Consider the following 138,115-nt stretch of genomic DNA (forward strand, 5'->3'; position numbering starts at 1 on the left):
CAGAGCCAATTTGCTTAGAGTAAGTCTATGAAGTTCATGGCGGCTGGGCCCAGATAATGATTCCTCCTCTACTGCAGGGAGGCACCTGATGGGGGAGGTCATATGCAGACTCAGGCCCCATAAATCCTTGCTGTATGATGAGCACTCTGCGTATGACTTATGGAGCACAGAGGCGGCCAGTTAAGACAGCCACTCGTAAACATGTGGCACGGGCGCCCTGATGGCGCTGTCAATTTTCATATTTCATCAGTTATTGGGACAGGAGTGTTGAATTATATCCCTAGCAAACTCGTTAAGAAGGGCTCTTGAGGGCTGCGCCTGTTGGCTCTGTACTGTTGTCAAGCAGCCTAGAGAGGAAGCGAGTAAGGAAACAAATTATTGTCAATATGTTTTAATTAAGTAGAACTTTGTTAAAGTAAAAGTGTGAATTATGCTTTGAAGTGCCAGTTCTTGTTAAATGCGAACCCAGTGATTTAGATTTTAGATTTTTTTTTTAATATAGTTTAATCCTAATGGGATTTTTCAATTGCGGTTGCTCTTTAAAGCATGTCAATAACATATAGATCCATTTTTTACACAACTGCAGGAGTTATTGAATTGGAAGTGTGCAGTGTCTCTGTCTCTGTAAATATTGGATAGGGTTATTATTATAATGAACACATTTGCTGAAGAATTGGAAATATGCACTTCAGTACTGCAAACAGAAATGGTGCTGATGTTGTAGTGTATATAGGTAGGCACTGTGTTTGGGTGTGTAAACAGGATTTTGAAGGGAAATGGCTTCACATTATCTCAGATTCCATCTGGAACTTCAGGGTATGTGAAACCACAGAAACTACAGTCACTACAAAAATCTCAAGTGAGAAGATAATTTACTAAATTTTCTAGTCACACTGCGACTGTTAAATTATTGTGTGAAATGAATTTGATTTCCAATAGCTGAGGTGACTACTTGTTGGTTTTTTTGTAGTGTATGGTTGAATACTTCTAGTCTTTTATATGCATGCTTGTAGCTTGTGGAGAGGAAATCAAAAAATGCATCATTCTTCGGGAAGTTATCTCAGTGATGATTACTCTAATATACAAGTGAATATGTCCAACTCCCTGATGCACAGGCTTGACAGAATCTCTGAAGATGCACTGTGGAATCTGGCACCAAGATGTTAGCAGGAGATTATTTACATTCTCTTAGTTGCGAGGTGGAGCTATTTGCAGATCAGACTTATTTCAGTACATGTTGTAACTCCTTGGACCACTTTAACCAGGGGAACCACTCATGACTTCCTTATTTGGAAGATGCTACAACTGAATCACCCAGCCATAACTGTTTGGCAGGATAGTTAAGTTCATCTGAGTTGCCATAATTTTTGTAGCTCATCTGAGTGTGGCAATTTAGCCTTGGGGAATATCTGCTAATTTGTGACAAAGATCAACATCCAGGAAGTGACTATGTGAAATACCTTTAGACCACATTCAGACCACATATTGTGCGTTTATATGGACAATATGTGGTCTGATAGTCACTCTCTGAGTAAGAAGAAATAAGTACCACCCTGCTTGAACTAGAATACAGTTTTGGGGTGTACTGGTAAGAACTATTTAATTCTAAATATATTAATCTTAAAAGCTACAAATCCAATAAAGTACAGGTGTGAGTACTATGCTGTTTATACTGGAGTGTGTGTATCCATGCAATCTTTTTGTTTTTTTACCTCTCCTTACTTCACTTCTTACTTCATTTTGTAAATGTGAAAATTAATTTTGTATCAATAGGTCCATGTGAATAATAGAGCATTATGCTGCTGGCTGGCCAGCCATAACTGATGATAAACACTGAGTCATTCCCTTCCCCCCAGGTGAGTAAAGCTCCATGTCACTTACTGGAAAACACTCTCCAAAAGCACAATGGAGAGCTCACACAAACTCACTCACTCTCTCTCTCTCTTTCTCTCTCTCTCATACACACACACACACACACATATGTAAATCATGCTGGACCTTACTAATGACTCACAGGGTAGTTTTCTTGTGTAGATCCCCATACCTCATCATTTCTACCCCCTGAAGCCCAAAAGAACCAGGTGCTCTTTAAACACAGTGAAAAGAGTTAAAATGACAAATGAACATTCATGGCCAAGTTTGTCATCACAGTGAATGCTGAGAAGGCTTTTGTATACACAGGCATAAAAGATGATATCACTATTTTCAAAAAATATCAGACTTTTAATCATGATGGAAAAATGTATTCATTTTGAAACCATGTATGCATTGAAGATACTTTCTTCATTTTCTTTTTACCCAGTGCTAGGGCTGATAAACTTTAGATAACAAATTCCATTGCATATAAAGTTCATAGGGCTACATCTTTCCATTTGCTAAAAAGTTTAGCTATAGTAATGTTTTACAGTCATACGGTTACAGTTCATAATGAGTATTAGATTGAATGCAGGCTCATAGAGACAAAAGTGGGGTATCAAAATGCCTCTTGGCGATCTTCTTACAAAGGCACACATTGTGCTTCCGAGGGAAGAACATACAGTAAGACCATTTCCTCTTATTGACGCTCTTGGCAAGTCTAATATTTACCAAAATGTTATAGCTTGACAACCCACAATTAAACTTGTCATAACAGAGCCCATCCAAAAGGGAGACAGGAAGGAGGAGATGCTAGGAATGATGTCAGCTTGGCAGAAAGGATTGGGGCACGGAGACGTGTAAACAGCTGTTCTCAGCCCGTCTGTGGTTCAGACAAATATCATCCATGCCATGCTTTTGTTGTGTTATCAACATCACAATTTAATCGAGTTTGTAAGTACACGAGAAATTTGACCTGGTAAATTAGTGCCTCGCTTGTTAAAAGGTGATTACACAACACAGGTTTTGATTTACACACTAAAACAAGCCCTCACTTATACAACGCATACTTGTCACCGTAGATTAACCCAAAAGTATTGCAGCATTAGTAATGTTATCTGTTACCTCTGACACAAAACAACTCTGCTGTTTCCTTAAGCAACAAGTTTTGTTTTTTTGTTTTTGTTTTGTCTTTTTAAAGGTTGAAAATAATTTAAGCCCATTATAGCTTCTGTTTCAAAAAGGCGTCTGAGTGATCGGATCAAAAACTCTATCTCTTATGAAACAGCATTTGTCTTCAGCTATCAATCTGTCCATTTCACTACTTTGAAGTTGATCCACTTTTGAAACAAAGCAGAGCTCAGTGAAACAGAACGTGGGGGAGAGAGGCTAGAAAACAAATCTCCTTGCAATACATCTCTGAATTATTACCGGGATGTATGTAACCCAAGCCAAAGATGTGGAGTGCTTTTGGAGTCTGTGTAAATGGATCTAGTCAGAGGTGAAGAGAAAACAAGTCTGACCCTGTGCACTGTGTGCTGGGGAGGTCAGCCTGTCTGTTTGGTTTTCTGAGTCTGGACCATGTGCTCTTTTTTTTTGAAAAAGGGACAGCCCATGCTGACGTTGTAAATTACAAGGCAGGCTTGGTTCGTAGAGCCTGTCAGTTTGTGTGTGAGCGCGTGTTTGCCCCTCACTCTGTGAGTTCATGCTTAAATGTGTCTATGTGAGTTTGCAGTTGTGTGTTGGGTCTCTCTGATAAGCCTGGTTACCCACTGTCTTCAGCTAATACCAGACTGCTGGCTCACCAGAGTTTCTCTGACCTCCATACTGTCCTCCCAGCCTTAGGCAAACAGAACAGAGTCCAAATCCAGCACTGTCTGATTCACAAATATGATTCAACACGGAGATGACGGGGCCCCTTAAATGCCATTTACCGGGCCCTGGCATGGCGATAATTGAAAATGTCAATAAAAGTGCTTAGGAGAAATTCCAGCAGGATTATCGCCCCAGTAACATGGACAGACAGAGGGCTTGTCTCTGGAGAGCACAAAAGAACTTGTCTCCATATCATAAAACCTGCACTGTTCCCCTGCTTTCTTAATGAAACTGCTGCTATGCCAATCCCGGGAAGGGAGTTAGAGTAACATCTTGTTTTTTTGGTGGGATGTGTGTGTGTGTGTGTGTGTGTGTGTGTGTGTGTGTGTGTGTGTGTGTGTGTGTGTGTGTGTGTGTGTGTGTGTGTGTGTGGCTGTTAGAGGTGGGAGGAGAGGCATGGGTAGCGTGGAAGGAGGGTTGGTGTTGTTGGGGCAGTTTCCCTCCTCTCTCTTTTTCGAAAGCCAGTGTTGTCGGTGCATCATATAAAAGAAGATATACAAGCAATTCACATGCAAATGTTGAGGGTGATTTAGAAAAGAGGGGGAGAAAGGGGAAATGTGCTATTGAAAGCCAGTAGAGGGGTGGGGGAAGGGGGGGGGGGGGACGCATTAAGCGTTGGAGAGGGAGGTGTGAGATGGTGGTGCTGTGAAACAGAGAGACATTTGTGTAATCTGGCTTTATGTATCACCACTTCTGAATAATAACATGAAAAAAGAGACTTACCTCATCTGCCTGGTAGAGCCAAGGCATAAATAAAAGGGCAGAACAATGGAATTACTATTACCCCAGCCTCTGTGCCGAAGCTACATCACCAGTATTCTTTGGAGCCACTGGCAAGAAGATTAATGTTTTGTTAAATATCAGTGTGGGAGCATGTGAAGAGGGGAGTGGGGAGGAGGAAGAGGGTCGCTTACTGGGTCTTCTAAACTTAGTCAGCCCTGGATCTCTTTGTAATTATGGTGTGTTGCCACGGATGAGTCCCACACTCTCCCTTCCTAAGTGTTGGTCGGGCGTTGTTATGGTATCAGATGCATGTATTTGTCAAGAGGATTATGGGTAATGTTCCGTGGCGTCTGATTGGACATGTGTGGCTTGCTGCGCTCTGTTTTCATGATGCATTCCTTGGCTCAAAGCCCTGATGGCAAAAGGTTCTGTTTTGCCGTCTAAATGCACTTAGACTGGCTCGTCTCTGTCAGGGCGCTCACTTGTCGCTTTTTGTGATCTGGTTTTAAAATTACCGAATAAGACACTATCCAAAACTTAATGCTTTGGGATTAGGAGTAAAATTTAAAATATGCTCTTAATATGATTTTTTAGAATTCGGTGATATAGTACTGGGTTGGTACAGAATGTCTGAGCAGAAATACTCAACAACAGAAAGCATAAAGAATTTAGGATGGTTTAATGTAAGTGAAATCTTAATAAAGTTGTAAAATATTCATAACATAAAACCATAAAAGGTTACACTTGGGGCTGTGATTAGCCAAAAATAATGGCATAAAATTATAGCTAGCTTTCAACAGGCAGATTCACGTCAGTGAAGCTGAGGCTGGATGTGCACATCATTAAAAAAAGTCCCACCACACATGTATGTATTCCCTTTGCATTTTTCGCCCTATGAAACCACTGATTGTTCAACCCATGATAAATAATTGGCTGAGAACAGACTGACACTACCCCGAGACTACAGCCCTGATTATGCCATATCAGCATTTTGTATTTTGTTATGGTTTAGAAGAAAGTGAAGGGCGGAGTGATGGTGGAGAGTTTTAGACAGAAACAGACATGCTGTTGTTGTCACAGTTGTTTGTGAATTCCTATTAACCTTGTAACTGAATCCTGAAATATGAACTTGGGGCTTTTAAATAAAACAGACCCTTCCCTCCTGTAAAAACAAAACATATAAAGCCTCCTCTTTTTGGTATTTTCTTCCCCACTGATAATATATGTGTTTCTTTATTATGATATATCAAGACGCTATCATAATGTTTGCATTTCTAATCTCTTAAATCTTTTATTTGGACAGCGTTAACAGGATCACACAGACCAGTTTTGTCATCCTATGCTTTACTGTTGCATCCTGTTTTCACATTCTACTTTCTAGTACTACTAAAGAGCTCTAGTTTTGACCACAAAGCAGCACTGCAGCGGTTTGGGGTTTACTTCCTTATGTAATAGCACCTCAGCAATATTTGAACAGGCACATTTCCAGCCTTTTGCACACTTCTTTAACCTCAGGGCTACTGTGGTCTCCCATGCGTTAAATATCATGAGAACACAGAATTTACACAGGCCACAAAAACCAAGAGTCAACAGGAGAGATTGTTTACATAACTGAAAGTCCCAGGTAACACTGACATATCCCAGGTGTGGGTTCGGGTGCATCATAATCAGGATGTGGTCTTTAACACAGAAATATTTAGTTTTACTTTGTTTGTTGTCATCAGCATAAGCCACGAAATCCTGTTTGCTTGTCTGATTTGTCAAGTAATGACTTGCTCCTCTCATTAAACATAAACAATATACAAGTGAAAAGACCCCCATACAAAAACACATAGACATACTATAGCGACAGTTCTTTTCAGAGAAAGGGGCCTCTGCAATTTCAATTTTAATGGGATTTGCATGTGTGTGCGTGCTCGTGTGCGAATGTGTGTGACTTGACCAGACATCCTACCCGTGCGTTAGTAACAGGACTAAAGGAGGGGGGGGGGCACCCTCAATATTACAAACCCTCATAAATCGTAGGCCCCTGTAGCATTTATGTCGGTGGCTTGTGATCTAGGGTGATAGGCATGTCCGGACATAACTGCCCTCCCTCCCATGCCTCGCCTTTTTCCTCTGTAGCGTGTATGAAAGAAACAAAAGGTCAGAGGTGAACCTGGTCGCATGACAACAGGCTGACAGGCTCAGTTGCTAAGGGGATAGGTGACAAGGTGGCACAGACATGGGGCGACAAGGTGATGGCATGAGGTGACAGAAAAGTTACCAGGTGAGGACAGAGGTGAGTGACGGCATCTGACCAACTCCACTGCATCATGTTTTGTCCCTCTTCTTCTTTGTCTGTCTTTCTTACTGTCATCCGTTCTCTATCTGTCCACCTCTCATGTCTTAGTCGCACCCCCAGTCACACTCCATCACACCTTTGAACTCTTTTTACTTCACCTTGACAGGAAGTGTGTGTGTGGCTTTTTTGTTTGACTTAGTGTGCATGTGTGAATGTGTGTGTACATGTGCGTGAGACTATGTGCAAACATGGAAGTACTTGTGTACTCACACATGTCAGGTGTTCAGCCCTATGTATTTGTGGCAGCTTTTGCTCCAGTTAGACCTTTGTTATCTCACTTTTTACTTTTCCACTTCTTTTTAGTTTTAATCCTATTTGAGTGTTTCACAGCAGTCGGCATCCTTCCTGTTTGCGCTCATAGCTCTGAGTCACAGCCATGACGCGCACAGCCGAAGGGGAGGCATACATACTCCTGCTGGCAGTTGAGGACAACCAGGGGGAGGAAATGAAAGGTACTCCCCTCATTTCATACACCAGCAATCTCACACACTGACTCAGCAACCAACCATGACAAATGTGCGTCTCTGTTTGTGTGCCTATGCCTTGGAACTGCTTACATTTGTATATCTATGCGTCGGGCTACATATTACACCTTCTAAGAATAACTTTGCATTGTTGCATAAATTGTTTGAGATCAGTGGTCATATTTGCACAGTCTGGAACGGAGCAGTCTGTTCTCAAAGTATCAGGGAGATATAATTCAGCAGGGCACTGGAAAGGATTTGACCTGTCTGGCCCTTCACACACCCAACATCTTGTTCTGTGCCGCTCCTCCTTGACAGAGGTGAGAGGAGACACAATAGCAACACTCATTGACCGGGTTAATAAGTATTCTGTCTTGGTCCCAGTCAGATGCTCTTTACCTTCTAATACACTGCCTGTGTTTCTTTAAAGCAGCACAGTGACCTCATGTCTGCTTCACACAGCTTTTGTAAACTAATGAATGACAGGGGCCAGGGATTCTGCTGCCTGGTTGAACAGGGCCGAGGTCTGTGTGTGTGGGAGTGTGTGTCTGTCTATGAATTTGCACATATATAACTTATTCCCCCCTCAACACTCCCATCTCATCTAACGTGTTCTGTGTGTTTACCAAGAGTAGTTTGTATGAGTGGATAACTGCAGGAAAACACTTATGTGTGCGTGAGTGTAGCAGACAGGTAGATGTGTATTGGGTCTGGCTTTTTCTCTGCGTCATATGGGGCACGTCACTCTGCACTTTCTGTTGGATTGTTGGATGAGGTTGTTTTGCCAAAAGAAGAGACTTCTATATTGGGTGTATTGTCACCACAAATGTTCTCTAAATTTTTTTAGAGAACATTTGTGGTTCTCTATACCAGTGGAAATATTGCTATTTCCACTGGTATTTGATAACCAGTGGAAATAGCAATACTTTTTCTTTGAGAGATTAAAAAAATGTGTTTAATTTGAATGTTTGGATTATTTTAAAGCAAAATATAGTAAAATATTGTCAATAAACCATATATTTGGTTATTTATTCCCCAACTTCTGTATCCCTTGGTGCCTTATTACTTGGTGGATTTTTTTGGCCTTTTGTTGATGGAGGATCATAAATAGTGATCAGTAATTTTATTTTCTCTGTAAGATATGCTATACTGGAGCTTTTAAGACAATGTATTTATCACATAGTATTAAATTGAATTTCTTTTTCAGAAAAGGAAAACATTGCATTTTTCTGGTTATATGCCAGCAGCAAATAAGTAAACCATACAAGTCAATAAGTAATTTTCTCCACTATTTATCCATTCAGGATCAAGTTGGGGGCCATCACTGAGCTAACACAGAAAGATAGACAGTCATTCACGCTCATCTGGCAAAGGTCATCTGCAAAAAAACAGACTTTTCTGCCAGATAAGTTAAGACTACCCCATTCAACCAACCATTTAATCATGGGAGGAAACCAGAGTACATGGCGAGAACCTTTGCAGGCACAGCTAGAACATGCAAAATCCCCCACAGAAAAGCCCTAGTTCACCAGTAAGCTCAAATCCAGGACCTTCTTGCTCTGAGACAATAGTGCTAATCAATGCACCACCCTGCAAATACCAAGTTATAAATAAGTGTCTTAGCTGCTAGCCAGCCAGATGTTTACCATTATTTTAGTGATCATCTTGCGTTGTATTGCATTGCATGTAAATAATAAATGCATATTGGATAATAAAGATAATAACAGTCATGTTTTCTTGCTTTTGTGATTTCCATTGTAGGATTAAGATCTAAATTCCCTTACAATAAAAGATAAATGTAAAAAGAAAATAAAGGGTTTACATCTATTCCGATTTTCACGTTCATAAAAGTTTGCAGTATACCACATTTTGTAACATTTCCTGGAAACTGGCATGTTTAGAGAACATAAACTATAATTTACTACATGTAATTATTTTGGTGCCACTACCTACTATAGTACCTGTTGTTAACAAAAGCTATAGCCTGCAGCTACTTCTATCTTCACAGCTGTTAAAAGGTGTTCCTTCTCGTCCTGGCAACATCCGACCTGGCAACCATCAGGTGTCCTGGCTCGCCTGCTAGTTTGCTCTCCAGAGCCAGAGGAGAGTACTAATGGATGAGGGACATCAGTGTCAAGGGAAGGAGAGAGAGAGCAGCCGATGCCATGTCCTGCTGCCACGTGTTGTTTGTTTACAGGAAGGTGCCACTTGGCTGTATGCGAGTGTTGCTAAGGGCCAAGGCCTGGATGGAGAGATAGGGATTCCTTACTCCCTAATGACTATTGAGTGTGTCTCACAAGATGACAGCCTGATGAGAGTACCTGGCTGGCATTCGACACAGCCTAGTGCCACTTCCTTACAATGTAGGAAGCTGACAGGAATGCCTTATGAATGTGTATGCATGTTCAGCTCTTAGCAAATAGCCATGAATCAGGAAGTCTTGTGATCTGCTCTCTAATTGTCATGTTTAGGTCTCTTTTAAAGAACAGATGGAAAATTCCAAACCTTAGAGGTCATGCACTGGAGCCACCAGGCCTTTTTTTTGCTCATGCAAGACTAAAAAAAGGAACAGATTATGTTTACATAATTTTGTAATTTTTTTATGTGAACCACAAAGCAGAAAAGCAAAATTTGGCTCCAAGCTACACAGAGTATTATGTCATGTTTGGACAAATAGCAATCATTATACAGGGCCATAAATTCAATAAAAATATAGTTTTTACTTCACAGAGAGGCATATGCACCTAAACTTAGAAATCTAATGCATTTTTTCCAACAAGGTAATGTAACTCACAGTGCTGTCTTTTTGTGTCTTATTGTCCTATATATTTTATGGACCCCAGGAAGAGCAGCTGCTGTGTTGCTATAGATAATAACAAACTTAAAAGATAATCTAAGTCATACAAATGTGTTAGTTTAAAGTTTATGAATCTAACTTTTTTACAGTAGCAGCTGCAAATAATGTTTTTCATTTTACACAGCAGGCTACATTCTTATTTGGTTCAGGCTTATACCAGTAATCATACTCCTCAAAGCCCCTCCACACTGCCATAGTTGGGGTAAGACACCTCGCAATTACTTATCTGCATTTTGTTGAGACGTTTATAATTCCCACAACCTAATACAGGAGCATCAGCTCAAATTACAGGCTTTAAGTTACATGGTGAGAACTTATTTATTGTGGCACCTTCTCTTTCTTTGCCAGTGTCAGTCGACTACAAAACCTAATTAGTGCTTTCAGCTTGACACCCATTAGCTGAAACCCAATCCTTGGCCTGCTGGTGAAAAATAATTATGACATTCCTCTTATAAATCATTGGTTATGTCCTAAGCCCTTTCAATGGAAATATGATTTCCCACTACAAATTGTCCAACCTGTTTTATGTTCTCCAACACATAATTAAACCCGTGGTGTGTGAGAGGAAGTAATTTTGTTCAAAGGCTTTTGGCAACAGCAGTGCTATGTCTTTTCTGCTTGTTTAGAGAACAGCTACTGGCAAACCTGGACATGTGAGCTGTGTAATAGATTAGGAACAACAGAAACAACATGTGCGAATAACCTGTATTTGTCAGTCAGTCAAGAGACATGGGAAATGAAATACATCACGAGGTGGCAGGGGTGATCTGTGGGTCATCAGGTAAACCACTGGTAAACCACTTTCTGACTTAAAGAAAATGTGTCCACACATTAGAGCTGTGAGGCCCAACCAAGTTTTCTTTATTCTCATTGGGAGGCTGGCTTCAAACCGCCTCACTGTGTAAAAACTGTAGAATTAAAAATACCCAAGGGTGAACTTGCATGCGTTTGATGTGTCACGAAACCCTAAAAAGTTGTTATAGTTCAAATGCAGTTGATCACACAGAAGTCCTGTGAGTCAAAACAAACAGCGCTTTATTCACGTAGCGACTTGTACCTATTAAGCATATCCTGCTTTGTTGTCTATTTTAGTCTACCTATGTAAATTTAGAAAATGATTATCATTTTGTATTCAATAAGACTTGAAACAAGTGACTGAAATCACAGACTGAGCACTGGAGTAATTTTCCCATAAAACTGTAGCAGAGACGTTTTGTACAAGCTTTTAGTACAAATAACTCCCCCAAAAATATATTATTTGCCAGGTAATTGCATTTAAAAAGGCATCATTACCACAAACATAGTTAAGAAGGCCAGTTGAGTGATTTGAAGTAGTAGAACCAAAGCCTAGAAGACAAGTGCTGGCTGCATCAACCTTTTATAGGAATCCCTGTCAATTAAAGCAGCCACACCCCTAGCTTTTAGCCTTGATAAAGTTTAAATGGGTGACTAAATCACTGTTCTGAAGTTGTTATAAAGGGGTATACCAAAAAAAAAAAAAGTTTTTTTGTACCAGACTGTAAAGATGCTTTTTAACTCTGTCAAGTTGAGCATTTTAACACAAGGATCCATAATGATTGACTCCCTTTTGAAACCAACCTCAAGTGGCCACTTGAGAAACTGGTTTTTGGCTTCATTATTAAGCCTCTGAGGTTGTTGCTTGATTAGTGTGGCCAAAAAACTCCTACCTTTTCAAAGCACTATAAGTGGATGCACAATGGCCCTATAGCCTCTGCAAGTTTGACACACAAAGTCAAGGTCTGTGGTGAATTTACAGATGGGAACATATGCAAGTGGTCAAAATGGGACTTCCAGGGCACCATTTCCATCCCTCCACCCATGCATCCATCTAGCCATCCATTCATCCACATGGTTAAAGACAATAGCAAAAAATTGCCAATTGTGGAGATTTAATCCTGCTTATAACCCAGGCTGTTGTGGTGGACAGGCTAATCTTCTTCATACTTGTAATCCTCCTGGAACAGGAACATTAACTTAAAGTGTCTGTTTATCTATGCCCTTCCAGGCAGGGAAAAGTAGGATCACTATCCTCTGTGTGCGTGTGTGTGCGTGTGTCTGTGCGTGTGTGTATCCTCTATATATGTGTGGAAAGGAAGTAACAGCCTGTACCAACGTCAGTCAGTCAAATAACAGGTCTGTATGTGTGTCTTCTAAAGGTCATAGGGCAAATCTTGTGTTAATCTGCTAATCCAATTGGCTAGCCGTATCCACATGATCTGCCAGGTTGCACGACAGCCATCCTCTGTTCAGACACACACATATCTTGGCAAACACATACCCACACATGCCTGCTGTTTACACCCTCCTCGCGACAGTCTTTGACTCCATGACACCAGCCTGTTTGATTCCACTTAGGCTGGAAGCAGATTAGTGAAGGTGACTTCTCCTGACGGAGAATTCTTCTGCATAATTAGCTGACTTTATAAACCAATCAAAAGCACATTCTGAAGAACACTGTTCTTCAGGTATTAACTCCATGTAGTTTGATAAGCAGGGGCCAACCTGTGCTTTCACACTTGCTATCATGCATGTAACTGTACATGTGATTCTTTTTCTATTTGAAGCTATCTCATTAACAAAAGAGGTTCTGTAAAGGCAAACTCTGCCTGATCCTGTTTATACTTCAAAGTATTATTTGTAGACAGGACTTCAACATTTTATTTGATTATCAGCATGTTGGTAGATGATAGAAGGTCATGTGCTTTTTTTCCCAGGAAGACGAAACTATAAACGGCCACGTCAAAGCATCATAATGAGCTTTTGTTCAGGTATTTATATACTCATGTATTTACCTTGCTTAAGAACATGTGAATATCTCACTTACCTGGACTTAATCATTATAAGACCAACTTTTAATCTTAAGCTCACCCTGTCTGTGCTAACTGTGATACTGTATATGAAAGGCAAATACTGACATGTGGTTCCCATGCATTCAGAGGATAGCAACCACATAAGGGCTGGTGGGCTGCATGGCGAATGTGTGTCTTGCTCTGAAGCACCAAAGCCAAGGCTTAGGAAGGGACTGGATCCGATTTCCCAGGCTGAAGCAGGACCTCAGGGCACTGTGTGGAAACTAAGCTAATTGCAGGATATTGGTCCTTGGATGATTAGAGGAGGACATGGAATGCCTGGTCTGTGATGCAAGCAGACCAAGGTGAGACTAATGACGGATGCATTTTTTTATGTGTTCCGATAAGTCTGTATCCTGCAGTGTTGTGACAAGAAGGGCAGGGTAGCAAGCCACAGTTTAAGGGGAAAAAACTTATAGTGCCATAATTCTCTCTAAAACATACAAAGTTTTAAACTGATTGTGCTAGTATCAATATCCAAACCACAATATGTTATTTAAATAGACAAAAGATGTGTCCAAACATGACAGTCCATAACACATAATGGACAAAGAGTTAGAAAACTCAAACCTCTTTGAAGAAAATGGAGTGCCAGCTCCTCCCCTGGACTAGTTTACTTCAGAGTGTTAAGCCTACTATATTTAAGGTTTTAAAAAGGACATTTCTAAAAAGTCGAAACCACCAAATTAAAGTATAACTTTTTCTGCAGCAAGAAGAAAATTGTAATCTTTAGCAGGAACCTTACTCATAAAAAGGACCTCCAAAAACAGCATTTTTGCATGTAAATCCTTTTAATCACTGTTTTAATCTATAAGTCTCATGTTTAAATGTTCATCTAATGGATTACATTACATTTTCATTTCACTGCGTAACTACATTACATGTTACTACTTACTTCCCAACACTTCATGTTACACATTGTGCAAACCAGTCCTGACACTAAACAGCACAACCCCATGTGTATACCGAAGTCTGTACTCTGTCACAGAACAGTAGCAGCTATGACATGTAATTCAGTTAATAATACAGAAAACTACATATGTGCTAACACTTGTCTTTTATTATAGATGCCTCAAGCCACATGCAACAAGTGGTAATTATTTTCCTTTTGTATGATACAGCTGGTCCAGCTCCTCAGCTATGCTTCACGCAGTTGTTTGTGTCCAGAAATGTTGGCCATATTGGGCAGGAGGCATTTTGGAACCAATGAAGTATTGCGTTCCCTCTGTGCAGACACCAACCCTTTGATTCTGTGTCTGCGTTTAGTCGCCCCCTTTGTTTACAGTGTTTGTTTGATGTTACTTTAGCAGAAAGAGACAGACACCATTGAGTAGTGGGAGTGCTGTTCTGCTGCGTGCCATTCACGCCTGCTGTAGAGTGCGCGGAGTCAAACACAACAAGGGTAGGCCATTGTTTACCACTGGAACTAATCACCCTGATGGCACCTCCATAAATCCCCCTCCCTGTTGACAGTGATTGGAGTGTACCTATGTGTGACCATGGACAATACAACTGCGCCAAAGGCAAATAGAATGGGGGTGCACTGAGGCAATATTTAGCTTGGCCAGATGGCCAGTTGCATGCAGCAGACTTCTTGGCCCTACACATCTGCTCCTTGTGATGTGCCAACAGTGTCTCAGTTTTACTTTTTAAGGCTTTCCTGTGCACCCCGTTTTGTCCCACTACGTTGTGATGATGATTCCTTACTTTACTCGTTCTGTTGGAGGATTCCTTCCTCACTCACGCAGTCTTGTTTTTTCTTTCACACAGGCAGGCTTTTGGTACTTTGAGAGACACATTGGTCTGGGGCCCAGTCAAAAATCCTCTCCTCTAATTTCTTTAGTTCCTTGTCCTGGAGCGTGATCGGATTCAGACTTGTGGTGTGGTCCTGTTGCATCATCAGTCCACACACAGAAGCTTGCTTATGCAGCTGTTTAATATAAATTCTCTTCAACTATCTTTGTCCAGATGGTTTATTTTTACAAACAATACACAGGGCTGCATTCCTACCGAGCTCCATCCCCACCCCTTTACTGTCTGTCTAACTAGACAGCTTCACTTCAGAAGAGCAGAAAGACAGCAATATCATGCTGAGTGTGGACAGATGGTCCAGTGACACCGCTGTCATACAAACAGGCTTCAATAAAAAAGATATATTGACGTGTATTGGTATGGATACATAAGCCATTCATTTTCAAAGGAGACTTACATTTGGACCCACATATTTGTTCATGCATGAGGAGACAGATGTGCATTGAGGCAGAAGAATAAAAAAAAATACGTCTACAGATTTTTTATTCCATTGTGTATATTTTTATTAGACACACACTCATTTGTCATAGATCACAAGGTTTCTAGATGATTTCCAGATGTGTTAATGTCACTTGCCAGTGGTTGCATTTTACCCTCACAGCACTACAGCCAGGCACACTTAGCGTTAAAGATACATAGCTTTACAGAAGTTAGTTTGGCTATAGTGTGTCACATGTCAAAGCATCTGACATTAAATAATTAAACATTTAAATATGTATCAAGAGCAACCTTACAAATATAGCAATATAGCAAATGATTCACTCCAGTATGCAACATTAACAATCAGTTTTTCTATATATTAAAACTGAAATATGAATTATTCTACATTTTTGTTTTTACTTTTGAAATTTGATATATTTTGACAATTTGATTCTTAATCACACCAAACAAGAATCAAAACATTTATCACACTTTTTTTACAGCTTACTATTAGTGCCTTAGTGACATGGAAGTGTAAAAGACTCAAGTAATTACATGTTAGAGGCCATACCAAAATCAAAGCTGTGAACCTACAATACTACAACGATAAAATATATACTTTTACAATATATCCAACAGTGGCTGAAATTGAGTAATAATGCTGCTGTTTGACATTTAATTTAAACATGCTCTTAAATTCTCAAGAGTAAATGTGAAGGTGAAAGTATTTGCTCTTTAACTCTATTTCAAAATTTGGAAGTTTGATAATTACAAGCACCACTGGCTACTGTAACCAAACAAACTGATTACATACAACTGCACATTTACATTTCGATGCACCAGCCTATTTCATTATTTAAAAGCAGCAAATGTAAGAGACATTATAGCTGAAATAAACACCTTTTTACATATTTTAGTTTTTTCCATAAAATGTGAGTTTTACCCAGTCCCCCACTTTCACCTCTCCCCAGGCCTTACTGCCACATCCACTGCACATCCTCTGCTCCCTTCCGGGCCCCAAGCTCTGGAGCCTCACAAAGGAGCCCTAACAAGAGAGAAGAAAGAGCCAGTGCCACTTGGACGGGATTACATCCTAGTAAGATTCTTCAGTCCTCTTGGCTGGCCGCCCCTTAACCCTCCCCTTCCCTGATTAGAAAGTGAGCAGGGAAAGGCTGGCTGGATAGAAAAGAGGTCCACACATGTCCAATGAAGTGTTGCACTGTTGTTTGCAGTAGACTTGCCGAGAGTTGTGTCAGTCTGGTCTTATCAGAAATCCTCTCATTGAAGCAATTGTTGTACATGACTTACTTTGCAGTGCATCTGCAGTGTTACACAGAATTAGTTAATAAAAGTAATAAAAGGCCACATTAATACATTTTTAGGCAATATTGTGTGTGTTTGTTATATTGTTTCCAGTCTCATGTGAACTTCAGCATTAGTTCATGCTCTGGCATGCTCAAAATCAAGGACAAGGATGCAACTACTCTCATGTTGTACCTTATCCTGCCTGGATCTGTTTTTAATACCTGGCTACACACTTCCTGTGCTCAGATCTAGCATGTCCTCATGCTGACCTGTCTATCTTGTTTTATGCTTCCTTTACGGTCTGCTTTATTCTACATGACTTTTTCATGATTTGAAGAAAGCTCATTTGCATTTGGAGTTTTCAAGTGACTAACAATTCATTCAGACATTCTGCAAGACATCAGAGTGCTCGAATAGAGGAGTGTTTTTTGCAGTGATTTTCTTTTTTTCACCCCAAATGCTTTTTGCACCACCTGAGCCCCATGCCTTCTCCAAGAGTGGCGGAAGGGGTCAGGTGGCAGGTGGACAAAAACCAGTAGCTTCAGAGTAAATGATGCATGCCCCAGGATCAGTAAATAAGAGGCAATGTGGCATTAAAACAGGGCTGCCCGCATAGCTGCCATTCTTGCTGCTGGGGATGTCAAGGGGTCATCTGGATGGACCTGCCACAAGCATAGCACAGTGTAGGTCATGTTTGATTACTACAGATTTTAATTGCTAATAAGTGATGGCATTTTCTTTTTAGTAAAATTAACTAAATGAGCCACCTTTATTATTTTTTTCCATGAAGACAAAGAATTACAGAAAAGTGTGCACATGTGGAAAAACCCTGGATACAAGACAAATGGAGGGAAGGCAATAGCATAAACAAGGTTATAGTCGTTTGTATGTGATGGCATCAATCTTGTAAAAGATGTCTGACATTTAGCTGCAATGAAACATCAGTTGACAAAATAAAACTGATGAGTTAAACACCACATCCAGTTTCAGCAATTTCTTGCTGCCATTAGCGATTCCTTTTTTATTTGCTATTTCAGCCAGAGCAAGAGATGAGCTGTTATTGTTTATGGGAAGGTGGTAATGTTTGGAGAACCTGTTTCAGTGCAGCAACGTCTCTCAGTGAGAGAGGGAGAAAGACGAAGAGGGGTGGGGGTGTTCTGGCTTCCCCTCAGGAACTCTATCGTACACTGGAGCCAGGGAGGCAGCTGCTTGCTTGCGTAGCCAGGGCTCCCTTTAGCCAGGTCCCTGCAGCACTTCTCAGCTCTCCTCTGGAGCTGAGCAGGGGACTGACGAGGCCTGGAACTCCTCTGTCTTCTACATCGCAGCCAGTACAGCAGCCGCCAAGCCAGTCAGCCAGGCAGGCAAGCCCCCTCCCCAGCCTTAGCACCAAGCCAGGCCCCTTTGTGGTGCTCCACTGCCCAGTAATTGATGCCTTGCAGTGGGGATATATTTAATCACCATAACAAGGAGTTGGTAGGAATAAAATGATCTTGTAAAGGCGCAGCAAAGCCCTCTCTGAACAAGCTGGATCAGATTTTGTGGAAATGTAATGGTAAGATTCGAGTATATGAGTGTACATGCACTTTTGTTCTCTTGCACTTTCATATGACTATTTGGAATCTAAGACACTCACCTACATCTTCCTCGTCTCCCCTGTGTACTTCTCTCCCACGACTCCAACCCAAAGACACGACTGCAGGCCAACAAATTTCATTACAACAGCCCTAAACTGCACAGTTTTAGAGCCTTCTAATTATTCCTCTCTCAGATGTGGTCATGTTGAGAAAGGCCGTAAATCAACAGAAGTACGAGCGCCAGGCCTGGAGCTGTGAGAAAACTGAAAACAAATGATGTGCCCCTTCCCCTGCTTTTTCCTTCTCCAACCATCCCTCTTTCCAACACCTTACCTCACTGTCTGCCTGCTTTGACTTCCAGGGACGCAGAAAGATGAAACAGAAGGACTGACTGAATTGAGTCTGCACATTTAACATTCTACCTTTATCAGCCTCAGCCTAGACATGGACACTTTTTAATCACCTCTTGCTACTATGCAATTCTGTTGAAGAACTTTGGTATGGAGTCTTTTGCTAAAATGTCGTATGGTAGTGAGATGGTCAACAGATAGCTGACTAGTACCTGGGACCAGGTCTGTTTGAGTGCTCTGCCGTCAGTGACTGCCTGTAATCAGCTTCTTTAAAGGTTCCAGCCAGTAATTGCTCAGTATAGCCCCAAGATAGAAATCAAAGAGATGCTGAACTCATGTTCTGCCTCTCTCTGTTTCTTTCTTGTCTTCTCCCCCTATCCTTCTTTCTTTTTCTCTTCCATTGTGACTCTTATGTATTCTATTTGGAGTCACTGTGAAGAAAAGCATCTTAGCATCTGTTTTTTAGCGTTTTAGGGAAGAAAATCAATTCAAATTGAACTAATGGTAAAATTGATATTGCTTTGAAGAATGTTTCTCCATCCCTCCCTCTACCTCCCCCCTCTCTCTCTTGTCTCTGTCCTGGTTGCATTTTTCCCGATTCTCTGTTCTCTTATCTTTCAACAATTACAAGAGCACTCTAATGGCCCTTTTAAGTTGCCTGCCAGCTGTATTTGCAAAAAAATAATGTCTTCTTCTTCATCTATAGGCAAGTGTAGTTGTGTTGAGGTCCATTCTCATGTAAGGATCGCTGATGCCTTTCCTCTGAAGTCATGATGAGGGCATTAGAGCTGTTTGTCTGGGCACGAGATGTGAGCGAATTCATGAACAGATCTCATGATGTTATGTCAAATCTGTCAACCATCATAAAGGTAACAGGCAGTGTTTGATGTGGTATGAATTCCTGATAATCAAAGCTGTTAATTCTGCCTTCAACGGGAAGCCAAAACCATTACTTGATTAGTCAGTAAGATGATTGTTGGAAAATAATTTATCACATGCAAATAAACATTATCTGCTTATGGCTTTGTAGATAGGAGTGTTGGTCATCATCTAAAGATGAAAACAATGTTTGTTTAGTTTTCAGAGGGTTTGGCTACTGGCTAGATTATTTCAAGACATCATTTTGGTTTCTTGTAATTTATGAATTTATTATTTTTGGAAATGTATAGATTTGATAGTTAATTAAGCATGGAAATAACAATAACTAAATGTACGTGCATATTTTTATATTTCTAAACGTGTATTTTTGCCATTGGACGGTACTGTAGATTTAGACTGTAACAGTGCCTTGCTTTGATGAAAGTCTCACTGTTTTCTGCTGCTACTTTGTCTGAGTTCTCACAAAATGTACCACTTAGCACTAAAGTTTGATTTGTTTGATTCTAATTTTATATGCGTTTTATATGTATGCGTTACATGTGCTTGTTGCCAAACAGCATGGTGTCACTGGGTGAAGTCATCTGCTAAGTCTCATGAGAGAAGACACCTGCAGTTCAGCAGATGTCCCATCAATTATCACCGCCTGCACTTCTCCAACCTCACCCAGCACCCACTCCTGGTTTCTGGAAAGTGGCCCCAGCCTAATCAGACTAGCTTGTCCCTTTGATACAGTGCTCCAGTCTTCCTATCCTTTGGAATTGATTTAGGGTATTTGTGTTTTTGCTTTGATACCAAACCCTTCTGATCAACTTCTTCACATCATATTCTGTTCTGAAACCTAGCATAAACCCTGTAGACTGGCATGATGTTACTTAGCACGATGTTTGCCAAACTTTAATGCCAGCTTAGCCTGTGTTGCACTGTATTCAAGTGGGGAAAAAATGAAGCGGTGTGTCCTTTCCTCTTAAGGCTTAGAAGTTAACCTGCTTAAGAATCTGTCTTACGTGGGATATCAGGTGAGGATCATCCAGCATGATTGATCAGATTGCATCATGACAACGCACTCAAGCTTAAAGATGCCAATACATAGACGATGCAAGCTAAAGGAAAGAGGCATAAACATGGCAGAGGAAAGCCACAGAGGAGAGACAAAGAGGAGTGTTGAAATAGAAGCAGAGGAAGGGGGAAGATACTGGAGAGAGGAATGAAAGAGTCAAGGAGAGGAGGGTATCAGTCTTGCAGCTACGCTAAGACCAATGAAGATAGAGAAAGAGAGCAAGTGAGGGTTTGTGCAGGAGGGAGAGAGCGACACAAGCCAAGCGTTTGAAGTGGATCACTATAGGCCAAACATCTGAAGAGGACAAGACTGCAAACATGTCACACTGCAGCCTGCTTGCATTTAACAACAGATGTTTGTTCTCCCCTTTTCTGGTAATAGTCCCACACCCAGGTTGGTCTGACCTAGTGAATGAATAATATATACATCTTTTTCTTTTAAACCCATAAAAAAAGGTGGGTTGCTGGCATGGATGGTCATTTTTAGAAGTCCTGAATTTTCCCGACTGCTAGTTCTCTTCTATCAACTAGAAAGGCTGTAGTGCTTTGTCTAAGGACCTTTCAACACAACTTGTCATAGGAAAGGAGAGACATATTAGTGATTCCAGAGCGTGAAATATCAAAGTGTCAATGTTCAACTTTCTCCTTAAAAAGAAAAGAACGGGGATTTTAAAAACAAACTGCAAATTTCCTACTTTTGCTCCACTTTTCCTAAATATATTGTGGTCTATTTTTAGAATGCTCAGCTAAGTTTCCTCTTTAAATATGTAATTATTCTGCAGCATTAGCAGTCCAAACAGTGTCACAAGGTAGTGGCATCACTGGTCGTGTGCTGGTAATTTATGGTCCTGGAGGTTAAACGTTTTAAAAAGGTTTAATAATTTCTGTTAAATATCCCGACAGGTGCAAAAACCTATGTATCGGATGATGATCAAACCTAGCAATTGCAAGTCTAAGCATGACAAGATACTAGCTCTGAACAGCTTTATACCTCTGCACTCATTTATAGGGGTTGGCAGTGGTGTGAGAGCAGAGCCAGAGGACCTTCATGAATTATAGATATGAGGTTGAATGATTGGGGCAGAGGCCATGTGAGCAATGGACAAATAGGACAGAAAGAAGTTGGCTGATGGGTTGTTGTCCCTGTTGCCCTGCTGTATGCCAGTGCTCATACAGATTAATGATAGGATGCTGAATAAAATGCTAGGCCATCGTGATATGCAGTCATTGATGGAAGCTCATGACCATTTGAATGTGTTTTTAAAGGACTTTTGACAAACCAGTAGATTACAGAGAGCCTTAAAGACTGTACAGCAGGAATACACAAACTTGTATTACTTATTTTAAAAGGTTGCTTTTTTTGTTTATTTGAACTCTCTTAGAAGTTGCTGAGATTGTTTTACATCTATTATAAAAGTGTGAAACTTTTTTTTCCCACTAGAAAACCAAACAAATATTTAAGGGCAAATTGACACGTGAGGCTGTATAGAGGGGTTGTAAGGAGAACTCTGCAGCCTGTTTCAAATGATGATTTGGCCATGCCTAAAGTTTTTGCTATCACTCTGATAGGTTTCTTTTGTCTGTTTTTTTCTAGCCCAGTAATGCCTTTCGTAGGCATGCCTAGCCTAATAATCTCTTTGGACTAAATATAGAGCATCGCAGTGAAAAAAAAAATACCAAATGCAAGACTTCATCTGGCCATTAAGTTACTTGTCAACCATTTACCTTTGAGCCTCTGAAAATGGAGGGGTATGTATAAAAAAGAGTTTAATTCCTGAAAAGTCAAATCAGTGCAAGTGTTAAATTAAATCTGAAAAGTTATAGTACAATTTAAAACCACAACAGTGTTGTGCGTTGGCAAAATTACAAAAATTGTGCCAAAAAAATTGATTTAGTTTATTGTAACGCTTGTGACAGTCAATGGGAATCTATATTCTTCTTTGTGCTGTTCCTTTTGCCAGTTTTTGTGCCAATGCACATTCGTAATACACAGAATTAAAGATTGCCATTCTGTTTTTAATGAACCACTTGTTGGAAGAGCATTGATTGTACAGACATTAAGCCCATGCTCAGATAAGATAACACAGAACATTCTCTAATCTAGCTCTGTCCTACTTCACACTTGACCAGATGGAGATTTTTTTTTTTTATCACTTAAAGAAGCGAGAAATAAATCTCTTTAAAAATTAATACATTATTTACACCCACCAAAGGCTTACTGCCCAGTGTAAATCAAGTCCACAGCAGGCTCTTCTGAGTCCCTCTTAATGACTTCTAAAACATATGTTTTTTTTATCTTTCTCCTGTTTTCTTCCCTTTTTTTTTTTTTTACTTTTTTGCCTTTTATTGAACCATACACACACTCAGACACACAGTGAATTACACAGTGTCATTTCCACAGTAATAACAGAAGAACAGATCCTGCACTCTACTGATAAAATCTGAAAAGGACACATAGTGACCCCCTTCCACTCATCCTCCACCCACATCAAAAGCCACCCCACACTCTTGTCTCTGTCTTTCCTTCTTTACTCCGTCTTACTCCTTTCTGAGAGGAGCAGAGGGGTGGGTGGTGCAGGTAGTTAAGACTGACCTTATGTAAAGCAGGCCAGCCGCTTTCTTTGTCTACAGTCTTCAGATAGCGTCAGTCAACAAGACCATTGTTATGGCAGGGCAGGTAACTGTTTTTACATGTACCTTAAGAAGCATCTTGTGGGTGGCACTTTGAGATTACCACTTGAGATTTATTAAAATGGTCAGAGATAAAAAGAACAATGGGGCTTAAGCGGGCTGGGTAAGTGGGACTTACACACAACAGGAAGAAGGGCAATACGGCTGCACACCTACAAACAGGAGGATAAATGCCCCTGCTATTTTACCATCAATTAGCAAACAAGCTCAGAGGTTGGACTGTCTGCAAGACAAAGAAGAAGAAAAACAATACTTGTTTGATTTGGGACAGTAAGGAACAGGCGAGCTAAGAGATAAGTTCCAGGCTATTGTCCAGGTGGCAGCAGGAAGGAGAAGAGATCGCTTGCTTTCGAATGAATTCAATCAACTGAATGAATGAACGCTGCGGCATAATTATCCTGTCCCTTGTGTAATGCAATACAAAGAAGAAGAAATAAGGTTGGAATGAAGATATCTAAAGGGAAATTGTGAACTATGTTTATTTATTTTAGTTTTTTTACACACTGAGTAATTGCAGCTACGGTAATATGAATTATTCCAGTGACAGGTGTCTGTCAGTCAGTGCTGAGGTGCTTAATAAAAATTTGCGAGTTAAAGCAGGGATACTACAGATGTTCAGGCAGACGTGCACATGCAAGCGTATGTTTTTTGTGTTAAGAGGATACATTTAATTCAACTAGAGAATAATTGTTGAAAATACTAGGCTGCAATCCTAATCTGAGTTCCAATCAAAGCATGAGCCTTAGTCAGATTAAATCTATCCCCTACATTTCCATCTGCTTCAAGACATCTCCAAAGAAATACACATTTTCTTTGGACAAGAAAACAACAGAATTAGATTTTGGCCCAAGGCAGTTTTAACATCACTGTTTACCAAATCAGCATGGATTAAAGAGAAGGCCCTTGTCCTGGCACAGGAGCAAGTCTGCACAAAAGGACAGAGCAGCACGGCATTCCTAAAGTTCTTTGGCCCACACTTTTACACACACACACACATATGCATCGTGCATGCACTCTACTATTACCAAGCCTTTGACTTTATATGCAATCAGCTTGTATATTGCTTGGTTGCATTTTTAAATCCGCAGCAGCAAATTTGGGCATCATATGGATAGAGGGATTAATCAACAGGATGTTAAAATGGATGACATCATCATACAAACTCAGGTTTAGCTGGAAAAGTTTTGTCAGACAGTAGAAGCAGCTACTATCACTTTCGACTTTTCACCTTTTTTACCCTCTTTATGACTTTATGAGTCATTCAACGCAGAATAGGATGAGCATGTAGTGATTTGCTGCATTCAGTCTTGTCTTGGAAAAAAGTTTCAGTTAAAAAAAAACTTGAGACAGAGTTAAATTTTGCCTTGAAATTAACTTAGTCATCCGGAACTGGACTAGTACATTTAGTAATTCGTACAAAGTTGTTTTTTGTTTTTTTAAGAAAAAAAAGGAAAAAGTTGAGTTTAATGAACTTTGACTTAAGACAAAAGAAGAGGGAACAGACACTCCAGAACAAGTGTTAGTTTATTAACTGCGTTAACTTTTAAAGAACAAAGAATTTGCAAAGAGTTGTGGCACAAAATTGAGGGTTAGGTACATTCATTTGAATAGCATATCGGGGGGGGTTCTCAATCAAAATATTGAAAATATTTATGCCATTTTAAGTTGTCATTTCCTGAAACAGTTTATACACGTTGCAAAACATTATCGATAACTAAAATCCTGTAACTCCCCCAAAACCTTCAATGTGAATGACGAAATGCCGTTTTCATGGCAATGAATGACTCATGACTCATACTGTGTTAACTAGGGTTGTTGTTTGGGTATTTGGACAGAATGACAGTGGACTGTAGAGGTCTGTTCACCACAAGATTTTAGCACTTACATTTTTATGTGATGGGGAAAGATGAATGTTCCAGTGGTCACGCAATGCATTAAAATATAGTTAAATATAGTTAAAGCAACAATAAAAACAAATAAGTACTAACAATGTGTGCTGTTGAAATAAAACGTCGGCCTACTATGTGCAACAGTATACTAGAGAGAAAAAACATTGTGAATCACTGAACATCTTCTCTCTCCTGCTCATTTGGCAGATTCTCACAAGCCTCATACCCTCTTCCTGTGTTACACTGCAAAGGACTGGATCCTTTGCAGTGTAACACAGGGAGAGCAATCTTTAGCCTTCTGCATCTTCTGTGCTTTTGTCTTCTCCTTGTTACACCACTACGCATCCTTACTTCTCACCTTCTCCTACAAATATTTTCATAGCTACCCACAGAATTTTGACAGTGTGATGAACAGTTTTGCACATGATATTGCAAACAATGACATATATTTATTTTAGTCTCAAAGGCATTAACAGTATTTGTCCACCTTTTTTCTGTCATTTACCTGAATTTCCCAGAACATTTGCAATGACTAACGCTCTTCCTGATGTGCACAAGTACACTGTTTTGAAGGATTTCACATATGGTTTTGAAAAGCTAAACTGGCATTTAAGATTGATTAAACTACAAGTACAGGCATATACTTGTTTAAAGGCAAAGTATGAACCCTATCATCATTTCTCAGTTATGTAATTACTGCCGCCCTTCTTAGTGGTTGTGGAGGTTTTACACAGATGCAGACAGATATGAATACGGTCATTCTTAAGTCATACTGTGATTCATAGTCGCACTATGTCAAATATAAAACCATGCTTTTTTAAGTACCTTTAATCCAAATAGTGTCTTCTCAGCCGAAAGTCTCTGGTTTCACGTCTGACAGTTCACTTTTTGAGAGTGACAGGAGATGACAGCAGGCTGCTATTACCTCGTTCTCATAGACATGGCCTCGGCTGCAGACATGTCAGCCTGTGGCATTTTGGGTGGAATTGATGATACAGTTACACATGTTCACATATGTCTCGGGGAATTAAGATGCATCTCACACTCTTACTGTCTTTCTGGGGTCGATGTCATACTTGGCCTCTTCGAATGGCCCTGCCTGTCCACAGCTTTCTGCATTTCACACTTTGGATTATTGCTCACTTTGTGTTTCACGCTGGTACATCCTAATATATCAACCAGTGGCTCCACTGCCACCCCCCCTTAAATAACTCAGTTTCACTGTAGCTTGTTTTAGTCCATCTTTTTTAATGACCATGGCCAATTGGATATGTTCTGTTGGCAACTGTCTAGCTCCTCTCAAACACTGGACTATTGTGAAGAAGCATAAAAAAGAAAGTTAAGAAGGCCCTTTGGATATTTAACTGGTATGTGACAGTAAATTTGTTTCATGTGACTAACTGTCTACTGATTATATACTGGTTGTATAATTCTATACACATATGTTATGTGTGATTATCAATGCCTGTATATCTGTTTTTCTACATTTATATATATATTTGTATATAAGGCTAATCGCATTGGCATTTTTTTTTTTACAAATTAAATCTCAGACTGCTGGGTTCACAGCTCCCTGGAATCATTTGTTCATCTCCATAAAACAGAACCAAAAAAATGATAACACCCTAAATCTTTCCTTTACTAAGAAGAAGCAGCAAAAGTTGCCAAGCGGAGCGGAAAAACAACATTCATTGCCTATATGATGCATATCAGAACTACTTATTGGATGGTTGAAAGAAAATACCCCTAATAGACCTTCTTTTATTGGCAGAACAGAAAGATCAGAATTAAAAATCATTCTTGATTTAATATGTAAGGCACTGTAATTGATTCAGACTGTCAAATCTAAAAAACTTGTGAAAAATTGAGAAATAACTGTATAATTACACTATAATTAAAATGTGCAAATTTAATTGCTCATTTTACACACTGCATCCTGTCATCTGTGTTCATTGATTAAACCACATCAGTTGAGAATGACCAATATTCAGTTGCACGTTTAATTCAAGGATAGTACTGGTATTGGTTTAACTTGAGTACATGCGCTCACATGCTGGCATGAAGGAAGAGGTAGCGAGGTCATAAAATAGGGAGGAAGTATCATAATCTCTCATTACATCATTCATGGAGGTTATTGCAAAGGCATAAACCACAGCTTCAGGAAATGACTTAACAACTGTCATAAAAGTCAGTTAAATACTGCTCTCCCCACTGCAACTCCTCTACATTTCTGATCAATATATGTTGAAATGACAACGATGTTGTTTTAGTCTTGCAGCAATTTCACTAAGAAATGTATTGAAAGTGTTTTGGTTTTAGATGAAAACTTTATAGGGTAGACTAATTTACAAGACAGCCACAGTTATCATCGTTTAACTTCTTCAACTGATATTTAAAATAACTGCTTTCAAGAATGACCCGTCCATGATTCATTTTGCACTTTCATTAGAGTGCATTCAAACCAGCTGCGGAAGAGTCCTGTTTCAAAATAAAAGACCTGAAAATCTGTGCATACTGAGTTAACATGTATTATGTGTAATCAAGACTATTAAAACCTGCTATGATTAAGTCATTTATCCACATCTCAAGGAACTTCTAAAATAACTTTCCACAGACTTGTAGGTCTTAACCTTGCCTGTATTCTTCTCTCTTTCTGCCTTGACCCACTCATTGCTCTCCTGAGGTCATGTTTTTGGTGATGTGTCTTACTCTGGGAGTAACCTAAAGCTATTTTATCAACTGAAACAGACTTGGTGGACCTCCCTCTCAGTTGTGTCCCAATTATCCCTCTAAGTCTTGCGGCAGGTATCCAAAATGTCAAGCGTCTTCCATGTTATTTCTCTCGCCACTCCACTCCAGAAGTAGATTCAGTAATTAGTACCTGTGGGATGTGTCAGTGTGATCAGAGGGCGAGGGCTAAGCATGGCTCTGCACCGAAATGGTCTTTCATAACGGCTTGATGGTTGCATTGTTCAGACAGGGATTTTTGTTCGATAGAGCTCCTGAATCTTGACGTTACAGCAGTGTCAGCGGTGTGCAGGTATGGAGTCCTGGGCAGCTAGTTTATTGAGATGGAGCTTAGTGTTCTCACAGCCTTGAAGTGTTGCATTCCCACAATTAGGAAAAAAAGTATGAGTTTCTTAAAGTTTTAAACTACAGTCTAATTCTCCTGCTAGGATAGAAACTGAAAGGTGAACAATCAGACCTGGACAATAATCAGACACTTTTTGTTAATAAAACGGTTTATTTTTGTGGTTAAAAATGACATTTTTTTCTATCATCAGTCATGTCATCGTATCCATTGGTGGGAGAGGCCACCATAAGCGTTGGTTGCGCCACCATGTTGGTTTCAAAAAAAGTATATGTATTTAAGTAATCCCATACATTGCAATACTACCGGTAAATGCCACCACTATTTTCACTGGCCTGTAGCACCTGTTTGCTGGATAGTCAAACTAGATTTGAAGTTTCTTCCCAGCATGCATTTACATCATTTGACAGTTTTGGGTGTAACAGAAGTTTCATACATGGTCTCCTTTCTACTAAACTGCATGTGTCTAAATGCCAACTTTTTTCTATAATACAATGTGGACAGGCATTTGAGGAATTAGTTTGAGCACTGCACAAATAAGTCATATTTAAAGATAGGCAAGTATACCTCTAATTCTTTTGTCCAGAAGGATGCTCATTACCAAATATGTTTATTTAGATGGGAGCAATAGCATGCACTAAATAATTTTATTATAATTATATTTATTCTCGCCAACTTCATTTCTAATTTACAAAAGATTAATATATTAATATATAAACAATTATGTCTTAGGTAGAGATTCCCAGTGTGCACCATCAGAAAAACAAATGTGACAATGATCAATAATGATGTTGAGGGACATTTTGAAAGTACAAACCAGTACAATTCTATTGATGTCTTTAATTACATTGTTTCCACTATCCTTGTTTTCACCCTATGAACTTATGAACCCCATATGAAGTACTTCTTCTATTACACCTAGCTTTTTAACTTGCCTTCTCTCTACAGGGAATAAAAACACCTGTAAACTTTTTTCCATTTTAGTATGGTCAGACAAGTGTGATGTGGCACAAAACACAACATTACATTATGAGCAGAGTTCACCTAATTTCAAAACCTCACAATCATTATTTGAGTAGTTTACATTATTTCAAGTGCATAAAGACACAATAAATAGCAGCAGCCTGTTATCTAAACTCAAAAACAATAACTATTTGAATGAACATAAAAGAAATCATGAAAAGGTTTTCCACGTGATTAAATTGCTTTATTTTACCATTATGCAATTCTGTTATTCCAACTTATTGTACTTGAATTGGACCAACTTAATTAAGTTTGAATTAAGTTGATCCAACCCATGCAAATTACATTAGTCCAACAAAAGTACTTAATGCAAATAGAAAGCCATTTACTAACATGGAAATCCTTTCCATGATTATTTTAAGTTCATTTAAAGAGTTATTTTTTGCAGTGTTCAACAAAGTCAGAGTCTGGTTAACATAAAACTTGTCATGTGCGTCTTATTTTCCTCCAATTTAATGGATTTAAGACATAGCTGTCACTCCATCCATCCCCTTGGTCGCAGGAGCCTATCCCAGCTGTCACAGGGCAAGAGGTGGGACACACCCTGTCCAAGTCACCATTATATCGCACGGAGACGGACAACCGTTCACTCTCACATCTATGGGCCATTTAGAATCATTAATTAACCTAACCCTACTGCATGTACCCAGGAAGACACAAACATGGAGAGAACGTGCAAACTCCACACAGAAAGGCTGTGGCCAGTTGAACTCAGGACCTTCTTGCTATGAGGCAATAGTGCTAACCGAGTGCCACCGAGATGTCACTTCGTAGTTAAATGCAGAATTTTTTTTTATGTTTTTGTCCCTAACAGGTTAAAAAAAAGTGCTGTGGTTATGCTTTTCTGCCACTTATAATCCCAGTGATTTTCCTGTGGTTTGAAATCTCGCGTGATCTTGTGATATCGCGAGTCCATGCAGCTAACCACTCTTGCTCGATTGCGTCATGTCATTGAAACAAGAATACATTGAACTAGTATTGAGTTGTTGAATTTCATGCAGATCGTACATGATTTAATTACATTCACCATAGAAACATAAAATTATTTTTATATTCAAGTTACAAGTTAGACTCTTGTAAATTTAACAGCCACCCAATTTTGCTTTTTTGAGTGTAGTTCCTAGGACTTTGGGTGGATCCAGAACATATTTTAAACATCACCTAAGCAGTGTCACATATACCCAGTAAAGGTATTTATGCATTTCCATTTTTTCATCTAACTTCCAAATGCATACTTTTATTCTCTTCAGTTTCAAGGTCTCGCAAATAAGAGAATAGGAAATGAAGCAACACTGGGAAGCTGTGGGAAATCGACTGATGAAGCCGCTCAGCTCAGTGTCTCAGTTTGATATAAGAGCTATTCTATGCAAAAGCACTCCCTGCTCGTTTTTTCCCCCTCTCCTCGTGCTTTGTCACTTAAAGAATGCTTGGCGCCTGTGGATTAATTAAAGTCTAAACATTAAATATTGATTGATGCATTATCAGTGGCTCACAGTCGTCTCCTCTCAGATTGATTTCCACTGTGATTTATTGTCATATTTGCAGAGTCATTTCACTTGATAACAAAGAGAAATTGCTTGCAACCTTGGTACCCCCACCATTAGCCCCCCACATTGACACGCTCCTGGTACTTAGCCCTCCTCCCATCATCCCCCACATTTCTCTTGTTTCTGTTGTCCTTTTTTAGTCTTTTTACTGATGTTTCCTCCTCTGTCTTTGATATCATCCTCAAGCCATGTGCCAAGAAGCCTGTTCTGCCATTTCTTTGGCAGCTATTTGCAATGACAGGAAAATGCAGGGACAATAGAAAATATATGCATAAGAACTAACAGTTCAAAATATTAAGTGAAGCAGAGTATGCATGAAGTGAGTACTTCTGTTTAAAAAAAAAATTAATTTTGATCACGAGAACTGATTTTTTTTCTCCACTGTAAGTGGGTAATCAGGAAAAATGTCCTAAAGTATTTAAATGTGTTATTGCCATCATTTTATATTTCATTTTTTAGGAAAGCAATAATCCTAATACAGCAGGGCAAATTTCTATTATTTCTCCTCCAGTTTTTGCTTCATTTTCATGTGCCAAACATAATTTACGATGTCTCACCTCAGCCGTCAACTGTGAACTCTATTAATTTGTAAGGGGGGAATCTGATTTATAGACTTATGAGGCCATGTATTCACATCATCATTTGTTAACCAGATATTTGCTGCCAGCTCCCTGGATGATGGCATCATCCTATTTCTCTGCAGCACACGCACACATTGTGGATACATACACAAACACACACATAAACTTAAACGTATACAAACAGCCATCATATATACCGTCTAATTAAGAACTCACTGTGTAATGTATGCTTTATTCTCTCAGCAGGTTTAAGGGCACGTTTTTGTGTTTGTAGGCATGCGTGTAGGGCTGGGAGGGTGAGGAGGGAGGTCTCTGCAGTTTTCACTTATTGACATAATGTCAAAATGTGTTTGTGTTGTTGTTTTTTTATTTAACTAAAATGTATATTTTTAGAACAAAGCCAAAAGCCCTTGGAACTTTAAAGTTCTAAGGGTTTCGGGCTTCGGCTGATACCAATTAGATTTTGTGACATTGAATTATGAGATATGGCCTAATTTGTTTTGGTTGCATCTGTTTGTGTGGATGCAGGAGTGCACAAATGTGTGCCAAAGATCTTGTGGGTTTTAATTCTCAAGCCAGTGCTGAGACGAGGGAAGCATGTCATCCAGGTCTCGCACGGTATTGTATTGCCTGTTAAATTGCATTATCAGTCATGAGGAGACTGTGTGGGAAACAGAGTTTTTCCAAATCAGGTGCTGAAAAAAAACAGAACCCATGTGATGTGAGCATGGTTCAAACCAGGCAAACACCACAGTCTCTCCTTGTCTTCTTTTGAACTACATCTGTTTAAAGAAACTGTTAATGTGTTGCAGAATAAATTACTCCATCAAAGTCATCTGACTGGCTTTCAAAATACAAAAAGTACATAAAAATACTTTGTTTTTAAGGCTCAAGAATAATATTTGTGCCTTTGAAAAGCTTTTGATTGACATTTAATCTGTAGGTATTTCACACTTGCCCACTAAACACACATCCTTTATTCAGAACATTCTGCTTAATCAAGATATCCCCTCTGTGTTTGACATCCATAATCAGTATGCAATGAGGCAAATTATTCAATTAACCCTAATTAACACAGTAATATTCCTCAAATTGCGTGAAGATTAGCCCCGTGCTTTGACTACTTCGAATCATGTTCGCACATGCTGTACAAGCTCGTCTTTTGTCTCGGAGCGGTTAATTAAGGCTAAATTTGCTAATTGTTCATTTGTATTATTCTTATTGGCCTGTCGTGATAAATCACTGTGCTGTAATTCATCTCGCCCCATGTACTTCATCTCTGTCTTATAGGAGCTTGCGCTGCAGCTGAAGATGAAATGTTCATTGTTAGCATCATCTGTCACACCGTAGGAGGAGAGTGATGACACAGCTGTGATTCTTCAAGCTTTACAGTACTAGGCCTCTCACCCATACAGCCGGCTTCAGCAATCATAGTGAATTTCTCTTTTCGGCACCAGTGAAGAAGTAACTTAACAAGCCACAACAGCACAAATCGACATTTAATAGTCTAGTCAAGTGCTTCTTGAGCTTGTGTACTTGTTCATCTACTTCAGCTCATCTCAGTGGAGTTTAAACTTGATGTTATTTAACACAAATAATTATACTATACCAGATGTTGTTGTGTTACATATGTTTTGAGCTGGCATTTGTGTTTTTGGATTAGTAGAAGCTGGGTGATTATTCATCGTTTCCACTGCTTGTCTGTTACTACTTTCAACCACTTTAACCATTTCCAATTCACTGTTCCCTCGCTAACTAGTTTTCACATGCTCACTTGTAACCTGTGGAGTTTCTGACTCAGGCTGGAAACCTATTTGACTGTTTAAATTCCATCTTAAAAATATTTTGACCCTCAAATCATAATCTCTCAATGGTCAACATTTACATCGAGCTCTCATCTGTAATCAGGCGTCATTTCAAGCTGATTAACAAAAACTGCTCGCTTCCATATTCTGACATCACCGTATGATGATATCCTGCCACCCCTCTGGATAAAATCCTCCAGTTGTTGCTGTTTGCAGGAATTTACTCTGAGGCCACTTTTAGATAAACATAACCCAGTGTCTTCTCTATTCTGTGGTGAAGCAGTTCAATAACCTCTCATCTCTCTACCCCGCAGTCTCTCCCTACTGCATGTATTGGCTTCAGCCTCGACCAATCGTCTTATTGATCCCAAATGAAACTCTGAACTCATCAATAAGGTCTTAATGCGAGTTTGTTGTTCAATCACCTGGCATTTAAATCACCCCGCTCAAGTCCCACAAGCTATCCGTTTTCTGTCATACGCTGCACGTCTCACCAATTTGCTTTGTCATTTTGGGAGGAGTATGCAATTATCATAAATATCTCCCAGTGCTCACTTTGTCAACCCCACTGTGCAGCGTGAGCACGCCTGTGAGACTTCAGGAGTATGCCCCTTTTTATCTTCTTTGTATCCCACGGTGAAAATAGGTGCCTCTCTCTTACCACCAGTACTTACGATGGCCTATTCTTACACCTTAAATGAGGTTTCAAGAATGTCACAAATGAAGTCAAAGTGCAACCCCATTGATTAGGCTGGTAATTAAGATGTAAATGTGGTTGTGGGCTGGTGAGCGATCACACCTGTGATAACAGCATAGTGCTGTTAACATCACCAGGGGTCTGACTGCCATGCAGTGCACTGCCTTATCAATGTTTGGGGTGATCTTCTGGTTAAATATAAGCTCCGCTCCTAATTCATGCTGTTTGCTAGTCTTGTGCTGCCAATGGCAGATACTAAACTACAAGGTAATGACAATTTTCTCCAGTGGGTGCAACTCTCCAGATATCAACTCTGTGAGAGGTGGTTCTTACGTTAGCCACCTGGTTAAACAAAGGACCCCTGGAAGACATTACAGTCCAAGGGAGAATAACCTTAACTGCCAAAAGCAATTAATGTAGAAGAATTTGTCATGGTGACACATTCACAACTCACACTGACAGAACAGGCTGACATATAAGGGCTTTCAGTGCAGTGTAAGGGGACAAAGCAAGGCATACTTAAGAATGGATTAGGTGTGAAATCTCAAATTAGGTCTATGAGAAATGTGTACATTAAGTTACTTATTATTCTGTCATCGTACGAAGTTCTGCAAACAGCTCTGCCTTTGCAACACACGCACAGACTCTGTGATGTGCTTATACACTGCATCGTTTCTCTGTGAAGAGCAGATGTGAGTGTAGTGTGAATTTAGGTAGACCAGGCATGTGCAGCCGCTGGCAGTCCTTTAGGGTTCGGGCACTCACACTTCAGTGTTAACAGTTTAGCTCCAGTGCCAGGTAGAGAATGAATGACACGGGGCAGGGTGGCACATCCTTGGAGATGTTTGTCAGGAGATGTCCCTCCCTTCTGCGTGTTTACACTCACAGGGGCCACACTTGGCTGTTAGCGGGGGAGAAAACTGGGAAAACAGCCGTCTTGTGAGAGCCAAGACTCTTACTGTGAATATTAAAGAGAGACAGAGAAGGAGAGTGAGGGAGAGAGAGCTATCTGGACAAAACAAAGCTGGGTTTGGAGAGCCCGGAGCACATAATAAGCACGACTCTTTCACTGCACACCCAGGGCACTGTGGAAAGTGGGGAGGCCACTGAATGGGAAAGGAAGTAATAAAAAAAGCAAACTTCTTTGAAAAGAGTCCTGTGTGTGTGTGTGTGTGTGTGTGTGTGTGTGTGTGTGTGTGTGTGTGTGTGTGTGTGTGTGTGTGTGTGTGTGTGTGTGTGTGTGTGTGTGTGTTTACATTTGTCCTTATCCATCTGAATGTGTGCAGCTGTATACCAGAGTGATGAGAATGCATACCCTATCTGTAGTAGGGTTTTTAGATATGAGATGCTCAGTTCAGTTCATTTTTATTTCAAACATTTCAAACATGTGCCTTCACAGTCATTACAAAATATCATTCCATTATTTGTTTGAAAAGGAGTAGGCAGAAGTATTTATTTATTTGTCCCTACCTCAAGTTGCTAGATCTCTGAGAAACAAAAAGACTGTAATTTTTATCTGTACCAAAACATCATTAAAGAATATGGAGTGAACCTCAGTGGGCCTCGTGAAAATGTAAGGCAAGCTGTGTTGTGTCCCCTTGCCAGACGCTTTGATGGGAGTTTGAAAAGCACCAACTCACCAAACAAGATGAGCCAGGAGGTAGGAGAAAAAGTAAAAGGGCAATGGAGTTTGATGAGAGAGTCTGATTGCCATTCTGTCTGACATGCAGTCTAAATGAGCTAAGAGAGCAGGAGAGGGACTATTTGATTCCAGCGTACGCACACACACAAACACAAATAAGGGCACTGAAGCGTTTTTCATTATTACATGGATTTTTTTTTTTTACTTTTTCATTTTCTTTTCATACCTTGTTCGACTCCATAGTAAATTAAATTTATTGACGTAATTCTTATGTTTTATATCTTCCTTTGCAAAATATGAAAAGAAAATAGTAAAAAGAAAAAAAGAAGCAAGAGGAGACATAAATAGGGGAGAAAAGAGTGAGTCGTGAAGAAAAAGGAAGTGGGGAAGTGGTGGCAGTCCTATAACTTGACTGAGTTTACCCCTCAAGGTAGTCTTCTCGCTTGTCATCAGGGAACTGACTTCTCTGATATCCCGTATCCGACTAGACTTCCACAAGTGGGGTAAATAAAGAATGACAAGCCCTCCCCCTTCACCTCCAGGCAGATTTCACTCCTCTTCCCCTTTCCAGTGCAGACGTGGTGTGCAACAACAGTGGAGCTATAACGAAATGCCATCTAATTTCAGTTCTACTCATTGACAATAAAATGCCATATATATGCAGCACTTGCAGAAATTTTGTCCTCTACATATTATGTGGGTAAATAAACACAGAGATAAAAACAGAGATACATACAGTATCTCTGTTTTGTTTTGTTTTTCAGTCTAAAGCACACAGGCATACACACAAACACCAGCTTAAATTTAGTTCCCTCTCGTGTGGTCACAGGAAGCTCAAGAGCACACATGCAAACACATAAGAAGACCTCACATAGAGCCTGCAACACTTTTCCTCCCGACAGATTCCTCATTTTGAACCACTGAAACCCCAGTGCAGTCTCATGTGTGTTTGTGCTTGTTTTAAAGAGCAATTAAGTACAGAAAGGCATCATATTTGGTGGTGATTTCTTTATTGGGAATATATAGAGAAATATAAAGAAAACAGGGCACAATCTGAAGCAGTCATTTAATGAATTGAATGTTGCTAGCGGTGAGCTTAAATGCCGCTTTGAAAGCACTGTGCACCAAAGTGAATTGCTCTATTCCAGTCAATCAATCAATCAATGCATAAACGAATGAGGATATTAATTTAAGAAAAAGCTGAACAAAAAGGATGAAAGGGGGACGAGACAAGATGCAAAGTACGTAGGAAGTTAAAAATTTCATTGACTGGAGAAAAACTGACAAGAAATGCATTTCTTTAGGTGGCCTTAAAATGAAAGACTTAAAATGGGACTATAAATGAATAATTTAGCTAATGCTTCATTAATAGATGCAGGCTGGTAATTTGAACACAAAGCAGCAATCTAAAGGAGTGAGATCTTTCTCAATACACCCCTGACCAGCACCACCAGTAGCTCTCCCAGGTGCCAGACAGTGAGTCTGAAGGCTCCGCCCGGCCTCCACTCCCATTTCTTTCCCTCTGTGGCTCCAGGCCGGTGAGGGACAGGCTGAAGATCAATAGCTTGTGTTTGCCTATAGCAGTCACATTCCTCAGCCAGGACACTGATGCTAACTATCAATAGCAATAAGAGGCTGTCTGAGACACAGTTAACTGCTGGCCGACCAACACAGCTGTCTGGCGGCAGTTGATAAACATCTTGTGCCCAGAGTCACTGCGAATAAACCGCTTGATATGTTTCAACTTTGTGGCTGTATTTACTGTAAGAATGTGTGTGTTTTGTTTTTTTTTTTTGTTTTACGTGGCGTGTCTGCTGGCTCGGTGGTTACCTGCACGTTGCTTTGTGTGTGGTTACATTACCCGCCCGGCTTGCTTTGTGGCTGTGACACAGACATTGCATGTGTATATTCTGTATATTCTGTGTTTACGAGCGTGTGAAGTAATGTAGGGATAAGTCGATGTGTAATTTTTAGTTTTGCTTCCAGGTTCTTAAGAATACATAAACACTCAGCTTTCGGTGGGTGATGTCTGTAATTTCTTCAAGATGTTTGGAGTGTTTGGTTCCTCTATAACCTCCAGCCTTAGTGATGTGTGTCAGTGTAATCCGGCTCCATTCTGTGAAACATCTAACCATCTAAGCATCCCTCTTCATCCAAATATCATTTGTCAATGTCATATGAAAGCACAATGTGTTTTTCAAGAATACGAAGGAGCTAAAATGGGAGTCTTGGTGGTCGTCCAGTACCACCGTGTTTGTCGTTAATGCAACTCAAGCGAACATGTTTAATCAGATACAATCAAGTGAATTTGTATGATAACAATTGAAGGATTGAACGATTGCATCACTGTGACTGAGTGTATCTATTTAGAAAAAAACTTGGGTGGACAGTAATGAGAAACAGCCATAAAGCTAATAAACTTAGTGAACTAAAGCTAAAGGTTCGTTTTGCTCAAGTGCTGTGTATATTACTTATCTATATCTATTTAAACGCCTATTTATAAATAAGAATCATCAGTTAATAATCAGTCATATCTGATGCGAAACAAACTATGATTTGAATTTGTCCAAATTGAAAAGTGTAATTAATTGTTTTTAATACAAGAATGCAGCAAGTTATACTATCATAAAGTTTTAATCTCTTCTAAATTGTGCTGTGTTTATATTTTATCTGAAACAAAAGTATTCTAGTGTTTGCAAACTATCCAAAAGGATGCAAATGTAGTTTTACGTTTGAGTGCATCCCGCCTGTAATGTTTGGTGTCCAGTTACACCATTCAGAAAGACACTGAAGCCTGGCCTCTCTCACTAATAACGAGGGGGGGGGGGGGGGGGGGGGGGGTTGAAGCTCTTTGTCAAGGATCCATTGGCACACATCTCCTAACACTAGTACACTTGTACCTGAGTAGCTACAGCTTAAACACAATCACTCACAGTGTTTGTGCCACAGATGGCTGTACCAGTGGCACATGCAAACTCACAATCACACACACACACAGAGCCTGGACATGCAGGATATGTGTGATGGACCAGTGACCTCTAGCACCTCTGCGACACCCTTGAATGTTTGCTTGTTTTCCCTCAAACAAGATGAGATTGAAAGGGGGTGTCTGTAACTGCAGCTGAGATAATGTAAAAACAAACACGGCCCATTGATATCGGGCGATGCTGCAGGAAGATGTCAGAGGGCACAATGGGGGAAAACAATCTGTGGGACAAGTGGTGGCAGGGCTGCTGGGGGACAATGGAAAGGGTTTGATCTCTTAATTAATGGAGGCTAGTCGGTGCTGCTGCAGGTATTGAATTTTAATGCAGGCGATTTTTCAATGGGATTCCTTTGGTGGCAAAACAGTGCTAAATGCTGCATTCTGATTGTCTGGAAGACAAAGAAATCTCACTTCATACTTCAAGTAAATGAACCAATAATTTCTGCTCTAGCTGGAGTGTTTTTTCTTTCCCCATAGCCCTATAATCTGATTAACTTTAGATATGTTTTTTTTTTTGTTATTGTTTTTCTGTTTATTTATTCGTTTTGGTTTTTTAGAAGACTTAATGTGGAATAACTCAAATACTGAGTAATACTGAGGTTGGGCACCCTAAACATAGCAGTACTGTTCTGTTAAGAGTCATACAGTGACAGAGTGTGTGACTTGGTAGAAGGAAAATATGGCCTTATTTCTTTATTTGAGCATGAGGCCAGCTTACAACAATCCCTTTAATCAAGCTCATAATCCTTTAGTAAAGACATCATGGTGCCATTAATAATGCCAGGCACTTGATATTTGTTCTGGGAATGAGGGGGACCATTGACTTCATCAGTTGTCATTAATGAAGAAAAGAAGGAATAATGTACTAGTTTATTTATCCTGCCACAAAATAAAACATTTTAGGGAATTTCAGCCTATGGTTGTTTGTGATTGTATTTGTTATTATTAAAAAGGCCCTTTCTTAATATTATCTCTATAACTTTTTGGTATTTTTTAATAGAGGCTCTTTACTCATAACATATGAATCAAACCTATTGTCCATGTAAGCAGCAGCCCTGTTAATCAGGGACTCCACTCCTCTTCATACATACTGGAATCACGAGACTCTGCTTTCTTGTAAAACCTTGAGTTTTGTCCGCTCTCTCTTTTTGCCATTTGTGCAACTGTTATCACAAATACTACGCGCGCGCGCACACACACACACGCGCGCGCGCACACACACGTGCAGCTGACCTAGATGAAGGCCTAATCCAGCTAGTTGTAATTCTTTAGGCATCGAGTCGAGCAGGACCGTGAATAGAAACCCACCACGTGTTGAATAAGCAGAAAAAAGGGGGCTTTCTAGTTAGAAATACAGAGTGTGAGGATCACTAACAACTGCGCTTTGGTAGATTCCTCGCTTTAACTATCGCATTATGCGCTCAGACGTGCAGTGTTTCTGAGCTACGTGATCAATCACGACGTGTCGGTGATAATAGTGAATGATGACACCCACGACAGACCGTCTCTGATATGGTGCGCGCAGCATTGATTGCGCATAACCGACAAATGCGCACTTTTTATGCGCCAAAGGCTTCTGTCACTTTTCTTTGAAAGCACTTTCCCCCCACAGTGACAAAAAGAAACTGTTTGATGCGCCTGTTGAATAAACGGTTATTACATTCACCGTTAACCAAAGGTTTTAATAGTTTTTTTTTTAAAAAAGGAAATATACATTAATAATTCTATCTTAATATCATTATCATTAGTATGATAAACATTTTTATGTTAAATATTTATTTTTTCCCGCTTTCTCACTCAACAGATAATAAATAATAATTCAGGCAGACACACGCCTCTGAAAAAAGAAAAGAAATAAAAAACGTTTAAGTCAGTTTAAAACTTTTTCAAGCACTGGCACTGAGTTATATCTGTTGGGTCCCCAAACTGTGTCCGCCTGTGTCATTCAGCCCATGACTGTTAACACTGTATCCTCAACCGTCCCGAGTGAATCCCATTTAAAATGTCTCCTGCTCGGCTGGGCTGCAAATCACCCTGTTTACAATCTCACACCAACACTCACATCAATTAACTGGCCATTGATTTTTCCGCCCGGGACATTACAATATTGCAGACCCCTTTTTCCTCTCCTAGCAATTTCAAGTTTCCTGCATATAATTGCACGGGCTTTTTAACTGCACGCGCACATACACATTTTCCCCTACTAATGATAATTTGCTCTTTGATTTTTTTTAGTCACAGCTTTAATTTCGATCTGGTCCCCAGGTTTGTGGACAGTTTACGCATCAATTGATACTCCCTCCCCCCAAAAAAGAAGAAGAAGAAGAAGAAGAAGAAGAAAAGAATGTTCCATTTGAAAATTATGTGTGCTGTTTAATTATTCGACCTAACGCATTGATAAAGCAGATCACTAAGGCCATCAGAGGTATTTGATTTTCCCTCTGCTCTTTCCTTTTTTCATGAATAAGTAAATAGTAAGGCTAGTCGAAACTAAAAGATATCTGACACAAGAGAGGACCAGATCCATCTAGCCTGCAGCTGCTCTTTAAATATTCAGTGAAAAATAATGGCATCCGAGGCATCACCTATAGTAACATTATTATCTTCATTTCTCAAAATCAGCCTGACTGAAAGCTTCGTTTATCTTTTTCAGGTAATAAATCTACTCGACTCAGCGCTCACAAGAAGCTCCTGTGGGATCTCTTGCCCTCTTAAGCATCCCAAGTGAATGCGCACTCCTGTTAATGCATTATTTATAATAATAATAATAATAATAATAATAATAATAATAATAATAATAATAATAATAATAATAATAATAATAATAATAATAATAATAATGTAACTTCTGTAATCCACAGGCTCGATTAAGACATCGTTTTATTTGCTTTGCCGTTATCAGCTGAAATATATTGGCCAATTGTCAATCTAATAAAAACATTTACCATTATGATAAAATAAAACATATCAACAGGCCAAACATTTAACTTTTGATAAGGACATTATGCAGTAATTCATGCCGATTTTACAACATAAACAACCCAGTGGATGGTGAATATATAAAGAAAAGTTTAGGGTTTTTTTTTTTTCCAAATGCATGATGTGAAATATAGATTAGTCCGCGTGACATGGATATGAGGCAAGCATTCGTTAAAAAAGTGTTTGGGGAAGAATTTAAAAGCTTAATTTATCCCCATTCAGATGAACAGACTTCTGTCTCTCCGCTCTTTACCACTGATCATCCCGGCGCGCACAAACCGTTTGGCTCTGCTGTGCTCAATCAGAGAGAAAGAGAGAGAGCGGGAGCGAGGGAGAGGGAGGTGGAGGTGAATGGTAACGTGACTGAATAGCCCGATGACCAATCAGATCCTCGATGGGCCGGGCTCCACATTTGTCCCACTGCCGCACGGGCCCTCAAAGTTTGTTTATTCGCGGAACGCAGTGTGTGATGAAAACGTGTTAGTAAGTAACCCCTCTTTCTGCTAATAATAATCAAATCAAAGTGATTGGGACGTCGGATCTCACTCTGGACTTTTGGGAACGCGTAACGGTGCCATTTACGCACGGAACATGCTGGCGAGACGTTGCGTTTTACCGCACCGGGAGCTTCGCTTCAAACTCTTCAGAAAGTAGGTGTCGGTGTGCACACAACAAGAGCTGTATTACAGCGATCTTTACGCAAGAGTGGAGAACGGACTACCGAGTTGTAGTGAAATTAAAGTTGGTTGGAGATCGTGAAGGTTTGAGTTGCGAGCGTCCCGTCAATCCACATCAACAGGGGGAAAGGAAAAAAGAAAGAAAATAAACTGTGATGATTGCAAAAGACTGAAAGATACTGTCGCGGGCATGGACTCGAGACGCTGACATTCCCCTGTAGTAGTCAAGATAAGCCTTGACTTGGCTAACAGAAGGGGTTAAACCGTATCTAAAGGGAGTTTGGAAAACCCAGCCTTTCTTCCTCATACGGATCAACTCATTGGGTGGGAGCTGAGAGAGAGACAAGAGTCCCCAGCAAATCAGGAGCTAATTGATTAAAGAGACTTCATTTGAATAGGAGGGGGGCTGGCAAGGTGCCAATCGCCTTTCAAAGAAGCCCCCGTATGATTAATCGCAGAGCATTATTGATAATCATAACGGGGCACATGCGCGGTGGATGTTCTCGATTTACGTAATTTTTTAGAAGGTTTTGTAGTCATTTTTTTATTCTTTGCCTGCTGATGTGCCAGCCAGCATGTCGCGGAGGAAGCAAGCGAAGCCTCAACACTTCCAATCCGACCCTCATCTGCCTTTATCGGAGCACAATGGTGAGTCCAAGTAACCCAACGCTCCTTTTATGCAATCACCGTGAATTTTTCTTTCTTTTAAGCGATGTTTTTATTGTGTCCGCGGTCAACTCTCACTGTTAAGGAAGACTTTGAATTGGAGTTTATGCTGTTAGTTTTTTGTTGATTTCTTTACAAATTCAAGTGACTTCTTGATGAAAGTATGGTCGACTTTTAACAAAAGTTGATGCACCGATTTTCCACGAATTTCCCATTATTCAAGTACCAAGAACAATTTGGGGTAACTTGACATTTCTGCGCTGATTATTTTATTATCAGAGGTTAAAACTCAGTTCTAGGCGGTTAATAAGTGAAATATGAGAACACAGATATGGTGCGTTTTCTTTGGGTTTGAGCTCGGTGTGACTTAAAAGTTTCAAAAGTTTTTAATCTTAACTTTAGCGCGTTTTAAATAAATAAATAATCGCTCCGCTCGCACTCAGGCTTCCCTGCGTTCAGCGGTCGGCGTCTTGCCTCGACATCGACCACCCTGTCGCCCCTGTCGGGACTCCCAACTTTTCTTTGGTCCCGGACCGACAAATACCGTATTCCGTGTGCTTCAACAAACTCGTACAGATATCTCCTTCTTTTATGAAAATATATCAACAGTCTACGCCATGGCTTGTTACTCTTTTTTTTTTAAGTAAGATGAAAGGAGGACAGAGTGCGCCGGAGAACGTTAATGAACAAACATCTTTCCCAGTTCCTCCTGTGACGGTCTCTTTAGTTTACCCGTCTTTAGGCAATTTTTTTTCTTATAAAAAAGAAGAAGAAGAAGAAAACAAATATTTGGGAAACTGAAGTTTTGTCTCGGCCATTCTGTCTCCACAAATACACAACCGATTCGTCCAAAAGATAGTTTCATGTCGATATAGATAAACCGATTTCCTAATTTTAACTTGCGGACTTGTAGCCAATGCGACCATCTTACACCTTTGAAAAAACTGCAGTAAGAATGCTTTGTTAGAAATGTGGTGCCTAAAATGTGAAATGAGTTTGTACAAAGTGGCTTTCAGGACTTTGCATGAGCTCTCAGAGTTTCAGAGGCCAACATAAGCCAGTAAAGTTATAATTAATTGCAAGCTGCTTTGTTTTTGTAGAAAAGGGGAATACTCGAGCCAAACAAGACACTAATAAAACTGCGTTTCAGATCACTGTAGAATAGTTATAAATAAAGCTTTCATTTCGCTACAGGACGTTGCAGCGTGTATTTTTGTTGACCGACTTTTCAGTCATGCGTTCATTAGGAGGAAAAAAATATCCATTAATATTTTAAGTAATTTCATAAATGTTCATAAATGGAAAGAAGCCCCGACTTTGTTATTCGGCGCAGTGTGATCGAATTTTGCCGCACAAAATTTATACTTTCTGCAATTTAAAAATAAATACATCTTTTGATTTAAATTTTTAGAAAAATGGCCTACAGATTTCATGCGAGGAAATAAAAAAAATCTGTGCAGCACACTGTGTTTAGCACAACCTGAAAAGCATGTGCATTTCAAATAAATATTTAAAATAAATATTCCTTTCGGGAGAAAGTCACGCATTGAAACGCTGTTTCACGTGATTTTAGGAACTTGATGATTAATGCAAAACCTTGTCTATCCCTGAGTGCTGTTTCTTTCCCCTAAATTTCCTTTAAATCTAATAAAGGGGAGTGAGGGAAAGTCACTTGTTTCAACAACCCATCTGCAGAATGCAAAAATTCCTAATTATGTCTAGGCCATATGCTAAAATAGTTGCAAGTGTCTTGTGTATGTAATTATAAGAGTATGACCATGTTGTCTTTAAGTTTGGGATTATTTAGCTGAAGCAGTGCTCATTATAAATGAGTTGTGTGTCTTTCTAGAGTGTTCTGGTAGCAGAAAGGGAAACAGAAAGTCATTGTATTTGTAGCTGAATATCAGTGATGCTCAGGGCTGTAGTTACTGGGAGGTCGGAGTGAGAGCCACAGAGGGTGGGATGTTGAGCTGTTTTAACCTTTGCCAGCGTCCCTCTGTTTGGAGGTGATCAGAGTTCAGGGCTCACTGTGTTCCTCTCTGCCTTGCCATTGACCCTGCTGATGAGAGCTGCAGGCAGCCCAGCAAGGCCTCAGCTTTTTTATTTAAGAGTGTGTTTGACTGTGGGGCCTTATCAATGTTGTGACCATCCCCTTATGCCCTATCAGAGTGGCCCCCCTAGAGGAGAGATTGGCAGGGCAGCCCCCTTTTGCGCTGTTTCTCCCTGCAAACACAGAGTGCCTCGCTTGTCATTTTGCCATTGTTTATGTGGTGTGAGTTTAGGTGTAGCCTGAAGGACTTGCTTTGCCTTTTTCCCTCCCCTTAAGCTTTAACCATGTCACCGGGGCAGAGCTTCTGAGATTTGAATCTTGTCCTGGACCACGGCAGCTTTAGTGGAACCCCATCTAGTGTTCAGTGGGATGAGTCCTGAGGGCTGGAGAAGATGTGAGCAGAAACCCTCCTGAAGTTACAAGTGTCAAGACGCTCACAGAGGCCCCCTGCGAAAAAATAATGTAGGATCTCTCAAAGCTCTCCAACTTTTTTGACTAATCCTTACTTTCTTGTCTCTCATATTCAGATTTTTGGTCAATCTCTTTGAGGCTCCGTCCTCTTGCTGTCTGCCTTAACGCCCTTTAGCTCTGCTCACTACTTACATTGTGCTATTGATAGACATTCTATCGAAGTTTACAGTCTTTCTTCATACCAGCTTGACTTTATCTTAATTGTAATTTGAAGTTAATCCTTGCTATTTTAGGAATTAAGCCTAATGCTAGCATCTGCGCTGTTTGCTCCTAGTCTTATGTGGACAGTGGATTTGTAGTGATGCATTAATTCAGTTTTGATCCTTTTTCGGTCATCAAGTAAAGACATATTTTGGCAGTGTAAAAAGTCATATGCAGTTGGTGGTGAAATGATTCTTACACTGTACAGCCGTAAAGGCATTTTTACCATTGGCTTTCCTTAAACTTGTGATAGAGTTCGGAAGACGACAATGTCCCTTGCTGCATTGCAATTTGATGACGAGTCTTAGCAGTTCCTTAGTTAGAGTATAGAAATGTACATTTTGGGGGGAAGCTCATCTGTCTTTGCTGTCTTTTTTAGTGTAATTTTATATTCTAGCGATAGTTGTATTTTATCCATGCATTTGTTTTATTGTGGCATTTGTTTGATAAGTTTAAATAATTTGAAAGTGCACAATTTTTGAAAATGCACTGTACAGAAAATAATGTTTTAGTATTTGTTAGGATTTATTCAATTAAAGAAACACACTTATTATGTTTGTGAGTTAAATAGTGAATTAATTAAATTCCACTGTAGAGCTTTTTCTCTGCTGTGTGTAGATTTGCACACACAGACACACACACAGTGAAAACTCAGGTATTTTATTTTTTATGAATAACTCTGCATCTTCCAAAAGTCAGGCAAAAGTTTTTGTTTTTTCTATATTCTTCTATTTTCATCCTGCTCATTTTCATATGATTTGATTTTCTTCACACTAATTTGTGTACAGTGAACCTTGAGAAAAGAGAAAAGGTGTTTATTTAATCCTCACATTTCTCACACTATGAATCAAACACATTTTTTCAAAATTAACGCTTGGGGTGTAGGTAGACGGGTGGGTGGAATTGGGGGGGGGGGGGGGGGGATTTAACATGAAAAGTTATCATTAAAGTTGTCTTCCCTGTTTGCATGGTTTGGTGGTGTGAGGGCCGGGGTTTACTGTCATGGCAACTTTGCGTTATCTGATGTCTCTGAGCGGAGAAACATTGAGGGAGATAATCCCTGAATTAAACAGGATCTGCTTTGAGTCGACTGAGATGAGCAGGGCCAGGCTGTGCCGACGATCCCCGCCGCTCCCATGCTGTGTGAACAATGGGAAGGCATCCTGTCTCTCTGTGGGGCAGGGCTGCACTTCTCTGGGTTTCATTTGCAAATGAATTCTTGGCCCTGATGAAAGTGTTGAGGGGCCAGAGGCACAATGAAAGGGATTCATAGAGAAATGCAATTTGTAAATCAACTTGTATGCTAAATAGCGAGATTTTAGTGTGACAAAGAGGGAAATGAATAAGGAAAGTCTGGAGCACAGCAGTGGCTCTGGGGGCAGGGTGTCGTCTTGCCTTTTCATTCCCTGACTCGTCCTGTTTATTAAAATGGAAAATTTCAAAACCTATTTCAGTGCGCATTTGGAATGTGGTCGTTACTTTAGAATTTTTGTCTAAGTAACAAGAGAAGTTTCTGTTATGCTTGTTCTATGAACTGGTGTGTCTGCCTTCTTAGTTTTGGCATGTTTGTGATGCATGCGTTCTCATATGCCACACTGCTCTTTAGCGTTGACCAAGTATTTATTTATTTATTTAATCCCTTTCAGGCATTTTTTTTTCCTTAAATGAATTCACCGATAACTGTCCTTTCTTGGATTTAACTTTTGGGTTTATTGGACAATACTTAAACAAAAGTCTTAAGAATAATAAATATTTTTATTCTTGTAATAGATGGCAGATTTGTTTCATGTTTTTTGGTTATCAACTGAGTAACTGTTTACCTTAAACTTCTTTCTTGAATTTCTTCCTCTTTGTTTTTGCTTTCTTGTGTATATGCAGTAGATGTGGTGCCACAGGCTCTGTTGTTCTTGTCTCACTGTGATTGCAGGCTGAGTGGATACAAATTAGTTTAGTGACATAGATAACCTGTCCAAGATGCCTGTAGTTGGCTGAAAATGAGCAAAGTTGACAGCAAATTGAAAGTCTAATAAGTCCTTCAAATGCTTGATTTGCACCGAGTGGACAAGTAGACTTTGAAGGGCATGGAATATAGGAAATCAATGCTTTTCTATGAAATTTCATTAAGACCCAATGATCCTGACTTCACTCTATTCTATATTTTGATGGATTATCTAGAGAAAATGATTACCTTTGGTTGGCCTGATGAAACCCAGATGTACATCTTCAAAGATCACTTTTAACCAATATTTGAGTAGTTCCCATTGATTTTGTATCCCCTCTTATCATGTTTCAGAGGCCACTACATTGAATAAGGTCTTTCCTCATTTCTGCCAGCTTACTGTTGCCTTTTAATCTTTTTTCGTGAACACATCAGAAGGATAGGTGTTAAAACTGATTAACTTAAGATTAACAACAATTGAATTCAAGAAGATAAATCTGCTTCTTCAGCTGCAAAACATTTCTAATCGCTAATCCTCTGTTTCCTCTTTTTCAGGGGACACAGAACTTTGCTCCGAGGACCCCCCCTGCAAGGAGTCAGACGCCCATGTCTGTAGCAGATGTTGTGCTGAGTTCTTTGAACTATCAGATCTTGAGGAACACCAGAAGAATTGCACTAAGAATCAGTTAGTTCTGATAGTGAATGAAAATCCTGCCTCCCCTGTCGGAACTTTCTCGCCTGGGTCTCCTCCTCATAATCCCGATGACCAGATGAATGACACAGCTAATAACACTGATCAAACAGAGGGCAGTGACCTTTTGGAGCCTAACACTCTTGAAAAAGACGAATCCATGGACGTGGACGTTTCCGGAATGAGCAGTGGTCACGAAGAGGACGGCAGTCATACAGAGAGCGGAAGCCCCATTAATACAGTCAGCAGCCATGCTGATAGAGGCACCTCTGGCCCCGCAGTAGGTACTTCAGCTATCTCTGCCTCACTACCTCAGCTCAGTAACCTAACTGAACTGGGGAACTTCTCCATGATCAACAGCAATGTCATAATTGAAAATCTGCAGAGCACCAAAGTGGCTGTGGCCCAATTCTCCCAAGAAGCCCGTTCGACTGGAGGACCAAGGGTGGCCGTGCCAGCACTAATGGAGCAGCTCTTAGCCCTGCAACAGCAACAGATCCACCAGCTTCAGCTTATTGAACAGATTCGCCATCAGATACTGCTACTAGCCTCCAAATCACCAGAAATACAGGTACCTCCAACTTCTGCTCCCGGCACAATGGGGCCAGCTGCCAGCCCCCTGACCACACTCAGCTCACATCTCTCTCAACAGCTGGCGGCAGCCGCAGGCCTAGCACAGAACCTGGCCAGCCAGTCGGCCAGTATTAGCAGCATAAAGCAGCTGGCTGCAGCAGCACAGCTACCTCAGTCCAACCCAAGCAGCAGTGAGACATCTCAGAGCATTACCACACTGGGGCCATCAACAATCAATCCCCAATCCTCTGACAAAAGGCCCACTCCTATGAGTAGCCTTCATTCTCAACTAAGCAGCTCCTCACTAGCAAAGTCATCGACGCCAGCATTTGGAATAGGTAGCTTGTTAAGCTCGGCCGTGAATCCCCTTCTACCTCAACCCCCACCTGGAAATCCCATGTTCTCCAGTTCTCTGTCCAGTGTTGGCACCACTGTAGAGGACCTCAACTCTTTAGCAGCTTTGGCCCAGCAGAGAAAAGACAAGCCGCCAAATGTCAGTTCATTTGAGCATAAGAGCAGCTCTGATGATGCTTTCTTCAAACATAAGTGCAGGTTTTGTGGCAAGGTGTTTGGGAGCGACAGTGCCTTGCAAATTCACCTGCGCTCACATACTGGTGAGAGACCCTACAAGTGTAATATCTGTGGCAACCGGTTCTCCACTCGTGGTAACCTGAAGGTGCATTTTCAGCGTCATAAAGAAAAATACCCTCATATCCAGATGAACCCTTACCCTGTTCCTGAGCATTTAGACAACATACCAACAAGCACTGGCATTCCATACGGCATGTCTATACCACCTGAGAAACCTGTGACCAGCTGGCTTGACAGTAAACCAGTTTTGCCTACTCTGACATCATCAGTCGGCATGCTGCTACCACCAACCATGCCAAGCCTGCCACATTTCATCAAAAAGGAAGATCATTCAATAGCCATAACTAGTCCTTCTGTTACTGCAAAGAGTGACTCAGGTGCCACTGAGCCTTCAGCTAAAAGTAATGATGGTGTATCTGAAGAGGGTGAAGGTGCAACACTGCCTACCTCAAATGGAAAAACTGACGAAGGCAGCAAGACTTTGGGTCTCATGACAAATGTGAGTTGTGCATCAGAAAGCATTGCAGAGTATACGACTTCTACCAGCCCACCCATGATGACCAACCCACTCATGCCCCTTATGTCTGATCAGTTCAAGGCTAAGTTCCCTTTTGTAGGCATTCTGGATCCTCTCCAGGGATCGGAGACATCCAAGTTACAACAACTTGTGGAGAACATTGATAGAAAGGTGAAAGACCCAAATGAATGTGTCATTTGCCACCGGGTGCTGAGCTGCCAAAGTGCACTGAAAATGCACTATCGCACTCACACTGGGGAACGGCCCTTCAAGTGTAAAATCTGTGGCAGGGCATTTACCACCAAGGGAAATCTTAAAACCCACTACAGTGTTCATAGGGCCATGCCTCCTCTTAGAGTTCAACACTCCTGTCCCATTTGTCAGAAGAAGTTCACGAATGCTGTCGTTCTACAGCAACATATCCGTATGCATATGGGTGGGCAGATCCCCAACACCCCTCTGCCAGAGAGTTATCCAGAGTCCATGGCTTCTGATACTGGCTCATTTGAAGAGAGAAACTTTGATGATCTTGACAACTTTTCTGATGACAACACTGAAGGAATGGAAGAGGGTCCAGACAGCAGTGTGCCAGATACACCCAGATCTGCTGATGCTTCCCATGACAGTCTATGTAACTCCCCAGCTCCCCCTGAAATGGCTACCCAGGAAGGGCAAGAGAGGAATGGCCAAGAATATAATAATGAAATGCAGGAACATAATGTGATCCAGATGAAGGCTATTGCAAATGGCTTAATTGAAGGTGACTGTCTCACCAATGACTCCTCATCTCTGGGAGGTGATGTTGAAAGCCAAAGCGCCGGGAGTCCAGCGGTGTCAGAATCTACCTCCTCCATGCAGGCGCCATCACCCACTAGCATGCAGCCACAACCACACAAATCCCCGAGCCTCGAAGAAAGGCACCAAAGGGCCTTATCTTCAGACCCCACCAGTATAAGCCTCTTGCACTCACATCCCTCCAACCTTGGAGCCCTGGACCTGACATCTGTCAGTTCACCAAAAGACCCTTTGGGCATGATTTTCCCCTTCCGTGAGCGTAGCACCATCAAGAATACATCCTGTGACATCTGTGGGAAGACCTTTGCTTGTCAGAGTGCCTTGGACATTCACTATCGAAGCCATACCAAAGAAAGACCATTTATTTGCACGGCATGTAACAGGGGTTTCTCCACCAAGGGCAATCTCAAGCAGCATATGCTAACACATCAAATGCGAGACTTGCCCTCACAGCTATTTGAGCCATCAAATACCAGCCTGTCCTCCAGCCCAACTCCTTCTCTTCTATCTGTCGGTTCTCTAAGCAAACCAGAAGTCAATGGTTTCCTTCATAACCTTCATCCGGAAAACAAGGAGGTACCCCCTGGCTTGGTCACATCATCTGCCTCAACATCCCCAGTGCTTTCCACTGCTCCACCACGCAGGACTCCCAAGCAACACTTCTGCCATACCTGCGCAAAGTGTTTCTCCTCCGCCAGTGCTCTGCAGATCCACGAGAGAACCCACACAGGGGAGAAACCCTTTGCCTGCAGCATCTGCGGCCGAGCTTTTACCACCAAAGGAAACCTCAAGGTAAATGTCGAAACACCCAGCAAACTATTGGCCTCCTAAAAGTATGTGCGTGAGAATGTTCATGAAAAACGAGTCTCAGGGTTACTATTTAATTTTATATGGCATGTCAGTGCATTAGGCATCAAGATGTGGTAATGTGGTATAATTAATGAAAGGAACTGCTCTTAGAGGGAAAAAAATGGAAAAGCTGAATCATGCATGTAATATAATTATTGGAGAGAAATTCCAGCATGTGATCAGCTAAGAATGATCCAGTGCACATAATTAATTATCAGGTATAATCACTGTGAGCTAAGTGAGTCTGTATTTTTCCATAACGGATTCTGTAAAAAATGTCACAGGCTTAAATCATCAAGAAAAAGATCTGCTTAGTGATCTTTAGGATTTTGGGGGATTATGTGGCCTTAATTTACAATTATGTTAGTTATTTTTGAATGTCTCAATCTCCAATTCCTAGTGGAGAAATAAGGGCATATGTTTTTTTCTTGTTTGTTTGGGTTTTTTTTTATTTCTAAAAGATTTAAGAATCAAGCTCAGGCTGTTGGATGATACTAGACATACAGCGATATCTCACAGTGGTATGGTTTATTTAAAAAAAGGCTCATAAACTTTGTGTAAACTATTGTATATGAGCCACATTAAAATACAATTATTTTTGGAGCAGTGTTTCAAAAATGTCCAAGCAGAATGTTGTCTTGTTCTTAGAAAGGGTATGGGCAGAGGTGAAATGTCACATGTAATACTGGCTGGGGCAATGAAACTGGACAGTGCAATTTTTGCTTCAGCCGTGCGGTCCCCTTGTGAGATGAGCAAATTAAAGTTCAGATTAAACAGCATGTATCAGTCTTGCCAAAAGATGTTTACACAGTGTTTGTACTTCTCATAGCATAGGCAGCTAACTGATCTGCTGCACTCAGGGTGTGAAGCTATTTTAATTCACACTCAAGCATTATTATTATTTTTTCCATTGCATCATCTCATGTGCAGCTCTTGTGGCCAAGTTTGTAAACATCACTAGTTTTCATCCCGCTCATTGCTCTGTCTCTCACCTCCTCTCTTTTGTTCTTCTCCCTCTCCGTCTGTGTAGGTTCACATGGGCACCCACATGTGGAACAGCGCTCCTGCCAGACGTGGCCGCAGGCTCTCCGTAGATGGCCCGATGGCCTTCCTTGGCACCAACCCAGTCAAGTTTCCCGAGATCTTCCAGAAGGACATGGCATCAAGGGCAAGCAACGGAGACCCGACCAGTTTCTGGAATCAGTATGCTGCGGCCTTCTCCAATGGTCTCGCAATGAAGACAAATGAAATCTCTGTCATCCAGAACGGAGGCATCCCACCCATGTCAGGTGGTGTCGGAAATGGGGGCAGCTCTCCCATAGGTGGCCTGACAGGCAGCCTTGATAAGCTACACAACACGGAGCCCAATGCTGCTCTGGCTGGTCTGGAGAAAATGGCCAACACAGAGAATGGGGCCCACTTCCGGTTCACACGCTTCATGGAGGACAATAAAGAAATTGCCACCAATTAATATATGTCCTCAACTGGGCACAGACACATAAAGATGCCTAAAGGCATACTGTACACATATGTAGACACAGACAGAGGAAGAGAACAAGACAGGGATAAAATCAGCTGAACTGCTTTGCTCGCCATTGAATCTTTACGAACATGAGTGTGAAGACAAGTTGCTTTTTTTGTACAATGTACATGTTATAGTTTTAAGGAGCTTATTTATTAGTGATTATAACCTTGCTTGAAACCAAGTGGAAGCATTAACAATTAGGTTTTGTTTATTTTAAAGCCACAATGGGTGCTTTAAAAATGTGCTTTTGAAACTTAGAATATCTGGTTAGATAACCTTACCTTGGCATTAAGTTATTTTCTGTCTGTAGTAGCTATAATTGAACTGTCTATGTTCATGTGATGCATTAGCCCTGTAATAAGCGAACAGACTTGCTGTAAATAATGTACACTGATCTTCTGTAGATGGTCTAACATCTGTGTGTTCATGAATCCCCCCCACCCCGCCTCATCAAGACAAAACAATGAAATTCAGGCAAGGGACTAAATGATGTTGTAGTTCCTTTCTTTCCGATTATTATTTACCTTTATCTTATTTAATGAAGACAAAACATTGAAGTTTGCTACATTTCAAGGGTTTATTTAGTGTTAATTTGTTTTCTCGTTACAGTCTCTGTATTGTACTTTCTACTTTTTTTGTTTACTTCCATTTTTTTTCTTCTATCTTCTGTTGCTCATATTTTATTGTTGTTGAGAGCAAGACGGTTACAAATAGAGGAACATTCAGTCTGGCCTGTTTCCTGGATTTTGGAACTGAGACAGCTAATCAAATTGGAAGGATCACTTTTAGTATCTGAGCTGGATTTCCACATTGCTGCTATGTCCCAGCATCCTCACTGACATCAAGTGCAAAGTTATGTGTTGAAGCTTCTGTAAATATGTTCAGATGTGGAAATACAAGCTCCCTTGCAAGAAAATGTACATAAAGCTCTCACAAGAAGTCCATCACGGCCAGGGGACAAAATGATAGTGTTTTTATAAGTATAAATATATATCGGGTTTGACAACCTTCGGACTGTTACATGCACTTTCTTGGAAAGTTGGAAGATCTTTATGGGTCCAGTTTCTCTACACTTTAATACCTACTAACAACTAAGATACTGTAATTCTTTACTCTAATAATCAAATACATCAGTTTTCCAAAAGAAACATTGTGTGTTTGTGTGCTTTTATTTCCTCATTTTAAAAATACCGTCTCTTTACATTTACTAACAACTATACATAAGAAAAAAAGCAGAAATAAAAAATAAATTAAATAAGCAACTTTTGTTTCTTTTAAAGAATTTGTGTTCACGTGCAGCCTCCACACTTCCGTGCACAAACTACAGAAACGGAGGCTTGGGTGCTGATGGTGTGAGTTTTCCTGCTCTTTAATTTAAAATGAACACTGTTTGAACATCGTAGTTTCTATAGCTAGTTCTCCAGATCTCCAATTAATGACTGTTCCACAGAATCGGATAAATTCAAAGCGTATCCGTGGAAAGGAAAAGGCCCCCTTCTGCAATTTATTTACAAAGGGTTTAAAAGAAAGAAAGAAAGAAAGAAAGAAAGAAAGAAAGAAAGAAGCGCGTCGCAGCGGGTAAAAGGATGGTGTGTCCGGAGCAGATAGTTAAGCAGGAGGTGTCCGATGCGCAGTTGGCGTTATTTTTCTTCTTCGTCGTCTTCAGTTGAAAATAGAACTTGTATTAAGAAAGCGACGAGCTAGTTAGTGCTTTCCAAAGAAGGTTGTCAAGACGATCGCTCGGTTATCCGGATACAGTTGACGACTTTAAAGGCGTTTGCGTTGCATTTTTTATTCAAAGTGAAAAATGTTCCCCTTTTGTATTTCGACAGCTGCATTTAATTTAACACATCGTTGCACATCCTGCAATGCAGGATCTGTTAATTTCTGTCCAGCATCCTCGGCGCGCTCCCCTCCTCTTTACAAAGCCGAAATCCCCAATATTTACGTTTTAGATTTCGAGACGTTGAAGCTAAATGATCCTTACCCACAGTGCCTGTTTTCTTTTTAACAGTCACATCTGTTCCCCTGAGCTCTGTTTGTGCAGTAAATCGGCTTCCTGAGAGATTCCTTCAAAGAACAAAAAGAAAAATAAAACATTCCCACATTCTTGCTTAATTATGACAAATTCTTCGTTTGCATGTACTATTTTAAATATGGTGTATTTCTACTTAGGAAAATTATTATTATCATTATTATTATTATTACATTCTAAATGATAATCTAATTGATTTCATAAAAAAAATAATTTCCAAATGATAACATTAATAATACTAAACTATGTGCTGCAAAATTAAATCATAAAATTATAAATATTTGAATAATAAAATAATGGAAACACAATAAATAAATAAAAAAAGGCCTGATGAGTCATTTGGCTTATTTTTCATGCAGACTGCTCACAGCTGGGGAGCACAAATATACAGGAGTAAATACATGTTTTATCTCTGTGTGAGTCATCCCACCACTAAGCATGGACTGTGCTCTTGGTTCCCAGCTCCTTGCTTAAGTATCGATTGAGCTGTGCAGTATTACAGAAACACTTGAATCTCAGGTGGCAGGAATGAGTACAATTGATCTCTTCCACTGTGGCTCCCAGCAGTGGCTTTTTGCTCCACAACACACCGCACCACAGGGAGAGCCAGGCGAACACACTGAAACACAATCGCTAAAGACTAAGATGGGCTGTCCCAGTCTGCCCTGCTCACTGTCACAATTTACTGTGAGTCTAGTCAACTGCTCTGCCGCTACATTGAGACTTTGCTTTCAGGCTACTGAGAACATATACACAATATTATGCTGTAAACACATATTCTACAGCTAGACACAAAGTCATGTACACACACATTTGGGTTTATTTTACATCTAATGTTTGTTTTTGTTTTTATTTTAGTTTCATGGTTATTTTTCTTTTTCCTTATTCAAGCTAAATGGCTTGATGACTTTTTGCTGCAGAGTCTGGCAAGGATGGGAACCATCAGGAAAGAAACATTACTCTCTTTAGCTGTAAGCCACTCCTGTCCACTTACTGTACACTTGAAAGTTCATTATAGGGTTGGCTTAAGTAAAGGCTGTGTGCACAGCTGTCACACTGCAAAAATAAACTCACTTGTTTTCTGGTTGTGTCAGAAATCTTTTCATGCACACTTGTGTATATTTAACAGAGTTGTCATTATGGAAATTATATTTTTACCTGGAAAACATCTTTATTTCATAATACATAAATGTGGATAAAACAGGAAAACATGAAGAGAAAAGAATGACCTCCATGGCTGATGGCAAGTTTTTGTGCATCATCTGATGTATGTGTTCATTGTAAAATGAGAGGTCAGAAAAAATATATATTTTTGACTCTTAATTTGTGGTTGGACTGAAATCTGTTTAATAGCTGTTGTTTCTCTTTCCTGTACCCTCAACCGCCCTTCAGTGTGTAGGTCAGGCTAAGTTGAAGCTGCACATAGGCGATCTTAGGAAGCTGGAGTCCCCACCCGCCCACACCCACTTCCGCTTTGTGTTGTCAGCCCTGCTGAGTCGATACAAACCGTAGCCTGGGGCCCAGCCTGGACTCCCCACTGAGGTTCTGGCCTACGTGAGATCAAAGACCCACTGAGAACAATAGTAAGGCAGCCGCGGTTCACTCTCCCCGGATGCACCTCCACACCTGTCCATGCTGTCACTCAGGTGACTGACCTGCTCAGAGGCCTACTGTCTATAACAACATACCCCTATGTTCACCTACAAATATTGATGTAGAAATAAAAAAAAAAGCAAATCTAAATCATTAATAAGTAATACGCCACTGACTGTTTAATGTGCTTCTGTTTGTCTCCCTAATTTCCCAAAAGGGTGTTTTTTCTGTTTCCTGGTATGTTTGTAAATGTCTAATTTGTGTTGTCATTTCCCTCAAGCCATTCCAGGCTGTTTTTATCTTCCTGTGGTTCTCATCATACTTCCTGTGGAAAGTGGAGGCTGTCTGCAGCATGTGCACAGCTGTTTGGAACACCTCCATATTGAAGGTACAAACATGGAGCACAACTTTTTAGCTCTGGGTTTTCCATTCTGCCACTGCTTTTTTACACTGCCACTGCTAGCGAAGCAATCAAGATGTTTAAGTAGAAACTTTAATCCGCTGAAAGGCAGCTCTTTTACTTCTGCCCATGTGTAAGTTCTACTCAGGGCTCATGAGGCTTTGGAGTTTTTCTTTGCATGGTTTATTTTTATAGTGCAGAAATCTGGAGACTTTCCAAATGTCAAGGTCATTTATCTTGCAGTTCATCCGCTCCTTGCCTTTTGTGTTGTGAGAAAGAGAGGCACAGGCCCATATTGCATTTCATGACCTATTGTGTCAAAGGAGCGCCCAGACAAACAGGTGGGAGCTCTTCGTGGACCAGCCTCGCCAAATTTGAGGCTCCCTGGCCCTTTCTTTAATAAGACACTCATGCTTGCAGAACGGCCTCAGTACTCCGTTTCCCTCTTCGTCAGATGGGAACCTTCACGGATGCTAATGAACATACAGTAAGGGTTTGTCTCACGCTCAGTGAGCCTGCTATCTGCGTCTCCCAGTTTATCATCACCACTAAAATTGCAAGGCCATTTTACTGGGCTTTTACTACAGGGGAGACATTTAGGGTATTGTGATGCTAATTCCTTAAAATGTGATGTCTAGGTTTGTTCTTTGAGGTCAGGGTAGGTTTATGAGACAGGGTCTTTTGACGAAGTACAAGTACCTTTTTTGTTATCACAGAAAAACCTGCAGTCACGGGTTGTCCTCCCTGCCCCTAAAGGCAAATTTAATTTCATGTACATTTCCATTTTAAGATGAATCACATGTTCGCTTATTTTGTACAGTAGAATAGAGACAGATCGTCTTTCTTTGGGTTTAAAGAACAGCTTTGAGATTAAGTAGGCTGATTGTGGCCCTTTCACCATCAGAATTACGGCTGGTAACCCAAGCCAGGTCTGTCTGCTCTGGGGCTTAAACACACACACAGTAGGGGACACTCTCTGTTAATGTCATCTCAGAGATTCAGTTTCCTCATCACAGTCTTACCTCAAGTCACACAACCTCTGACACATATTCTTATTTTTTTCTCACAGTGTGAAAGCATGCTAGTAAGACGGATATTCTACAAGTTATCGATACTGAGAAGTTGTCAGGATGGGATGTCAGAGAGACTAGGAAGAAGCCCTTCAGCCGCCTGTCAGGTGTGTTTGATTCCATAGGTGCAGTGGAGAGATGTCTTGAGTTTATTGAATTTGTCATTTTTGGCCTGGGAGTGAAAAGGGCACCTGTGTGCTGCCGTAAGCCCCCACGCCTGGGCCACCACCTGCATCACAGATGACAGCTGATGTGCAGGGACAACCCTGAAGCAGTTTTTTTTTAAAGCACTCCATCACTCACTGTGTACATTATTCATCAGCTGAAAAGCTGATAGGATATTTACTTTGTCAATTTTCTCATAAAAGGCTCATTGGGCACAAAAAAGTCACCCAGGGTTACAACAGGAAAGTCAAAACTATTTCGGAGTCAGTTTCAGTGTGCTGCCAGTCTCAAATTCAAGACTTTTTGAGTTGTAAATACTGACCACCCACACCAATGCTAGATCAAAGCAAAGGGCTGCAACAGTGGCTGAATATTAGCGACATTACTCAAGTGTGTGATAGGTTCTGTTACTCAATTGCTGGCCATGGGAAAATGAGAAAGTCTGATAGAGATTTTGCTCCATTTTACTGTCATTAAGGGGATCTGGGACTGCTATATAGTGTATCTACTGGGCCAGGAACTGTAAAATGTGTAATCTAACGAAAGATAAGAAATGCATTAGGTCATGGCAATTCCCACAATGTTCTGTTTGATATGGAGATGTGTGTGTGCGGGAGGGTGGGTAACTCAACTGCACCATTAGACTTAGTTTGACTCCCACTGGGTCTTGCGGTGCTAAAAATGAATCACTCATCAGGTTAAAGCATCCGCTAAATGGAATATGCTATGATTATGGGATTTCAAGCACACAGAAATGTTTGTGTGAGTGTTTTTTATAGCCTGCCCCCCGTGTGGATCTCTTTGCATACACGGCGTCCTCATGCTCAGTTAACTCTCTGCCACCTGTGATTAATAAGAAATATCCCAGATCCAGCAGGTTAATGTTTAATCAATCAACTGAGAGAGAAGCCTCTAAATGGCCTAGTTTATTTTTAACCACTGCATCACATTAACAGCACCAAGGTCTTGCACAGCCAAAACTCATTATTTCTTTGGTTTCAGCTAATGTTTATCAATCTGTGGTGGAAATATTTTACACCAGCCTTACATGCTTCTTGTCAGAGCTGGGGAAAGGGAGAGAGGTTTCAGTTATCAGGAAGAGTGTTTTGAAATTAAAGGACAGAATGCAGTGATTTTAAAGGCAAAAATGTCACAGGACAGAGTGTAATTGTACACTGAGAGATGATGTAAAATTCCAGCTCACATTTTTTATAGTGATAGTAGATACATTATGAATCATTCACTCCATTCTAGGATGATTCTGCAATATTTGTTACACTGTGTGTTTACTGTTCACTGCGAGCTGCTACTGTGTTACTTGGCTGAAGCACCTGCGCTAGAAATCAACACCCCAGTCAGCAATAATGCTCTCTGAGGCTTGGCCAGTTTACTAAATAATCGATCCAAATAAAAGCAGCAGATAAAATTGACTGACCCTCATATACTTAATTATTGCAGCTATTTGACCAAATAGCATTTTTCAGGATGCTGTGTGTCACAGGCCATCAATATTCCTTTAATCGCCGTTAGTTATTGCCCTACTTTGTTACTGCTGTAGATGGCCAGTCTCCAGTGGTCAGTTTGGCCCAGGGCAGCAAGGGAATGAGATGCTAAATGGTTGCGCAAACAATTTGATTATGCTGTTTAATTCCCGTCATATAGATCTGCCGGGCCTGCTGATGCACTCATTTCTGTGAGGCTGTGTGGCAGAGTGCTGACCTGCCTGCTCACACCACCTGGCCTGAAAAAGCAGGTTTTTCCTCTACGGCCTCAGGATCAATAGTGCATGCTCTGTGGGTATGGACCGGTGTCTTGCAGGCTTCACCTCTTGACATGTTGGCTTTCAGCTCTTGTATGAAAGGGCGGTGCTCAACAGCCAGTCTAAGAGGTGGAACGTAGAAACTTCTAGCCTGTTTGCATTTGTATCCTCAGCCCTCATCTAGCTAAACTAAGGTGCTGTAATACAAGGAGAGTTGAGGGTTAAGTCTCCCCCATTGAAACAGACCACCTCACCCAAGTGAAAAATGAGAAATGAGCAGGGCAAGCTCTCAGACCCAGTTGCCCAGTTCCCAAAATTAACATTTCAATTCAAAACCAATAATAACGCATTGTGTCTGGCATGAATGAGAGCTGTTGCAAAGGGAAGGCGATACCTCCTGTTCCTGTGTCAATGAAAAAGCTCCTTCATCTTCTGCTAAAGGGCCCACACAGTCTGAGGTCAGCCAGTCAGTCTTGGTTACACTGCACAGGCATGCCTGGGAGGACGGCTCGAGCTTCCCGGTGCCTTTACAAAAGCCAGGAACTGCAAACACACACACACACATCCACACTGACACAGAAACACTCATGTCATGCTCTGCATGAAGTTGATGGCTCTTAAGCTTTGCCAAGGACTACTTAGCACATTGAAAGGAAAGTACACTTTGTGTTCTTTGAAATGAGTTGTAGTAGGTAACTGCAATATCAGATGACCAGTTCAGCATTGGCAGCATATTATGATTTGAAACATAATAGTTGTATCTGGATAAATAATCTTTACATGTGCTTTCCACTTGTACTCTATTTGTCTGTTACTGCTGTATTCATACAGTTGTGACACCTTATCTGCAAGATATTCAGTAAAAACACCCACAAACACATTATATCTCGGGTGCTCATACTGTACGTCTCTGTTCATGTTAAACTGTCTGATATGCTCATTGACAGGAGATTCCAGGCACTCAGAAAGGGCCACAAATGAACACACTGTGTCGGGGGGTTTAGGCTTTGGCTCGTTTTGGCTTTTGAAAACTGGTTTGGGAGCCAGGCTCTATGACTCTGCCAAGAAGGTGTCAGAGCAGACCTCTGCTACACGCTCCCCTCCATCAGAGAGCAGATTACTCTTCTGGGAGGTGAGGCAGAGGGGCACAGGGCAATTCCAAGAGAGGCCCACTGTTGTTCCTACTGAGAATGAAGGAGCAGAAGAACCTATATGCTACCTGTCTGGTCCGAGTGATGCAGCTGTTGTGGTCTGCAGACAGGTGAGATTTCTGGGTGGGTTGGATTGATGTTTCACTTTTCTCTTGTAGCATTCTCTCTGCTTTCATCTAAATATATTTGTTAGGAACAGGATAATCAGTAAACCTTCAAAAATCAAAGACGAAGACAATGCAGCATTATGAATAATATACCCAAATCTGCAGACTTTAGGAAAATGGGCAAAAATTTCTGTGTTTCACAGTACCTAGTAATAACTGTATTACAGCAGCCAAAATGAATGTTAAAGTCGGCTGTATATCAAAGAAACAAAGCCGTCTAATTTTTTCTTTTTAAAATAAGCACAGCCAAATCAGTAAACAAATGAAAGTTCTCAAAAAACACGAATATATATAAGGTAATATGTTAATATTTAGTTAGGGAGTTGAGCTTCAAAAGAGCTAGTAAACAAATTTGTTACCTTTGGACCGTGGAGGCTAGGCATTTCTAATGATTTCTATTTTTCTTGCAGGTTAAGCTAAGCAGATTCTGGCTGAAGTTTTAATGCTTTCATGAATTCTCTAAATCTTTCCTTTTAGGAGTTTGGCATAGTTTACATTTTAAACATGATTTTACACCAACAGAGTTAAATGTTTAAAACATCATATTCTGCAAAGGCCAAACCGTCAATTGTAGTGATTTTTATGTTGAATTAATTTTCCCTTATTAGTTAATTCACTTTTTAAATTGAATTTACAATTTTTTGTTATTTTTTTCACACCATAATCATACCAGAGAAAGTCCACCCTTGACAGACATATAATGAATATTTTGCTCAGCCTTCCTCGGTTATTAACTTAAAATATAGAGGGGGGGGGGGGGGGGGGGGGGGCATATAGCCATTCCGTTGTTGTTCTAAACGTGTATGAAAGTGTAGAGCAAACATAAAAACAAACTTCCATTATTGAACATTTCTGTTAAATGGCCAAGAAAGCGTCTTTTGGCAGGCAGCGATGACATCAGTGCCCCCAGTGAAGGGGCCAGCTCCACTAATAAGGCACTGTTGGGATTGCTGCCCGCTTAGGTTGTCAATGAGTCTGTCTTGATCTGAGGATTAGGCCAGTCGTTCCAATTACAGCCTGGTGCCTTGAGGTTTGTCAGGCATTGACACAGACGCCTGTCGATGGCTCGGCGCATATTCCAGGACCCCGCTGAGTGACAGGCGCCAGTGTGCCAAGAGACTATGATGCTCAGTAGGTGTGTGCATACGTATATTGTGTGCATGTGTGTCTGCGCTTGCTAATTTGTCTCATACCTCTCAGCTGTAAGTGAAGTCACTGTTCTGTATGATTGTAGAGCAGTATGTTAGTGCATAGTGTCTTATTTCCACATTGAGGATACCAACACTTTCTGACAGTTATCTTTCTTATATATAAGAACACTAACGTAAGACTGCTAATGTATCTGTTAGCTGTCACATGAACTGTCAGCTACTTGCCTGTTACAAAGAGTGTTAATAATTTAATACAACAGATAACACACTCTTATTACTTATCCTAAGAAATACTCCATATTAACCAGTCAGGCAGCTCAGAGTAGCTAATTTCTTAAGAACAAAAGATAACCTTCACCTTCAGATTAACTGTTACCTTCTGTCTGTGATGCATTGGGATTATTTTGTGATCAAATAACTCTTTTAATGTTGTTGTTGTTGTTGTTTTTGGAGGTGATGGTGTTTCCTTAAACCTGCCTCATCTGTATTCAATTAGGTCTAATATTTGACATCAGAATTTATAACAGATGTGAATGAAAGAAAACCACTATGAAAGAAAATCAGCACAAAAACAAAAAAGGGGAAGTGGCTAGACAGTTACCCAAGAAAACAAGAATATTGTTATCTGTCTATGATGGAACTCGGTCAGTGTGACTGCTAAAAATCTGTACAAATGCCAAACCGCATGATGAGACTGATGGTAAACCCTGATTCTTACTTTGTTTTACTCTCTGCATTGGCAATATGGTGTCATATCTAAATTTGACTACTCATCTTAAGAAATGTGGATAATGTACAACTATCAAACAACAGAGAGAAATAGATATAAATATATATTTTCTTTTTGGTTTCTTTTACTAACATTGCATGGAGCGAAACAGGGAAACAGGTAAGGTAGTCTCTCTGACTACAGACATGGATGTATATGACTATATACACAAGCTAGACGCAGCCATCTTGATGTCAAAAATTGCTTTGTTTTGTCAGCTAACTTGGTTAGCAAGCCGTTCTCATCTATTGCATTGTATTGGTGGAACACAGACATGGAGAGCTAACCTGTAATTCGTGTTAAGTAACATAGAAAAAATAGATTTTCATTAATTAAAACTGGATTGCAAAATCCTGGGGACTGTTAGTCTAATTAATGAAAAACGTTAGATTTTTAAAAAAGCAATCTAGCTGGAACCTACCTGCTAGCTATAGTAGCCACCTCAATTGCAATGCATTACTTTAAGTCTTAAGCCATTTTAATCAGACCACTTCTTACTGTTTTAAAAGTGAAATTAGCTAAAGAGACCAAATTTCTGCTATAAACTTTGTCATTTTAACATTTGGAGTCTTGATTTTAGCGACTGCCTCAAGTGGACATTTGGGAAACTGCAGTTTTTGGTGCAAACACATTGGCAGTATTTTTCAGCTTTAGAGGTTGCCACTTCATGCTGGTGTCTTTCTTTGCTCCGCCATGAGTCAGAAGGGCTGGACAGAGCAGCGTTCAACAACTTGACAAGGCATGGCTGGACTCAGCCAGCTCTCATCTGGTCATCTCGGCTAATTCAACCCTCCTTCTTGTGTCCACGATAACGCACACTAGAACAAGCACACACATATACATGCTTGTCGCCTGGGAGGCCAGCAGTGACTTTACACCCACAGAGGTGGGTCATGTGACACAGAGTGCTGTGTTCTACGTTTGATACTTAATATTCACCACCTGGTGTTATTTACATGCCATTAAATGAAAGATGTGTGCTGACCTTACTGACTCTATTTATCTGATTTGGATGCAATAATCAAAAGTTCACTTTGTGTGTCCAAAATGAAAAATGCAGAATCTCCCAGGTTACACAAGAAGAAATAACTATCCCACTATGGTTTTTATAGCAATTATCTCCCCCTTTTTTTTCTGAGTGTAACGTTATCCAGCAGCGATGTTAGCAGGCTGTAATTAAATATGAATGCAGCTCTGTTGGTTGTCTGGCTAGTTTGTTTGGTTCAGTGCTGGCCTGAGGAGGAAAGCTCATCAAATCAGTTGTGTTTGTGTCATTCTATACCCCTGGAACACTCCATGACAGGGAATCTCGGTGGTTTTGTGTTAAAAAAGGGGAGGGGGGGGATCACCTGTATTTAGAGTTAATTAATTCAAAATATCTCACTGGCTCGCACTTTAATGAACCCTGGATTGATGAAAAAAAGGGGCCCCTGTACGCCCCCTTGTCCCCGCATTGCACAAAAAACATTTTCAAATTGCATGCTGGTGCAGATAATTCACTTATTCTGTGTAATTGGATGCTGACCAGGGTTAATATGTAGGGTGTCATTAAATGGAAATGTAGAGCTGTAAAGGGGTACTGTATGATACAGGGAACCTTTTCTATAGAGCTGCCCAGATTGTGAGCTCCTTCTTCTAGCTGGCAGGGACGTTCTTTATTTGAGACAACTCAAGCATGAATTCTGCAAAGGAAAGATCGGGGACGGTTATATTCACTTCTGTTTGTTGCCCAGTTGAATGAAATGACCTTTAAGATAAAGCAAATCTCATGAGCAAGTCAGGTGAAGAAAAGGCCGCACAAATAGGGCAGATGTGGTGAAAGGAACTTTTTAAATTCAACAGTGAAGGAGCGCTGCTAGAGTACAGATAGTTAAAAGACTGTTGTTTGCTGGTAACCCTGCTCTGCCACCCCGACAATGCCACATGGGAGGAGGCACATACTGTGGACATTCCTTATGGTGATTCACTGATTGGACACCAGGGATTTACTTTTTTCTAATTTAATTTTAGAGCAACTGTTAAGGAAAAGTCTTGCGATTGTCTAGAAAATTATTTTGGTGGGGGAAGGCAGCAGTGGAATAATACAGGGTAATCTGGAGACTGGTTAATTAAGTTGCTCCTCCATCCTCCATTCATGAGTACGGCCTGTAATTAGTTCTCCAGAAGCAAAGGAATTTTCATCGGATGGGTCAATTTGAATTCCTCCTGACTCCGATGGAGAACGCCAAGCCTCTGCGGCTTCAGGAGAGGCCTGTAACCTGCATTCTCCTTGTGATAGCAATGCTGTAAAACCTAACCAAATGTTTAAATATGTCCTAAAGAAGAGCCATTAAAAGTCAAAGCACGTGGATGTACAGTTAGTAATAAAAACAACAAAATTAACGCTTTCGAGCGCTGCCTCCTTTTTGTTGTTTTTCTTGGTAGTCTAGTGGTGGCTGTGCTGTGCCACGACTCACCAGCTTTGCCACCTACAAAGAGGGCAGACTCTGCGCTGCCTGGATACTTTTGGTGAGGAAGTTAATCATATACCTCAGAGTAGCGCGACACAAGAAAAGCAGTGTTTGTAAACCTGCCCCCACAGCTCTGCCCATAATTGGCTCTACAAGTGACTGCCTCGGCTTCCTGTCAGCATTATATCTGTGTTCACACCAGCCCAGCTGGTAAGACATTTGTTCCTTGAAAACATGGCTGCTGTTTTGATCTTTGGACTGTGAAAGCAAAGTAGCTCTCACAATAGTCGTAATGTGGGGAGGATTTTCCAGGCTGCGGAAGAAGTCAGGCGAAAATGTCCTGCTGCCTCAGGTCTGGAGTGACAAACGCTTTGTTGGCGAAGGTTTTGCTGCTTTATGATATTTAATTTTGTTTGTCAGTGAAAGTTCTGTGAGAAAACATGCAACACAGTTGCACTTTAGATGCACTTTTTCTCAGAAATTTGGTAAAAAGTAAAGTAACTTATTTACCCCTAAAAGTGATGAAAATAAAAGCACTCATTACATGTAACTTATCACAATATTTTATTATTTTATTTATTTTATTTAGCATGTATTTTGGGGTTGTTATCAAAGTTTTTTCAAAATATCTAAGTAAAATTTTAATTTTGTAGCTCTATAATTTAATCTATGATAAATTCACAGTAACTTATTAATATATATCTAAATCTAATAGAGTTACAATACATAGAAATACTATAAGAAGTTAATAAAATACCTCGCTTGATATTTTCCATCACTGCCAGATGCTAATTAGAGTACTATTATTACTCTATCAACCATATTTAATCCATTCCTAATAGTAAACATGTAATTAAATGGTACATTTAACCCAGTCGTGTGTTTAAAATCATGTGCTTTGAATCATTTTTGAACATTGCATCTTGCTTTGAAACATACTTCAAACGGATCTTGTTTCATGAACCTTTGAGAACAGTGGGGGGGAAAAAAGGAGCAGAACAAAGGACCTGAGTGCAACCTGGCATCTTTGTGGCATCTCCATACGGCAGATTGTTATTAGGAGTCAGAGGGGAATGCAGGAGTGGAACTTTATTTTGAAGTTGACACATGGCAGGAATCTGAGATTAAAATTGGAAATGTTAAAATAATGCTGGTGACACCTCGACGTGTGGAGGGATGTGACTTCCTGTGCAGCTGTCAAGAAAGAAACACTTCCCCGCGCCTCCCAAGCTGCTGCTGCTGCTGCACCTCAGCTCTGCTAATAGAGCATGCAGGGAAAATAGGGGGAAAGAGAACACTTGGAATATGCTTATAATTAATCATAGTAACCCTAAAATTAGGGGTTAATGATAAATTTGTAATAGTAACCACTTGTATGGTATGCTTTACTTTTTCAGAACACACACATTTTCATGGCATACTTTAATTTTGCTTTCATTATGTAAAAAAAGAAAAGACAGAAATGCATTAAAAAATATCCACATGACAGCTGATGGATATTTTTTCGTTGATTGTTGATTAATACCGCATGCTTGAACATATAAGCCTTGGATTATGTATTTGTTGTTCTTTTGATGTTTACATGGGTTCATGACGGATATCTTAACCAGGTACCAGGAAGAATAGCTCAAGTTGCAGCCCCTCATCCACATATTTCTACAGTGGTTGCCCTGAGAAATCTGTCATCTTCATTTTTCACCAGATGCTTATATGGATGAATATGACTTTTCTCAGCCTGGTGCTCCCATTTATAGACATTCTAGATTTGTTTAGGATTTTTTGGAAAACCACACTCTGATGAGCATCCTGCCGGAGACATTTAATTGTGGCTGCTCCATTTTGTGCACCAGCAGCTCTCTGCCTTTTTAAGACTTGTTTATTCAAAAGCGTCCACATGTTGATTGTAACCTTTTTTTCTCTTCCTTTGGTCCATGTTTCTCATGATATTATGGTCTTGGTTGGCTGGGAGGATATGAGTACCTTGGTGTATATAATTAATCTTTTATGTTTATCATCATTTATATCATAAGCTGCAAATTTTCCTTAAGTGGCTTTTTCCCCTCTTCTGGTCATTTTGGCAAGCAAACGTGTATCAATATTAGTGGTTATTGTAGAAAACCTTCCTTTGGTTTCTCTATTTTTCTACTTTTCATACTTTGGGTTGGAGGCAGTGAAAATAAGAAATGAGCACAAACAATACTTTGCATGCTTGAAGAAACACCTCAGTCATAAATAGCAGTTGAGGTGAAGCTAAATATTGACATTGTGACTCCACACTAATGTCTCCTGTGACTTCAGACTTTTGTCTTTTTCTCTGCCTGCATGTGGTTGTAATTGAATTGTAAACAACACCCACCACGTTATTATTTACTGCCCTATGCTGCTCAAACCGTTCGGCCAGCCACAGCCACCGGAGCAAAGCTCTGAGTCACTTTGACATGTTACCTAAAAGGCAGTGAAAACAATATATGGCTAGCTCATCCATAAGTCATGGCATTTGGCGCAGCACCGCATCCAATAGAAAGGGGCTTTATGAATGGCACAAAGTCTGTGAATGATAACGGTCATTAATATGTCCATTGAGGGTCACCACATTCATGCCACATATCAAATCCCCTTTGAATGAGATCAGTTCCCTTCTGTCAGAGCCCATTAGATCCGTCCCACAGCCCCAGTAGCCAGCTGACAGGGGAGAAACCCTAGCCCCAGCCTAGCACCATTAACATTAGAAAATGAGCAATCAGCTGGAATGAAGCGCAAGAGGAGGGGGGGGTCATCCAAACTTTAGCAACGATACCCGGAAAATCCAACACAAAATGTATGTCAAAGTGTCAGAGAGGAATGGTGCTCAACAAACAAATAAATGCTTTGCCAAAAGCCACTTGCACCTGAACTTCTTTTGTAAATTCATATATATTTGAACTGACTACTTTTTTAAGTTAAAGCATGCTTCATAGCAGTTGTGTCTCCTTCAAAGGCTGCAGAACTCAACTACTTCCTCTCCACAGAAAATGTTCTGGCCGCTCATAGAAAATTGTGTTGAACCCCTTTGACTTTGCGAAATAATTGAGTTAAAACACTCGATAAAACATTAATTAGCTTAGCAGTCTGGAGCAGATAACATAGATAAAACCCTATGTAATTCATATTGATTAGAATATGCACATTGAGCGTAACCTCTTAAGACAAGTTTTCCTTATTAAATGGACACAAAGCCGAGGTCATTATTCGTACAAAGAAAGATCGCTTTAGATTTTATCTTTTCACATAAAAAGGTTTGATTGGATTTCTTTCTGAGAAAGCTGCACAATCTATTTTATTCAGGTTTGATTGTATTACCTCTTAATTAGTTTGTATATTGAGTAGAACAGGCCTTATTGATTTGAGGTGCATTCATTTGCATTGCAAAAATCCCTTTTAATCCAATATAATCTCGTCCTTACTCAAACAGAGCAGACTGCATCTTCGAGAGGCTCTTTTCTTGCTTTTTTCGTGCTCCTGTTTTTGGCTTGTTTCGGGTTTAATAGAACCTCTTGGTCGAAATTAAAGACTGCATTCTCTATGCAAAATAATTTTCCTAAATTTGGCTGTTTATGTAGAGGTAGTTACATTCAATTTCTGTGTATTTCATGTGGGGAATTGCATGGCGTGTGTGGTAATTTATACGTCGAGTGTAATAACAAGCTGTAGTATTTTCATGTGGCTGTGTTGTGGGCTTTAATTTCGAGCTGTTTCAGTGAATGATTGGCGCTTTGTAGGTGTTGTGTGTAAATCGGCTGCTGAACACCCGTGGAGCCGGTAGAACCGTGTCTCACAGAAATCAGCGTTGGAGGCGTCAAATCCCTCCCACCCGCCCAGCGCACAGCAGCAGGCTTAACAATTCTCTGTAATTAACCTCACCTGAACTTTAATGGCCCACCTCCGGGACCAAGGTCCCCGGCTGTGTAAAATTACTGTCACACATGGAGTCGAGGGGGAGCCTTGCCACAGCGGGTGTGTTCCACTCAGACAACTGAGAGGGAAATGGACCCCTGTGTAACACCTAATACCACCAACACGATGTCAGAGCGCTCCCAGACATTTTGGGGGTGGAGAAGTGAGGGCTGTGGTTTTGAAATGCTTGTGAACAGAAAAGCTGTGAACAGCTGAAATTGTTTAATAATACCTTTATTTTAATTTCAGTTCTGATGCCAAGTTTTTACATCTTCGGAGTTTCTAAAAATGCTGTTCTTTTCTTTTGCTGTGATAGTGATTCATGCTAATGCTAACTATATAATTCTTTGGTTTAAAGTGTATAATTTTGCTCCAATGTTACGTTTTTGATTGTTTGTTATTAAATCTGAATATTAATTAAACAGCAATCATATCAATCAGAAAAAACAGTGTTTATGCACTTTTTTATATTTAAGCATTAGTCTTTCTATCTGATCTGCCACCTTACTAATAATTTTACTTAATTGGTCTTGTTTAGGCACACTACACTAGGTTAACATCAGAAAAAGCTCACCTTCATGGTAATCTGGCTAGGAGGCAGAATGCAAACGACAATCTCTTGGTGTCAGTCTCTTGGGTAACACTGGCGTTTTCTTTACCGTGAGCACTGGTCATTGTTTTAGAAAGGAAAGTCAACCTTCAGTTTCGCCAGAATTTATCCGGTAGTAAATCAAAAAAGTTCTGTAGCAAATTGCTACTAATTTGCTATTTATTTAGAATCTAGACTAAAAGCCCCTGTGTAGACAGAAAATACCAATTTTTCTCCTGTCCCTGAATTTCCATGTTGCTGTGGTGAAGAGTTGTGTGTCGCCCAGTGATCTTAGGGACTAGGGTATTGATAGATTTGGTCCCTGATAGGTTCCTCCTAAAGCAATTTGATTCTGGGTAAGGGGTCAGATGAAGAACGATTCACAAAGTTCCAATGAAGAAATGACCAAGAGACTACTATATCCTGCCACCACAGGGTTACTGGGGCACACCCTGGAATAAGGACAGGGGAGGGAGCTTAAGGGAGAGGATCTGGTGGCTGGGTCTTAGCCCTTGTGGCCCAGTTGGATTCAGCCAGAAGAGAAGATGACAACCCCTGTTGTGGGCTCACAACCTGCAGAAGGTGCTGTAGCAGTGGGGTGAAATGTGTTTCAGGTGGCAGTAAAGAGTGGAGATGGACAGTCTGATGCCCAGTTTTTGAAAACTACCTCCTATAACATGAAAAGGATCCATCATATCTCAGGGGTGGGCAACTCCAAGCCTCGAGGGTCGGTGTCCTGCAGGTTTTATATGTCACCCTGGGTCAAAGCACCTGAATCAAATGATTAGTTCATTACAGGCTCTGGGGAAATACAAGATATGCTGTTGAGGTAATTTAGCCATTTGAATCAGCTGTGTTGGATCAAGGACCCATCTAAAACCTACAGGGCCCTTGATGCCTGGAGTTGCCAAGCCCTGATCTATCTGATTTGGAAAAAACCTGAGCTAGTCCATGAGACTTAGAGATACCAGCTAGCTATAGTTTGGCAAACTCAACGCATGGCTTGGGTCATGGAACCAGTTTCCTACAGAGGTACTAGTCTCTCTTCCAATCTGTATCAACTCTGTTTGCTGCCTGTACATTGGGGTTTTCCCCAGTGGTTGTTTCCTTGTGCTTTTGGGTCAGGGAGCAGGCCCTGACCGACTTTTGCACTTATGTCCTAAAGGACATTTTAGAGTACCCAACCTTCTTTCAGTCACCAGGTGCTGGAGGATGCCACAAGTGGACATCCCTTCACCGACTGTGAGAATTCAACACTCATGTTGGCAAAGACAGTAAAATCTGGCATGGTGTGATCAGGAGGAAGAGTCTGCCTGATCTAAACCCCAGTGTTGTTCTCTTATTGGACCTCTGTGCCAATCACAGTTAGTTTATAACAAACACCTTGTTTGACCATAAGGATTTTCAAGTGCACGAGGCACTAGGGCACTCTAGGCCATGGGATGAATGATCAGTTTTGTGTGTGTGTGTGTGTGTGTGTGTGTGTGTGTGTGTGTGTGTGTGTGTGTGTGTGTGTGTGTGTGTGTGTGTGTGTGTGTGTGTGTGTGTGTGTGTGTGTGTGTGATTCTGGGTATGTCCTACCAGGAGCAAGCCCCAGGGTAGACCAAGGATATGCTGGAGAGATTACATCTCTCAGCTGGCCTTGGGACATGGTGGTGTTTCCCCATATGAGCTGGAGGAGGTGGCTGGGGAGAGGGAGATGTGGGCTTCTCTTGTTAGGCGAAGCCTAACAAGAGATAAGCAGCAGGAGATGGATGGCTGGATGGACAAAATGTTTTCTTTATAAAAACTGTTTAAAAAATGTTTAAAAATCTGAAACAAAACAAAGTTTCTATTAAAGTTTCTTTTGAAGTTTTACACAACATTTATTCTGCCGCAATTTATGTGTTCTTGAATAAGTGGAAGAGATGTAAAGTTCCAATATGGATGAGCAATGCAAAAAGCAGAGATTTGTTCCTCAAAGAGCACCAGACCAGATCAAGGACTGCAGATAAATGCCTGCTGCTTTCTTTATCATGTTCTCTGAGCCACTTCAGTAGTCTGTACACAACAGCTGCATTTGGCAGTGTGAACATGTGCATGTGGGACATAGATTTGAATCCTGTGTGTGGCATGTCTGAGCCCTGGGCTTTGGTGGTGCAGTGTAGATTTAGATACAGTGAGTCTGAAGTCATCCAGTTGCTTCTGTGGTACACTGAGGGCAGGTTCCTGGTGGAGATATGTGTTGTATATGTGTGCTCTTACTCCCAGTGTCTGAAACACACACAGAGGGGTGACTCACAGACGCTATCCGGAGATCAAACACTTCAAGGGGGCCTTGGATTTACCATCTCGCCTTACGTTTTATCTGCACTGTAGGCCTCTGCCATGGCTTAAAAAGAAGGTGGTGATATAGATGGCGAGAAGGCCCAAAACCTCTACTTGGCTGTGTCATTTATACTTTTACTTAATTGCAATGTCTCACATGTTAGAGTTGTGCCAGAGTGCTACCTACTATTTTACATGGGTGTGTTTTCTGTGCTGTGATTCATTTAACCTCATACTAAAACAGCTATGAATTAAATTGTAGCTCATTTAGAGTAAATAAAGCTGAACTTAAATAAGTTGGACTGTCTGATATTTTGGAGGATTTGCGGTTAGATCAGCAAACACTATTAAAAGAAAAGCACAAAACCAAACACTAAATGTATTAATCTGTATGTGTATTCTCTATGGAATTGCTCATTTTATTTTGTTAGTTTCAGCTTTTGAAATTTACCTACAGCAACAAGCAAAGTTTCAAAGAAGAGCACTGCATTAACTTGTTCTTAAAGCGTGTCTTCTGTGTAGTGTTTAATGTGCTTAAAGTCTTCAGATTTACATAAACTGATCAGCTTGTGGAAAGCAGCACAGACAACTCTGTCATACACATCAGCGGTATATTCAAAGTGACAGGTTGACAGCTCTGCACACACACAAACACCCAGTGGCTGCGGCAATATCCCCCGAGCCGCTATCTGTCTGCCACTTGTATGAAGGATAAAGAGACAGGATGTGGAGTCGGGGGGGTTCAGGCCTATGACTGAATGCACCATCAATGGGCTTATTTTCATTACAGCCAAACAAATGTGTCACCCCAATCATCACACGGCTGATTTTATCCTTCTGTTACTGTAGCTCCACAAGCATTTCCTTTTGTGAGCGCTCGCTCCTGATAATCCCACTCAGACAAAGGGGCCATGTGCCGCCATAGAGTTCCATGACCAAAAATGTAAAACTAGTCGTTTCCACTTACATACTTTCTCAGTGATATCATGCATAATGAAAGAGTGTTTGTAAGCACTTTTGCTTGTTAAGTAATTCCTATAATCCTATAATTTGCAATAACAGGTATTTAGAGATAAACACTGACTGTAATTCAACTTGTTTATCCATAGTTAAAATGAAGTGTTTATTTTAAATATTTATTTGTTCCTAAAATATTCTTTCATATCCTGAACTGTGACCTCCAAACTTAAATTGTGCTCTTTGTGGGGAGAAACCTTCATAGCAAATGAACCAGCTGGGTGTTGTATAGTTGAAACAATTCTCCTGGATTAATTGAGCAGTGTCAGTGTAATTTAGAGAGGTACAGTTCTCAGTGGGAAAGGGCTCTAGTGCTTTCAGCTGGGCCTTCTAAACCTGAGAAACTCTTTTATTCCACCCTTCACTTGCAGACTGACTCCAGGTTTACTGGGCTGGCCCATCGTAAATTGGACTGGATATCTTCTTTCTCGACTCTGCCAGACTCAAAGTGGACTACAGGGTGACCTTACCAGGTAAAAACTGCATTATTGCTGGTGTAAAACACACACAGCGGCAGGCCTGCTGCACTGAGGTTTCAGTTGTTAATTTCTGAAGTCTGGGGGGCAGATTTCCAAAAGGAGATATTCATTGCAAGAATAATACATGGCCATACATTTCTACTAGCAGTACGCTTTGTGAAGAGTTGTGAAACAGCTCAATTAACATCATTATTTCAGATATACCAAGGGATTAATATGACCCTGCTTTGCTTACCTGAAGGATAAATACATATTCAATTTACTTGCAAGTAATCAAGAGGTGTCCTTTATTTTAGGTAAAGCATTAAAATTAGATGAAAGACAAACTTCTGTTATTTCTGATGGTTTTGTTTACACAGTTGGAAAAGGAAATAGAAAAGATGTAATAATATTTACGTTTCATATGTATTATATAGCTCACTGGATTTTTTTCTCTCATACTGTAATTTACTGTTGAACTTGGGCTACATTTTTTCTTAAATAACATGTATTATGAGAAAAACAATACAACGACACTATTCACTACAGGAAGTAGTAAATTGTTTTCACATGCCATATTAATAACTGCTACCATGGGCTGCGTTTCATCCTCTGTGTTAACTTGGTCTCTAGATTAACTGACACAGTATAGGTTAGTTATCTTATATTTATTTGCATACAGATTTTTATGACAATTGTTCTTAAAGTAGGGTCTGGGGACCCCCAGTGGTCCACAACTCATAGCTAAGTGGTATTTGGGGTAATTTGCTGTAAGTTATAACATTTATTAAAATTAAGTTCACATCCAGTAAAAAAAAAAAAAAACAGTGTCCTTTGCTCCCAGTTGCATGAGATTTGGTCCCATAGAAGATATTATAACTATAATAGAATAGAATAGAATAGAATAGAATAGAATAGAATAGCTTTTTATTGTCACTGTTACAAGAACAATGAAAGGCAGTTTGGCATTTCTCCATGTGTGTGAAGTACACAATAGCGTAAGTATTTACACAATAACAGACAAATATAGGTATTGCATGTGTTTTGTTTGAAAAAGACAAATAAAAGGTAATAATCATATAAGTACATGGAAAATGTTTTAAACTGAAATAATATTAAAATATTATATATTTAAATAATATTAAATATATTATTCAGAGGTTTTACTGATACTCTAGAGATGCTTGGATAGAGGATACAGCATTTGAAAGTACTGCTGAAGTACAGAAGATGAAATAATACAACAAAATGCAAATAATTTTATTTATATGGGCTAAATTATTGGAATACAGTAATCCTAGTCAGTATTTACTCTCAAAGTAAGAAGAACAACCTGAAGTGAGATCTGTTTTGAACACACACAAAAAAACAGCTTTAAGAAGTGATACCTGCTACTGAAATATTGATGATTAGACTTTTTGTATCCTGTAATGAGGCTTTTCTTTTTACAAAACTGTTGTTTGCTAGTTGCTTTCACACTGCTTACTGACTGACTTTCAGAGTGAGTCAAGCATCATCGATCCTAGGTGGAGGTACTGAAGGTGACTGAGGAAACCCTCAGAGAAACAAATTGACCCTTGACACTGTCTGTAGCTAAGAGGTTCAGTGTCGTGACCGTGTTGGCTTCTGTCACAGCATGTGCTTCTCCTTGGAGTTGTAACTGAGACACAGTGTAAGGATACAAAGAGATATGATACTGTTGTGCGTCAATAACTGGACGTGGGCGTAGTTATGTTACTGACAGTTTAATATACACTTAATTCAGCAGTACACAATACATACTGTCTCCTGGCAAATGTAGCAGAAGATATACTGTAGCTCAAGGTAGATTTCTATGTAAAGACATGAATATGTGGTGCAGGTCTGCCGTGCTACCCTTTTGAAGAGGGTATCAAGTGAACACTTACTCACAGATATGAGGAATGTGGCGCTGTGGTGCGGAGCAGGCTGCAGTCTCTCGAGAAATGTGCCAAAGTGTAATCTGTTGTCTCACTTAGCAAGAAAAGTTCCCCCTATGAAGAACCTGTTAGGCCCTTTCAGCAGCTTGTAAACAGCTCACGTAACCTGTTGTTTCAGCTCCACACTATCTGACTGAAAGCACTTTCTAAGTTGCAGTAATGGTAAAAAAATAAATAAATAAATAACAACATGACACTGTTTGTGTTGGGCAACACAAAAGCGACAAGCTGAGATGCAGTAAGCAACAACAGAGCCATTAGTGTGTGAGCAACACAGCAGTGATGCTGGAATAAAAAGCTGTAGCGTAAACAGCCACGAGAAGGTGCTTTGATTAACAGTGAGAGCATTCAAGTGTAATGCAGTGAAACAAAGTGGTGGGACAACAGAAACGGCATTTGTACAGCTCAATATGATGAGTAAGTAAGCCTGTGAATGTGTGTTCCCTTGAATAAGTACTGAATGAATCTTCTTTACGCAATGATGTCAAATTTGAAGTTGAGATTAATTATTAATCTGCTTTTGCTATATTTACTGGTATTGTAGAGTGTATTTATTCAAGTAATGTGTTTCAGTACAATTACAATTCAGGACAATTAAATCCCATTTTAGTGTATTTTATGCATACTTTTCAATATTTGTGCAGAAGCATTGCACTTTTCTTTCAATACTTTGACAGCTTTAGAAAGTTACTAGTTACATTTGTACTTCAGCCCTTTATAGGGCACTCATGAAAATACTAGAAAATTGTCAATTTTAACTCTAGTGCTATTCTTGTATTACAGGACTTTTTTGTATTTGTCCAATTTTTTCCCCTTAAAAGTCCAGGGCCATAAAGATACCATAAATGTGCTACAGTGAATTTTTTTTTCCCAAAAAGTGTGTATAAAACAAAATTGAGGCTGTTTTTTGTCCACTAAAGTTACCAAATATGGTTCATTGCCAGATAAAAGGTTAGATTACCAAGATTATAGATTATTGATGAAGCAGTCAGTATGTAGTCACCGAAAGTTCCATGTAAAGGGTTACATTAAAGTTATGTGTATTTTTTTCTATTCATTCTTTTTTGTTTCTCTTTTGTGTGTCACTTTTTTTTTTTAATTTTTAACTGTTTATTTTGGGTTTTTCATTTAGTTTAATGTGTGTTTTGTGTATGAATTTTCTTCTTTTTTTTGTAACCAGTTACTGACCAAAAATTCAACTGGGAAAAAACAATTTAATTACTATTATAATTTGTTTAATTACTTATTTTTGTCAAATTGTAACACTTTTTAATGTGACTTGTCTTAAAATACAACTTTAAAATTTTTCTCTGACTAACGGTTTAATACTGATGAGGGCTCACAAACTTTTTGAATGACTTAAATCTACACCTGTGTTGTTTTGGCCAGCACTCTGTTTTCTCCTGTGCTCCAACACATAACAGGCTTTTTAATGTAATTATTTGAACAGATAAATATTGTTTGTTGTCTCTGACTTAAAGTATCCATTTCCCTAGTTACAGCTAATACAACCCAAACACAAAAACCTTCAGAGTTAACTGACTTCTATCCGTTCAGGTTTACTTTGGCTCAGGTTTAACAATTCAAATCCATCCTTCTTCTCTTCAGCGTCCTGTCACTACTTGTCGCTCGAGGGACGCCGTGATTTATCGACAAGGTAAACAGCTTATGAATGAGGCCTAAGCTTTAGTTATACAGTTTACAACATTTGAGTAACCACAGGAGGTTTATGTACACACACTTTCTCAAGGCTACTGTTAGGGGAGAGAATGAGGTTGCCAGCCTCATCTCATGTTGAGGGAAATTCTTCAATGTCTTAATTGTAAGCCCGTAAGATTAATTCTGCATGCACAACTCCTTGTGTAAACATTTCAGGGTGACGCTGAGACATTTTTAAACAAGTTTTGAGCAGCATGGAGAGTGACAAGGATTGTTTAAACCAGAAATTGCAGCTTTTTCTCTTTCCTATTTGAAGCCGAATGTCTTGGGGTTAAATTGATCCAGAAATTAGAGGAAGAACAAAAAGAAGAAATGTTGTCAAATTTGTATGCTGCATTTTAAGTTTTAAATCCTAAGTGGGCAATTTTCAGTTGTGCAGAATGTTAGGCAATTTTTATGAAGTGCAAATTTTACAATTTTTTTTTTTTTTAAATCGATGTTTTTTTAATGATCAAAACTGTCTAACTTTAACGACTTCACTTAAAAAATGGAATGCTACAGATTTAAAAAAAAAAATCTCTATAGCTTAGTGTGCCTAAAAGCGAGAAAACTGACAGATGAAAATGTAAATTATTTTCGCCAGTTTACGGTGAAAACTAAACAAAAAAAATCAGCAGACAGATATTTTCATCTTCTGCTAATGTGTAAATAGGGTGCTATTTTGCATCAGCCCGACACAGCCGACACAGTATGTGCTCACAGCCGTCACCAAATTCGTGCACGTGTTTAAACACAGCTATTGTAAAAATGGCCCTCTTCCTGTTGTTGTTTTGTAGAGACTTTATTTTATTCAAGCCTCAGGAAGTGGAATAATTTCAATGCAGATGTTTTTCACTGTAAACAGCCGTAGCAATCTGGGGGGAGTTGGGGGATGAAAGCGTGCATCAGGGAGAGTAAGAAGTGTTTTCCAGAGGTGGAAAGCATACTGAAATATTTTGCTCAGGCGACGGTGGTGTTATTTGATTTAAATGCTAATTACATTCAAAAAATGGCTCCACTAAAGAAAATGATCACAGCTAGGAACTTTGACAAGAAATTAAGCACTTAAAACAAAATCTGCATTGTGACGTGGTGCTTGCATTAAGAAAAAAAAAGGAAAAAAAGAAGCCATCTCCCAAGTTTTGTAAATGGCCCTTAAGCTATTACCAACGAGGTCTAATTCCACAATGTTTTTAGGCCCTGGATTCATTATTCTTGCACAGATCTAATATTTACCTAAGCAAAGGCAATTAGTTTAAATGTTACTGAAGCTGTAGACAGGTAAAAGCTTGGTCATTTAGGTTTGCTCATAAAAGAGTTACTTCATCAATAAAAATAAAAGGTCATTATTTAAACAGCTATTATTGGTAGGCTTGACATAAATGTTTATCCTGATGGTTTTCTCACTTTGCAAGGCTTAAAGATGTGCCAACATTAACAGACTGGCAAATGTCTTCCATCAAAATCAAAATCAGACTGTTAATGTAAATGCAGTGTGTCCATTCTGATTACGCTTTATTTGCCCTCCCTGCAAGGGCAAGTTTAACTTCACAAGCTCGCTGACATGTTGTAAAACCACTATTTAGCAAGGTGCAGGGAGCAACCTGTGTAATAACCTACTAACAATATTAAAGTTACACACATACCAGCTTTGAGTGAAGCACACTAGATGATAAACTGATTGGTGGCTGTTGATGAAATAAAACATCATGAAGTCTTGTTGAAGATTAAACTTAGATCCAAGGCCTTTTCTATGTGCTGAGGTGTTATGGTTAAATCAACAAGCACTAACCAATACATTCTGACCCAGTGCAAACAGAGCAGCTGACTCATTTGATTAATGAGCTGGCATGATGTAACCTCGGGGGGAAATGGGTTAGTGCACCTGGTCGTTTACACAGTTTTTCATTCATTTGGAAAATGGAGCAAACAGTCAAAGAAACTGTTTTAAAGCACCCACTACTCAAAATTGTACATTTTTTAAATAGTTGAATGATTGACTTTCTGCTAATTTTGTCATGACCTCCCCAATAAATGTCAATCTTTTTGACAGAAATATAGCTTTTAGGTCATGGCCTACGAGTGTTGCGTGTAGGGCAGTCTTGCACACGCATGCACAGTGTTTAGTTGCCTGAAAACACACTTAAATAATTGTGGGGGACACAACCGTCCCTGTGCCCCTTTAGCAAATCTCCTTCTACCCTGAAGATGCATGGAGTTTAAACAGCAGCTAATATTGGTCTGTCATATATTGCTTTTCTTTTGTCTCTGTCAGTGGTCATTAAAAGGTCAAGGAGGTGATGTGAAGTTGTAAAATGGTCTGAGTGGTGCTGACCTATGGCTGCCTGAGCATTCCTAATGTAATAGTAGGGCCCGCGGGCCAGTCCTGCCAATACTGGGCTGATTATAACGAATCAGGTCCCTCTTAACACAATAATGTGATCAATTTCTCATTGCACCAAATGAATAACGTGGCAGACATGGAGCTCCGTGTGACCTGCTGTTAACCCCCTGGATCATTATTCATATCAGTGCCTGAAAAGAGACTGAGGCAAGGAGACAAGGAGGGAAATGGAGAAAGAGATCCATTTAGGCTAATTATTGCTAAGACAGAGGTGCTTTCCTAAATGCTTGAATGTCCTGGGACTGCTTTAAGACATCTGTTGTGTGAGTACTACCAATGAAACTCTGGACCTGGTTTACTTTTCTTTGGGGATTTAAAAGGGGTGACAGATGCTTTCCTATTCCCCAGCTAGTAGTAGCAGTATTTCAGTCATACATCCAGAGGAGGCTGGACAGACTTAGCTCGGCTCAGTAACACGGTAGACCTGTCTCTGACTGCTTTCTCCCTGCTTGGCACCTGTTCCTTCGTGGTACTAGTTAACATGAGGACACTTGGTAACATACCTGTTCTCCAGGTTGACAAAGCCACAGCAGTAGTAGCGCTGTTAAAAGGATCATAATTAGCTTTATCAGCAATGCATCATACATAAGAGAGATCCTCTTTGACACATTTGAGCTCCGTAAATCTGGCCGCTTCTACATTTACTTCAGGTAGGCACTTACCCTTGAATCTTTGTTCCGGCCTAAGTAATAGAGCTGGGTCTGAGCAGGCAGGATTTCTCAGTATTGTAACCAGAGGCCCTGTGCATCTGTGGCAGGACCCATGTGGGAGCACACGACACTCTGGGGCGAAGCTTTAAGCTTTACACGACACCCAGTCGAGCTCGACGGGTAGGATGTGACACGGTCATCGCTCTTCATTTATTTACCTGTGTTTTTTTTTTTTTTTCCTTTTTGTGTCACAGTCTTTTGCCAAGTTTGTGTGCACTTCACCTGACACCCAATATCTGGACCTATTGCTTTCATCTCCTCGAGTATTGGTCTTCACTTATCTCACTCTCATCATCTAACTTTAATCAAGTAAATGGATGCATTTAAATGTTGCTAATTTCACTTTGGTAATTGCATGTGTATAATTAGGTTTGATCAAAGGAGCAGTTTATATAACGTGACGCTACCGATGCATAGTTTCCCAGATCTATAAAACCTTAAACCCAGTGCAGTGCAATTTCCTGCAATGTTTTAGCACAACATAAAATAACTGCCATTTTTCCAAAGATTTATTGTGGAAATGCTAAACACAGAGCTGCTTATTGTGGAATATAATGACAACTCATGTATTCTTTTCTTCTCTTATATTTGACTTTGCCTTAGAAAACAAGCAAAATCACACCAGATGTCTGAATCCTGCTACTTTATATCCAGTTCTGTAGACTACAGTAAATCCCTCTTGTCGCTCTGTTCACACACAGACCTGATGGTCTTAGCATCTGGCCACATGGCTGAATCTCTGTATCTCTCTTTACTCACCAACCCCCACCCCCTTCTTTCCCCATTTTCTTTGCTCCTCTGTCTGGGTTATTCTGAAGCATGTAAAAGGCCTGAATGACGCTTCCAAGGTCCTACACAATTTTATTTAAGCCATTACAGTTCCTGGGAGTATATTCGGGGGAGGTAGGGGGCTCAGTTCCACATGAGAAAACTTCCTCCTCACCAGGCAGTGTTTAAAGAAGAGCAACAGGTGGCTGCTGGCAGAGGGAACCTGAGGCTAAGTGGATGTCAAAGTGGAATTGCAGCTGAATCGCGGCTATTTATTTGACCCTGCTCACATCTGCACTCTTCCCCTCTGAGAAGGAAGAGATGGGAGGGAGATGAGCAGAGGGGTGTTTTGTTCGGCTCTTCTCCCCAAGTTAATGTGTGGCTGGAGGATGTGTGGCAGGGTAAGGGGGATAGGGGAAATTAAACATGGTATTAATTAAAGCCCTATTTTCACATGTCCGCCCTGACTACCTGTTTATGCATGGAAGTAACATCATGTGCAGACAACATGAAGAAGGCTCAGTGGTATGGAGGTGTTTTTCTACATGGTGTGTGGGCATATCCTGTTAATTCACAGATTATTTTATTATGTGAGAAAAAAACTAAAAATATAAATACAAATGAAAACATAAAAATATACACTCTGTTCTAAAAAATATTGTAAAGTGTAAAAAAAAACAATAAAAGAAAATTTTTACTTGATATAGAAGTATTACATCTTGACTGTTCATGCTCTCTTGTGCTATTTTTTCTGTTGTCTAAAATAGGGCTTGGCGCTTAATTTTTCCAAAGGATCCCATAAGAACCTGGGACTGTTGTGGAGGACCACACAGATGAGATGAACTCCATTTTGCTCAATATTAATTTTAGCTCTTTATAAACTACTACTTGTAAGAGTAGATGTTAGGTTCCAGTTGTGGCCCCATGGGGAAAATAGTTTCCCACCTCTAATATACCAGATCGTTTCAGTGGGGGACAGGTCTGGTCTGTAGCCAGACCAAACTGTTTCTGGAGCCACGGAGAATGTGGTGTTATATAATCCCCAGGTGTGTAGCTGAAATAACCTGGGAGTTCTTCAAAAGACATTGATGAGAGTATGAAAAGCTCAGAAAACTACTTAGATCATTCAGCATTAATGGTGCCTTCACAGATATCCACTAATGCCCCTCCACACCATCAATGATGCTGACTGCTCCCACTCAACTTTCGAGTGCAAACTTGTCGTGTGGGACCAAACATTACTGCCATTCAACATCAGGAAACTTTTTCTGTCCTTTGCCTCTTCTGTTCTTTTGTTATATAATTTACAAAACACCCAAATTCTTATCAGTTTTAAAATGAAAAACATTATTCTTAAATTGTTGCAGTCTTTCATGAACTATATGCACTTTCTTAATCCCATCACGTTACTGACCTTTGGCCATTTAACCTTATTATTTTCTTCCATAAGGGGATTTTCTTCTTCTTTTATTCCAAGTATGACACTTTTAGAGCCATTTCTGGGCCACTCTCAACCTATTTGCAAAATTTTACCAATAATGAATTAAATCTTCATACATTTTTAAAAAATATATGAATTCGTTGGTGTTGTTTTACTGTTACTAGCATTTAAACAATATGCCTGTCACACCATTATATGATGTTTTAATCTATATTTTACACTTTGCTTCAACTTTGTGTAAATGTGATTCTAAAACCCAATCTCACCTTACACCTCATCATTCTATAGTAAAAACAATATGAAGGGAAAAAGATTTAAAGCAACTTACAAATGGTGCTTTTTTTCCATATCTGTGCGAATAAATGAAAGTTTACAGGAACTCAAGATGCGCCTTTATGACATCATCCCTTAATGTTTTTTTTAGCACAGGCATTCACATTTTCCCTCAGAGTCTCCTTAACCTGCATTCACAGGCCAGTTTCTTTGCTAACAGCCTGGCAAGAGAGTTTCTAAACACCAGTCATGTCAAGGGTTATTGGCAGTGAAAAGAGAACAGTGGCCAGGTCTGAGAAGGATCCCTGCATGTCTTTCCTGTTGGCCTCAGTGTTTCCATGCTGTTATCAACCCAGCTGATAATGCAGAGCTTCAGGCGCTTTTTCTCAGGACCCACAGCACGCTGCCACACATTCTGATGGCGTGACACAGACCTCCACCACAGAGCCCCCTCTGTCTGAAGCAGAGCACACTGCCAGGCAGAGGCCTGCAGCTGGTACGCATATTGGTGAAGGGCTCTGCCAGCCCGCCCCCTACTAACGATATCTGAAGATACAGATCGACTGTACGCACTCCCTTGTTACAGTTTTGAAGAGTTTCAGAAAATAATCAGTCGTACCAAATGCACAGAAAAGCAGGCAGAGTCACATATGCAGGGATCATAAGCAATAATGTGGCAGGAATGAAAAACAAGCCAGTATGACATTTGCTGGGTTCTAAGAAAACGTACGGCAAAGGCACATGTATCTGTTTTCTCCTTTACCTTATTTAAATGCAGTGTTACTTCAAATGAACTGTTACTTCAAACTGTGAGTTGAAAGTGAGTTGAACTAAATGTAAATATTAAACATATAAATGTTCACTTTCAGTAAAACAGCTGTGCTATCTGCAGGGTTTTGCCTTGTTTGTTAAAAAAATAGTGATTTTTGCATTTCCCTGTTTACCACGTGGCTTGGCATGGAAGCCATTTCATAACTGCACCACACATCTTGGATCTATCACAGTTCCCCTTTGTGGAAAATCCTTATGCAATATGTAAAGCATTTCAAGACAGCTTAAATCAGTTATGGTGTCAGTAAAGTTTGTTTGCTTGTTGATAATAATACTGTGATTATTGTTAGGAAATTGTTTGTTTCAGGGTTCGTCTTATTTTCCTGTTTTATAAAAAATGATAAGGATATTAAGCTGTGACTGATTATTGGTGTTTAGTTATATATGGTGTTAATGAATTATTCTCAGCTGCTATGGCCCAGTGCTTTCCTCCACGTCTGTAACTAAGTGGGAGGTAGCTCCCAGACTGAGGCACAGTAAAGTTTATTAAACACATCAGCTGGTTTGCAGCAGACCATTACTGAAATGTTATATTCCAGCAATGAGAGATCAACAAATAGGCCTGGGAAATAACAAGCAAGAGGACTTTGGTCTTTTAAACCAGAGAGCATTATGCTAACTTTGAAGGAGGAATTTATTAAATCTCTTACAACAACTGAGGGGCTCTATATTTAACTTTGCCAGAGCACTTCGGACAAGTATTGGCTGTGGTTTCCACTTGGCTCTGAGAGCAGACTGGTGGCTGCGAGGCAAACTTCTGGAGTCCCCAGTTCCTAAAATGAAACAGCTGCAGAGTGTGACACGCTGAGAGCAGTGGGGCGTACAGAGGAGGAGTTTTCATGAATGAAGTCAGGGGGAGGGGGAGGAGAGAGGAAGCTAGCTCGGGGTTAAACACTACTACGTAGGTGTGTCATTAAAAGGGTTTGAAGGACGTAGAAAGTATGGGTGTGGACTCGGTCTTGGGTCATATAAGTTCAGTTTGATTCATAGCATAAGAGAGGAAACGATGTTGTTGTTTACACTGGCTCAGGGTGCACAGCAACCCACTGTGTAATTTGTAGTGTAGTTTGCACAAATCTGCCCCCAGGGAGCCATGAGAGGCTGTCCTACATAGGCTGTTCCCCTACTGCCAGGGCCCTGTATGTCCCTCTGCTGCCGGCAGAGAAAGAACAGAGCACCACTTGGACCACGCAAAGGGATATTAAAGTCCAACGCTGAAATTAAACTTCAGAGTCTGACTTAAGATGAACCTCCAAAGCTATCTAGCAGCCCTATTCTGCTCTGTGCCAGTACAATATCTATATAATTAATAACCACGGGACGAAAGAGAGAGAGAAATGCACTTTGCCAAGCCAGGGCCGAGCCATGTGTGTGACGGTACAGAGCTCACACACATTGTTTGGATTGGTGAGACAAAAAAATGTGCTATAAAATACTTTCTGCTGAATCTGTGGAAAAATTGCGGAGGGAAGCAACATGCTCTTTACATCTACCTGTCCAATCAGCGTCGGGCTGCTGGGTGGGGATGGCATCCAGCTGGTGTTGGAATATGAGTCACAAATTTAACACATTCTAGTGTGGCAGCGTGGCGGTTGTTTAATATTCTCATGGAGCGTACATAAATGTATCCAGATCATTCTTTGTTGGATAAAATCCAAGTTGAAGAAATTCACTGTTTTTGTTTGTTTGTTTGTTTGTTTGTTTTTAAAGATATATAACTATATGTCAATCCTGTATCACACTGAAATACTACTTACAGTTGCTCTTTTGAATTTATAAAAACTGAACTCAGTTTTTATAACTGACCACAAATCTTTTGAACAAACAGGAAGCTGGCAGCCACCTTCTGATTCCTGTAACTATACAGTTTTTCTCTAACTCGCTTTCGAGTATAATGAAGGTCTTCAATGATGGTTACATCTGCAAAGCATATGCTAACAGTATCTTACAGCGGTCTGAGTGCATAACTTAAATTTTTTGGATGGGTGGTCTCAGTGGTATTTATATTTATTAACCTCTGCATTCTTTGCACCCTGCTTGATCCCCCTTTCCCTCCTTAATTTAGGTTTTTTTTTTTGTTTGTTTTTTTAGGTAACTTGTTTTCCAGCTTACTTGCATACTTTCTTTAATGTTTCTTTTATTAAGTCTAAAGCTTAAATTACAGCTTTCACGGGCACCAAGCATAAGACAAACTTTCTAACCCCAGCCACGGGGAGATGCGTATGCTATAGCTTGTGTATTGCTATCTATCTCACAGCCCTCCTCGGCTTCTCCTGATCAATATGGTGAGCCAGTGGTCATCATCACTCATTGGGAACTGACACACACAAGTGAATGTGTATGTACGCACACACTGTGGCCTTTTAAACCTCTGTATCTCCTAGAGTAAGCCATTGAACATAACCCACAGAGCACATAATCCATCTGGCTTTGATTAATGAATTCAACATCCATTTTCAGGCCCATACAATGCCCCTGTATGAATTTTATCAGCATACAGTGACAAATAGTGGTTCTGTTCTCTGCTAAGAGCACTCATTGTTCCTTTGACTAACAGTCATGCAGATGTCACCGCCTCGGCCAGGCTGCCTAGAGTGACTCGTTTAGAAAATATAAATGTTACTGGCTTGTGTATGACATCATTGTCTCAACAATATAGACGCCTATTTTGTCAGCACATAATTGGTATAAATGTATGACTTGATACTGTTTGGCCTGTGAATATCCTAGCTCTTTTAAATGTTTGGGTTAATGGCATAATTGTGTGTTTGTTTTGCAGTCAGCCACAATCAGATCTCATTAATGGAAATGTCAGCATTTTCCTAAAGCAGAAAAACAAATATCAAGCTTCTTTTTTGATAAGAAATTGAAGGACGTTTTAAGGAAACTGCATTTTTGGCATCCTCTGAACATTGTCTTGGAAAGGTTTAAGGCCGACACTGTTACAATACCTGTCTGTTGACTGTAATATCAGTAGGCTATGAAGCACTGATCAGGATGGCATGACCGTCTCCAGGTTCTGGGTGTCCTGACACTGAATAATGCAGCTTTTTCCTCTAAGGCCTTGTATCCTCTCAGTATCCTCATTGAAGATGCCCTCTCATCTCATCTCTCACTGACACATGGAAATGTTCTCCGAGTAAGAGTTTACATCATTCTGAGAGGCTCAGTGATGAGGTTTTTACAATGGTAAACAGTCTGGCCTAAGTGGCGTGCATCTCCTTCTGAGTATGTCTCCTGACTGTCCTCCTAATGACTCAGAAAATATGCACGCCACTCCATTTATGGGCCGTAAAAACAGTCATCCAGCCGCATCCCAACAGACTGTGAAGAGCACCATAAAAACGGTCTCCGTCATATTCACTTACGGCATAGTTCAGAGTGGCAGCTCAACTGGCTGTCATAACATACAGGAGGATTGTCACTGAACTCTGTACTACACCTCTTTGCCCGTCACAAGCAGCCAAACATGAAGTAAAACAGCAGGCGTGCCCTCCCCTGCTACAAAGGGTGACATGAACTAGCAGACCTGCACATAGGAAGTGACACAAACAAGCAGGCCCCAGAGAGGAGGGCCATCAGTAGAGATGATGAGCGACTCTCTGGATGCTCTTTGACACGTGTGGCTGCAGCACAGAGAAGGTGAAGGGAGCAGAGAAGGAAGGCAGTCGATGTTTGAGTGGAGAGGAGGGGTGGGGATGAAGACGGGTGTCGCAGGGGCATGGGGTAGAACTGTGCGCACGACTGCATTATCCGGCTGATTTAGTTATGACAGCTGGTGCCCAAGAGGAAGGCAGCAGAGTGGGGGATAGGATCACCCAGGCTGCAGACAAATGATGATGAAGAGATCACTTTAAAGAACAATCTCCATAATATTTCATGCTCGCTCGGCAGCTCCCAGGCAGCCCGGGCTGCAAGGCTAACTGCTCTATCAATTGATTTGATTCACTGCCGGAGCTACTCCTCGCACATAGTATTTCAAATAAATGACACAGCAGATAGGAATGATATCTACATCAATATTAACCCTGAAAAGAACTAATGGATGCCGGCTGCAATTTGCGCTATATCCTGAGTAATGCATGTGAGGCAGAAGGCAGGTGATGGAAGAGTTATAACTCAGGCTTTTCCTGTCTCCCCCCAAGGCACAAGAGGATACAATTTGACCTACACCCACCCCACCCAACACAAATATACATGCTACATCTTTCCTCCTCCCTAGGCAACCATTTGTTTTTGTATTTATAAAGCACATTATAGCAGACTAGGCTGAACTAAACCATCTCTCAGGCTTGTGGAACACAAAAGGAGTTTATCAGATAAATCACCCTTGACCAGTTAGCTATTAGAGCAGCCAGGAAGTGCAGCCCCGGCACGTATGGTGCTTATAATGATAGCATAGTTGCCTTTTATTAATGCATGGACATGATGCATGCTCCAGTACTGCAGTGGTTTAACATGGCTTAGCACTCTTTAACCTGATCCCACTTACTAACCTGCGTTATTATGAATTCAGCTCAGGTACAAGGATAGATATACAGATTGCTCCCATGAAAGGACCTCAGTGGTTTTCCATACAGAGGTCATTACTTTCAGATAGTGTTAGAATGCAGGCTATTGGAAGATTAATAGAATGTATATGTATAGTAAAAAAGGTCATATTAAAGGGCTCTGAGATGAGAAAAAATACAACTGCACATATTACAACTGTTACATGTAGCTATAAATACCCATGCCAGGTGTATTAATTCATTGCTTTGAGATCTGCTATGGGTGGCAACACTTGCGTAAAGGTGATGCTAGAGCCTCCATTAGCCTGAATGATGTCCACTGAGTAGCTACTGATCACTCCTGTCCCTGATATTTGACCCCTGCCCTAGTAAGAGGAGACTTCAACCACACACAGATAGTGGGAAGTTTGTGGCTTGCCGATAAGGTGGTGATTAATTACAGTGCTGATGGGAGTGTGTTGGGTTTCCATCAGTGATGCTTAATGAATGTCATAATAACACAAGCATCTCTGATCACTTGGGTCAGTGAGCGGTGTACAGATGTATGCGGTGAGGGTGAGGTTTATGTGTGTGCATTTGGGGCTGATAGGGGGATGCGCCTTAGCTGAGACCCCCACCACTCAACAGCCTGCTAATGAGTCCACTAGAGACCCACCCAATACCTTTGATTGTGATGCTGTGGAAGAGAGAGGAGCAGTGCAATCTTTAGCTGGATTAAGTATCTCTTAAGGAGATCTACTTTCAGCCACAATGTTATCAACCCTTGAGTGTGTATTAATTAGGCCTATTGCAAAGGCAAAGCAGACGAATTTGCAGTATTCCCTCTACTCCCTAGCAGGCACACATGCGCACACAAGCATGCATGCAGAGCAAAAAAATGCACTTAATAGTCTTTTGCAGAAATTCACACAAACACAAGGCTCCTGTGTAAGAGTTCAGTTTATTTTAAAGGGAAAAATTCATGTATATGTTTAAAGTGGAGCTTCCACCACTGTGCATGTTATGGCTTGCTGCTGCATGCTTTAATTTGACACCCCATTACATCTCCATCTACATGTTTCATCCACACTGGAGTATGAATGTTTTGGTATTGTATACATCATCCTGTTCTCATTAGAAAGGCTTTTGATATGAAGTGATGCATTATCTACGCACCAGGCAACAGTTGATTGAATGTGGGCCGGTAATGCTGTTTAGTCCCACTTAGAGCAGCCTGACTTTGATGTAAGTACATATTTCCTGGTTGGGGTTGTTATAATTTCAAACATTCACTGACTCATCATATGGGGTGCTGACATTGTTGTGGTTCACTTGCTTTTTTTATCTCTTACATGTGTTTCCTGGACCTAAAATCCACAATTTTCCTCTTCTTTGCAAATCATCAAGAAAAACCTCTATTAACTGGCCTGCAGGTATATTGTTTACCTTTTTTTATCCCGTACGAATAAAACCCCTCAGCATATGTTAGCAGAGGCATTGATATTTAATCCAATGCCCTCCCACCCTCACCCCCAACTTCATCATAACCCGGATGTTTAAGAAGCATGTCCAACTGGTATGTTTTGACTTGGTTTAAGTGGTGTTTAATGACAATGGACTGGCTGTTCTGTTCCGGAGCTGAGTTAAGAGTTTCTAATCAAACGTTCTGCTCCATCAATAATGCAGCGCCTTGGATCCCATGGAGGACTTAATTGTGGGTGTTGGGCTGATAGGGAGAGCCTTGGCTAGGGGTGTCTTGTTGCACTCTTTAATTAGAGACCCCCGTCATGTCAAGAGCAGGAGCCCTGGGTGTTTACTATGCAGCAACGTGCCCAGCACTTCTTTGGCAAGAACTCCACTGTAACCCTGCCATCAGCTACCGCTCATAGCTTGCTCTTCCTGGAAGGAAAAATGAGGCAGGTGGGGAAAAGAGAGGGGGGACTGTGAGAGAGGAGACAGAGAGGAGATGAAAAACAGACAAGGAAATGTACAAATTAAGGGGAAAAACTTGCTGAATACTGCTTGTATGTCTTTTTAATTCTATAAACATAATTTTGGTATACCTTTGGAACTGTTGGCAGAAACTAAAATAATTTGAGGGAATTATATCACATCCAATCTGGGAACCCACTGGCTAGTCTGCTGTCTTAGCCTGTGTGGACAAAAGCCATTTTTTCTTCACAGGGCTTCCTGTGAGGTCAGTGAATATTTAGGCTGAGATTTCCATTTCCATCCATGGGTTATTCTTTGCAAATACAAACAAATGTCTTTTGTTTTTTCTTTTAATCGACTTAGCCATCAGGCAATAGCTGATGGCAATAGCCAGTGAATTTCACTAGTATGCACAGCATTATACATCTATTCACCTTTACATGGGCTGTTTACCATTTATGCAACCAAAGTCGGTTCAAACTTCTGTTATATCAAAGATTCCTACCAATTCTAAGCATTCATATGAGGAACAATATATATTTAATTCATATCAGGTTTGCACCTGGGACTTTGCACTATACACTGCACCTTCTATAGATAATTTACTCCGTGCAAGAGTGGTAGATGAAAATGAAACAAATCTATACTAAATGATAAAGCCTTCTAGAAAGATGACACTAGAGAGTTTTCCTCCTATAGTTAATTACTTATCAGTGTGGGTAAGGAAATGAACCATTTTCAAGTACCTTCTGATTATTTGAAAGTACTACTCAGTGTTTGTTTTAAATATCCAGACAAGCAGATGGAAAAATAAAAAGCAACGTTGATATTTTACAGCAAGAGTTGGACTGATGTAGTCTCGGTGGGGCTACAGGCCCATAGAGCTGCTGTGTTAAATAAAAGCAGTTAAGGTGTTAATGGTTTTTTGTATACTTTACCAGGATCATGCATTTTAAAGGGATCTCCAGTGACCTTAAAGTTTGTTTTTAAATAAACAGAACTTGTACAATGGCGCTCAAAATGTTTGACTTCAGATGGTATAAATTGAGAAAAAGTGTCTCTTTCTACATCTCCACTTGAGGCTTGAAGCTTAAGGGTACATTAGCTTCTACCAGCATAACAAATGTGTGGTGCCAGGATGTCCTAAACAGTGTTGGTCAAGTTACTTGAAAAAAGTAATCAGTAACTAATTACTGATTACTTCCCCCAAAAAGTAATCCAGTTACTTTACTGATTACTTATTTTCAAAAGTAATTAATTACTTAGTTACTTAGTTACTTTTTAAAAACACAATTTACAACCTGAATAGGTGATAAAGCGATAGATCTTTCAGCCCAATTCTACTTTTTCTGCATAATCCATCATACAAAATGTAATCAAATGGAAAAGTCTCTTTTTAAAACTTGTTTTATTAGTTTTAATCTTTTAACTTTATACATCAAGCAAAAATTTAATTATATGCAACATTCTCTGACTTGAAGAAATTTGTTTAACATTTAAACATATTTTCTACACATTCCAGCATATAAAATAAAATAGTTTTTTGTGTTTACACTCAGTCTTTCAAATAGATGCAAGTAAAACACAGCAGAAAATAAATAAAATCAAAGACTAGCGGTCATGTTGCTCTATTTTCACCTGTAAAGCAGGAGTGGGGTAGGCGGAGGTGTGCTCTGGTGCAGGTGTGCCGCAGCAGTCAGTGGAAGAATCCGCGAGTTTCTCTGTGAATTTCCCATTACGTCGTAGCGCACTCGGTGCTTGCTTGGAAGTTTAGGGGTTTTTTTCGCTGTAAAAAGACGTTTTCTTCCCACGCACAACGGACACTAATGTTTTTGTCACTTTTTATGGAATCAAACTCAAAATAAGGTCAGTACTTCCACGCTTTAAACGCTGCACGCTCATACTCTCTCCGCACTCGATATATTATCCATTGTTGATCTGCACACAGCTGTTGTCACGAATGTCGCACTGGCTTATGTCACTGTCATGAGACATTCTCGCAAAAAATCACAGTTTTAGTAACGCAGCGTTCCTACGGGAAAGTAACGGTAATCTAATTACCGTTTTTGCAAAAGTAATCCCTTACTTTACTCGTTACTTGAAAAAAAGTAATCAGATTACAGTAACGCGTTACAAGTAACAAGTAACGCGTTACTGCCCATCTCTGGTCCTAAAGCATGTTGGGTAAGCATATTTTTAACATTACTATGACATTATTTATCCCAAACCATGATCTTTTACATAACCTCACAACATAGTTTTTAGTGCTTACCCCTAAGAACCCACTCTTTACACACTGAGGAAAGTTCCTGTTAAAGTTTCAACATTGACTCTCGTATAGTTTTCCATACAGTAAAAATGGGTCTGGGCTCTTATTAACCATTATAAGTAAAAGATACAGATTAGTGATCAATAACAAAGAAAAAGACTGCAAAATACAAGGTTCTCCAACACAAAAGAAATTGCAGTCTTCTGGCTGACATTCTTGTCACTTTATCAATACTTTTCCAACCTTCATATGCTGACTTTAAAAGAGAATGTTACCTTGTGGCATTCAATACTGATGCAGCATGTAGACTCAAACAACAGATCTCTGCCACAACAGCCATATATTACTCCCTGGGATGAGATCACATTGCGGTATAAGGAAATCTGAAATCCTCACTCCAACCAGTCGCTGCAGATGGCCGCCCCTCCCTGAGCCTGGTTCTGCTGGAGGTTTCTTCCTGTTAAAAGGGAGTTTTTCCTTCCCACTGTTCCCAAACCACTCGCTAATAGGGGGTCATATGATTATTGGGATTTTTTCTGTTTTCTTGTTATTATCATGCTGTATGTATAAAATTGAATAGAATTGAATGGTTATTTCTTAATTTCCTTTAAAAGTTTAACCCACTTTTCCCACTTGTTCACTGCTTACTTTTTTACAAAACAACATCAAAATGCCACAGAAATCTAGTGCAAACACATGTAAAATGTCTTGCAATTTTGAAAATTAATTTTTTTCAAAAAATAATTTTGCCAGTATTGCTTCCTATGAAGGAGTCCGGTCATGAGGTCATCTTTCTTTTTTACTGGTTGTCCCCCCTCCCTCCCGCTGTCATGGTTATTAGAGCAATTATCGATAACAGGCAAACACTCCACTTCTGGAGTCTGAGCTTCATGTTTTTTATAAAATCAATATGGCCTCCTGGCCCTTATCTTCAATCCCAAAGAAAAATGACAGAATAAATTTGGAGTATGATGGACGATGGTGCTTTTATGTGGTCTATGTAATGAAAGTGATGATAAGGAGTGGAGTGGACTTCCAATTAGCAGGCTTCTTCTATTGTGATGTGGATTAATGTATTGTTTGAAATGGTTACCTGATTTCATTAAATTGGGAGCCTGACAACTGAAAGAGTGACAGGAAATCTTAGGGCAAAATAAGAGAAAGCAGGTGGTGGCAACATGGTGGTTTCCAACTATGTCCTCCAACCAATGTATCTTAAAGTGAACCTTGACCTCATTGCATCTGACCCAATCTTGTGGTGAAATGCAGAGATGCATGGATTTCTCAGTGCGAAACCTCAAGCAACAAATCACATAATTTGTTTGTTGTATGTCAACTGAAATTCTCTCACATTTGACGTGGCGGCTGTGATCTATCTTAATGTTTGCCAGCAGCAAAGTGGTCGAGATGGAGAGCCGCAGAAAAAGATATAATTCAGTGTCTAATCATTCTATCAAGCCACAGCGTGCTTTGTGTTTGTGGCGTGTCAGAGATGGAGGGAGACCCCAGACAAACATCAGGTGTCACACTCAGTGCCAATGAATGGACAATGGTTATCCATCAATCTTCTATGTCAACTTGTCTTGTGGCCTGAAACAAACTACAATGTCCATCTCAAAGCAATTTGATCCATTCAGCTGACTCATTTATCAGCCTGGGCTCATTTGCAATCTAGGCTGATTTCCTGAAGAAAGGAGAGTTGGATTCAAAGGAGAGGATGGGTGCAAAATATTGAATTTGAGGGAAATGATGACCAGTAGTCCAAAATATTGCTTGGAGCACAGCAGCATGGTGGCTCATTTATTTTCTTGATGGATTGTTTATCAGTCTGGGACAATAGACATGTATCTGAGTAGCTGGAAGGAAGTTTAGAGGGTTTTAATGTGGCAGCGCTGTAGAACAGCCATGTACATCCCCTTCAGCCAACTGACCTCGTCGGGTCATCAGGACTTAAGTAAGAGTGAAAGTCGCTTTAAATGGAGCGAGGCTCCCAGGGACCTAGCCTTGGCTGAGCAGCTGCTGCCGGCCGGCGACTATTACTTTTCCAGGGGCTGACTTTGATGTTTTAACAATCCATACATATTGATTCAGACTGATAATAAACAATTTGATTAGCCTCTTTCTATAGGCTGTCATTTCAATCACTTTCAGAGCTCCGATGGAGTGGAAGTGAGGGCTGTGGAAGGAGGGAGGAAAGTGGGGAGGGCGAGAGAAATGGAGAGACAGAGAGAGCAGCAAAAGCTGAAAGAGAGGGTGGAGGGCTAGAGCCCCCTCCTCAGACAGAAAAAGGAATCCAGCCCTGATTAGGCCTCTGCCTTTGGTGAATTGGACAAGACAGCTGAGCTGCCAGGTTATTAACTCCCTCAGAAAATTCTCAGCCTTCTCTCAGGCCAGCCTGAATACTGCGATCTGGATCGATAAGCAATCTCCGGTGTGTACCAAATGCCTGCTGGATTCATTTGTCTCCCAGCACCCTCTCCCTCCGCTGGACAATACACCTGCACAACTGAGACCCTCACCCCCCGCCTCTCCCACTCCCTTCTTTCCTGAGTGCTGTTCTCACTCTCTCTCTTCACTCCCTCTTTCTTCGTCTCCCTCCCTCTTTCCCTACCTCTCTCACATTCACTCACTGGAGTCTCTGTCACTTTTTAAATAATGACCCTGGGGCTGAAGGAACAACTGCCTACCTCTATTTCATCACAGTGAGTCCCTCTCCTGCAGGCCTGGGTGCCCAGGCCGTCCAGGAGAGAGAGAGAGGGGGTAGAGAGACAGAGTTGCTGAGAGAGAGAAAGAGAGAGAGAGAGGAAGAGGAGGTGCAGGGGAGGGTTTGCCCACGGCAATGGGGAAGGTGGGGGCTGCAGCAGCATCATGACTGACAGAAGCACAGATGTCACTATTGGAGCTCAATCGAGGCATATAAATGACCAGCCCATGGCAACTGTCTAGTAAACATGGAAACATACAAAGTAGCTGAAGTTATGATTAAAAACAAACAGAATAAGTATCCAGCTGATTTGGCATATTAAGAACCTCATGTCTGTTTAAATTTTATTGAACTGCTTTGTACTCCTTGTTAAATCTGGTGAGAATATGAAGCTCTGAATCATATACTTTATCATCCAATACTTTCCATTTCTGTAACACATTCTGTTCTAACTAAATGCAGCTTCACTCAAACTCAGAGCTCCCTCACTCTTACAGGAGGCTCGTCTTTGTGAAGGAGAAGTAAAGATGGATTTACATAGTGATTGTGTGTGCTGATTTGGCAGCGCTTCAGCTGATAACTTTTAGTGATTCGCTGCAGCATTGATCTCCTAGATGGATTTATTGACGAGGGTGGACGGCTAAGGATGGGGGTTGAGTTGGTGGGAAAAGAGGCATGGGGGTGCTTGCTGGTTAGGTGATATGAGGAGAAAACAGCAGATAGCTACTCAGGCGAGGTGGACAGTGGATGAGTTTGATGTTACTTGCCGTCTTTACTTGTTGGCGAGGAGTTATTCCCCCAAAGGAGTTAAAAGCCATACTGTTTCTCATAGCTCATTTCTGTGGATTTGTATTGTCTTTCTATTGTCTCAGTGTGGCTGCAGAGTTGTGACCCCAGAGGGAATTGTCTGTCAGCATAAAATAAAAGCAAGGCCTGCGACCAAGGACTCCATTTCTCCGGGCTAATTGTCACAGACAATGCACACTGCAGAAAAAAAGGGTATGAAGGATAAACCTGGCGGATGTTTAGATTTTCTTATCACAGTGATCTTCCACTGAGCAAAATCAGGCTACAGCTGAAGAGATGCTTATAAGCAGAAAGTCAAAAAAAAAACTGTGAGGGAAATGCAGTTATTAAAAGGAGCTCTGTAAATATTTGAGAGGACTTTAATGTAGCGAATAGAAAAACACTCAACAGACAGAGCGCTGTTCTTAGGCGGGGATGTGAGACAGACCAAACAGGAAGTCCCTCAAAAATGTATGCTGGAGTTTTTAATCAGTCAAAGATGGCTTTCTCATCAAGGGTTGATTGCAACGGAACAGTTTTGGTTCATAATGTTTTTTCCTTTGAAAGATCACAGGCTCTGATATCATCAAAGAAAAATTCTAATAATGTAATTTGGCTGATAACATGATAGAGAAAACTGATCTCTTGATTGTTGTAATTGCAGTCCTCCACAACCACAGCGTTATCACTGCCATGTGATGAGCCTGATTCCCAAGTAAGCACCTTTTACTTAATAATGCTGTCTAATGTACACCACAAAGTGCTGCTTTAAAAGACATTCAACGTCAGTGTTATGTATGAACCAAGAATTATTGTGTGCTATGCAAGCCATCGCCAGTAGGGGGCACCACGCCCAGTTATGTGTGTGTGTTACTTCTGTGTGATCCCAATAAAGAAGAAGTCAACTTGTAAACAAGCTGTTGTATGTGCAGTCTGACTCGGCATAATCTTTAATAGTGTATTGACACTACAGTGGACATATAACATAAATTGGCGACGAGTTGTGACGTCTGGAAGACTTGGCTGTCTACTGAGCATGAACTGACTGCGTGGCCGAGTTCGGACGGAAAACGGACGATCGCGTGGTGAATTAGCATCGGAGCTAGCTGCTAGCTGCTTTTCGCCGACGAGTCAAAAACGACAGTGTTGGCTGTGGACAGCGGATACATCATGGCTGGAATGATTGGACAGATGGACCCTTTTGATGATGCTGGTGAGCAATGGGCGACGTATATTGAACGTTTTGAGCATTACACCCTTGCTAATGACATTCAGCCTGAGAAACGGGTCCCGGTGCTGCTGAGTGTGATGGGTCCCAAGACGTACAGTCTGCTGCGTAATCTAGTGGCGCCAAGCAAGCCTGGGACAATGCAGTATGACAATATTGTGGGTGTTTTGCAAGCTCATTTTGCTCCCAAACCGCTGGTAATAGCTGAAAGGTTCCGGTTCCACAAGAGGAATCAGGGGGAAGAAGAAACGGTCGCACAGTATGTGGCGGTGCTGAAAAGACTGTCAGAACATTGCGAGTTTGGTGCGTATCTGGAAGATGCTCTACGAGACAGATTTGTGTGTGGATTAAAGTGTGAAACTGTGCAGAAGCGTCTTTTGACTGAGAAGGATCTCACGTTTCGCAAAGCAGTTGATTATGCTGTGTCGGCAGAGACAGCAACACGTGAAGTGCAGCAGTTGAGTGGTTCCCTTAAAGTGAATGCAGTGCTGTCACAAAGAGGTGAAAAATGCCGCCGCTGCGGGAAAATGAATCATACTGATGATGACTGCTGGTACAAAGACCGTGACTGTCACCAGTGTGGAAGGAAGGGCCACACGAAACGCATGTGCAAAGGTAGAGCCAGAAGCAGCCAAGATTGGAACAGGAAAGAGAAAGAGGGGAAACATGAGCTGAAAGGCAATGCAGTTAAAAACAGAGCAAAGGACAAAAAGAGGAGAATTCATCATGTTGCCGCTGAGGAGAGTGAAAGTGAAGGAACCAGACCCGACACTGATAGTGAGTTGGAGCTGTATTCTTTGTCACGAAAAGAGAAATATTCACGTATCTCCCTAATGCCTGTAGTTAACGGGAAGAAAATGGAGATGGAGCTGGATACAGGGGCTGCTGTGTCTTTGATTCCATGGGAACAATATAAAAGTATGCTGAGTCAGTTGCCGCTGCAACCCACTGACATCATGCTGAAAACGTACACTGGGGAGCCGCTGGCACCAGAAGGGGTCATCAAGGTGCAAGTTGAACTGAATAAGCAGCGTGCAACTCTACCCTTGTACGTGGTAAAGGTGGATGCTCCACCACTGTTTGGTAGGGAGTGGCTGAGAGTGATTAAGCTGAACTGGAAAGACTTAAAGATGGTCCATGCCAGTGAGCAAAGCGGAAATGACAATCTGGAGGCTGTGCTAAAGAAACACTCTGCCGTTTTCTCTAAGGAGCTGGGCACAATGAAAGGAATTAAAGCCAGATTGACTCTTAGGCCTGATAGTGTCCCCAAATTCTGTCCACCACGTAACGTGCCTTATGCTCTCCGCCCTCGGGTGGAGGCAGAACTGAAACGCCTGACTGAGCTTGGGGTGATCACACCAGTGGAGCATAGTGATTGGGCTACGCCCGTGGTCCCTGTCAACAAGAAGGATGGCTCAGTGAGACTCTGTGGTGATTTCAAGGTCACTCTTAATTCGCAGCTCTGTGTGGATAAGTACCCACTTCCACGCATTGAGGACCTGTTTGCTTCTCTAGCAGGAGGTCAGCATTTCAGTAAGCTAGACTTAGCAAATGCCTACTTACAGATGGAGGTAGAAGAGGAGTCTAAGAAGCTGCTGACTATTTCGACACAAAAAGGGCTGTTCCGTTTCAATCGCTTGCCTTTTGGAGTGGCGTCTTCACCTGCATTGTTTCAGAAGGCTATGGATCAAGTGCTTCTCGGCCTACCATACACCCATTGTTATCTGGATGACATCCTCGTCAGTGGTCCAGATAAAGAGACACACCTGAGATCCCTTAAGGCAGTTTTGGGCAGGCTGGAGGACTATGGCCTGCGTCTCAAACAGGAGAAGTGCCTGTTTTTCCAAGAATCGGTGGAATACCTGGGCCACATAATTGGTGCGGCAGGGTTACACAAATCACCAGAAAAGGTGCGTGCCGTTATGGAAGCTCCAGCACCAGCTGATGTCAGCCAGTTACGTTCTTTTCTGGGAATGCTCAACTATTATGGACGTTTCATACCTGATTTAGCTACAGTCCTGAAACCGCTGAATGAGCTACTCAGTAAAGAGAAGAAATGGCAGTGGACATCAGCCTGCGAGTCAGCTTTCCAGAAAGCTAAAGAACGTCTGGCCTCACCAAAAATACTCACCCACTACAATCCTGAACTGCCTCTCCATTTGGCATGTGACGCTTCACCATATGGCGTTGGAGCCGTGCTCTCACATGTCATGCCTGATGGCCAAGAACGGCCAATTGCTTATGCTTCACGAACCCTCAGCAAAGCAGAACGAAACTATGCTCAGATCGAGAGGGAGGCGTTGGCAATTGTTTTTGGAGTGCGCAAGTTTCACCAGTATCTCCATGGTAACAAGTTCACCTTGCTCACTGATCATCGCCCACTGACCTCAATTCTGAGTCCAGTAAGAGGTACACCATCAATGGCAGCTGCGCGAATGCAGCGTTGGGCGCTCCTTCTGTCAGCACATAATTACACCTTACAGTATCGGAAGGGGGCACATCACGCCAATGCTGACGGTCTGTCACGTTTACCTCTGCCCCTTGCACAGAAAGAGGAACAGGGAGCAGTTGAGGTATTCTACGCATCTCAGCTGGACACATTACCAGTCAGTGTCGCCGAGATCAGACGTGACACTTTGTCTGATGTCACTTTGTCTCGTGTGCTGGAAATGGTAATAACTGGACGTTTTCCAGCAACAAAGGACACAGATCAAGAGCTGTCACCCTATCTGATGCGCAGACATGAACTCACAATACAGCAGGGATGCCTCATGTGGGGCTTGAGGGTGGTTGTGCCACCTAAGCTGCGCTCTCATGTACTGAAAGAGCTCCACACTGCACATCCAGGGATGGTGAGGATGAAGAGCTTAGCTCGCAGCTATGTTTGGTGGCCTGGCATTGATTCTCAAATTGAGCTTCAAGCTAAAGCCTGCCACTCTTGTCAGCGTGTGCAAAAAGAGCCTGGGTTAGCGCCTTTACACCCTTGGCTGTGGCCTTCCTGTCCATGGGAACGGATCCATGTGGATTTTGCGGGTCCATTTGAAAGTCACATGTACCTGGTGGTGGTAGATGCACATTCCAAGTGGCCTGAAGTGCATATTATGGATAGCACCACAGCTGGTAAAACCATACAAGTGCTACGGGGTCTCTTTAGTCGCCATGGCATTCCCCACGTCCTGGTGAGTGATAACGGACCGCAGTTCTGTTCTGAGGAATTCAGGGTGTTCCTGAAAGCTAATGGAGTCAAACACATCCGCTCTGCGCCGTACCATCCTGCCACTAATGGTTTGGCTGAGCGTTTTGTGCAGACATTCAAGCATGCACTGAAAGCCTCCAGGGGTACAGCACCTGTGCAACAACGCCTTGACACGTTCCTCTTGACATATCGCAACACTCCGCATGCAACAACTAGAGAAACGCCAGCTATATTGTTCATTGGACGCAAGCTGCGCTCTCGACTGGATTTTTTGAAGCCCAGTGTGGCCGGAGCTGTGCGTCGGTCACAGGATGCGCAACAACAATGCCGACAGCAACACTCCAGGGACAGACGGTTCACTGTGGGCGAGCCTGTCCTGGTGCGCGATTATAGGAAGGGAGAGGACAAGTGGACGCACGGTGTCGTACTGGAGAAGACTGGGCCAGTGTCATACAAGGTGAATGTGGGAGCCCAAGGGGTGTGGAAACGTCATGTGGATCAGATGCTGACACGACCTGAGTCAGTATCTCAGCAGGTCACAGTGGATCCTCCGACAAGCTCTCAGATGTCACCAGCCCAGAGTGGTAGTGACACCATGCTTTACCCTTGTACAACTCTGCAGGAAGAGACTGTTGAACAAGTTATGGGGACCACCGTACCTCCAGATACACCCCAGTCTCTTAAATCATCACCGACTGACTGTACACAGGTTACAGAGCCTGTAAGACGTTACCCAGTGAGAGTCACCAAGCCACCCGCTCGTTATTGTGATGGGTGAGCGTATTAAGTAGTTCAGTGAGAGTGTTGGCGTTCAGAGACATTATTCTCAACTAAAAAGAAATTCATACAGAAAGCAACATTAGTTCCAGTTTTCATGAATGTTGTAATATAAAAAGAAAAAAGGTGCTACTTTGGTTATGGGAAATGTTTCTGCGGGTGGTGCCACGGTCGCATAGCTTAGTGGGGAGGAGATGTTATGTATGAACCAAGAATTATTGTGTGCTATGCAAGCCATCGCCAGTAGGGGGCACCACGCCCAGTTATGTGTGTGTGTTACTTCTGTGTGATCCCAATAAAGAAGAAGTCAACTTGTAAACAAGCTGTTGTATGTGCAGTCTGACTCGGCATAATCTTTAATAGTGTATTGACACTACAGTGGACATATAACAGTCAGTAATTTACTAGGAGTTGTTCCGGGCCCTCCCATTTCTCATGTTGTACATTTGTTAGCCATTTTAAACCACCTTAACCTACACTGTAACTCTATCCCAGCAAGAACTTTTTCATTAGCATCTCCTTTTTTCTCCCTCTCTTCAAGGTCATCTGTAATGTGGAATCCATAAACTTCTCAATGAAGAAAGTTATTTGAATTCTTATTTTTTAATGGTGGGGCTTAAAAATTCCCATTTCAGACCTGTAGTTTTAAAATGAACCTCCAGTGTGTATGTCAGCAGATGAAATTTCTGAGGAAAATTGCTCTCATGCCATTCTCGTCTCCTCTCCTTTTCTCTGTCTCTTTCTGTCACACACTTACTCTATCCACACACATACTCCTTTTTTAATCAGGATTTACTTCAGATTTGGTAAATTTGGCTTTATGCTATTTTATATGTGCTTGTATCTCTGGCATCTTACAAAAAACTATTTTTCATGAGCTCAAAAATCATTTTGACACAAAAAATTGTTTATTTAATTTTTTCATATGTGAATTGTTTTTTAATTGTGTTTCATTCAATACTTCAAACTGTATGTGAAACTTCTGTGGTAATTGCAGAGCATTAGTGTAATCACATTATATTTTTGTTTTACTATACTAAATACAGTTACAATTATGTCATTACTTGGGTTACAATGATTCTTCATTATGTGCACCACAGCTAACAGAAAAGCCCCTTTTCCATTAATACCTGCTCAGATTGACTCAGCAGGGTTTGCCACAGTGTTCAGGGTTTTGCGTTAGGTCATAGTACCTGGCACCAAGTACGTTTTTAGTACCTGCTCTCTCAAGCAATCCAAGCAGGTACTAAAATGTGATGTCATCAGACTGCATCCCACCGATTGGCTGGTCAGTAGCGTCACTTGATGAGTCATGGAAGCGCCTCGTCAACGCCGTGAACGAGTGTGACGAAAAGCCAACAACTTTTGAGGAGTGGAGAATTGGAAATTAATGTTAGTTTTATTGTACTAAAGGACAAGAATGTGATTTTTTTTTAAAAACTGCAAATTGCACCTAGGTCAGAAACACCTGCATCATGTTGTTAACTTTGCAAACATCTTCATAAATAGCATCCTAACACAAGGCTAGCACAAGGCCTAACACAAGAAATGGAGGCAATTAGTATTGTTGCCTCCATTTCTACATGTTTCTACAGTAAACCCATTGTAGTGATCACTTTCAAGATCACTTTTCTTTGTGATATTGGTTTTGAGTCCAAATATGTATATGTATAAACATTTTACTCACAGACTGCTTCAAAGGGAGCTTTTGATAAAGGGCCACATATATGTGCACTTAATAATAGTACACTTGGAGATAACTTCCTGATCTCAAAATAAGTTTTGTCCTTTGAGTAGAACTGAAGTAATGATGGATTCCATTTGCTTCAGAAGTTGTATGTTGGAGTTGGGAGTCATAAAAATCCCAACTTGAGCACATTTCAGGAGTACAGTCAGAAAAGCAAAGGAAAACATGATTTGTTTCACTCCTTAGCAAGATAGAGCCTTTCATCGATCACTAGCAATAAGCACAATGTACAGCATTTGAGTGCACTTAAAAACACAGCTGCAGTACAGTCATGGATAGAGCCTGCTCAGTGCTCTGTATTAAATAGATAGATAGATGGATAGATGGATACTTTATTAATCCCACAAGGGATTGGTGTTACAGCAGCATGAGAAAGAATAAAAATAGTACATTCTACAATAAACAACAAAGTTGAAATAAAAGTGCCAGAGGCGCCTGCTAAGGGTCTTATACTATGAGATAGTACAGGAATTTATGTGTATACAATACACACAGTGATAAAAACAAAAGTAAAAATGAGGTACACTATAAATCTAATAAAAACTGCTGCATGAAGGTATAATACAAGAATATGTTTGGGATCTTATGCCTGACAGGTGTGTTCACCTGTCACAGTATAAAGAGTTATTACACACCTTGATAGAACACAATAGGAATGATTTCCTGAAGCGATCTTTATGGCAGCAAGGTTGAATCAGTCTGAGGGAGAAGAAGCTCTGCTGCCTCAGAAGTGTAGACTGGAGCTGGTGCGATGGTTATCCATGATGGAGAGCAGTTTGTTCAGTGACCTCCCGTTCCTCACTGACTCAAATGCCTCCAAATTCTGACCAATGATGTTTTCAACCTTGCTGATTAGTTTGTAGATCCTGTTGGCATCTCTGACACTAATGCTTCCCCCCACCAGCAGACGGCAACAAAACAGATGGCATTCGATACCACAGACTGGTAAAAAATCTCCAACATCTTGCTGCACAGTAAAGGATGTGAGCTTCTTTAGGAAGTAGAGTCTGCTCATCCTTTTCTTGTACACAACATCGCTGTCAATTAGGTAAATGCCCAAGTGCCTGTAGCTGTCCAATTGCACAATGGTAATAGTGCAATTGGACTTGAGGGGCATCGAAGTTAAATAAGTGTTTTACTGTTGCTCCATTTTCGGTGACAACATCCCACATGAAAATACATTTATACTTGCAAAGTTTGCGGTGTGTCCAGCGTTAGGAACTTTATTTTTATTAATTTACAAGCCCCCTTTCTTTACTTAGAGCTCGTGATGCTATTATGTATCTTGTGTTACATTGGGAATTGGAATATTCAAGGTTGTATAATAAATCATAAGCATTATAGCCAAAGGTCCTCCAACTATACAACCATTTGTGCTATGTGTTCCAACTGACAGGCAGTATTTCGACTTACAGAAGCTAACACAGTCTATGAAGGTGGAGTATAAGCATAGTCTGAGGGACTTTGGGAAAAGACAGCACAAACTCAGAACATCCAAGAGACTGCAATTCAAGTTTCAATCTACTTTGAAGTTTCAATCATCCTTCACTGTTGTTTTCACGTGTTGGTCAATATGGTCAGATTGAAACCTTAAAATATATGGCTCTGCTTAAATTACACGTCTACCTTCATAGAGGTAAACATGTGTAAAGGTCTAGTTTCTGGATTATCTAGTTACTGACGCCTACAGATGGGAATCCAGCCCACTTTTTATATGCACTTATTTCAACTGCTCTTTGAGGCCTCTTAAAAATGTAACAAACAGGTTTGCTAGATTTTTTTTTTTTTTTACAAATTATTTCTTTAAAGTCATATAAGTCGAATAATATAAGAAAACTGCACTGTTTCTTTTTTTTTTTTTTTTTTTTTTTTGAGCATAAACACAAATTTATTCACTTTCTCTCGTATGCTAGAAGTGCAACTTTGTTGGGACAACAAAGAGGCAGTTAGAAAAAAGCTCAGGACATATTATGAGAAGAATGTTTGACCTTATCATTTTTTTTTTTTTTTTTTTTTGGCCTGTCCCGTTTGGCTCTTTTGCCCTCAGAATTGTTGTCTAAAGGCAAAGAAAGATGCCCAACGGATTTACTTTACCAAACTGATCATCCCAGCCTTGCCGTAATGGTCCATTTGATTCACCTTTTATTGTTTATTTTATTTTCACTTACTGAATACGGGACAGACTTGACTGGGGGAAAGAAGGGGAGAAAGAAAGAGGGAAAGAGAAACAGCTGAGAAGAGGGACGGGGGAAAACTGCACTGTTTCAAGGTGTCTTATGTCGCTCCTGGTAGTTACCTTGGTTAAAGAAAAGTGTGTGTGTGTGTGTGTGTGTGTGTGTGTGTGTGTGTGTGTGTGTGTGTGTGTGTGTGTGTGTGTGTGTGTGTGTGTGTGTGTGTGTGTCTCCCTCTATCGCTCTCTCATTGTCCCTTCCTGACAGTGACGGTAATGCGTGAGTAGGTGAGCCACCCTCGGGGCTCTGTACATCCATGTCTGACTCAATATAAATCAGCACTTGTCATCACAGACTCATATCACACACTCTGATCCCACATCCCCTCTACAGATTCCTCCTTGTTGTTCGATACCATCCAAGATGCCAGTGGCCAGAGTATTAAACCTGTCCAGTCTTACCGGCAGTGTCTCCCTCTCTGTGTCGCTGTGTTTTCTCCCTCCTAGACCTGAAGCTGCTCCCGCATGGTGAAGTTAAACAGATGTGACTGCATTAGATTCAGCCCGGACAGCAGCACACCTCTGCTGCCCTGAATGCATTCTATAATTATCCACCACACCTTGTATCAGGAAGTCAGCTCATGTCAAAAGTGCAAGTGAAAGCTGGGGTCACTGTCAGGAAAATAAGTCTGATAGTGACAAAGGGCCAAAGCAGCTGCACGGGAGTGAAATAAGATTTAGATAGTGATGCTGAAAACATGTAGTCTGATGGCAGCAGTGACTTCTTTGTTGCATTTTCAGATATTGATTGTTTACTATTTACTGTAAATGTACCTGAGGCAATATTTCTTGTTTGTGTTACCTGCTAGCACTGGATTAAACTTGCTATTTAATTGAAAGGTGATCTTCAAACATGAAACACTAACACTAACTAACAAGATACATGGTTATTTAGTAACATGATTACTAAATAACAACGCTCCAGCAAGCTAGCCTTCCATGAGCCTGCAATTGATTGCTTTGGATTAAATGTTAATGTTATCTTGCCAAAATCCTCATAATGACAATACTTACCAAAATAATTTTGGTTTACATAGCATGCTTCATGAAGGATAAAATTGATGCTGAGCTATTTAACTCAAAACAGCAAACATCATCTGTGTGAAGATACATTAAAAAAATTCCAGAAACACATTTTTCTCTGAAGAAGATATACAACTTTATGGAAATCCATCTGATGATTTTTGAAGCTGTTTGTTATGAAAATCAAAATGATACTGCAATATGTGGTAGTGATTAGAAACACGCTGGTGGAAAGCATTCCTGGGACAGTTGAAAAACCTAGGACATGCATTAATGGACTCTAAAGAATGAATTGATTTGAATACAGTTAATTTCACAATAAAGACCCAATGCATTCAGTAACTTATTGGTTGTTGTATGAGAGATGAGTGCTGCAAATATAAACATCATCAAAAATTAGAATTCATTTGATGCCTCCAACATTATTGATGGAGGAGGAGCAGCTGCCTTGGCCCGAATTCATCCAGCCACTCTGACTGTAGCCACTGATTGATTTTTAAGTTAGGAGGAGGCAATCAGTAAATACTACCCAATCAGAGGCCAAGAACATTGAAAAGATTAGACAATTTGAGGTAATCAATGAAAATATTCTCTGATTTGTAGGCGCTCAATGACCAGCATAAATCAGGCATCATAGCACGCAACTTAGTTTGCAATAAAACAAAGGCCAGCGACAGGCAAACTATAAGAGATGAGTTAAAGGTCTGGGGGAGGAAGTGCCGACTAGCGTGGTAATGAGACGGAATTACAGGCCACATATTCAGGCCTGCTTCTCTTGCAGAAGCTGTCAACAACTAATGGAGTGCAGCAAGTGCTGATATCCGTTATCCTGCTTCCTGTCCACATATTTACCCACTTATTTATCGCCACTGATGCAATGTCATCATTTTTAATGTTAGAGACGCTACACTCCCAACAAAAACAGAGTCCTCCTGAGAGGACCCAATATGAGTACTGACAGGACATCGCCCTCACTAAGTCAATATTATTTTACTTTTGAAAAGCAACTTAAACTCTGTAACTGCACCTTCATAAATAAAGAGTAATACCACATAAAACTGGATGACTTGAATTAAGTGTCACAGAACCAACAGGTCTTATAATGATTGTCATCTGCAGAACACATAAAAACATAAAGACACTGACTCCAATTTGATTTTATCCATAGGGTACTCTGGTTCTCATCTTCATAGTGCATGTTTAGGATAGGGGAGAGTCACACTGTCTTGGCAGGGAGTTGAAACCCACACGCTCCGCCTTAATGGACCAACTAGACAGATGATTCTGACAGCGACCTGCACAAGTGGTTTTGATTCTATCATCCACTATGCGGTTTATCAGAAGAATTACCTAAAGTGCCTCTTATTTTATCATCCACAATGTCAACAAGATGCCATTCTTTTAATTTATACTCACCCCAAAGAATCATACAATCATACATCACACAGCGGCCTCTGAAAAATCACTGTTAAGAGCCTAGGCCAGGTACAAAGTCATTAACCTACGCCATGGATTGAGAGCAAGGTCATTATAGAACACTCCTTTAACATTTGTCTGAGAGCTTCTTTTGTTACTTGACCACTCCTTTATAACACTATCTACACAGACAGAAGCATGCATCAATAAACTCATTTCCTCCTCCTCTGGGTAACTACAAAAGGTCTGGGGATGTTTTTTCAACTATGTAACTATATTCAAGAATAACCTGCAATTATACCAGAGTTTCCTTACCTGATGTGCATTATGTTTCTGCCACATCAAACCTATTTTCTCACTGTCTTCAGGAATTATTAACTGATTAAAAGCATGTGATTTGAGATACAGAAAATAGAATACTCTCCCTGGCGTAGAAGCACTTACTAGATAAAGGTAATCAGGTTTACCTTTACGTAATCAGATTTAGCAGCATTTTTCTGTAAGGTGTTACAGTACACTTGAGGTAAGACCAACACGTGATATCTTATGAGGATCTCTTTGTAGCCTTTTGGAGACCAGAAATTATTTATAGGCTCTAATGTAAGATGGAAATGTTAGCACTGGTCACTTACTAGATTTCTAGTCATAGAAGCAATCTAACACAGAATTACTTTGTAGACCAAAGACCATCATTAACCTATTATGCTTTGTAGAGTTACAAATCACAAGAGGAGATTCACTAGTTAAGTCTAGAACCAGTCCCACATATTTCCACTGAAAGAAGAGTAATCCATAAAATAGTGGGATTTGAAATCAGAACCAATGACGCAAGGGTGCTATAGACAGTGATGCACATAGCTGGTACGTAGGTACGCATGGGCGACAAAAATTAGGAATGCATAGTGACACTTGTGTTACCAAGCGCCTTTGCGTACTTGACCATCTCATTTCACCTTACACGTGTGGTTTGTCACCATCTAAATATCCAAAAAACAACAAGCATTAGGCAGCTACTTTGGTGTTTCGACACCAGCTAAGAAACGCCAACCGGAGGCAGAGCCGAAGAAAATACTTTTCTCGGAAAACTGGGTCCAAGATGTGCCATGGCTTTAAGCTAACAATGAGCACACTGAAACGTGGTGCAAGATTCATTCCCATTCACATCTAGCAGACAAATCAGGTGCATTTTTAAAGGCTCAAAGAATTTGAACCATCCTTTATTTGACAAACATGAAAAGAGCAGGGAGCACATGAATGTGGTGCAAGTCACTGCTAATAAACAAGATAGCCGAGAAGAAATTACGAGTCGCTCACGTAACAGATAGCAAGACAAGCAATATTCATATTCTGAGGATATTCCTTTATTGAAGTGGCTAGGAGTAAATGTTGGGATCATGTAGAGTATCGCTCACACCATCTTTGGGGAGTTACGAAACAAATTCCAGCCTGCTGAATTTTGGGGGCTATTTTTTGATTGATCTGAGGACATCACAAAAACCGAGCAGGAAATTGTTTGCATTTCTTGGACTGATTGAACAGACATAACAGACTGTTATGCAGGCATAACGGACGGACTTGTGAGACTTTTTCAGGACACAAGCTTGGATGACTGGACAACAAAGTTGGTCGCTGTGTGCACAGACGGGCTGCTGTCAACGTGGGTATGTACAACGGCATTGTGCCAAAACTCAGACAACTTGCTGCAGTTGGAGACTCCCTTGTGCACATTCTGTGCACGGCACACACACTGAAGAATTGCCTAAAATCAGCTGATCGCAACTTTACTAACTGTGAGACATTTAGCAGTTTTATCTGCAAAAAGGTGGAGCAAAAAAATGCTGCACTGAAGAAGCCGTGTGAAGAAAACCCGTTGTGAAACTGGTGAGTTTCATAATTTCAGGTGGTCTGCATGGAGGCAAAAAACACTGTTAAAAATATAAAGACTATCGCCAGCCATTAAAATGCAACTGGCTATGAGAGATAACAGTGACTTGTAGCATATGTGCACATAGCGTTTTCAATGCTTTCTTTCAAACATGGTTGACATTGGCACCATTTTAAAGACAACATCCATTAGGTTCTAGAAGGAAAATCTGATCAATGGGGAATGTAAGGATGAACTCATGGTGACCATTGGACAGTTTTCCCTTCTGCTTGATAGTGAAGGTCACTATAGGGCATACACTGTTTCTAATGCTGATGTTGACAGAGATAAGACAAACTTACTCAGGGGGTTAATCGAAGAGTGTGAAATTAGATATGACTCCCTCAAGTCATGTGATCATTTCTTAGTATTTGATCCTTCAACATGACCTCAGGAAATGCAAGTCCTCCACAGTTCTGGAAACACAACAGTTTGCAGGATTCTCAAGAAATATGAGGTCACTTTGCAACTTGACAAAGACACCACGGTAACAGAATGGATGCAATTAAAGCAGGCAGGAAAATGCCTGGGAGCCTCTTCTGTGTATGACTTGGTCCAGATAGTAAATACAAGTAACCCCAGTGCTTACTCCAACATCAACAAGGTGGTTAATCTGTCTCTTACACTGCCTTTAAGCATTGAAGCTTGTGAGAGCTCATCTCAACTTGATAAAAACCAAGTACAGATCTCGTCTGACACATGCTCATCTCTCTGCCGTGATGCACATTCATCTGTCAAAGCAGACGGCAGAGACATTTAACCCAAAGCCAGCTGTTGACATGTGGCTGGAAACAGCCAACCAAGTACAGGGTGCATCTGCAGCATCTTCATCATCTACCATGCAGGAATCTGAAGCAGAGGACAGTGAGGGAAACTGCACTTATTAAGACAACGCTATGTATTGGGTTAGTACCAAACATCTGGTACTCACCTGATATAGATCACAGCTATTGCGAAAAATAAAATCACTGACTATTTGTAGATGTATTTCACAGATTCTGTTGCACGAATAATGTTCCAGTTTCTGTTCCACAATTGTTTTTATCTAAAAACCTGCAAAAATGCGAGGTGGTTCTCAAAATGCACTAAAGCAGAACTGCCAAACACTGGCAGTGTGTCACGGTCTGGCTGGCAGACCGTGGGGATGTGGGGAAAGGAGGACCCAAAACGCAGACTCTGCGATGCAAACAGTGCTCTTTATTTACAGTGGAAAGCTGTAAACACAATAACTCCCCGTTGCTCCCTCGAACCCCGTGCGCGTGCTTCCCTCCGATATCTGTGCTCGTGCTCCCCGCTGTTGTGTTTCCGCACCCCCGTGCGTGCTGCCTCTCCGGACCACTCCTCCTCCTGTAGGGAAACCAGAGACGCAGCCGTCAACACTAACCAGCACATATACGCACAGCACAGACCTACGCTAACACACACTGACTTGGTAAGATAACTCAATGATCCCGCGTCGGTGGGAGCTCCAAGACTCTCCTAAGTAGCTCCCCCGACGAGCCCTGATCAGCGGCAGGTGTGTGGCTTCGGGTGTGGCCAGTCCCTCCGCAGGGCCACACCCCTCAGGCCTGCAGGTGGCCGAGCTCCATCCTCCAGGCACACCCGCAGACATACACATCCATACCTCGCCTAAACATATGAGTGGGACACAGACTAACACAGCACAGAGAAACACACATATGTACACGCACAGAGAAGGGGAAACGACACCAAAAATACATAATAATAATACGCAGGTCCATGACTGCCCAGGGATCCTGGGTCGCCCAGTCCCAGGACCCTGACACAGTGTTCTGTGAAAAAGAACTAAAATACTAATACTCTTAAGGATATTGTATAGTTATACTTTACCATATGAGTGTGTAGCACACATGTTTGAAAACCATTTCAGTTCTCCTCTGTGTATACAGTATAAATTAGAATGGCGACATTTAGCTCAGTTTAATTCTTTAAAGTAATTATAAGACATTAGTTTCCATGGTCAGCAAATATATTGTGCAAGAAAAAATTGGGGTTATATAGTGCAGATGGACAGAAGACACCACAACATGTGTTTTAATCACGTGTGCAAAGGCATATGTTGGTACAGTACTGACTCCCCTGACTTTGCTTACCCTTGGAAAGCTTTCTGTGCCCTATGATCCAACATCTGAAGAGCTGATAAAAACCCTTCAGTTGCCTCAAAGCAGCTGCGAGGCTTAACATTGTCAAAAAGGGGTTTTTATTTCCCTACCGTTTCGACCTCCTGTGTATATTTTATTGAGCTGTTCTCATCCCACAGCGGTGCACGAAAATGTATTTCAAAGCTCATTAACACAGGACAGGCATGCGTCGAACATGTAGCATCCCTTTTCAGAGACACTTGTGAAAGAGTGTGAGGACCATGGTGAGGGGCTCAGAAATCGTTGTTTTTGATATTCAGTGAGCTTTTCATCTTTTTTTTTCTGCTGCAACACCACATGAGAGGATTAGGAAAGTTAATGAATTATCCTCACAGGGGCAAGACAGTGTGTGTAAGCTGCACTATCCCACGTTTCATAACATGGAGCTGTTTGAATTTATTGAACTGAGGGCTGAATTTTCCCACACTGATCTGTCCCAATTCATTATACACAGTCACTTTTCTCTATAAGCAGGATGACAGTATGAAAAAGTATCTTTATAAATCAGAGACATTGTTAAACCTAACCAGGGTTGTCCGTAGTGCATTGCTCACAGTACTATTCTACAAGAAGCTAGGTATGTATCTACAACAATTTCTGTGATCAAATCAAGTGTGTGTCTGTGTGTGTGCTTACTGGATCCCTTTGGGCAGCTAATGCTGGAGATTATATGCTCCCAAACTTTTAAGTGAAAACAGTCCACAAAGCTGAAATATCTCTTTAAGATGTCGCCTTTTGCCATTGGCGTCTGTTTGCTCAACTCCCAGAGGCAGCCCAGTATCAAATGCACCAGCACAAATGATAATAACACAGCAAGACCTTTCTATTTTTCCAAATTAGGTTGAACCCCAGATCGGTGCCCTCGAGGCTCGCACAAACGCTCTAATTCTTCCCTGAAGAGTTTTCTCTTCAGTTTTCTATCATATAAAGCAAATATCAAAAATGTGATTTGAATCTTGGAAAAAATTAAAGTTGAAGGGTGCCAGAAGGTGGACCAGTGTAGTGCAGTGGGTGACAGCACACCCTCTCGCTTGAGCTCTCTTTTACAGGCATTGATTGAGTCTGTTTAGCTCACTGTCAGCTGGCTACTACAACGTCTTAGATACTGTGCCCAGAGTCACTGAGTGACTGACCAAACTGCCCCAGGGGTTAATTGAAGTCTCTCAAGTGACGCAAGTGGTCTCACTTTAATGGCTCAGCCCATAAAATACTGAATCTCAGAACAATGAGACAAAAATATTTCCTCTCATGGGCTTTTTTTTTCTTATCGTTTCCCTTCTTGACAAGGGAACTCGGATGTGACTGTGCCTAAAAGCACTTAACTTCTGGAACATCTTGGACAGGGTTAGTCTAATAATAAATCTCTCTCTGATTCCTGCAACTTTGTTATTTATTATATTTATTGTAGGTTATATATTTAAGTAGATTCTGCTAAGCACCAACTGCTTGTAAGACCTGGTAGCACGTGTAAATCATAGCCCGTCTTGATCAAGACTCTTTTTATACATATAGCCAAGTGTTTGGCTATTTGAGTATGCACCTAAATACAAGTGGTTTGAGGTGGTTTTCACTGTTACTGTTTTTCATTAATGAATAACAGGTGCACTGCCATCACAGTGAGAGACTATGTAATTATTGACCTAATGGGGAGTTGCATTTCTTTCTTTCTTTTGTTCTCTTTCCAATTTGAGGATTTCTCGTTTGGTCATCTTCTTGTTTGTTTCATGTGTCTTTCCTCTATGCTTAACTATATTCGGTCCCTTCACTCCCCAGCCAGTCGCAGCAAACAGCTGCCCTTCACAGTGCCTGGTATTGCCAAAGGTCTCATCCTGTTAAAAGACTTCTTCCTTCCAACAGCGGGCAAGTGCATATTTATAAGGGATTGTTGGTCCTCGCTCTCTCTAATATTTCAAGGTCTTTTTCTCGCAAAATAAAGTGAATGTCACTGTTACCTGATACTATATAAGTAAAAATGATTTATGAATTAAACTGATGTACATGGAATAGAGTTGGTCAAGGCTTCTTCTGTTTTGGTTCTGAGTTACCATTTATGTTTTCAGAGTTGTCATATAGTCCTACTTACTCATTATTTCCCCACCGCTGATATCTGGTTACAAAACCCCCCCCAACAATAATTGGCATACAAAATTATCCATAGTGTTAACAAGCTAAAATAAGCTAGTTAAGTTACTTAAGTTAACTTGATTTTATATTTCTTTTGTGAAACTTTTAATGAGACACTGAAGACGTGTTCAACGCTCTAAATAAATAGCTGTCAATATTTGACTGTTGTGGAAGGAAGTCTCAGTTTCTCACACCTCTAACAATCATTAATGGCTGCAGATTACATTGGAAAACTGGTCAGTGATGCTTTAATGTAGGTGGAACACACACAATGCAATATAGCTCTTCAAGTAGTTCTAACCAAAGTTAATGACCATTTTACTCCTTTATTCATTGGCACAAATATGAAGCTAGTATGGATCTTCAGATGTAACTCTTAAAAGATATTATAAAAAACTACAATCAAGGTGCCCATGAGCAGGGCACTGATACTGCAGCAGTGGAACTCTCTTTAAAGATTACAACTACTGTGCAACTACAAGCTGCAAAAGGGCACAGAAATAATGCGATATGTTACAGGAATACAACATCAGCCCCATCAGTGTGATCAGTTAAGAACATGCCCAGAAAAAGTGGAAGGCAAATACTGTTCTATAATGATGCCTGCTTTGCATTGTCGACACATTTTACAGCTACTCCACATCTATCAGTCGAGTGATTCCTCTACTTTGAATCGGAGGTATCTCCAAATGAAATCTTTAAACATCTAAAATCTTTAAAAACTAATTTACCTAATGCATTACAATTCCTGATTAAAAGCTTTGTCTGCAGTTATATTGCAGTGATTTCCAGGTTTCATGATGCTCTCTGCAACTTCCTTCTGTCTGCATCTCTGTGTTTATGTGTCACTTTTTGGATGTTTACTCAACCTAAAATGGTGAGTCATTATATAAGAATGTATATGCAAGTGCGTGTGTGTGTGTGGGTGTTGAAGAAAACAAGATGGTGAGAGATGATGTTATTGGCCAACGTTCAAAATGCCGGCCTTGCATCTCTCTCATTTGTTGGAAGATAATCTTGCCATTGATTTGTAAAAATGCTTTAAAATAAAATGAGTGTGTCTCATCCCACTTAATCACGAAAGCATATTGATCAGGTTTCTAATGAAGGATCATTTAGATAGGGTGGAGAAGAATAGGCTGGCATATCATATTATGTCAAGGAGTAATAGGATGTCTTTATCTGAAGATTCCCGGATATCAGTAAAAGCAAGCCTTCCATATCATCATAATGGAAACCTGCATCACTTTCTCATCTTCTATTGTTCTCTGCTTAAAGGGATATTTCTAATATAATATAGTGTAACTACTGATATTTCCTATTTTCTCTAGAATGATGCGAGACAATAGCAAAGTGACCTTTTCAAATTCAGTATCAGTTAACTCTCACTTTAAATGTTGCATTACTAAGTAAAACTAGAAGTCTCTCATCATGAAGTAACAGCATGCACAAAGTGGCCACTTTATTTAGTACACTCTGCTAATACCAGGTTGGACTTTCTGTTGTCTTCAGAACCACCTTAATTATTTGTGGCCAAGATTAAATAAGCTGCTTGAAACATTTCTCGTGGATTTTGTTCAATTATGATATTAGACCATGTTGATATGATTCTGTGAAAGGTGGTCATCATCCGTCCCAAAGGTGGATGATGATCTGGTGACAGTGGAGGCCATATGAGAATAGTGAACTCATTGTCATGTTCAAGAAACCTGTTTGAAGTGATGTGGAGCTTTGTAGTATGCCTGCTGGAAGCAGCCATCAGAAGACAAATACACTGTGGCCACGAAGAGATGAATATGGTCATCTACAGCACTCAGGTAGGCTGAGGCATTTACACCATGTTTAAGTGGTACTACGGAGCTCAAAGTGTGCCAAAATATTCCCTATACACCACCACCAGCAGGAGCCTGAAATGCTGGGAAAACGCAGGATGGATTCATGCTTTCACCTTGTTTATGCCAGATTCTGACTCTACCATCTGGCAGCAACAGCGTAAATCAAGATGTACTATACGAGATCACAATGTTTCCAATCTTTTGTTGTCCAGTTTTGGTGAGCCTGTGCAAATTAATTCCTCAATTTCTTGTGGTCTTCTGCTGCCCATCTGCTTATGAGTTTCACATATTCTGTGGTCAGAGATGCTCTTCTGCATACCTTGGTAACATTGATTATCAAGTTGCTGTCGCTTTCCTGTAAGCTCAAAGCAGTGGCGTGTCCAGCGGGGGGGCACAGGCCACCCCCCCAACCAGACTGGCCACCCCAGGTGCCACCCCAAAGGCAAAACAATAAAATTCAATCAAATATCAAATGTCCGATTATGTTTTCACGGTGAAGCTCAGATATCCGAGTGTAAGTGAATGCAGCATCGGCTTCTGCGCTATGTGCATCATGTTAGCAAAGGTAGGAGAGCCAAGCACGGAAGACGGCACTGCAGGAAACAATTTTTCGGTGAAAGAAAATGAGGACAGAATAAATGTCCCGGTAAGTAATATTAAGTTTGTTGAGTTTAGTAAACTTCGGTGAAATTAGAATACCAAAGAAAAAATAACACTTAAAGAATTATTGCAGCCGTTGAATATTTCAGACAGTAGGCTACTGAGGGCAGCTAACATAAGAGTCATGAGTTATAAGATATAATCTAAGTCGTAACATTGCTGTATGGAGCTGCAGATTTGGTTGCAGGTTAACATAGCTGGACTGGCCATCCGGCATACCGGGCATATGCCCGGTGACTTATTTTTTATTTATTTTTTTGTAATGGCACGAACAATGAGAGGTGGTGGATTGGCCAGATGCAGGTCGATGTGTAAAAATAACTCAGTTGTTTGGTGGTGGCTATGACGGGGCTTCCACGGAGGCCAGCAGGTGGATGAGGGAATGGGAGGCAGGAGGAGAGCCCCGAGGCGGTGTTCCAGATCAACTGGCGTTTAGATCAACTGGCGTTGGTCGAACAGATGTGTGGCAGTCTTGCGTTTCAGTAGCTCCTACCGACAAACCAGCAAAAAAACGGCAAATGTGTCACCTGTGACACTTGTGAGGTTATCTCAAACACACTCCGTTAGTCTTGATGCTGTTGAACAACAAAATGTTTAAAATGTGGCGAGTTTACCTGGTGATATCCTCATGCGCGACGCGATCGCGAAAACAGCAAACAATTAACACCACGCCGATGTTGTCCACAGGACAGCAAGAGTAAACGATCGGGAGACTCTTGTCGTCGTTATCGTTCCCCTCGCACGGTTTATTTCTCCGGTTTCAGCGTTTTTGCTTCACAACTAAAGCGAACAGTTTACTTTGTGCACTAACATGGAGTCGAGTCAACCAGCGCCACCTCTGGCCAAGTGCCACAGCCTACAGCCAGATCAACCTGTGACACACATCTGCAGCACGTTTGATTTCGTTTCTTGCACAACACATTTGTACCTTTCAGTTGTGTCTGTTTGTGCGTCATGCAAATGAACCTTTGAAAAGAATGAAATGACACCAATATTTCACTAGTGTTGTAACATCACATGTCGTTAGCGTAGTCTGTCTGTCTTTTCTCTGAGAAAAAACATTTTAGAGTTGGTTGTTATATACAGTCTGTATAAGTGTGGTTAATCTAATAAACATTTGTAAGGAGATGGCAGTTACTGTGAATGTACCGCAGGTGAATAGTAATAAACAGTCAGACAATGACTCTGACAATCTCATTCAATCTTGCAGACTGAATGCACCTTCTGTGGAAAGTGGTACCACACAGTGTGTGTGGACTTTCCCTGTGCAGAAGGCGACAACAAATGTTGTGGGTGCTAAATAAACAGTAAAAAGTGATCCCTGTTGTCTTTGCTTACTGATTGTTTTTAGTGTTGACAATCCACATTGCTGCCATTGCATCTTTCAACATGTTTGTGGGTAGATTTGAATGTACCAGGGGTAAGTGCAGCCACTCAGCCTCTACTCAATGTCATCATAGCAGCAGGTGAAGATGTGTCACAAGTTAATCTAGTAGTGGGCTATGGTATTTGGCCACAGATGGCAGCAGTGGACTGACCTCCATTTGAAACTGCTCTAGCTGCTGTGTGATAGCAGCTGGATCTGCTACAAATTGAAGATCATAGGCAAGTTTTGGAAATGAACCCTTGTATTATGTTGAAGAACAAAAAAATGACATTGATTTTGTTGCGGGTCATTTAGATCCGTACTGTGTAAATCCACTCAGAATTGTTCAAAAACTGCAATGAAACAATAGCAACTTTATTTCCCATCAGATAAACATGTAGAACACAGACATACAACAGTTAGACTTTCCATAACTATTTTAGGAACAATTTGGTTTTTCGTTCTTACAAACACATTTCTTTTGAACTTGCCCAACGTTCTCAGTTTTTCAATGCTCAACATTTTCAATTTTGTCCACATGATGGACAGAATGTAACTGTGTGCTTTCTGCAGATGTACTTCTTGCATTTCTCACAATACGTGCTTGTTTTAAAACAGGAATCTTCCTAACTAAGATTTAAAACAAAAGATTGCGTCTCCTCCAGTCTCACAAACAGATGACAAACCAAGCGACACACCTGAGTCACTGACTTTATATATAACTACCAACTCTCCAGCCATGTTGATGGATTGCCTATATTGGCTGGAAATATTAATTTCCAGGGAAAGGACACAGGCAGATGATGCTTACAGGATGTGATGTGACGACACTAATGAAATATTGATGTGTCATATTTGTCCAAGGCGTATTTCATTGTTATGGGAAAAGAGAATATCAAAATCATGATGACCAATTGGAGTGGTGATTTCTATGACTTTGTGTATATAATTTGGAATTTTGTACAAATGTAGGCCAATAAGGAATATATGATATCATTTCATTCATTTCAAAGGTTCATTTGCATGACGCACAAACAGACACAATTGAAAGGTACAAATGTGTTGTGCAAGAAACGAAATCAAACGTGCTGCAGATGTGTGTCACAGGTTGATCTGGCTGTAGGCTGTGGCACTTGGCCAGAGGTGGCGCTGGTTGACTCGACTCCATGTTAGTGCACAAAGTAAACTGCTCGCTTTAGTTGTGGAGCAAAAACGCTGAATTCGGTGAAATAAACCGTGCGAGGGGAACGATAACGACGACAACAGTCTCCCGATCGTTTACTCTTGCTGTCCTGTGGACAACATCGGCGTGGTGTTAATTGTTTGCTGTTTTCGCGATCGCGTCGCGCATGAGGATATCACCAGGTAAACTCGCCACATTTTAAACATTTTGTTGTTCAACAGCATCAAGACTAACGGAGTGTGTTTGAGACAACCTCACAAGTGTCACAGATGACACATTTGGCGTTTTTTTGCTGGTTTGTCGGTAGGAGCTCCTGAAACGCAAGACTGCCACACATCTGTTCGACCAACGCCAGTTGATCTAAACGCCAGTTGATCTGGAACAGCGGCCACCAGTCCGAGTGTCAGGTGAACTGAACTTCAGGTAAGAAGTTATGACCTGCAGTCTATCTGGGTCAGATATAAACCAAGTTTAGGTGGAGTTTATTTTCGTTGTGCTGACTTTTTACTCTCAGTTGCAATAACTCGTACTGCATTCTAACCAGCTTGACGGAGTTTATATACAGCTGGGTGGGTGCTATGATGTTACTGATAGTGAACTTTATTTTATTCATAAAGTTAGTTAGTAGAGTTGCCAACGGCTCCGTAAAAAAATGGAATGGTCCCTCATTCAGAGAAAATATTACACGTTTCATATTGAGCTGAGAAGAGACGCAGTTTGTCCCGGACTTTCGCTATAATGAAAAAAAGACACAAAGCTGGATTTATTCTGTCCTTACGCTGCACAGCTGCCTCTTCTTCTCTCATTCTCTCCCCCTGCCTCTCCTGTTGCTACTTCAATCATGAAACTGATCAATGATCAGCTGATCAGCTTTTCTCTCGTTTGTTTATCGCCCACTTTGCGCCAGAAAGAGGAAACCAGCGGATGTCGCGCTAAACAACAGCAGCACGTTTAAGCTTGATCAGCTGTTGTTAGAATTTATTTAATATTAATTTCTAGTATCAGCTGATGTTTGCTGGAGCCACAGCTGTAAAGCTGCTGGTCATGATATCGGTTTGGATGTGTGATGAGAGGGAAACATGAAGATGAAACCAGGAGATGTCCTTACTGAATCATCAGAGCTGAACAGATGATGGAGAAACAGGTTTACCTTTTAGGTGACATGAATGAGTTGAAGGGAAGTTATGAACTGTTTCTGAGAGATAAATAACACCAGGATCCTTTTTCTACGTAGCTGACAGCTGGTAACTGTGCAGGGGTGGATCTAGGAAAGTGTTGCCAGGGGGCCAGGTAGGGCATTAACAGGGAAAGGTGGGGCACAAAGAAATACTTTTCTTTCTTATTCTCATTTAAAATATCTCGCTTTTATTAAATAATTATCTAAATCTTACAACCAAAGTTTTTATCTGACGTAAAATGTATAGAAATCATACATATACCAACAAGACTGTGTACATCACTGTCACAACAGCATTTGTTTTCATTCAAAGTCTTTATGGCTTTAATACCTGGTGGGCCGGTCTGTAGTCAAAATGCCCGATTTTCTGTCCCAGTCCAGCCCTGCAGGTTAATACTGGCAGTGTCACCATGCCAGCTGACTGTATTTCATCATCAGCCAGTGTTGTTCTTGATCAATATTACCAAAGTTTACCATAAGGCAGCATAGAAAGTATTTACTTGCTTTCAGGTTTTATTCAAATGTTAGTCTTTTCAGTTGTTTCCCCACTTTTTTCCTGTTTCAAAATCAAACACCAGTTTGTGAGAAGATTATCTTCTTTTTTTAACAGGCAGATAAAGTTTTACATTGGAACTGGCTAATTTGTCAATTGTTTGTTACAAATGTTCGTATTTTAATATTCAAAAATGTTTTTGCCCAAAACATACGTGCACTATATGTCAGTAAAAATACTATGCAAATATTGCTGTCCTTGAATGCTTAGTAAACATTGACAAAGCACTGATTGTATCTCTTGTACTTTATCAACGCAGTATCTAAAAACTTTGCACCGTAGTGGTTAAAATCTCATTCTAATAAGAGTTAAAAGTGCATTCGGTTATTAGGTTTACAGGATTATTGAATTATGGTTAACGGTTGGTAGAATTTTTTTACATCTGCCACCCTTCTCCAAATCTGTGCCCCTACCTGGCTCCACCAACAAAAATTTTCTAGACACGCCACTGGCTCAAAGCAGTCTGGTCATTCTCCTCTCACCTCTGGCATCAACAAGGCTTTTTCACCCAGAGAGCTGCAGCTAATTTTCTGTTTTTAGACCACACAGTATTGTAATTGGCCTTTTGAACAAATGAAAGGCAATATATGTATACAAATTCCCAGACTACTCATACTGCTTAGAAGTAAGTGGCGACTGGGCTAAATACCATTGGATATGGGTCCAGTGATCAAACCTAGCCTTCGATTTGCACAGGGCGTCTTTAGTTCCTGTGTGTGAAATTATATCTTTCTCAGAAATATTGAACAAAGACTAGACTGACTCTATTGGACTACCCTGTACACTGAAAATGTTTTTATGCTAATTTATGTTAAATGGGGTCTCAGCGCAATACAATTTAACTTTAAAGTCTCACGGACGCTTAGCTGAAATAATTAACTGGAATAATCTGAGTTTGGAGGGCAAGTAAGCACTGATATCTGTTATGTGCGCACTGCCACGCAGAACCTCACAACTCCCACCGGGGACTCCTTAAAGGGGATGCGCTTGTTCTGAAACAAAGTTTAGACAGTTGTTACATGATAAATCAACATCTGCTTGAGTGCCAGCATCAATGTAATGGGATTATCAATGTTATTCACCTGTCAGTGATTTTAAGTAGTGACTATCTGTGCTCCCAGAAGTAATTCTCATAGGTCTCTTGCAGCCACTCCTCCTACATCACCTGATATTTCCAGCCCCTCTTCTTACCTGATTCAATTCTCCTCATTAGCCATAGCAGTGAATATGTTCTCAAACTCATTCTATTACTTTCTTTCCTCTTTTTATTTGTGTTTTTATATGTTTTTTGCACAAATAGAAAAATACTTAAAGGCATATCATGCAGTGATATTAACCTAAAGCTCCTTATATCTAATATATCAATAGTGAGGTGGTCAAGGAACATGGGCCAGTGCTAAACTTTGCCCGCTGCACGCTGGGAGGTGAACTTCCAACTTTGCAGCCAGATTTATCCACTGAGCTACTCAAAGCCATTAACAGTGATGTGCTTATGCCATGAAGTAGAGTTCTTGGCAACAGGGTGACCATTACAGAGTAAACTTAGTGAGTGCCTCTAACAAAAGAGGGTTATGGACTCTCCTTCTTTTCTGTTTGTTTCTGTGGGCCTCTCACGTGTCCTTGTATCCCCAGACTTAGCACTCTTATGCAAAGTTTAAATCTGTAATGCACTTCCCATAAAAGGCCGAAAGTGCCCAATCACACCTAATGGCGGTGTGTTAAAACACAGTGTACATAGCCTCCAGGGCTCCATATACTACCCAGAGTGCATTGACCACAGTGACTACATGCAGAAGGGCACTGTGTTGTGATCAAAGACACGGTGGGGCTAGTGGGGATGGAGGACGAGAATCGGCTCTCATTATGGCTGCGGAACATCCATTTGAGCATTTTTAATATGTGTATCCTATTAGGCAGTTTAAGTGCTTTTTGATAATTGTGCTTTGTACTTTTACAGCACTTCAGTCTATTCCCAGTTCAATTTCCTCTTTTATCGGACGTTTGAAATATTGATCTCTGACAGATAAAAGCAAACACCATAATCTCACTCGGGTGAGCTGGTGAGTGAGTGAGCGTGCGGTGCTAGGGGAATGCACCGGGGGCCGGTCGTCCTGCCAACCTCTGTCTGTTTTATTACCTTTATTCGTCAACAGAATTTGCTTACTGCTCTGGGATGTTTATGTAAAGCCCCTGCAATCTGATAGGTGGTTGATATGACCATCTCTCCTAGTGACCCCCCCCAGTCCCCCACTCCACCCCCATTCTGTCTACCAGACCACCCGTCTCTTTCCCTTCCATCAACCCCCCCATGACATTTTGCAGAATGCAGCACAGGGGCTCCCGAGGTGCTTCTGATGATTGCCGCTGCTTAAACTGCTGTCAGCGCTGTCAGGATAACAGTGATTTATCTCCATAGCACTTTATGGAAGTTAGTGTTTTCTGTTAACCTGAGCACTGAAATGCTGCTTGGTGCTGGCTTGCAGTCACATTAACCTGAATCAATCACGTCTTGATTTTTCCATAAAAGAAAAACCCTCTGTAAATAACACTCGAGCTATTGGCGCACTGAATACACTAAGCTCAATAGCAGCCCTGCTGAGCTCTGGTTGATGCACAGATATCGTTACCTGTTTCCAATATCCTCGTGCCAACGCAGGGATTTGATGCTTTGACTTGCGTGTATAATTTCTTCAAAAGGGGCAACACTTAATACCGCTACTGTCAAGAGATGCACTAAACCAATGGTAAGAATGATGGAGAGAAAAAAAAGTTTCCTATAAAAATCCTGGGATGGTGAAACAATAATGCACATTGTGTATGAAGCAGTATGTTCTTTGGTCTGACTTAAAATCTGTTCGGTTTCAGATGGCAGGTCCGTCTTGAGATAATAGAAAGACTTGTTTTGATGTTTAAAGCATTGCTAATCTCCTAAAGCTTTAGGCTACTCATCCCACTGCATATTTGCAGGGTTGTCAGTTTGAGTGTGGATGCAAGAGGATGGTCCTCTGAGGAAATGAATATTTTTTTTCAGTTTTTCCTTTTTAGCTTTGCAGACACTATTTGAGATTTACTGCAAACATTTGACCACCAGCCTGGTGTATTGACTGCATTTGACAAGCGTAATCCTTTTCTTCTTTCCAGTCACTTCCATTCTGCAATCAATCAGAGCATCAATGCCCTGTAGACTGCTATGAAGTGCAGAGTGTTCGATCATGAGCCAGGCACCTTGTGGACTTTCGCTATAATATAGTGATTGATTCATCTTCAAAGATATCTTAAGTGGTTGGCTGGGCACGGTATATAATGCCTTTTGTTGACTGCAGCCCTTTCTTTTTACCCAGCTTGCAATCCTTTAAAACAGCAACACAAGCACACACATCAAAACTTAACCCGAGACAAATACACGGTATCACTTTTGATGTGATTCATTCCCGCTCACCCCTTGAATTTCTCTTGTGGGACAGAACTTTGATTTGAAAAATGCTAAAGTGTTGAGTAGTGTACAAAAAGAAGATGCTCTTTCAGTCTCTTCGGATCTTTACTCTGACTTTCTTGTTTGAAAATTGCAAATTTGAACCTGAATCACAAATAGAAAACGGTTTGGATTAATCTTGCAGTAACCCTGTACTTTAAAGGAAAGTTGCAGCAGACCTATACTTTGACCAAACACACAATAAGGCCAAATAATAGACTTTTAAGTTTCAGTAGAGGCCAGACCAGACCCATAGGTCTGCAATACCTTTATGTTCAGTCAGATGTTTGAATTAGAGTGTGTTCAGGTTTGATTGACCTATTTGGGCTGTGATACTCTTGATCATCTCTGTGAGCTGAAGTTTAATGCTACAGCCGTGTTACCAGAAACCAAAGAGCTGCTTGTGAGTGGAGCGAAAAGCAAGGATGGGTCGTGTGGTTTCTTGCCAAGTTACAAATCTGCCTTTTTATTATATCAACAGGATCAGCACCTTCAAAATCTTGTCCCAGAGAAAATGAAGATAGCATTTAACTCAGACAATGCACTTGTTCTCTTACCGACCAACATGTTCATGTTGGTCTGGAAGAGGTGTGTGTATGTGTGTGTGTGTGTGTGTGTGTTGGGGTAGTGGTGGTGGTGGGGGAATAGAAGGAGATGTGGGTGGGAGCATTGCAGAAGTAAGGAAGTGTAGTAATTACAGCAGAGGCAGTGTCAGTGACCTCTAGATTGCACTATCTTGTCTCCTTTGTGCCTGCCTTTGCAGCCCGCCTCATTGAGTGAAATTGTATCTTTTCACTTTGGCTCTCTTAAAAATGTGCATGGTATTGGGAGCCAGTGAGGCGTGATTTTTTTTTTTTTTAATGCCTTTTCTCCACCTCCCCTGCACCCCTCCCTCCAGCCTCCCTCAGCTGCCCCTCTCCTCCATCCCCACTGTCTTACTGGGAGGTATTTCATGAACAGCTGGGTCCCGGGAGAGGAGAGGTTAGTCAAAGAGGCGCACTGTGTATAATTCAATGATTATCAGGTGTGTGTATGTGTGCGTGTGTTTATATATGTGCGTGTGTGTGGCCCTCCCCCTTCTATTGGCAGGTGTCAGGTGACAGGCAGGCCATGTCACTGGCTGTCAGCTGGCTTTCTATTGGAGCAGTCACACTGTTCACAACATTACCATAAGCTGATGAGCAAGGCTTGGGCCGTCTCACGCTCTAAGCTGCAGCTCTGATGTCACATAGGAGAACCGGACAATGTCAGTGCTAAAACACCTAAATCTTAACAGCCTTCTTTTGTTATGATTTTTTAACTCATTTTGGGTTTTGATTAGTCTTAACCAGCATTTCTACTGCATGAAAAGTAAATGAACTTGAATTTTTGTTGTATGAAAATCTAAAAATTGGTTTTTTGAAAAGCCTGATTGTGATGGTTCCAAGCTTAGCAATACTTTTATGTAGAGTTTCTTTAGCTGCAAACTCTTATCTGTGGCAATACAGTTATAGGAAACAAAAAACGCTTTTTACTGCTACATTATCTGTTTTATTTGTTTGTATTTTAACAGACCACAGTAAGAATTTGGTCAGGGCAACTGCACATAAATGATCTGATTAGCGTTGCTTAGTCGTAAGTTATCTCTAACAGATAGTTATCTCATTAACAATACATTTCTAAGATCTTAACATGCATTTCTCACTGTTATGTTATCATATTTTTAAAAAGATTCTTTATGTTTTTAAATGCTTCTGACAATCTCTGTTCCATATTTTAAAGCACCCTGATCTACTCATGTTGTTTTTAGAGGAAATAAATTTTATTTGATCATATTTACAGTGTGCATGTAAGTAATCTACACTAAAAAATAAAAAAACTGTTTTTTGGCTAGCACATATTAACCTCTAGAATCTGCTACCTGAATTATGATAATCTTCGACAAATACTAACCAAGACCTCCTATTACTAAATTCAAATAAACTATTTGATTGGTTTAGATGTGAATTCAAAGTTTGTCTCACATTTCTTTCACCTTTTTAGCATGGTAATTGCTATTCTCCTCCTCAGCGGGGACCTGTTTGAGATGGAAGGGACATGTGAACTTCGTTCGATTCCTAGCTGTTGTTCCCGGCTGTCCTGTCAACATGGCGGGCCATGGGGAGCACAGTAGAGCTGGCATCAACACTTGCAGGACTTTTTAAAATCCAGCTTCTTTGATTTGTTATCACAGGTTATGTTTGCGAGTTCTTAGCAGTGCACTAAAATAAAAGTAAATTTACAATCCTAAACGTGCAATATATTTGAACAGAAATTGGAATCCACATTCAACTGAGTTTTATTATGCATCGTGAATAGCGTTAGTAGCCTGATTGGCACACCAGCACCTGCAATGACAGTTTTTTAGACGTCACGCTTTTATAAAAAAAACCTAAACAGCGGTATTTTTTTGCTTACAAAAAAGTAGATTTTTGAAATAAACAGTAGCTTTATTTCTAAAAGACCATCAGACACTTTTGAAGCTAAAGAGCACATAAAAACGGAATTTGTTAAAGTTTTAAAGGGTCCACGGAAAGTGGCAGCCCTGATCTGATCAATAGCATTAGCTGGGACAAAATACATAAAAAGGGAATCAATGCTAATAAAGTGAGCTCAGCCTCACAAGAAAGCCTCTGCCATTTCCATTCACCTCCAGATTGGTTGTCTTCTTTGTCTACTTCTGTGTGAGACATGGCTGACTATATGTGACACACAGTCCAGGTCAGGGATTGCATCTATTTACACTAAGGCCATCAGTCCAGTCTTATGTAAAAACATGAATATCAGGACATCAACTGATATTATAGTAATGCATACATGTTTCCTCAAAATGGTATTCCAAGTGCATGCAGTTAGACTTTCAATGGTAAAAGTGATGCTGAGATATGAACTTATTTGCTGTTAGGCAGCTTCGTTTTTGATTGGCTACGGAATGATACTATTGAAAAATCCAAATATTATTTTTTAAGACATTGGTTAAAAAAATATTGAGCAAGAAGCTGGTAGGGGATTGGCATTTAAAACTTTTTATTAGTAGTAGTAAATCTGTTTTTACAAACAAACTTTACTATGGCAGCAATCCATGTAATATGTTTTTTAAACTGACCTGGTCAGAATGAACAGGTTCTTTGTTGGTCCAAGCTCTGACCTTTCAACCACCTTTTATGAAAATTGTGAAGGTAGGTTTTGCATAATCTGACAGAGAGGCATTTGTTACCACAATCTGGTGGAAGTAATGATTATTAACCTTCAGTTTCTAGCAAAGCAGCAAAGCAAGTTGTAATTCAAAATTGGAAAGAAGCAGTAAAACTAAAAAGAAAAATTCATTTCCACACATGATGCTTAACATAATACAGCAAATACTAAGTTTTGTCAGATAAACTTGATAAGTTTAGTGTGTAATAAACATTTTTCCATACCCTGAATTAAGTTGAATTTCATCTATGTAACAAGAAATCATCAAATGTGATATCTCAGGGTACTTGACACAGGTAAGTCAAGGCCTTGCAATATTATAGAGACCCAATCATTCACTTTGAGCAAGAATTTGACAACAGTGCAAAAGGGAAAAAAAACTTCTCACCAGTTAGAATCTTTACCTAGTCTTGCACAGTGTTTAGAGAAAAGTCTATAAATAAATGCAATGTCCAGTAATGAATTATATTCCATCTGCTTGTAATGGGGTTTTAAATGTGAAACACCAGGACACCACTCTACATACCTTAGCTAACCTCCTCACTGTATGAGAGTCTCCCTCTCTTGAGTCTCAAGCACCTGTTAAACTGTGAGAACACTCGACTGCATGACTGCGTTCTCAAAAAGAATCATAGTCCGTCAGCAAAAGCACAAAGTCTTTATCTACAGAAAAATAATTTTATCAATAAATTCAACACAGACTTATAATATTAATGTGAAAATTGATGCCCTCCCTCCTATTAAAGAAAATGCTGTGTTTAATCATGTATAGGTGGGCTATTAACAGCAAATTTATGAAATCTAGTTTTTTTTTTAAATGTTAGTCATATGGTAGTCTGTTATGAAGAAATGTAGAACTAACCTATATACCTTTCCTTTGAAAAAATGCTTATCTTTTCAGTGTTCCCTGAAATATTAAAGGACTTATGTAATCTTCTGTATCTGCTTCACCCATGTATAATACAGGATCTGCACACAGAGGTCAAGTTACCCAAGGCTTGTTTGATTTAATCTTCATTCATGGAATTAATGTTCATAGAATTTGAATGAACTCTCTTTTTTTATCGCACTGAAACTTGTGACTTTGTTTAACTTGACATCGAAATCATGTTAAAAGCCACAAACATACAAACACGCCTTAGTGTGTGAACCTTGTTCGGTTTTGGTGAATTAAGATGATATTTTTAATCTAATTACTTGAATCCAGTGCATATGGCGTTTAAGGGAAATTCTAAAAATATATATTTTAATCAAATTATTGGACAATCTAAATTTACTCTACCTTTTAAAGCAATTGTATGTGCATGAAAAAAAGAAAACATTTGGGGGGGGGGGGGGGGGGTGTTGTGGTCTAGTGTGATGTTTTACACATAAAAGGAGGTGGATTTACAAACTTTCTGCGTATCCAACATGCTTTTGACCAGAATAGGATATTTTCCAGCACAGTCTGGAAGCACAATTTCCAAAGAAAGAGAAAAGAGAACTGGTTAAACTTTTGTTGCTTAATGTGTGTGCACATGTGTGTAATTTAAACACACAAACACATTGGTTCTGGAGCACTCTCTGATCACTGTGATCTGGAGCACAGCGCCCCACAGTGGCTCAGTCTGGGACAGGTGTCCTCTCTCGCAGCTCCCAACTGTATGTGTGTCCGCTTCAAGGTGGACAGCACATTTACATAAAGGTGCAACCACTTTGCGCCTGTGATAATCAACACTGTTTATCGTTTGATCAGCTATGATTGATGCTCTGTTAATACAAATTTAAGTTAGCGTATTTTCCCTGCCAAGGGACCCATGAAGAGGTTCAATTACAGAGCAATCTCATTAATTCGAGAGCTTGTTACTGAGAGAGGACAGCAGGCTTTTTTAAATTCTGGAATGCAGATGTGTAAGGGACATAATTAGTAGATAAGAGTCCTAATTGGATCCTGCTGTGTGGCTGCAGAGGGTGTAGCCCTTGCAATGTTTTACAAGTTCCACGGTGTGGAAGTACACTTTTTTTTTTTTTAATAACATGCTCACACACATGCGCCATCCGTCACATAAAGTGGGAAGGAGGCCCTTGTATTGTTAACAAATGATTATTGCTGAAGACAAACTTTGTCTATCAGTTGTGTAACATTAAAGGCACTTAAACAGATATAAGTACATGGATAAAATTTGTATTTGGAATTATAATTTGATATCGCTACACATAATTTATCCCAAATCCTTTGATATACCTGAGTTTGATAAAGTAGCAGTCCAGTACACTTTCAATTAAAAGAGCATTTTCCTTTTTTCTTTTGGGTTGACAAAAGCGCAGAGGGAAGGCATCAGACAGTTGTGTGCGCCTCCTTCTGAGCACAGTTGTAATGTTTTATGACAGAGGTTCTTTTTCTCAGCCTTGTCTCCCAGGCCGTGTAAAACGTCACTGATGTGGAGAGCTAAGCAAGTCCGCAGGGCCCCTTCAGAGGCATATCAAAACACCAACCACCCTCCAGTCCAGCACATAGAGGCCGACTTGATTACCCTTGTTAGCTGGCCGTGTTATTTAAGCATGCTTTTCTCCCAGTGGGAGGGGGACCTACAGAAGACTGTACTGATCAATGTGTGGGTCTCCCATGCACACATCCCCTCTGTGTTAGGAGCCCGATCTGTGCCGGGCAAGCACATAAGTGGCACAGCAGGACTGGGAGGCAGGACCAGGGTGGAGGAGGTGCCAGATGGGTGTGGGAAGGGGGAGGGTGGTGGTGCAACCCGGTACTGGCTGGCAGAGTTCCCCCAGCTGTGCCCATTTGAGGGGAAAAGCAGCCCAGAGGAAGCTCCATTAGTTCCTGGGCCAGCCCAGGGCCTGAGTGCCTGATAGGAGTGGCAGCAGAGCAGAAACGCGCTCTCCCTCTTCTCCAGCCTCAGTGACCCTCCACTCTCAATTACTTCTCTAAGAAAGGAGCCTACAGACAATGAACACATCCTCTGGAGCACTGATTTATGCTTCATTCACAGAAGTTTTTTTTCTTGTTCAGTGTGAAAATTGAGAAGAGGTGTCCAAGAGCTGTACCTTAGTCTGGCTTATTATGTGGCAAAGGCCTTCTCAGCATTTACTGCACCTTTCTTTTCTTTTCTTTTTTTTTGAATATTGTCAGGCTTGTACTTTTTCAGCGATAAAATACTTGGACCAATCAGTCAACGAAATCTCCACCATGCATCATGTCTACAAGACAAGGACAAGTCTGAGTGAAAGGCTCAGTTTTCTATAGCCCAACAACCGTTTAATGATCAGATCCAGTCTCTATAGAAATGTATTAACTGTGAAGCCACTTTATCATACTGTTTTGTCTGAAGATTTGACTTGCTGGAGTACAAAAGTGGTCTGGCACACTTTTATAGAAAAGGATTGTGTTAACATCAAAGTCAGACATGCTCTAAGGCACTCCTCCCCACCCCGAGTGATTCATTCACATCAGTGTTTCTTTAGCCAAAAAGAAGCAGAAATGTCTGTATTCTGAAAGATGACACATTCACTACTCATTTTCTCCCTTCTTGGAACAAGTGAGGACGAAAAACACCAGAAAGGACCAGTCAGGAGCCTAAACGTCAGCTGCTTAATGACCCATATCTCTGTTAATTTCAAACTGTTTATTTCTTACACCCTGGTTGCTATAGGCCGGCCACTTTCCTCATTAAAAAAGGACAAGGTCACAAATTTGTGTCAGCTCTGTGATTTCTGTGAAGTTAACAACTCTTATCTCCTGCTAATCTATTCACCCCGATAGACAGTGTTGCAGAATTTCTGCATGAGACACAAACAACTGAGAAACACATGTTCTTCACGGTAAATTCGAATTTTTGACTCGATCTCTTTTAGTCCAAAGCTGATTTATTTCTGTTGTTTTAGGAGGAACATGTTAAAAGTCTGCAAGCTACCAACGGAAACAGATTAATTGTTTCAGTGTTTTACACATGTTTGTTCATTATGTCCTCGTGATAAGCATCTCGGTTTTCAAGGGTCAGGTTTTTTAACCTCTGTTCTTTTGTTTCTTTAAAGGAAAAACGCTTTAGCCATCTCTCCTATTTTCTTGTTTTTATTTGTCTCCCTTTTTTTGTAGTTGATACCACCTAGTTTGGTTTTGTGTCTGTGTGTCTCCATGTTAACTCTGTTTGTGTGTGTTTGTTTATGTGTCTCGTAAGTCTTGGCCAAGTAATCTTGGCCTGGTTGCCTGCTGTGCTGCCTGTCTTTCTTGCTTCCATTGACATTCAGACTGAGCAGCTGTGCCTCTTCATGTTTTTCAATTAGACATCACTTCAAACCAGCCTGTTTGGAATTTAAAAGGCTCCCTTTCCTTGTTTAAACACCCTGGAAACACTGGACATGAAAAACAAATCCAATTGTAGGGACTTTTTTTCTGGAAAAAATATACATCTATATGAGGAATTTTTTGTGTGTGTTGCCTGTGATGGGCAAAACTTTGACCTTTAATTAAGAGTGAATATGATTACTGCTGTGAAGGTACTCTTTAGTGATGGGGGATAAGAAGTGCAGATTATCAGAGGAAGGTTTGACTCACCTCAACAGGTGTTCCCTCTAGGTGCTGGGGAAAAAAAGGCAAAGGCCACAGTAGTGGGACTAAATAACCCAAAAGGTTTGCATTTTTCCAATCACAACAGAGGTGTCATTTATGTCCCCGTCACGAAGCGTGACCTGGACCCAGACTGAGCCCTGAGGAGACACGCTATTGATCTGCACAGCCAAGAAAGCCAGCTGCCATTAAAGCCATGACAGTGGAACTGTACGGCATCGATCGGCAGTGCCGGGGCCCCACCATATTATTTATAGAGGAGAGCTCCATCCACTACTCTCTTATGTCTGATAATTGATGGCAAGTGGGGCCTTGCTTCCTACCCTGACCCCGACAAACTGAAAGTCAGATGGATTACATCTAACACAATTATGATTGATATTATCAGATTACGCCACGCACGGCAAGGCATGCTGGGTGAGCAGAACTGGGGCATGCACTGTTAGAGGATGTCTGGCTTTATTCCTCCTGTGGGAAAAATGGTGAGCCTGTGGTGAAGGTGCGTGTGTGAATGTAACTGAGTCAGCGCATGCAGAGGTCCCGGTGAGGCTAGCGATCCTAGAATATCCAGTACCGTCTTATCTAAGAATCAGATATAAAACACGCATGTTGCAGCCTGTGTGTACTCGTGCATATTAGAGCTTCCACCTGGTTTGAGATGACAATTACAACTCTCCTACAGGTAGTGTGAAACTATCCTTGCAGTTGACTCAAGTTAATTAATACATTTTCCAAAGTTGAAGTTGCCACATTGCCTCATTGATTTATTTCCGCCACTTTCATAAGACTCCCCAAGCAGAATGATTGGATTGAGATCTTCACATTTTCTTCCACCTCAGTTCATTAACATTGTTTTATGGTTTTGTGGGTTTCCCTTTCTTTTTTCTTTTAAAGGATTTCCTTTGTCTTGGTAGATGTATTTAAATAATCAGCGTAGAATTTTCCTAAAAAATAATTTTTAAATGATTTCCCGTGAATAAATTCTACTGCGAAAACATTAGCGTGAAAAGGAGTCAGAGTGTTAAAAAATCAGTTTTGAAGCAGTTTTTGCTTGTAGATCCAAAATTTGACATTTGATTTTGTATGTTTTTATCTACAGTGTGAGAAAGCTTCTCCATGCTCACTCACTTGGTTATGAAACCGCTATTGTAGATGAGGCTGGCTGAAAGTGGTATATTCACAGAGCTACAGGAGCATGCAGCACAGACTCTTCCTGTCCCATCAATGACCAGCATACTGCTCTCAATCCATTTCTTTATGTAGTATTATTATGAGGTTTACTTGCATTTTTTCCCCCTCTAATCCAATTATTCTGAATGACTATAATGTGATTCAGACATTGTTTATTATTCAATTACAGGACATATCTCTCTCTCAAACATGCAACGCTTGCTTGTAAAGCCCCTCTTTATAACTAAGAAGTTTCTGCATTCTTTGGAGTTCATCGTGATGGGGAATTGAATTAACATGACAGAAGGAGTAGATCCTTATGAGACTTAAATTCTAACGACAAGTCTGTTAAAATTCATTTTCCACTCTGATTAGATTTAGTGTGATCATCACGACTTCACAGACATGTCCGTTCTTCATTCATATTTGAGGGAAGAAAAACATAAATCTCCCAAATTGGTTCCAGTCTCTTCTTGTTAAAATGATGGAGATTTATAGCTCGACTGTACAAGGTCTAAGCCGTTTGCCTCTCCCTGCCAACATCAGCTTCATAAATACACCAACAAAAATGTCTTGAATGGTCACAGCAATTGCCCCAGATTAAATTAAATGTACATCTTTCTCCTGTTAGATTTGTATGCCCAATTAGTAAGAAAAACTAAGATTCTGACTAGATACTGATGGTGGTTTTATGGCACAGTAGTGCACAGACTACATGTCTGCATAGTGCTTTAGAATGAGATACATAATGACTTCCAGTAGGTGCTGGTCTCCCATTTTATATATATTACTACTTTAAGTAGCTGTGATAGATTTTAGGGTTGGAACTGGAGAGTGTTCGCATTTAAGGTATTCAAAAGTGAGCATCCTTTCCTGATGGGAAACTGTAGTACAGTAAATAAAATGTATATTTGAAAATCGTTATGTACATGTGACTTACAGTCTGTGATGTGTGCACAGCACAGTGAGCTGTAAGATCCCTGTAACAGTGAGATGAAGTGAAGGAGGGGACCAGGAACAGACTGGTTGGCTGACTCTCCTGTCTCTCTGGCCAAGTGCATTTTAACACCTGGAGTCCTGGCAAGGTCCTCTCCAAGCACTACACTAGGAGTTATTAAGAGCCCCCAAAAAAGGTGATTCAACTGATGTGGGTGGGGGGTATTGAGTGTCAACCAAACAAAAAAAACAAAAGAATTCCCATTCAAAAGATGGTGTAGCATTACACTCCTGCTAATCTTTATCAGCCTAATTTAATGGTTTGTGATATTTGATTTCATTTTTTACTTCAGCAAAGAGAGGAGGTACTATATGTATGGTGAACATATGGCACATATTAGATTACTCATATATTGTTTTGTTTCTGCAGTATCCTCTTTCTCATCCACTGGCTTCATGCAGCATATGTTCTCTGCCATTACTCATATCACAGAAGCTATTGAAGTTTATCTGGTATCTGATACCAGCAGTATGTTATATGTTCATAAACGGCCGCTAAGCTCCAGGTAACTTTTTTTATCCCCCTCAAAAAATTAACTGTAAACTTGTGGCAAACATGGCTCCAAATGCATTTACCTGTTGTGAAAACCTGTTTTTTTTGAGCAACACTAGCCTCCAATTATTCAGGGTATTAATCATGCAAAACAGCAAATTGCATCACGTGAAGTTGTCATTTTGTTCTTAAAGATTTTTCCTTTTCTTATTGTTTACATTTTTTCGAAACTACCATAATTTCTGCACGCTTTTTTAATTAGCCCTAATTTCAAGGCACATCTGAGGCAGATAGTCATTCTGCAGGTATTTGCTCATAAACCAAAGTGAACCAAACTAGGTTTTGACCTGAAAATGAAATCTCACTGCAATCACAGTTTTACTAAACAGAAAAAATTAAACCTTCCAGATGGTTCTAGAAAAATGATTGAATCAAAAATTATAGCACAATAAAGTGTTTTTTGTTTGTTTTTTCAATTTCAAAGTGTCTGGTTTTGGATTATTCCTTAGGAACAGAAAATCTATGCCGAAGCCAAATTATGACACTCCAAAAGCAAGCAGTAACTGCAGAAAAATCATTGTAAGCATAGATCACGTCTATGGGTATAGTGATTTTTGCAGACAACACAGGTGCAAATTTAAATGTTTTGATAAATGATCACAGATAAATTCTTTTAAATACATTTTTGCAAACAATAAATATAAAAACAAAATAATAATGTTGCGAGATCAAGCCTATTTTCTTTCTGCTTGTACGGTGTGTCCTTCTAAATGAATCATCAATTGTCTCCTGTCTCTGTCATCATCTAAATTGTATTATAAAGTCAAAATGCAGCACAATACATCTTCAGCGCAGCTATTGTGGCAAGTAATTGAACATATCAGTTCACAGAAGCTAATAAGAGCTAGCTTTGTAATGTAGGAATTGTACATTGACAAACGGATTGCATTTACTTCTTTCTGCTGTGCTTATTATCAGTAAGTTGTAATATAAATATGCAAATCTGCTGCTTGAACTTTACAATCCTCAGTTGAGGCTATTCATCTCCTTTAAAGTGTTCATTTACATGTGGAGAGCCCCCATGCATCAAGCCGTGTCATTTTGAAAGCAAATATTAATCAATTTTGCATTGTGGATTGCCCCGGAGCGGTGTGTAATACATGCAGTGTCTCAGCTGGGATGGATGCACGCAAACGGCTCCCCATTCAAACTTCTGATAACTGTGAAGTGCAGGCAGCACCATTAAGTGCTATCACTAAGCTTTATCATATGAGGTGCACACATGCTCCACCATTCCCAACTCTGGACCTTTTTAAAATAGCTTTGTTTACAGATAAAACAACCTTGAATATAATGCTAATTTCCTTTATCCCATCTAGATACACCCAAACGCAGCTACTGTATTCAGGCTGTATTTCTTTGACAGACGTTTCCTTGCGTGCTTTGGACATGCAAGACAAAAATACCATATAAGTTGTCTAATGGATAATTATTTTTTTAAAAAATTAAAGCCAGATGGCTTGTTGTCTCGTTGGCTTACTGGTGATGGCACATGTGTTAACTGACACTGAATCTTCCATATTGTTCAGTTGATAATACCTAGTGAGCCACCTACGATAATCTTTCAGGCTGAAGTTTGTCTGAGTCATGCAAACTGCTGTATTTCAGCTGACGCGGTCTGTTAATGTTGATACCCTTCAGAACTTGTTAAGCTCATTCCACTGTTCAGCAGCATGACTATTCAGTTTCACAGGAAGCTACAGCAGTTTCACTTTAGTGTAATGGATTGGAATAATACTGTGATTTCCTGTACTCAGACTCATGGCCCATGTAATTTGGTTGTCGGCATCATGATGTTGTACTAATGAGCTCTCAGTGTTGTGTCATGTTTTCATATGGCACTCCTTATATTGTCTGCTGGTGATGGTGAGAGTCTTTGGCCTTGTTACAGAGCTTTATAAGCCATGATGGATTCATGTCATGTTTATCCATCTGCTCACATGCCCAGAGCTCCTCTCTTCACGGCTGCCTTAGCAGGAAAATATGAGTCTGTTTGGGGTCTTTCTGTTGTCTAAAAACTTGTAAAATGTGGTTATATTCAGTTAGTCATGTTTTCCAGGCAAATTATTTCAAATGTTTTTGGTGATTTGTTTTTTCTAGCAACAATATGAGAATGTGGTCTTGAATGAAATATATCAGCTATCGATAAGAGAGCCATGAAGTGTAGTAGATGCATTCCATAGTCCTCAAATATCAGTCACACTTTAGCTCATAACTAAAAACCTGAGAGTAGCATGTTATGATCCAATGGTTTTCCTTGAAAGTTCTAAAAACACTGTACAGTGATATGGGGAAGAAATAAAGCTTGCAAAGTAATCTACTGTACAGTAATGTATCTGTGCAAAATCTGTGAAAGTCATCACAGTTGCATGGCACCTTTGACCAGTGCAGTACAATCAGATTTTCTAGCTTTGTTGAGGAGCTTTGTTCTAGCATCACTGTCATCATACTGAGTAATACCACATTTGGCAAGGCCGCTGGCGTTTTGCAGGCCGTGTAACCAACCTTACCAGGCAATCTGACAGGCTGAAACAACAGTCCTGATAAAGCCAAGCTAGCAACTAAGTAAAAACTCAGCATACAGCAAATACAGCAGCCTGCCCCCATTTCCCTAAGGGCTGCCTCCTACTCAATAGCGTCAGACACGGCAGACAAACGATGATAAAGTGATCCTCTCATGACTTTGACAGGCCCGACAGACAGCGGCAGGTTTGGCTCACGCAATAACGCCAGTCAGCCAGACTCAAAGAAGAGCAATGAGACACGCGTTTCATCTGCAGCTGAGCAGTCAAAGCGAACACCTACCCTCACAGCCAGGTCCCTAATTATTGCAAACCACTTACTACTAAATAAAGAATATTGCTGCTGTCAGAACAGTCTCACAGTCTTTAATTTAGTTTTTAGAATTTCTAGATGACAAAAAATCTCTTTTGTCAGGAACAGGAGGGTTATTTTTAATACAGTATACAAACATATTAGTTTGTTGATTCTATTCACACTAAATCTTGGAAAAATATATTAATGTTATGAGAATGAATGTGTTTATTGGCCCAAGTGTGAGATGTGTAAACACAAAGCATGGTAAATAGTTTTAGTTTCCTATTGCTCTGAAACTATTTCTCTATGCGGTGACCTGTAATGACAGAAACAATGCAAGTAAACACAAAAACATTGTTTTTTGCTGTCATTTCCTAAGAATCAGAGGAAGTTTTCTGGTTTCTAAATCTAAATTTGTGGTCATAAGTGCGTGGTTATAAGCACAAGTCTTAAACCTGATGAAGGTAGTTAAACTGGCTGCAACAGAAGACTCTCATAATTGCACAGCAATGTCTTTGAACCTACCCACCATAATTCTGATATAACAAAAATGCATCTCAAACGTCTGTATCTGTAGCACAAACTTGTACTCCTC

General features: G+C 40.6%; 1 protein-coding gene and 2 long non-coding RNA genes across 4 annotated transcripts; 2 read left to right on the top strand and 1 right to left on the bottom strand.

Annotated features, from left to right (window-relative positions):
• Positions 1-41,756: 41,756 nt before the first annotated feature.
• Positions 41,757-54,007, top strand: sall1a (spalt-like transcription factor 1a). 2 transcript variants are annotated; one of them, XM_080299967.1, is made up of 4 exons: positions 42,504-42,639; positions 44,984-45,169; positions 47,874-51,277; positions 52,365-54,007. In XM_080299967.1, exons 3-4 carry the CDS (start codon positions 48,089-48,091, stop codon positions 52,803-52,805), a joined length of 3,630 nt encoding a protein of 1,209 aa, XP_080156093.1. In that variant the 5' UTR covers positions 42,504-42,639; positions 44,984-45,169; positions 47,874-48,088; the 3' UTR covers positions 52,806-54,007. The 2 variants fall into 2 exon arrangements, with proteins under 2 accessions (XP_026029583.2, XP_080156093.1); XM_026173798.2 differs by lacking the exon at positions 44,984-45,169 and having other exon boundaries at positions 41,757-42,639.
• Positions 54,008-60,899: 6,892 nt separating this feature from the next.
• LOC145427673 (uncharacterized) lies at positions 60,900-102,401 on the top strand. Its single transcript, XR_013908220.1, has 4 exons — positions 60,900-61,142; positions 73,787-73,888; positions 96,802-96,852; positions 101,880-102,401. It is a non-coding gene; the product is annotated as an uncharacterized LOC145427673 (long non-coding RNA).
• An 8,454-nt stretch (positions 102,402-110,855) lies between these two features.
• LOC145427627 (uncharacterized) lies at positions 110,856-111,247 on the bottom strand. The gene is made up of 2 exons (XR_013908174.1): positions 111,108-111,247; positions 110,856-111,025 (listed from the first exon to the last, which is right to left on the bottom strand). It is a non-coding gene; the product is annotated as an uncharacterized LOC145427627 (long non-coding RNA).
• Between the last annotated feature and the right edge of the window lie 26,868 nt (positions 111,248-138,115).

The sequence above is a fragment of the Astatotilapia calliptera genome, chromosome 1 (genome assembly GCF_964374335.1).
Source record: "Astatotilapia calliptera chromosome 1, fAstCal68.1, whole genome shotgun sequence".
NCBI classification, from domain to species: domain Eukaryota; kingdom Metazoa; phylum Chordata; class Actinopteri; order Cichliformes; family Cichlidae; genus Astatotilapia; species Astatotilapia calliptera.

What these genes read in the sequence shown, in the direction of transcription:
- sall1a (XM_026173798.2), top strand. Translation starts at nt 42,567, where the DNA reads ATGTCGCGGAGGAAGCAAGCGAAGCCTCAACACTTCCAATCCGACCCT. An exon ending in GCCTTTATCGGAGCACAATG is followed by an intron (nt 42,640 to 47,873) that starts GTGAGTCCAAGT and finishes CCTCTTTTTCAG; the next exon opens with GGGACACAGAACTTTGCTCC. An exon ending in CCACCAAAGGAAACCTCAAG is followed by an intron (nt 51,278 to 52,364) that starts GTAAATGTCGAA and finishes CCGTCTGTGTAG; the next exon opens with GTTCACATGGGCACCCACAT.